Raw genomic sequence first — 144,179 nt, 5'->3', positions numbered from 1 at the left:
GGTGAAGACACAAAAACAGAAAACCACCCACAAAACCCATGTGGGAAAAAGCTTCCTAAGTATGGTTCTCAATCAGAGATAATGATAGACAGCTGCCTCTGATTGAGAACCACACCCGGCCAAACAACAAAGAAATTGTTAACATATGGAACTGTTTGAGTTTTTATTTTATGAGTTTTAATTACAAAAGTGAATTTTGATTTTAAGGATAAAGGGTTCTTTAATAGGTCTAATGTGGTATGGAACATGACTATTAAAGGGTGGTATAACCATTGACCAAGCTTCCATGGCTCTCCCAGTTGTTCTGATCAGCCACAGGGGGAGCCATTTGAATAATGAATTTGTGGTCATGGGACATACTGGTTTTTAAAGTAAATGTATTATAATGGAGTTTATAGTACTGCAACAGGAACAGAAATCATATTAATCATCGATAATAAATGGGGGTGGATGGTCCTTTGAGGTTTGGACAGGACACAGTCTCCGTTTTTAGGGGTGATAAATTACTGTAGATAAGGTATTCCACACACTATACAACATATATTAAATTATTGATGAAACTGATTTTAAGTTTAATTCATGTTATTGTCAGATAAAATACTGTGGATCCCTGAAGGAAAAAGCTTATTAGTGTAGGAAGGATTTGATATGTTTAGCATTTATTTTGGCTTTGTTTGACTATTAGGAGGTTTTTATTTAAATAGTATTACATTTGACAGGAATATATGACATCTGTGATGATTTAGGATTTTTGTTAGGATTAAGATTAAGGAAATGTAAGGACTTTAGAGATTGCCACTCATAGACATGTTTTTTTCTAAAATCAACGATTTTAGATAAAGTCAAACCGTGAGATGCTTAGTGGTATTTGAGAGATAGGAGAGAAAGGGGTTACTGTTTAAATCAATAAATATATATATATATATATATTTAAGAACATATATAAATAGCACAAATACTTCTTAAACTGTCACACCCTGACCATAGGTTACTTTGTATGTTTCTATGTTTTGGTTGGTCAGGGTGTGATCTGAGTGGGCATTCTATGTTGGATGTCTTGTTTGTCTATTTCTATGTCTGGCCTGATATGGTTCTCAATCAGAGGCAGGTGTTTGTCATTGTCTCTGATTGGGAACCATATTTAGGTAGCCTGGGTTTCACTGTGTGTTTGTGGGTGATTGTTCCTGTCTCTGTGTTTTGCACCAGATAGGACTGTTTTAGGTTTTCGCACGTTTGTTAGTTTATTCGTGTACAGTTTCTTTATTAAAATAAAATGAATAACAACCATGCTGCATTTTGGTCCGCTCCTCCTTCGACAGACGAAAGCCGTGACAGAATCACCCACCACAACAGGACCAAGCGGCGTGGTAACAGGCAAAAGCAACAGCAGGAGCAACAAAAAGAGGAATGGACATGGGAGGACGAATTGTTTGGAGAAGGACCCTGGGATCAGCCTGGAGAATATCGCTGCCCCAAAGAAGAACTGGAGGCGGAGAGAGCTGAGAGGTGCTGGTATGAGGAGAAGCAACAGCGGCAGCAGGAGCAACAATATCTGGACTACACTACTTGGGAGGAAATAGACAGGTGGGCGGTCGACCCAGGGAGAGTGCTGGAGCCCGCCTGGGATTCACTGGAGCAGTGCGAAGAGGGTTATAGAAGAATGGAGATGGCGAAGCAAGCACGGCGGCGCGGAAGGAAGCCCGAGAGTCAGCCCCAAAAATGTATTGGGGGGGGCTCACAGGGAATAGGGCTACGCCAGGTAGGAGACCTGTGCAAACTTCCTGCGCTTACCGGGGGGCTAAAGAGACCGGGCAGGCACAGTGTTATGCTGTGGAGCGCACGGTGTCTCCAGTGCGGGTGCATAGCCTGGTGCGGTACATACCAGCTCCTCGTATTGGCCGGGCTAGAGTGGGCATCGAGCCAGGTAAGGTTGGGCAGGCTTGGTGCTCAAGAGCTCCAGTGCGCCTGCACGGTCCGGTCTATCCAGTGCCACCACCACACATCAGTCCTCCGGTGGCAGCTCTCCGCACCAGGCTTCCTGTGCGTGTCCTCGGCCCAGTACCACCAGTGCCAGCACCACGCATCAGGCCTACAGTGCGCCTCGCCTCCAGCGCTACCGGAGCCTTTCTCCTCTCCTGCGCTGCCGGAGCCTCTCGCCTCATGGAGCAGCCAGAGCCGTCAGTCTGCCAGGATCCGCCAGACTCTTCCAGATCCGCCAGTCAGCCAGACTCTTCCAGATCCGCCAGTCAGCCAGACTCTTCCAGATCCGCCAGTCAGCCAGACTCTTCCAGATCCGCCAGTCAGCCAGACTCTTCCAGATCCGCCAGACTCTTCCAGATCCGCCAGACTCTTCCAGATCCGCCAGACTCTTCCAGATCCGCCAGTCACCCAGACTCTTCCAGATCCGCCAGTCACCCAGACTCTTCCAGATCCGCCAGTCACCCAGACTCTTCCAGATCCGCCAGTCACCCAGACTCTTCCAGATCCGCCAGTCACCCAGACTCTTCCAGATCCGCCAGTCACCCAGACTCTTCCAGATCCGCCAGTCACCCAGACTCTTCCAGATCCGCCAGTCACCCAGATCCGCCAGTCACCCAGACTCTTCCAGATCCGCCAGTCACCCAGACTCTTCCAGATCCGCCAGTCACCCAGACTCTTCCAGATCCGCCAGTCACCCAGACTCTTCCAGATCCGCCAGTCAGCCAGACTCTTCCAGATCCGCCAGTCAGCCAGACCCTTCCAGGTCTGCCAGACTATTCCAGATCCACCAGCAGGCCAGACTCTTCCAGATCCGCCAGCCAGCCAGGATCTGCCAGAGCCTTCCTCCTCTCCTGTGCTGCCGGAGTCTCCCGCCTGTCCGGCGCTGCTGCCGGAGTCTCCCGCCTGTCCGGCGCTGCTGCCGGAGTCTCCCGCCTGTCCGGCGCTGCTGCCGGAGTCTCCCGCCTGTCCGGCGCTGCTGCCGGAGTCTCCCGCCTGTCCGGCGCTGCTGCCGGAGTCTCCCGCCTGTCCGGCGCTGCTGCCGGAGTCTCCCGCCTGTCCGGCGCTGCTGCCGGAGTCTCCCGCCTGTCCGGCGCTGCTGCCGGAGTCTGAAGAGCCCCTCTGTCCCGAGCTGCGGATGATTTGTGGATGATTGTTCCTGTCTCTGTGTTTTGCACCAGATAGGACTGTTTTAGGTTTTCGCATGTTTGTTGTTTTGTTAGTTTATTCGTGTACAGTTTTTATATTAAAATAAAATGAATAACAACCACGCTGCATTTTGGTCCGCTCCTCCTTCTACAGACGAAAGCCCTGACATTGACAGAGAATTGATACAGGATTGATATGAATGGATGCCCAAGGGAGAATTGGACATACATGATAATGTCAGAATATAAGGATAATTTACTAATCCTACCTGGGCAGAGCCAGGTATCAAAAGGGTTAGTTAGTGGCCTATTGGATAACAAACTGATAATACATTTAAAAAAATAGCTAACACATAGGCATAGAAGTTAAAGATATAATCAGATAAAACATATGAGAAACTGTTTGTTAACCAAGCCTGTATGTCCAGGATTTTATGCATTACAGGTGAATTACAGGTGAAGCCACTCAATCCAGTCTCTGAGGCCTGTTGGGGGAGCCATACCAAGTACTCCTGGTTACTGCCTTCGCGGTGAGGACAGCCGAAAGAGCTCCAGGGGTGCGTATCACACACTGACACTGTCAAACAATCACAGGAAGGAGTAGGAGAGGAACCGTGAACCCATAAGGTACGGGGGTCAAACTCCTTTAGATTTCCCTAATACCCGACTTTTCCCCAGCTGTGAGCGTTCATAGAAGTGAAGGTATGTCTTGGCCTCTTGCAGGTGATATGTTTTCTGGGAAAAGGGTGGGGCTTCATCGGGGGGCTGTTCATCTGAGCTGTCTTATCGTGGGTGCCATATTCCCGATACAGCACGTCCCACCTGAGTATGCGGAGAGTGGTAATATGACCCATGGTTTCGACGATGAGGATTTTGTTCCAAAACAAGCATAAGAGATCCCTAGATCTGGGTAGACAGGAAGTTAGAGTAGAGGTTGGGAAGGATCTCTCAATGCAGTTTTATGTAGACCAAATGGGGTCTTTAACTACATGGCAGTCTAGGACTCTGAGCCATTATGGTATATATCGGAGCAGGTCCCCATGTTGGTCGTGGGGACAGGTCATAGCTCACACGGAGAGAGAGGGCTATATGAATCTACTCACCCAGTATGGAAGGAGGTGGAGTATAGTGAAGGTGAGTTTTTGACTGTAATCCGGAGAGAGGGATCTATTGCATAAAGATACGCCTTACCCTTTAAAAAGTAATGACAGAGGATCTAGGGTTATTGTATGTTGGATATGACCAGTTTTCGGTCGACACCCTAGTACGGTTCCGGGTAGAGGAGGTTAGGCCAGTATGGTAAAGCTGTTGAAGAAAGCAGGAATGCCAGATAATGACAGTTACAGTTACTATTTATATCCACAGGTTCCCCTTTTAAATCAAGACTTCCTCCCTTTACAGTGACCGGAGGAGATTATTACTGTTTGGCCCAGTACAGTACTCTTGGGAAATATGTAGGGGAAGTTAGTACCTGCAATTGGACAGAGAATATTATCACTGACGAGACCATGTCTAATTTGATAGGTGGTTTGAACTCTGGGGATTTTAATAAGGTAAAGTGGGCCAGGGCTGACATCTGGAGGTTGTGTGGGGGAATGATGTCAGGGCGAGGTTTTACGGGCGGATTGGACAGGATTATGCTCCCTTGTACATTTGGGAATGCCTTTCATACTCATTCAACACCAAGACATGAAGTTGGCCGGGAGAAAAGAAGTACTCCATCTGGGTCTTTTGACGAGAGAGTATATATAGATAACATTGGGGTTCTACTGGGGATACCAGATGAGTTCAAAGCAAGAAATCAGATCGTAACAGGATTAGAGTTAAGCATTTCGTGTTGGTCTACTCTCAATAAGAACATGGACTGGATTAATTATATTTATTATAATCAACAGAGCTTTACCAATTATACCAGAGATGCTATTAAAGGTTTGGCAGAACAGACTGAAGCAACTAGCCTGATGGCTTGGCAGAATAGAATTGCATTAGATATGTTATTGGCTGAAAAGGGAGGAGTATGCGTGATCTCCGAGACCATGTGCTGTATTTTCATCCCAAATGACAAAGCTCCGGACTAATCAGTTACCGAAGCCTCAGCTGGTTTGACCACCCTGGCTCACTGTTTGGCAGAACTCTGGGGTGGATACTTATCTGACTAATTGGTTTGAAAAGTACGTTTGGAAAATGGAAAAATATTATGATCACTGTGTTATGGGCTACATTCACCTGTGTGACTGTTTTAGTTTTATGGGGCTGTTGTCTAATTCCCTGTGTACGAGGCCTTATTTCCAGGACTCTGGAGAAATCGATGACAACAGCTGGTGAGGTACGGGCCGATTCCAGGTTCTGACCCGTGGAGTGCTGAATGCATGTCTACAGAACAAGTAGACGAATCTAGATCCTTCATTTGCGGGGAACTTATGTTTGATGAGACCATTTTTGATATTTAGGGAGGTTAGGTTGTATCTTGTTTCAATATTATACTTTTTTTTATGAAGATTGTAACGAAAATCCTGATAAGAAGAGTTATGATTCTGATGTAGGCCTAAAAACAGGCAGTGCGAATGCAAGTAATGGTTTATGTTAAGTGATATTTTGATAACAAGAAATATTTCTAATAAAAATAGAAGTATGCTTTTTAATATTTCAATATAACTACATGTGTGATTGTATGTATAATATTTTAATCATAGGGTGGATATGTTAAGGGATTTGTTTCAATAATGACTAATTATGTATACATTTCAATCAGGACTGACTAATCAGAATACTGTTATATTACTGTATATGTATGAATTTTCTTTATAATCATAGCACTGAATATAATGTGTGTAAATATAATCAAGAATTACAACAATGACTGTCTGTTCATTGGTAGAAATGAATGAACTTATAGCCAGACTGGCTAGAATGCTTATCTACACAGGCAGACCTTGGCTCTGTTCATAAATTATCTTAATAGGGAGAGACGATGTGAGAAAGCTTGAGAATCATACAGCCATTGTACTGGAGCGGAGATGAGACGGGCTAGTACTAAAACTAATGATGTAATTTTCAGTTTATAACCTGTGGTAAAATGTATAATGGGCAATACTCTCGAGAATAAACACTGCTGGTTGACTTTTAAGACTGGTCTCTGTCCATTTTATACAAATAAGAGTCTTACAAATTGACAGAGTGTTTAGTTTTAATTGGGTATTAAAACATAGAGGAATATAATTCCTGTAACAGAAATACAAAACATAGAAACTGAACATAGAATGCCCACCCTAGTCACACCCTGGCCTAACCAAAATAGAGAATAAAAGCCTCTCTATGGCCAGGGCTTGACATACCTCCCCATTGTTCCTTAAATGCAATGTATGATATACCATTTTTGCAGCTCTGAGTCTTTACTTTTATCCAATGTAAACAAATAACACGTTCTAACACGCATTATTTATTGTCAGCCATTTTTTTACATTAATGCAAGTTGGTGCTAGTTTGATCACCAGAGGGCTTCATTGAGAAGCATTTGATTGTCTCCCATATTGGCATTAATAGAGAATTTTGACACTTTTTTTGTAATAACATGGGATTGATTTTAAGAAATTTGTCTCAATACATTTGATTAAAGCTATGGGGTTTCTATTCCGAGTAAAAAGAAAAACTAAACCCTCAGGGTTTCTGCTAGGATGGAATGGAGAATCGGGAGTAGGCTACAGCATAATAGTTTTGGAGGATTCTAAATTGTTTGCCTTCATGAGAAAATTTTATTCCAATATTTCTGTAAATCATTTTAGTCTACCTTTTGATTGACTCATTTAGCGAGAGGTCTAACACTGTAAAATGTCATTTTTGCCCTCTGAAATCATATCTAATTTGCATTTTTTGCACCATTATAAGTTACATTCTTTAGGTTAAAACGTGCAGACATGCACTAAGAACAGCAGGACTGTTTCCCTAGTCAGCACCATTATTAATGCAATGCCCCTTAAAGTGTCTCTCTGTGGCGGGGTTGGGGTTGGGGTCATCCCCTCCTCCTCCTCCTCCCTTCCCCATGGGCTAGGTCCGTCTTCTGTGCACTGCTCTGCGGTGCGTCCCACACCCCATGCCCTCGTGCCTTGAGCCTTGTGCGCCCACCGCTATCTCAGTGGATAAAACTGGAGAACTACAAGGCAATCCCATTGTGCACCACTCGGGAGCCATGACCAATAAGACCAATATAGCCTGCTAATAGCCCATCCTAGAAACGTTGTTTGCAGAATTCACTGCCTGCTACGCATGTGAAAAACAGGGTTAGTAATATATCTGTGAGTATATCTAAGGGGCTTTTATATAATTCTAAAATAATTAATAATAAATATAATCACTTTGTTTAAAAAATAACAATATTTTGGAGATTATTTTGTTTTCAAATAACGTAAAGTGAGCGAGAAAAGGGCCAATCTTGAACATGGGTTGAGACATTGTTACTAATTTTTTAAATAAAGCCAGTTTGTTATTTGGAATTATTTTTTTATTTTTTTTGAGGGAGATAAACCAAAAGCCTACAAAAGCCTCTCCCAGTCACAGCCATTGAACCAGCATCTGTAGCAATGTATTTTGTCTTGGACCGGTATGTCACTCAGCACTGTACAATGTGACTAGTCGGGAGTAGGCTACAGTACTACAGTAACATTTCCACACCCTGATTGTATTCTAAGTTTCTCTTAGAATAAAAACCTTAGTGTAACAAGAGTTTTAGTAAGTAATACTGAAGTCGTGCACAATTAGTTTCTATTTGGTGCATGTCGCCCATTCATTGTCAGTTAGAGACACAGTAGCGCTTTGGGACCCAAAGCATAATCAGTGCTCTAATTTCCCCTTGCGCTGGTCTGGAGCAATGAAGTAGTACCTACTAAACCACAAATTACCTCTAAGTACAGCAGCAAAATCGCAAAACTTTTAGTTGAGCAACCACAGTAAGCTTTGGCCAACGAGGCATGGTGGAGTTAGTGTTCACAAAAATAAGCCATTACTATTGCTCTCTATTCCCTAGAGCAGTGGTTTTCACACTGGGGTACTGCAGGGAGTCCACAAAAAAATATATTTGGGGGGATTTTTGCATGTGAAAAATAATTGTTTTATAAATATTGTTAGCGGCAACAGAATACCATTATGGATACCATTTTTATGTCTCTGTCGCCAGTATGAAGGAAGTTAGAGGTAGTTTCACGAGCAAATGCTCACTAGAATTAGCGCAATGACTAGAAGTCTACAAGAACCGTTAGCATGCTAACTCATTACCATCTGACCTGGTCATTTTTGGGATGGAAAACTGGTTCAGTGTCAACTTTAATGACCAAAACCAGATAGAAATCATGCAGAAAAATAACTATAAGTATGTTTCAATAATACCATCATGAAGAACTAACAATAAAATAAATAAAAAATCCCAGACCCAGGCAATCAGGGCACATGCCCATTGATTTTGTTGTAATGTTTGAGAAGAGAAACACAGTATTATCCATTGCAAAATGCATAGAATTCCTGGAAATTAGCTTAAAAAAATGCAACATTTTCCTCAGCTCAATTAAAATACATTGAGAATTGGAGAAAATGTACTTTACAACAGCAACATATTTTTACACTGCCAATATACTTTTCTATCTAATAGACATGAACAGTCAGAATAGTTAAACAGTCTACTAAATCAATTCATTTTAAAATGCTGATTACTTCTACTTGTCATTATCATACACCTGATGAATGATGGTCTGTGGTAAGATTGTAGGAAGAAAGCAAGAGAATCTAAGAGACATTTACAAAGAGCTCACATGTAAGAGGGGTAAATAAATAATTTTGGATCCACTGAACAGCCAATATGCAGTATATCAGTGTTCAGACTATGTCATGACGTGCCCTGGGGGGAGGATCATAGCCCCCCCCCCTCTCTCTTTCTTTCTCCACAGTTTATGGCAGTCGTAAATATTTGCTTCTCGGTCTGTATTATTGAGATTGGAAAGTGTAACTGTGGGACACAGTGAGAGACTTGGCCAAACTCCTAATCCAACAAAATGGGAGAATAAAACAATATTTCTACTTTTGAGAATGTGGGAATGGTCCGTGCACACTTAAGGGACAGTTATGACGAGTGTGTTTCATTTTGTAATCTCATGAAGGATAGAAAGCACACATAACTGTATCTCCAAAAGTGTACATTTCGCAGCTGTCAGGGTTACATCTAAATATTGTGAAACATATGTTAATAAACATGAAAGTATTTGTGAAAAGATGTAATATGATGTTAACCTTCCAAATAAGAGTATAGAATTTCATATAAAGATTAACTAGTCAGTGGCCACACCCCCCGTGAGCCCACATTAGGCATCATAGAACCACCCCTTTTTCCACAGAGTATAAACCCCACTTACTACAAAATATGCATTAAGTCAGAGAACGCCGGGAAGGAGTCCCTACGTTGGAATGGCTACAATTCTATAGGCCACAGATACCATACAGCTGTAGTTTCGGCTAAATGGCTGGAAATGGTTCAACTCTGAGACTATGGATCACTACAGAATAAGAGAAAATTCTAGACAACATGAATTACTAGCCTGCAGCTAGAAATTACTTAAACCTAGATCGAGAATACCGCCAACCGCCGAAGCAATCTATTCTATGAGAACATTTCTGTTCAGAATGAGCAGCCGTTCATGTGCAAAATATTTGCATGTCAATGAGTACAATTATCCACTGTGTGTAATAAATCCATTTAGTCTTTCCCGCTCTCTCAGTCCCCACCAATTTCCTTGGTCTACCAAGCCGTCATATCGGCGTTGTCCGCTAGGGACTTTTTCTTTGTATCATGTAGTAACCCAAATATCTATTGTTTGTTTGTTATATAATTCTGTGTGATTATTTAGTTAGTTAGTAAATAAATAATTAAGTACATTTGTATATTGCTGATTCATGATTTATGCTAGTGTTCGTGCAGATAATCAAGGGATTTGTGGTGTTCAGTAATGAGAACTGATGAGGTAATAATAATACATTAATGAGAATGACTAATTGATCAGATATTAAAATATCTGAAAAGTTATATTCAGAAAATTACAACTCTGTAAATCTCAACATTTTCCGTGGTGCCCCGACTTCCTAGCTAATTAATGTTGACATGATTAGTTTAATCACGTAATAATTAAACTTAGAGAACTGATTTTATATAAATAAGTCTTCACATTCAATGATAGTCCAGACATGACAGCTACTAACACTATTGTACCAGAATCAGTAGTGCTTTTCAATGAAAATGGATTTTTGTGATGCTTATCTTGTATATACCTTGAAGGCATTCATATATTTCATGCAGAATACCACCCTGCATTCCACTGCTGGCTTGCTTCTGAAGCTAACCAGGGTTGGTCCTGGTCAGTCCCTGGATGGTAGATCAAATTATGCTGGAAGTGGTGTTGGAGGGCCTGTAGGAGGCACCCATTCCTCCAGTCTAAAAAAATATCCCAATGCCCCAGGGCAGTGATTGGGGGGGACATAACCCTGTGTAGGTTGCCATCTTTCAGATGGGATGTTAAACAGATGTCCTGACTCTCTATGGTCATTAAAAATCTCATGGTACTTATTGTAAAAGTAGGGATGTTGACCCGGGTGTCCTGGCAAAATTCCCAAGCTGGCCTTCATACCATCATGGCCACCTTATCATCCCCAGGTTACAATTGGCTCATAAATTACTCCTCTGTAACTGTTCTCCAGGTTATTGCTGTACATGATAATGTGTTCTCAGTCACCTTACCTGGTAAAATTAGGGTTACATAAAAAATGGCTGTGTTGTTGCTGTGTATATGTTTACTATATATATAGTTTGGACACACCTACTCATTCCGGGGGTTTTCTTTATTTTTACTATTTTCTACATTGTAGAATAATAGTGAAGACATCATCACTATGAAATAACACATATGGAATCATGTAGTAACCAAAAAAAGTGTTAAACAAATAAAAATACACTGCTCAAAAAAATAAAGGGAACACTAAAATAACACATCCTAGATCTGAATGAATGAAATATTCTTATTAAATACTTTTTTCTTCACATAGTTTTTGTGTGATTTTGTAGTCAGCACATTCAACTATCAATGGAAATAAAATTTATCAACCCATGGAGGTCTGGATTTGGAGTTACACTCAAAATGAAAGTGGAAAACCACACTACAGGCTGATCCAACGTTTATGTAATGTTCTTAAAACAAGTCAAAATGAGGCTCAGTAGTGTGTGTGGCCTCCATGTGCCTGTATGACCTCCCGACAACGCCTGGGCATGCTGTTGATGAGGTGGCGGATGGTCTCCTGAGGGATCTCCTCCCAGACCTGGACTAAAGCATCCGCCAACTCCTGGACAGACTGTGGTGCAACGGTGGATGGAGCGAGACTTGATGTCCCAGATGTGCTCTATTGAATTCAGGTCTGGGGAACGGGCGGGCCAGTCCATAGCATCAATGCCTTCCTCTTGCAGGAACTACTGACACACTCCAGCCACATGAGGTCTCGCATTGTCTTGCATTAGGAGGAACCCAGGTCCAACCGCACCAGCATATGGTCTCACAAGGGGTCTGAGGATCTCATCTCGGTACCTAATGGCAGTCAGGCTACCTTCGGCGAGCACATGGAGGGCTGTGTGGCCCCCCAAAGAAATGCCACTCCACATCATGACTGACCCACCGCCAAACCGGTCATGCTGGAGGATGTTGCAGGCAGCAGAACGTTCTCCACGGCATCTCCAGACTGTCACATGTGCTCAGTGTGAACCTGCTTTCATCTGTGAAGAGCACAGGGCGCCAGTGGCGAATTTGCCAATACTACCCTCATGGAATCTGTTTCTGAACATTTGAGCAGACGCATGCACATTTGTGGCCTGCTGGAGGTCATTTTGCAGGGCTCTGGCAGTGCTCCTCCTGCTCCTCCTTGCACAAAGGCGGAGGTAGCGGTCCTGCTGATGGGTTGTTGCCCTCCTACGGCCTCCTCCACGTCTCCTGATGTACTGGCCTGTCTCCTGGTAGCGCCTCCATGCTCTGGACACTACGCTGACAGACACAGCAAACCTTCTTGCCACAGCTCGCATTGATGTGCCATCCTGGATGAGCTGCACTACCTGAGCCACTTGTGTGGTTTGTAGACTCTGTCTCATGCTACCACTAGAGTGAAAGCACCACCAGAATTCAAAAGTGATCAAAACATCAGCCAGGAAGCATAGGAACTGAGAAGTGGTCTGTGGTTACCACCTGCAGAACCACTCCTTTATTGGGGGTGTCTTGCGAATTGCCTATAATTTCCACCTGTTGTCTATTTTATTTGCACAACAGCATTTGAAATTTGTTGTCAATCAGTGTTGCTTCTTAAGTGGACAGTTTGATTTCACAGAAGTGTGATTGACTTGGAGTTACATTATGTTGTTCTGTCCATCAGAAAGAATTTTGGGGTGGAAATCCATCTATCCATTTCTCTATCACATGTTTTTTTTAGCTTGTCATGGTGGTCTCCCTTTTAACAATTTTGAATGGTCTTTACTTTATACACGTTGAAGGTCATGGTCCTGACTTTTTATGCACCATTCAACTGAATGAATACACTTTCTTCACATACTGTAGATACAGCCAAAGTACAGTTACAAATCTGTTCAGTAACAATTTTATACATGATAGGATAGCTAGCTCAATTCATCATGTAGAAATATTGGAGTAAATCTTGCTCGTAATTCCAAAACTCGAGTTTTAGACTCCCAACAACTGAGAGAACACACACACACACACACACAAAACACACTTTCCCTGATACGGACACTAGCTGAAATCTGACTCAATTCCTAATCCAAACATCCCCATTAGTACCAAGTGGTCAGGGGACTTTCATTCACAGTGTACAGGTGTCATACCCTACTATACAATGCAAACATTGGACAGACCCAGATCTTATTATGATCATTCTCTCAAGTGCTCTTAAAAGAGGTGGGGGGAGGAGGGATGGGGTGAGAGACTCAGCCAAAGTCACTTTCAGCTATAAGACCGACTTTGGTCACAGAGAAACAAAGAACATGCGCTGACCAGGTGTCTTCACCAACATTTTCAATATCTCTCTGACCCGATCTGTAATACCTAAATGCTTCAAGCAGACCACCATTGTCCATGTGCCCAAGAATGCCAAGGTCATCTGTATAAATGACTATCGCCCCGTAGCACTCAAATCTGTAGCCATGACATATTTTTAAAGGCTTGTCATAGCTCACGTTCAATACCATCATCCAGACACCCTTGACCCACCCCAAAATTCACGCCCTCAATGCACGCCCTCATTCACATTGACAGGGCTGTAGTGAAATGGGGTTGAGAGCTTCAAGTTCCTTGGTGTCCACATAACTAAGGATCTATCATGGTACTCACACACCAACATAGTTGTGAAGAGGGCACTGCAATGCATTTTCCCCCTCAGGAGGCTGAAAAGTTTTGGCATGAGCCCTCAGATCCTCAAAAAGTTGCACAATTGAGAGCATCTTCACTGGCAGCATCACCATTTGCTACGTTGACTGCTTGGCATCTGACCACAAGGCGCAACAGATTCAGGACCTTAACACCAGGCGGTGTAAAAAATAATACTCCAGCCATCCAAGTCATAGACTGTTCTCTCTGCTACGGCACGGCAAGCCATACCTATGCATTAAGTCTGGAACCAACAGGAACCTGAACAGCTTCTACCCCCAAACCATAAGACTGCTAAAAAGTTTGTTAAATAGTTAACCAAATTGCTACCCGGACTATCTGCATTGACCCTTATTGCACTAACTTTTTTGGCTCATCACATACGCTGCTGCTACTGTTTATTAACCCTGCACATCGACTGGTACCCCGTGTATATAGTCAAGTTGTCATTACTCATTTTGTATTTATCATTACTTTTATTATTACTTTTCAATTATTTCTCTATTTTCTTTCTCTCTGCATTGTTGGGAAGGGCCCATAATTAAGCATTTCATTGTTACAATACACCTGTTGTTTACGAAGCATGTGACCATAAACATTGATTTGATTTGAGAGGAGATGGTATAAGCAAAACCAGGGATTTCATTCTGTACATCTTTGCTGCCTCAGTCTGTATATGTTTGTGTGTGTACTAGGAGAGAGCTGGGACAAAAGTAACACGGGGCGATAGTAACAGGCCCATTTTCTCAGATAACACAGAAGCTAGAATGATTAGGTGAATTCAGCATGTTCCTACTGTAGAGGACAAAAAAACTGTTTTGAGCAATGCAAGTAAAAAAACAGAACTGAAAGTGATTAATTGTTTATGGTTCCAAACATATGTCATTTTCTTAACCCATCTTGTGACTAAACTACAACATAGGTGTTACGTCTACTCCCGCACCGACGCTCGACGTCAATGGTCTACTAGCCACCAGTCCTGGCAACCCATCTTTACGCACACCTGGCAACCATCATTACACACACCTGGGCCCTATCAGTCACAACTGGACTTCATTAATACCTTCATTACTTACCCTTTATCTAGCACTAGTTTTGTCAGTCATCGGGTAGTATTGTTTGTGTTCCCATGTCAGACCCTTCTCTTGTTTTGTATCATTCCATGTTCGTTATCATTAAACTCACTAACTGACTCCCTGCGTCTACGTTACAATAGGTTTCAAGTATCATGCTCGCTAGTCTTGGGTGTTAGCCTGGGAGAAGTTACATGAGAGACAGGTGACATGAAAGTAAACACAATGTAAACTGATGACTTTCATATTGCTTTTATAATGTTAGCAAAGTATAAACAAGTGACAGAATGTTTTAAACCGAAATATAACATTATTAGAATTATGCCTTAATCAATTGACTTGATGGATCAGCTTTCCACATAAGCTTTTATCAACAGGTTAGCGCTTAAAAATGTATATCTTTATTATTTTTGGGGTCAATGGAAATTGGATAATCATGATGAGTGCTGTTTGTGAAGGGAATAAAGACATGTATTCTATTAAGACACGAGGAAAGCACATGATTTGTAGGGATAAGCATGAATAGCCTTTGCAAATGGTTTGAAAGATATCCTACTAGTATTCCCATTAAAACCTTTTTGGGATAGGGGGCAGCATTTTGTCTGGACTTGCGTGCTTGTGCCTCATGAAGATGGTTACTGGGCTGAACACTAACAACAAGTGGCTATTTGGACATAAATGATGGACTTTATGGAACAAATCAGCCATTTATTGTCAAACTGGGATTCCTGGGAGTGCCTTCTTATGAAGATCATCAAAGGTAAGTGAATATTTATAGTGTTATTTCTAACTTCTGTTGACTCCAACATGGCGGATATTCCTCTGGCTGGATTGGGCTCTGAGCGCCGTTCTCAGATTATGCTTTTTCCGTGATTTAAAAAAAAAAAATCTGACACAGCGGTTGCATTAAGGAGAAGTCTATCTTTAGTTCTGTGTATAACACTTGTATCCTTTATCAATGTTTATTATGAGTATTTCTGCAAAATCACTGGATGTTTTGGAATCAAAACATTACTGCACGTAACGCGCCAATGTAACTGCGATTTTTGGATAAAGATATGCACATTATCGAACAAAACAAATGTATTGTGTAACATGATGTCCTATGAGTGTCATCTCATGAAGATCATCAAAGATTAGTGATTCATTTTATCTATATTTCAGTTTTTTGTGACTCCTGGAAAAATGCCTGTTTTTTTTGACTTGGCGGTGATCTAACATAATCATATGTTGTGCTTTCGCTGTAAAGCATTTGTGAAATTGGACACGATGGGTAGATTAACAAGAAGTTTCTTTCATTTGCTGTATTGGACTTGTTAATGTGTGAAAGTTACATATTTCTAAAAAATATTTTTAAATTTCGCTCTGCCTTTTCAGAGGATTGTTGTCGAGGGGTTCTGTTAGCGGAACACCTGCCCTAGAAAGGTTAAAGTGAGATGAGAAAATTATGGTTAAAATAGCTATTAGTTGATCTATTTTAATTCGATTAATATTGTAAGGCAAAATATTATGGTTACACAACCTTGTGATGTTGACACGTGGTTCATTTTCATAAATGTCGAACCGAAAGCAATACTTATTTAAAACGACTGATAGTACATTTGTGACCCATTTCAAGAAGCTAGGTGTACATCACTACTTCACAGGAGATGCATTTGAATGTTTAAAAATATATGTATTATCAAAGTGTGTTTTTTGTAGACATGTCTTCTGGAACATGTACATTTTCATGTGCCTTAATGACAAACTTGTATGCCATCTGTAAATACAAATAAAAAATGTATATTACGAGCCTACTTGGTTTAACCACGGGAAAAAACAGGAACCTTACTGCTAGCCATGATTGGCTGAGATAATCGATGGGCTGGACATGCCGAGAGTAGCACGCTTCTGTCTATAACATGAGCTGCTCAGTATTTGTAGATAAACCTTGCTTCCGCTGCTTTTTTGAAAGATAGAACGTTAGCCAAGGAAAACTGCAAAAGTGTTGTTTCTGCTGTCAACAACATCGCTGAGCAAAGTTTAGCAGGCACTATCGACAAAGCTCAGTGGGAAAAAGTTGAGGGACTACTTTCTGCACACAGTTAGTGTGATCTGGAGTGACTTAACACAGCAACAGCCCAAACAAGCTGTAGCTAGTTGCAAACCAAACGGACAAAATACGCCGCCACCAAGTGTTCTTCCATGTATACGGGTTAAAGTCTAGCTAGCTACATTTTTAGATTTTTATTGGTTTTAGATTTTTTCCAGGAAGTTGTTTTCATTGCAAGTTAAAGCGTACTATTAGCTAGCTAGCGAACATTAGCTTGCTGGCTCGCTAGCTAACTTTACGTGTATGATCTATGTAGAAATGTTATTTGTTTCCCAGAAAGCCATTTGCATTGATATGTATAGCCTGTTAGCTAGCTATCTAACATTGAACCTAGATGGTTAGTTTTAGCTACTTGCAGATTCATACTACAGCATTTCATGTGGCAAGCTATGACAATCACTTTGAATTGCTAATATTATGGGTTGGGGTTTTAGATCATTGTCCAGCTAACGAGCTAGCTAGCATCATGTCTAAACAAAAGACACCACTTCACACACCTGTCTAAATTGATGGGTCATGTGACATCCAGCCACATCTAGTTAAGTGGATGGGTCACTATTGTCTATATGTCTACACATGTGCACATGGCAGACAGTGTGTATGGTGTCATGTGGGTGACTGGCTTTGCTGATGTCAACGTTGTGAACAAAGTATGCCATGGTGGCGGTGGGATTATGATATGGGCAGGGATAAGCTATGGACAATGAACACGATTGCATTTTATCGATGCCAATTTCAATACACAGAGATGCCATGACGAGATCCCGAGGCCCATTATCGTGCATTCATCCGCCTCATGTTTCAGCATGGGAATGCACAGCCCCATGTTCCAATAATCTGTACAAAATTCCTGGAAGCTGATGTCCCAGTCCTTCCATCGCCTGCATACTCACCAGACATGTCACTCATTGAGCATGTTTGGGATGCTCTTGATTGACGTGTATGACAACGTGTTCCAGTTCCCACTGATATCCAGCAACTTCGCACAGCCATTGAAGAGGAATTGGGACAACATTCCACAGGCCACAATCATCAGCCTAATCAACTCTATGCAAATGAGATGTGTCGTGCTGCATGGGGCAAATGGTGGTTCCACCAGATACTGACTGGTTTTGTGATCCACACCCTTAACTTTAAAAAAGTATGTGACCAACAGATGCATATCTGTATTCACAGTCCTGAAATTCATAGATTAGAGCCTAATTTATTTATTTCAATTGACTGATTTTCTTATTTGAACTCTCCAGCGAGTGGTTCTTCCTTTTAAAGTTGCATCGTACTGCAGCACAGCTTGCAGGCTGCCGCAGAATTCTATGGCACATTATGTAAGTGTCAGCCATTGTTGCCATGAATGCAAGTTAGTGCTCGTTTGACCACCAGAGGGCATCTTTGAGAAGCATTTGACTGTTTTAAATATTGGCTGTTCTAGAGAATTTATGAACACAGTATATTGGACTGATTTAAATAATTTTAGTTTAATTATTTTTGATTGATATCATGGTGTTTCTATTCCAAGAAAAACAATAAACTAAACCCTCAGGCTTTACGGACAATATGGCGCTGTACAATGTGACCGGTGACTGTGAGTGAAAAGCAAAATAATTGTGTGTGTGTGTGTATATATATATATATACACACAGTTGAAGTCGGAAGTTTACATACACCTTAGCCAAATACATTTAAACTCAGTTTTTCACAATTCCTAACATTTAATCCAAGTAAAAATTCCCTGTATTAGTTCAGTTAGGATCAAAACATTATTTTAAGAATGTGAAATGGCCGAATAATATTAGAGAGATTGATTTATTTCAGCTTTTATTTCTTTCATCACATTCCCAGTAGGTCAGAAGTGTACATACACTCAATCAGTATTTGGTAGCATTGCCTTTAAATTGATTTAATTTGGGTCAAACATTTCGGGTAGCCTTCCACAAGCTTCCCACAATAAGTTTGGTGAATTTTTGCCCATTCCTCCTGACAGAGCTGGTGTAACTGATGGATGTTTGTAGGCCTCCTTGCTCATGCACGCTTTTTCAGTTCGGACCACACATTTTCTATTGGATTGAGGTAAGGGCTTTGTGATGGCCACACCAATACCTTGACTTTGTTGTCCTTAAGCTATTTTGCCACAACTTTGGAAGTATGCTTGGGGTCATTGTCCACTTGGAAGACACATTTGCGACCAACTTTAACTTCCTGACTGATGTCTTAAGATGTTGCTTCAATATATCCACATAATTTTCTTGCCCCATGATGCCATCTATTTTGTGTGGTGCAACAGTCCATCCTGCAGCAAAGCACCCCACAACATGCTGCTGCCACCCCCGTGCTTCAAGGTTGGGATGGTGTTCTTCGGCTTGCAAGCCTCCCCCTTTTCCTCAAACATAACGATGGTCCTTATGGCCAAACAGTTTTTTTTGTTTAATCAGACCTGAGGACATTACTACCAAAGTACGATCTTTGTCCCCATGTGCAGTTGCAAACCATAGTCTGGCTTTATTATGGCGGTTTTGGAGTAGTGGCGTCTTCCTTGCTGAGCGGCCTTTCAGGTAATGTCAATATAGGACTAATTTTACTGTGGATATAGATACTTCTGTAACTGTTTCCTCCAGCATCTTCAAAATGTCCTTTGCTGTTGTTCTGGGATTGATTTGCACTTTTCTCACCAAAGTACATTCATCTCTAGGAGAAAGAACGTGTCTCCTTCCTGAGCGGTATGACGGCTGCATGATCCCATGGTGTTTATACTGTACTTTATACTGCAGAATCAAAGCAGAATCACTTTCCCATTGTTCCTCAACTGCAGTGTATGATATACCATTTTGTAGCTCTGAGTCTGTACAATTTCAAATCTTGCTACATAAGACTTAATTGAGCTGGTCGGTCACATTTGTTTAAAGTAACATACTACAAACCAGAAACATGGAGATAAGACATATATTGTGCACTTACTTCCGTCCCGAGACAGTTAACCTTCAGTCCCCACCGGCAGGTACAAAAGTAACATTAGGCTAGTTCTCTTCTCAGTCTATTTAATTTAAACTCATTTACCCTAGAAATTAAATTACTAATGGTGGAGGACATCTGTCTGTTTGTAATAAAATATGGTGTTTCGAGTTCTATCAATCTCTGAGCAATTAGAAAGAAACAAAAAGTGTGACTTTCATCCCAGTTCTCCTCTACTGCATTGGTGTGTATTTCTCTGTATATGTGTGTGTGTGAAGTTATTGTCCTGTGATGTTAAAATTAACTAAAATCTCACAAATAAACTAAAATCTCATTGATTTATCAAGACCAGTCGCCATGCTTGTCTCAGAGCAGCACGAATCTGTGCTGAAATAGTTGACCACACACAGGTAGGCTATTGCTTCAAATCCTATTGTAACAATTGGATGACTTTGGGTGTTCCAGTAAGAAAGAATTTGTTGCCTTCATTAGCCTATTTCATTCCAATATTTATGTCATTCAGTATTTTTTATTCCCATAGTAATTAGTTTTGGATCCATCCAGATGTGGTTACAAAACAATGCATTTGGAGAACTCGGTAGGAGTCTATTGTCCTGCTGATAAACAATCAAGTGTGGAAGAGCAAGGAACCTTGACTAATTAAACATGTCGGTAAAATACGGTTAGACTTGGGGACTATGGTCACAGACAGTGCTATTCGCCTGTGTTACGCCAATCGCGAAGCCCAGGAAAATTAACAGGTATAGTAGGCTACAATACTGTAATGTAGGCATGGTAATGATCAAAAATAATGCTTAAATCGACTGCTGGACTTTACTGTATGTTGAACATTTTTACATTGTATTCCATTACCAGCAAGACCATTCAAGCCTTCGACTCACTGATGGTTGAAGATGATGAACGATCGGCAAAGGAAGTCTGGAATCTGCTGGCATCACGGTACAACATCAGTCTAATCACAGTCAGAAGAAACTTGAGTGGACTTATGAAAAGGCTCTGTAAGACTATATATACAGTGCCTTGCGAAAGTATTCGGCCCCCTTGAACTTTGCGACCTTTTGCCACATTTCAGGCTTCAAACATAAAGATATAAAACTGTATTTTTTTGTGAAGAATCAGCAACAAGTGGGACACAATCATGAAGTGGAACGACATTTATTGGATATTTCAAACTTTTTCAACAAATCCAAAACTGAAAAATTGGGCGTGCAAAATTATTCAACCCCCTTAAGTTAATACTTTGTAGCGCCACCTTTTGCTGCGATTACAGCTGTAAGTTGCTTGGGGTATGTCTCTATCAGTTTTGCACATCGAGAGACTGAAATTTTTTCCCATTCCTCTTTGCAAAACAGCTCGAGCTCAGTGAGGTTGGATGGAGAGCATTTGTGAACAGCAGTTTTCAGTTCTTTCCACAGATTCTCGATTGGATTCAGGTCTGGACTTTGACTTGGCCATTCTAACACCTGGATATGTTTATTTTGGAACCATTCCATTGTAGATTTTGCTTTATGTTTTGGATCATTGTCTTGTTGGAAGACAAATCTCCGTCCCAGTCTCAGGTCTTTTGCAGACTCCATCAGGTTTTCTTCCAGTATGGTCCTGTATTTGGCTCCATCCATCTTCCCATCAATTTTAACCATCTTCCCTGTCCCTGCTGAAGAAAAGCAGGCCCAAACCATGATGCTGCCACCACCATGTTTGACAGTGGGGATGGTGTGTTCAGGGTGATGAGCTGTGTTGCTTTTACGCCAAACATAACGTTTTGCATTGTTGGCAAAATGTTCAATTTTGGTTTCATCTGACCAGAGCACCTTCTTCCACATGTTTGGTGTGTCTCCCAGGTGGCTTGTGGCAAACTTGTAACGACACCCTTTATGGATATCTTTAAGAAATGGCTTTCTTCTTTCCACTCTTCCATAAAGGCCAGATTTGTGCAATATACGACTGATTGTTGTCCTATGGACAGAGTCTCCCACCTCAGCTGTAGATCTCTGCAGTTCATCCAGAGTGATCATGGGCCTCTTGGCTGCATCTCTGATCAGTCTTCTCCTTGTATGAGCTGAAAGTTTAGAGGGACGGCCAGGTCTTGGTAGATTTGCAGTGGTCTGATACTCCTTCCATTTCAATATTATCGCTTGCACAGTGCTCCTTGGGATGTTTAAAGAGTGGGAAATCTTTTTGTATCCAAATCCGGCTTTAAACTTCTTCACAACAGTATCTCGGACCTGCCTGGTGTGTTCCTTGTTCTTCATGATGCTCTCTGCGCTTTTAACGGACCTCTGAGACTATCACAGTGCAGGTGCATTTATACAGACTTGATTACACACAGGTGGATTGTATTTATCATCATTAGTCATTTAGGTCAACATTGGATCATTCAGAGATCCTCACTGAACTTCTGGAGAGAGTTTGCTGCACTGAAAGTAAAAAGGGGCTGAATAATTTTGCACGCCAAATTTTTCAGTTTTTGATTTGTTAAATTTTTTTGAAATATCCAATAAATGTCGTTCCACTTCATGATTGTGTCCCACTTGTTGTTGATTCTTCACAAAAAAATACCGTTTTATATCTTTATGTTTGAAGCCTGAAATGTGGCAAAAGGTCGCAAAGTTCAAGGGGGCCGAATACTTTCGCAAGGCACTGTGTATATATATATATATATATATATATATATATATATATATATATACACATATATATATATTTATTAGGTAGGCTAAACAGTTTAAATGTATTTGGCTAAGGTGTATGTAAACTTCCGACTTCAACTGTGTGTATATATATATATATATATATATATATACACACAGTTGAAGTCGGAAGTTTACATACACCTCAGCCAAATACATTTAAACTCAGTTTTTCACAATTCCTAACATTTAATCCAAGTAAAAATTCCCTGTATTAGTTCAGTTAGGATCAAAACATTATTTTAAGAATGTGAAATGGCCGAATAATATTAGAGAGATTGATTTATTTCAGCTTTTATTTCTTTCATCACATTCCCAGTAGGTCAGAAGTGTACATACACTCAATCAGTATTTGGTAGCATTGCCTTTAAATTGATTTAACTTGGGTCAAACATTTCGGGTAGCCTTCCACAAGCTTCCCACAATAAGTTTGGTGAATTTTTGCCCATTCCTCCTGACAGAGCTGGTGTAACTGATGGATGTTTGTAGGCCTCCTTGCCCATGCCCGCTTTTTCAGTTCGGCCCACACATTTTCTATTGGATTGAGGTAAGGGCTTTGTGATGGCCACACCAATACCTTGACTTTGTTGTCCTTAAGCTATTTTGCCACAACTTTGGAAGTATGCTTGGGGTCATTGTCCACTTGGAAGACACATTTGCGACCAACTTTAACTTCCTGACTGATGTCTTAAGATGTTGCTTCAATATATCCACATAATTTTCTTGCCCCAGGATGCCATCTATTTTGTGTGGTGCAACAGTCCATCCTGCAGCAAAGCACCCCACAACATGCTGCTGCCACCCCCGTGCTTCAAGGTTGGGATGATGTTCTTCGGCTTGCAAGCCTCCCCCTTTTCCTCCAAACATAACGATGGTCCTTATGGCCAAACAGTTCTATTTTTGTTTAATCAGACCTGAGGACATTACTACCAAAAGTACGATCTTTGTCCCCATGTGCAGTTGCAAACCATAGTCTGGCTTTATTATGGCGGTTTTGGAGTAGTGGCGTCTTCCTTGCTGAGCGGCCTTTCAGGTAATGTCAATATAGGACTAATTTTACTGTGGATATAGATACTTCTGTAACTGTTTCCTCCAGCATCTTCAAAATGTCCTTTGCTGTTGTTCTGGGATTGATTTGCACTTTTCTCACCAAAGTACATTCATCTCTAGGAGAAAGAACGTGTCTCCTTCCTGAGCGGTATGACGGCTGCATGATCCCATGGTGTTTATACTGTACTTTATACTGCAGAATCAAAGCAGAATCACTTTCCCATTGTTCCTCAACTGCAGTGTATGATATACCATTTTGTAGCTCTGAGTCTGTACAATTTCAAATCTTGCTACATAAGACTTAATTGAGCTGGTCGGTCACATTTGTTTAAAGTAACACACTACAAACCAGAAACATGGAGATAAGACATATATTGTGCACTTACTTCCGTCCCGAGACAGTGTACCTTCAGTCCCCACCGGCAGGTACAAAAGTAACGTTAGGCTAGTTCTCTACTCAGTCTATTTAATTTAAACTCATTTACCCTAGAAATTAAATTACTAATGGTGGAGGACATCTGTCTGTTTGTAATAAAATATGGTGTTTCTAGTTCTATCAATCTCTGAGCAATTAGAAATAAATAAAAAGTGTGACTTTCATCCCAGTTCTCCTCTACTGCATTGGTGTGTATTTCTCTATATATGTGTGTGTGTGTGAAGTTATTATCCTGTGATGTTAAAATAAACACAGTCCCACAGTCTGTCATTCCCACAGTCTGTCATTGATTTCACACAGGTTTTTATACATATGATGTGTCTTAGTTTGTATTTGTGTGCATGCGCATGAGCTCTTTGTCTTACCTCTTTATGGCTTCTTCCTGTCTTCTCTTCTTATCGTGTTTCTCCTGAAGGTAGGCCCAGTTGGTCTCTTTGCGGACGCGGTCGCTCTCACGGGCGATGTCAGAGGCATTCTGGATGACCAGTCCGTCATAGGCCCTGAGTCCACTGTCCTCCACATACTGGAAGAACCTGCTGAATGATGCTTCCTCCTCTTGAGAAGTCATTGTTTTTCACTGGCAGTGGAGCAGAAAGCACTGCAAGTAAAGGGATAGGGTAGACACACAGACAGGGCTGAGTTACACGATAAGGAGGTCAAGTCAATAGTAATGACGTCTGGTGTATAACGACGTTGAGCAGGGAAATGACATGCAATGTCCCACTGGGCACAAATATTTGTCAACGTACTGTGACGTGGCGTCTATGTGGAAAATACATTGGATTTGAATAAAGCCGTCAATGTAAACTGTTGTTTTGAGGGTGACATTACAACCATAGGATTATGTCATCACTGTAACCAATTTTCAACAGTCAAATCTTGTATGTAATATGTTGAATTTGAACCATTGAAACAACATCAGATCATTAGCATTATATCCACTTTCAGGGCAACGCCCCCATTAACACTGATGAGGCTGTAGTGGTGCGGGTTGAGAGGTTCAAGTACCTTGGTGTCCACATCACCAACAAACTATCATGGTCCAAACACACCAAGACAGTCGTGAAGTGGGCACGACAACACCTTTTCCACCTCAGGAGACTGAAAAGATTTGGCATGGGTCCCCAGATCTTCAAAAAGTTCTACAGCTGCATGTAGTGCGTAAGGCGCAAAACATCACTGGGTAGCTTAGAAGCTTCTACCCCCAAGCCATAAGACTGCTGAACAATTATTCAAATGGCACCAGGACAATTTACATTGACCCCTCCACACACACACACTTTTGTTTTACATTGCTGCTACTTACTGTTTATTATGTATGCATAGTCACTTTACCCCTACCTACATGTGCAAATTACCTTGACTAACCTGTACATCAGCACATCTTATTGTGTTACTTTATATTTTGTTTTTTACTTTAGTTTATTTTGTAATTATTTAGCAATTATTTAGCAATTAACTCTTTGTTGTACTGCATTGTTGGTTACTGACTTGTTAGTAAGCATTTCACGGTAAGGTCTACACCTGTTATAGTCAGCGCAAGGGACAAATACATTTTTATTTTATTTAAGGCTAGGGGGGGCAGTATACTGAATTTCCACCTGACTGACGTGCCCAAAGTAAACTGTCTGCTACTCAGGCCCAGAAGCTAGGATATGCATATAATTGGTAGAATTTGATAGAAAACACTTTGAAGTGTCTAAAACTGTTAAAATAATGTCTGTGAGTATAACAGAATTGATATGGCAGGAGGTCACAGGCCTTTCCAATGCAAGTCTATGGGTCTATATATAAAAATAGCTCCCAGGTTGCAGAACATAATCCTTCCACTAGATGTCAAGTCTTTATACAGGGTTTCAGGTTTGTTTCTTGAAAAACAAGTAGTTTTTCCAAAGTGAATGAGTGCGCGCTCTTCGTTATTTTCCTTTCCTATTGTACACCATTCTTTCAGTCTGAAATATTATCATTTATTTACATATTAGGGTACCTGAGGTTTGATTACAAACATTGTTTGACTTGTTTGGACAAAGTTTACCGGAACTTTCTGGATTCCTTTGTATGCATGTTGAAGGAGTCAATTACTGAAATCAATGGCGCAAACTAAGCAGACTTTTTGGGGCATAAAGTAGGACTTTATCGCAAAAACAAACATTCATTTGTAGCTGGGACCCTTGGCATTGAAAACAGAGGAAGATCTTCAAAGGTAAGTGATTTTTTTTCATCGCTATTTGTGGTTTTGTGAAGCCTGTGCTGGTTGAAAAAGTATTTTGACGTGGGGCACTGTCCTGAGATAATCGCATGGTATGCTTTCACCATAAAGCCTTTCTGAGATCTGACAATGCAGTTGCATTAAACAAGAAGTTAAGCTTTTAAATGATATAAGACACTTGTATGCTCATGAATGTTTACTATTAAGATTTTGTCATTTGAATTTGGCGCGCACCAATTTCACCGGAGGTTGTGACAGGTGTCACGCTATAGCGGTTCGCGAGCCCTAAGAGGTTTAATAACAGATTGGGAATTCAGCACACTTTTGGCTGTCTTTTCAAGTGGGTGAATAAAGGTTGAAATCTTATTGATCAACTTCTTAATCAAACGTTACCCACATTTCCACGTTGAAATGACATGGTGTGCCCAGTGGGGTAGTGGTATTTTTTTTGTATGGATCTAGAGTAGATTTGCATTAATATAAAATGTCAACAAAACTGTGTGTTTTTGAGCACTAACAGCGTTGGGTATGATTTTGTGAGCATATTTGAAATTATCCTGTCTATCATTGTTGGATTGTGTGTGTAGTTGTTTGAGAGCAAATCTAAAATTTGTGCTAAATGCAAACAAAACCAATGCTTTTTTCTAGGTCCCATAACCCATATTTAAATAAATTTGTAATGACTAGTTTGAACGGTACACAAATTTAACGAGTGCCATCCTTCAAATATATGCCACTGAGCTGGTGAAGAAGTTGAAGATCAAGGTTGGTTTCTTTTACAGAAATTAATCATGTCTGACTTTTGTAATTAGGAAGGAAATCGCAGAGGCCACTTTTATGTTTATTTTAGATTATGCGGATATTGTCTACATGCATGCAGCAGCATCTACACTTAAACCACTAGATGCTGTTTTTCAGTGTACCCTCAGGTTTATTACTGGTGATGGTTGTAGAACTCACCATTGCGTTTTGTATCAAAATGTGGGTTGGGCCTCTTCGCATGTAAGGAGTGAGCAGAATTATATTGTGTTTATCTACAAAGCACTCATGCAGAAATTTCCTTTGCGTCTATCATCATTAATACAATTTAGACTTACAAATGACCAAAGCCGGTCTTAGGCTTGGATAACACTGGGCCACTTCAGTCTCCACAGAGTTGGGTAAAGCTGCTTCTAGTTTTTCTGCACCCTTTATGTGGAACGCCTTACTGAGCTCTTTGAAATGAGATGTTCTGGTCCCCTTTGGTCAGTTCAGAGTAATGATCAGAGACCTCTATGTTGATAAATATGTCTGTTTTTCTTAATATTTTTTGTAATTTTGTATATTGTGTGTGTTTGATGTATTTATGCAGCGCTCATCTGCGAAAGAGACCCTAGTCTCAGTATGACTTCCCTGTCAAAATAAGGTTTACATATATATAAATCACAAAGAGATTTTTTGTGAGCCTATGTTGCAGTGCATTTTGGGTGAATTTGGGCATGTTGTTGAGATTCTATTAGCCACACCAGAGACCACAGAGAGGTCTGATTGGATGAGAAACCTCTCGCTCAGAGTAACAGTTGCATCATGCCAGGGATACTGGGCACCTTTAACATTGCAGCCGACATTGAAGTTGAGTCGAGACTGACTGATCTACAAATCGCCTCATAAATAACTACTCATTTTTTATTTGATTTATTTGTCAGTCAGTGACAATTTATCAATGATACATCATGGTTTTGATGCTCTCGAACACAGACAATGGGGGAGTGGTATGGACCTCAGCCAGCTGGTGATATGCAAGCTGTGTGTAGCCCATTGCAAGACTCTACATGGCTAGCAGGCTAACAGGCTGATCTGCTGCTAGCCCAGACTTGCCCCCCCCACACACACACACAAATGCACACACCGATACATAGCTGATGGGGTGGGAGTGTGTATTTTTGTTTGTATTTATAGGGATTGGAGGATGAGTTTTCTTGTATGTGGTGAGGGGGAAGGTATGTGTGTGTGTGTCCGTGCACATGGGTGTGAATAAATCAAGGTGCAGAATGTAAAAGGAGTTAATCGATCTCTTTTCTCCTTTGTCATTGCCTGCACTCTCACTTACCCACTCTCTCTTTCTCTCCACTTGTCCCTCTTTTTCCTATTCTAAATTTCTCCTCTAATCCTTGGCCCAATTCTCCTAATCCACCCCCCACTCCTTGCTCTCCTGATGGAGTCACAGCTGCATTCTAAAAATGGAATGGAGAGCGAGCCTGGCTGTTGCCAGGCAACAGCATCTCACGGTGGAGGGTGACATAATGCAGAAAAGGGAGTTCCTAATTCATCGTTTGAGACACATTTGTTCCGCCTCAGAGACGGGAAGCGTGAAATTTTATATCTGCAGTGGTTTGTGGTGAGCAGTGCACCACCAATATAGCTACAATGGACATAGATTCTGTATACAACTGACAATAACAAATAGTCTGAATACAAATAACAATATGGATAGACAGTATGTACAATATAATGGGCTTACTGTAAACTCCATGTGGTTTTTTGAGGACTGTCTTTCCCTATTAACATATACTGTATACAACCAACAACACATAGCTCAAAGTAGGTAGACTACACTCTACAAACAATCAATGTTGACAGTAGAGCATTGAAACAGATCCATAGGCAGACGCTGAAGCGGAACTGGAAAACAGAATAAAAGCAGGATAGTGTAGCAGGCAAAAAGGAATGATACTTACAGTGGCTGGGTAGTGCTGGGGTCAGACCAAGGTAACCTAGAGGTTGACCACACTAGTGGGTGTTCAGTCCTGTCCACCACACAGGCTAGGAGGGAGGAGAGGGGGCTGAGCTGCAGGTAAACAGGATCACCCGGAGCTTAGCACCATAGAGCCCCCAGTGGTACAGAGCATGACAGAGGAGAGAGCCTGGTCGTGCTGCTGCTTCTGTTGGAGATCACAGGGACGCATGAGGAGGAAGAGGAGGAGGAGGTTGACCATCTTCCAGTGACTGAGTACCGCGTTGTAAAAAAGCAAGGGCCACCTCCAACCTCAGTGACGGACAGATAGACAGGCACAGAAGGGACACCCAGGACACTGCAAGCTGGGCTGGACACAGACAACCACTGGTTCCCCCTCCCTAGAACGGTTCAGACACACATTCTTGCATCAGTCGTCACTAGAAACAGCAGGCTGTGGTGCTGTCACGGCAACTCGCGAGCATCCAGCTCCCTCCCTAGTTGCTTGGCTCCTCCTTCCTCCGCTGCGGCTATGTTTCTCTCTGTGTCACACACACATATCCACACAGACACTCACTGTTCTCTCACATAAACACAACACAGCATAACAAACTGAGAAGGCTAGGTGCTGGAGGCAGAGATCAGAAGCAGAAATGGTCCAGGGCAACTCTCACTCCCTGGTGATGGTGTCACCTCCTTGGCAGTCTGGCTCTCTATCACATTCCAGCTGCCTCACATGATGATACAGTAGTAGCCTCACAGGCAGCCTGACAAGCACAGAGTGGCAGAGTGGCTGTGAATTAATCCCTGATTCCGAGTGGTAAACCACAACACAGATGAAGAACAAGTGTGCTAATCTACACTTCCCATCCCTTCTACTTCAATCTCCTCCCCTGCTCCTCACTGGCTCACAACTGCCTGTTCTCCTTCGCTCTACCCCCACAATGCGGTATCTCTTCCACACATCCTTATGCTTGGTCTCTCTCTCTCCAGATAATTAGTTTTCAAACAAAGGTTAGTATTTATCTTTTTAACTTGACCGGAAAGTGTGCGTATCTCCATGCACATCTCAGACCGTGTTTGATCAATTATAATAACGGTAGGCTAATGAAAACATTAAAACGTAGGCCAAATGTAAAAACAGATGCATTTGTCGTTGGTAAGGAGATTGCATAGCAGCATGTAGCCTAATATGTTTCTTATATGACTTTTATTATATAGGCCGAAATCATTATCATATTGCAGGTCTCTCCTTTTATGACATGACTGGTTTATTCCCACTACGCAACAAACATTAGGCAACTTTTTCGCCATCACTCATTTAATAGCCAAACATGCTAGAAAGTAAATAGATCAGTAGCCTATTTAAATTATTTGACAGTATGGGTAGAGCAGGCTACAGTGTCATATTTTCCATAGAAGTGTGCTGTAGCATTTACTTTCAAATAGTTTGAATAGACAATCAAACTTGCAGAATGCATGGCCAGTGTTTGGCACTCGCAAAGTGACACATTGTCTAGCTAGCTAGCTAATTGTCAAAACAAAAAAGACTCCACTATGCAAGTAACCATTTCACTACACCTTCTGGATCCTGTGCATGTGACAAATTAACTTAGCTTTTATTTGATATAGAATGTGTTTACCAGCGACGGTAATGTGACGAGCATGACCTTTACCAAAGTGAAATTAGGATATAACATTAGGCCAATGAGACATTGTCCAAGTTCTAAAATTCTCTGGTAGAATGCCCCGTTTTTATTTAATCACGCTCATAACTGTCAGCTATTTTCTGTAATTGGATCGGCATTCACTTGTAAATAATGATCTTGAGTTTATTTTCTTATAATATTTGTATTCATTTTTTTTGCCTTCATTTAACTAGTCATGTCAGATAACAACAAATTCTTATTTTCAATCTTGCAACCTTTCGGTTACTAGTCCAGCACTCTAACCACTAGGCTACCTGCCTCCACAATAATGAAGACAAATGAGCTAAAGTAAAGACACTGTCAGCTACATGATATGGTCATTATTTGGACTGGCTGGCCAGCTAACTTAGAGGCGAAAGAAATGCAAACCTATTTAGGCGAGGTGCTGGCTAGCGGAGTGGAACACTAGAAAAAATAAAAGGCGAGCCGCACACTCTAGGAGCTCAGATGCAAAAAAAATGTATGTTCAACATTTTGACCGACAAGCTGTCTTTATCAGGGTATAATGACAAACACTGTGAGACTCGTCAAAAGACACACACAGGTGTCTGTAATCATGGCCGCGTGTGGCCTGATATCATTGGTTAATTCTCATGTATCAAATAGCATACAAAAAAACAAATGATAGCGTAGCGGATTATAGATACAATTTGGCTACATAAGCGTACAAACATTTACAATAGAAAAATCACAATAATCACAAGAATGGCTTCAGATCAAAGTCTACGTTGAGACCAAAGGGAGCAAGGGACTTTAAATTAAAGATCCAGGCAGACTCTCGTTTTAACAATAAATTGTCGAGGTCACCACTAAGGAGAGGGACATGTTCGATGCCATTATAACGCAGAGATGAAATCGAGTGGTTTTCCTCCAAAAAGTGGGCCGCAAAGGTAAATTTTGTACTCCGAGATACGTACTTTTAATTTGCACTTTGTTTTACCCACATAATTTTTACCACAAGGACACATTATAAGATAAACTACTGCCTTAGTGGAGCACGTGATAACACCTTTTGATTGGGATCTGTTTCCTTGTTTGGGGGTGTTCGAAGGATCTACATTCATAAGTAGCATTGCATTGAGCATTGCCATTACATTTGTAGTTTCAATTCAGTAGGGGTGCAAATACATGTTGTGCAGGAATATCCTTGGGTGGAAAATCAGAGTTTACCAATTGATCTCTGAGGTTTCTGCCCCGTGAGATTACGACCAAGGGATGGTCCGAAAACACATTACCGACCGATACTCATCATCAAATCTTAGAATGTGCCAATGTTTGTGAACGATTCCCTTCATTTGTTCAGAGCACTTTGAATAGCGGGTAGTTAGAATGCAAGAATGCTTATTTTTGTGAGACTGACCTTGAAAAAGGTCATGCTTTTTTCCCATGTTTGTACCCCCTCTCCTTGAATTATCTTTGCGGCTCAGCCATATTTCTGTTGAAATCTGAACGTTTTTTACAAATTCTTTTGATTCAACAGAATTGGCTGTAGGGCAAACTGTTTTTCAAGGGAAGTGGGTGACATCTATCAGCCCTCAACAAACTGTTATGGTCAGTAGGTTTCCTGTAAAGATCAGTCTTTACACAAGATCAGAAGATCAAGAAAACTGATTTGACGTGTATCAGATTGCATAATAAATCTCAGATGCTCAGAAGAGGAGTTAAGAAAAGCATGGAACGCCTGAAGCTGTTCTGTATCACCCCTCCATAGAACAAAAATATCATAAATAAACTGTTTCCAAACATTTTTGAGAGGATTGAAAATAGACTGTTTCTCCACGTAACCCACATACAAATTAGAATAGTTATGAGCCATGGGTGATCCCATAGCAGTACCCATCTTCTGAATAAAGAAATAATTTAGAAACATGAAGTAGTTGTGTGTGAGTACTATTTCAGCCAATGTTATAATACATGCACTGGAAGGTAGTTCACTAGGGTCACATTGCAGAAGCAAATGTTCCTTTTCTTCAATGCCCCCCGTGTGGAATATTTGTGTATAATGACTCAACATCAAAATTAACTAACAAAGTATCCTCAGGGAGGGGATCAAGAGATTCAATGATAGAGATCATACTGCTGGTGTCCTTTACAAAGGAGGGGAGCTGTTCTGCAAGTGGTCCAATAAAAAATGTAAATAAAAGTCGATAGAGGGGCCGTGACTGCTTCAATGCCCACTACAATAGGGCGTCCTGGAGGTTTGTAAACATTCTTGTGTAATTTCGGCAAAGTTTAAAAAGTGGCAAATTTAGGGTTTTGAATAGCCAAAAAATAACACAACCTTTTGGCTATTTAAAACCCTAAATTTGCCACTTTTTAAACTTTTCCGAAACGGGAACTTATATACCCATCTAGGACAGTACAGATCGTGTTCTGAAATTGGGGATTGGGGTCATTTCTGAGTTTCTTGTAAAAGGTGTTGTCAAACAGTTGTCTATGACACCCATTTACATAAACTGTCCTTTCCATGAGTACAGCTAGTTAAACAACAATAAAGACAGTGCCAACAATGCCACAGTGCTGGAAGCTAACCAACCAGGTGCAATGTTAACTAGCTAACATTAGGATCTAACTAGAAAAGAAAATGGCTCTGGGATATAACTAGCAACGTCAGCAGGGAGCCAGCCAGCTAACGTTAGCTAGCTAGCTGACAGTACACTTTAACTAAAGACATGTAGCTAGCTAGCTAGGTAAACAATGAACCTCGCTAGGTAAACAATGTTTAAGATCACAAACGTCACGTAACATTAGCTAACGAGGCAGACAGCTAACGTTAGCTAGATAGAACTCCTTAGGGATCGGTGTCCCGCTTGCGGACCAACTTCCGGTTTAACTGGAGGGTGCTTAAATCAAATAAATTCTAATAATTATTATAGTGGTTAAACATTTTAGGTACATATAAGTGTCTTATATCAGCTGAAGCTTAGATTCATGTTAATCTAACCGCACTGTCCAATTTACAGTAGCTATTACAGAGAAAACATGCCATGCGATTGTTTGAGGACGGCGACCCACATCAAAATATTTTTCCCACCGGCCAGGTTTCATACATTCACATATAAAGATTAAATATTCACTTACTTTTTGAAAATCTTCCCCTGATTTGTCATCCAAAGGGTCCCAGAGACAACATGTAATGTCGTTTTGTTAGATAATATCCTTTTTTATATCCCAAAAAGTCTGTATAGTTGGCCCCATCGATTTGAGTTATCCACTCGCTCAACAGAGAAAGGATTCCGAAAATGCAGAGAAAGGAACCCGAAAATCTACCCCTAAACTTTCTTTCAACAAGTCAAAATACTCATCAGACACCCTAAAATGTAATCAAACTATAATACATCTTTCGGATGTTTGTTTTTTTAGCAGGTGCGCAACTTCATCATGGCGCGCGATGACACGGATTTTGAAGACTGTGTCCTCATACAAAAACGTATTTCTTATTTGTTTTTGAAGTTACAAGCCTGAAACTGTGAACATAGCCTGCTGACACCCTGTGGAAGCCATAGGAATTTGAGCTATTTTAGAGAGCTGTTTTGAGCTTTTTCTTGCATTTCTAAGAGGATGGTCTCTCCAAAAAAAAAATCCAGTTGGTGTTTCTTTGGATTTTCTCCTACCATATTTATTGTGTTATATTCTGCTACATTATTTTAACATTTCTACAAATGTCAAAGTGTTTTCTTTCCAATGAACAGCATCCTGACTGTCTTACCTGTATACATCAGATGCATTTTGATGGACATGTAACTTTCTAGGTAGAGGGCAGCAGGAATTTTGGATGAAAAGCGTGCTCAGGAATGCCATTTTGGATGACGGTGCCCTTAGATTTAAATGTAACTCAGGCCCAGAACATAAAATATGTATATCGATTTGCATATTTTAATGTAGATTTGGAGAGAAGACGTTCTAAAGTTTTCAAAACTATTAGAATAATGTCTGTGAGTATAACAGAACTGATTTGGGAGTCAAAAACCTGAGAAAAAATCCATTCAGTAAGTAGGATTTTTTGTTGTTGTAGTTTTCAATTCCATGCCTTTGCAGTATCCATTGACTTATTAGGACTCAAATTGCTCAAATGCCTTCCACTAGATGTCAACAGTCTTAAGAAATTGTTTCAGGCTTTTATTCTGAAAAATGATCTCAACCAGTCTGAATGAGTGGACCCTGCAGTGTCTGTGGCTTTTTCAACCAAAAGTGTTTCATAATTTAACAATTTTATATTATTTACAGATGTCCATTTAAATATTTTTATTTAGGCACATAAAAACAACCTGAGAATTTAAAAAAAACGTTTTATGTTTCAAAACGGATCTTTGTGAAGTTGTGATTTTTGACATACACCTAGTTTCCCGAATCGGGTAACAAATGATTGTGGTTTCTATGAACTGTTTTGAGGCTGTCTTGTTAGACTGCAGTGCAGCTTTTTCGACAAAATCGAACATTTATTGAATAAATGAATGTTTTCTGGCGCAATCATATGAAGATCATCAAAAGTATGTGATTAATTGTATCTCTATTTCTGACTTGTGTAACTCTTCTATTTGGCTGGTTACTGTTTGTAATGATTTGTCTGCTGGGCTATGTTCTCAAATAATTGTAAAGCAATTTGCGGTAAAGCATTTCTGAAATCTGAATTTACAGTGGTTGGAAAACACAAAGAAGTCAATCTTTAAACCTATGTAATGTAGTTGTATCTTTTCTGAATTTTTATAATGAGCATTTCTGTATTTGAAAAATGGCGCAATCTGGAATCTCACTGGATTTTGGCCCCTGGGACTCTAGTGTCCCTATAACCCATTGAAAGATAAATGAAGCTCCCAGTTGAGGACTTCCCTAAGGTGTTTCTCAAACAGACACTTGAATGACGTAGTTTCAGGCCTTTATTTTGAAGAATGAGCGTAAACGACTACATTGCGTAAGTGGCCAGCTGAGGGCTCTCAGAGTGATTCTTTCTGCGTAGAAGACAGAGGTAGTCATTTTTCCTTTCTTGCAATTCTACTGAAAAGGCCATTGTCCTCAGTTGATATATTATCAAATAGATTTGAATCAAACCCATAAATGAGTAGATTGTATTAAAAAGGCTATGTTTCTGTCTTATTAATGGACAACAGTTATCAGTTTTTTGCCATCACAGGAGTGTCATGGTTGCTGATAATGGGGATTTCTCAACATAACGTGATTAATTAAACCATTGTTAATTCGACATAGTCTGAATCTTTATCTTAACAAAAGGCCATGACTGACCCAGCAGACCTGGGCCAGATGTGCAATGAAATCATCCAAAGAGCCTCCATTAGTAGGCATGAGTTAATTTGATTGGTCTTTGGTGGGCATCCAAACGTTGGCTGAGTGCCAAGACCGGACCTGCATGCTGCTGGACATAATGCTTTTCATGAAAGCCTGCCACGGTAAACCCCACAACCCCTCAGTAACTAGCAGGTTGGCTTCCACCTTCCCGGGAGCCCCATTTGGCTGTAAAGATAATTTTAAAATCTGAGATTACAGGCTGATTAACAAAAGGCTAAACTGTGTTTTTACTATATTTCAATTGAGATTTCATGATATGAATATTTTCTAGTAATCACGCTGATGTTTGGAGGGCATTGCGGGGCTAATTAGTGTAGGATTACAACAGCCAGCCATGCGTGTGAGTCTGGAGGGGTTCATGGGAGAGGTTTTAATGGAAGCCCCTTTCTCCCAGGCAGAATGCCTAGAAGCTAATCCAGCTCAGGGATGCTGTTTAGGCCGACTATGCAGTGGATTTCCAATCTTTGGCAGCAGAGAGTGAGTGGATCAGGAAGCACTGTTTGACATGTTCAACTACTACGGTGTCTCGGTAATGGTTAAACAAGCTTTCTGCAAAGAGTTACAGTCTTGTCTCCCTCATCGATTTGACCATCCGCGTTGATGGGCAACAACTGGAATGAGGGATGGAAAATATTTCCAAAACGCAAAATGTTGTAATTTTGTGACAAATTATTCACTAAACCCTAAACCAGGATCATCTTGTAATGAACAATGTCTGGAAATATGGAGAAATTGAGGTGACTAAACTGCTTGGAGTCATTCCTGGAATAGAAATCTCTCTGGGTAAAACATTGACTCTGGGGCAACAGTATGGATGGACACTAACACTGGCCCATGGATGCTAGAGCACTGGACGGGTGCTCTATAGTCCTGTCACTCATAACACCACTCCCATCAACCTACGTGTGTCAGAAAATCACATTGAGAACACTCAATTCCTGCTCATCAAGTCCCCTCAGATTCCCGTGGTTTGGGATACTCCTGGCTCCAGTGACAAAATCCCCCCATTTCAATTGGTCTACGGGTGCTATCATGGGCTGGAGTCCGTTCTGCCATGTCCATTGTCTGAAGTCGGCGCAACCTGCCACCGGGACTTCTTCCTGGGGACTCGGAAGTTGCTCCAGATCTCTCCGCCATTCCAGCAGAGTACCAGGACCTCCGGGAGGTGTTCAGCGAGTCCTAGGCAAATTCCCTTCTACAGCACCACCCCTATGACTGCGGGATTGACCTTCTGCTTCCTGGGGTTCGAGCACCCTGTCCGACTCCTGTCTGCACTCACCTCTACCAGGGTTCCATTCATGTGGTCATCTGCCACCGACCAAGCATTCTAGGACCTTAAACACCGCTTCACCACTGCTCTTATGCTGGTTCATCCTGACCCTTCCTGTCAGTTTGTGGTGGAGGCCGATGCTTCGGAGTGGGGGCTGTCCTATTCCAACGTTCTGCCCTGGATGTAAAGCTGCATTCCTGCACCTTCTCCCACCACCTCAACGCTATGGAGAGGAACTACAATGTGGGGAACATCCCTTCATTGTGTGGACCAACCACAATAACCTGGGGTTTCTCTGCACCGCCAAGCGCCTCAGCTCCAGATAAGCGAGATGCGCCCTGCTGTTTATCCGGTAAAATGTTCCCTCTCCTACCGGCCGGAGTCCAAAAATGTAAAGCCGGGTGCTCTGTTTCACCGCTATAACCCCACGGTTACCACCCCAGAGCCTGAGACCATCCTTCCTACCTTGTGCCTGGTGATGGCACTCAGCTGGGGTATAGGGAAACAGGTCCTGGAGGCACAGCGGTCCCAGCCGAACCCTGGGGGGGAACAGATAACCGGATGTTTATGCCTGAAGCTGTCCGCTGCGCGGTCCTGGAGTGGGCTTATTCCTCCAGGCTTGCCTGTCACTCGGGCTCTTTTTGGACCCTGGCCTTCGTGCGACAAGGCTTTTGGTGGCCTACTATAGTTCCCGATGTTGCCGCGTATGTCGCCGTCTGCTCACAGAACAAGACTCCGCGGCAAGCTCCGGCTGGTCTTCTCCAACCACTGCCTGTTCCTCACCATCCCTGGTCCCATATATCCCTGGATTTAATCACGGGTCTCCCCCGTCTGAGGGCAACACTGCCAACATGACTGTGGTTGGCCTGTTTTCCAAGGCCGCTCACTTCATTCCTCTCCCCAAACTACCCTCGGCCAAGGAGATGGCCCAGCTTATGGTGCAGCACGTCTTCTGGATCCACGGACTCCTGGTGGACATGGTCTCTGACCGGGGCCAGGTGTTCTTGTCCCGGTTCTGGAAGGCGTTCTGCACGGTCTTTGGATCATCAGCCAGCCTGTCCTCTGGATTCCACTACCAGTTCAATGGCCTGTAGGAGTGAGCCAAACAGGACTTCGAGACGACTCTTCAGTGCCTGTTCTCCGCCAACCCTACCACCTGGAGTCAGCAACTGGTATGGGTTGAGTACACTCGCAACACCCTTCCCTGCTCTGCCGCAGGTCTCTCGCTCTTCGAGTGTTTCTTGGGATATAAGCCTCCGCTCTTCCCCGAACAAGAGGAGGAAGTCAGAGATCCCTCTGCCCAGATGTTCATCCGACACTGTCACCATACCTGGAAGAGAGCCAGGGCCACTCTGTTGAAGACCACTTCCAGGTATAGGTGACAAGCGGATTGCCATGCTATTGGCTTGAGTAGAGGGTATGGCTCTCCACTTACCCCGTTCCCCATACCTAGAGTATTTAGCCCCACTGCTATTTGTCTTGTTTTACCCCCTACCATCCGTATTCACCCTACTTTCCATGTGTCTAGGATGTCTCACAGCACTTTGTCTTCTGCATCCAAGCCCACACCTCCTCCCCATGTCATTGATGGCCATCCGGAGTACACGGTGAGACACCTCCTGAGTGTTCGACCATGGGGCAGGGGCTTCCAGTACCTGTTTGACTGGGAGGGTTATGGCCCAGAGGAGAGGTGCCGGGTCTCCGCTGGAGACATCCTGGACCCAGCCCTCATCGCCCGACTTCGCTGGCAGCCTGGTCAACCAGGTATGCGCCAAGGTAGGACACCAGGTGGTGCACCTAGATGGGGGGTACTGTCACACCCTGATCTGTTTCACCTGTCTTTGTGATTGTCTCCACCCTCCTCCAGATGTCACCCATCTTCCCCATTATCCCTGTGTATTTATACCTGTGTTCTCTGTTTGTTCATCCTGGATTATTGAGCTCTGCCTACCCTGAGCCTGCCTGCCTTCCGGTACCGTTGCCCCACCTATGGTTTACTGACCCCTGTCTGCCTTGACCTGTCTATTGCCTGCCCCTTTTGGATTATTAAATCATTGTTAATTCGACGTTGTTTACGTCTGGGTCTTACCTTCATACCTGATAGTAAATATTGTTAATGTAAACACTGTACAGCCTCAAAATATGGTTAAAATAATACATTTGTTATTATGGAAAGTCAGTCCTTGCATCCATAGCTCTGTCTATTAATCTGAGAGTGGTTACATTTCTCCAGGCCCATCCCTTTTACCAAAACAGAGGCGGGGTAGCCATTTTGTTATTGTTTTGTGTTGAGTCACTGATGTGGTCATCCTGTCTGGGTTGGCTCTTTGCTGTCCCCAGTCCACCTGGCCGTGCTGCTGCTCCAGTTTCAACTGTTCTGCCTTATCATTATTGGACCATGCTGGTCATTTATGAACATTTGAACATCTTGGCCATGTTCTGTTATAATCTCCACCCGGCACAGCCAGCAAATTGAGACTATGTAGTGTATTCTGGATAGGTCCCACTCTAAGATATTTTCCTTTTCTACTCCTCTGCCTAGTCATTGTGCCACTGCCTCGCCACCATTTTGCCACTCTCTGACTGGCTGGCCAGGGCTGCCCTACAGAGACCCCTCCCCAAAGACTTCCTGTCTTTGTAATCAGAGTCACTGATTCATGTCCTCAACCCATAACGGGAGACTAGCATGGGCGGGTGTTAACATCATATTTTTTTCTACACAAAACACACACACAGTTCATAACTATGAGTGTTTAAATATTATCAAACAATATATTTATCATTACCCCAGTATCCATGCTTTCGTATTTGTGGTCTGCAGTGTTAGTCATGGTAAAGAGAGTGGTGATGTCCTCTCGCTCCTCTCCCATCCTCATAATGGTCCCTCAGTAGGCTGTCTGGCTGCAGGCCTGCTCCCCACTGCAACCCAAGAGCACATAAAGTACCCTCATGTCACCCTGGTGTGAACAACCTCCCAGAAAAAGCAAGATAACAGGGGATTCACACCACACTCCGTACAATATGCCCTCTCATCAAAACACACAACATGAAAATCATACAGCAAAACAGGCACGTCCTAATTGTACCCATCACTGTATGTCCAATTTAAATAACCTTACGTCCCAAGCTATTGCATGTCTGTAAGTAACATGATTATGTCTGATTATGCCATCATTAGCTGCATTAATGTACAGTAGCAGAGGAATTAGCCTCAGTAGTTAGACAGTGACCCTTTGAAGGTATACAACTCAAACATCTCATTCATGGGTTGTGTCCCTAATGGCACCATATCCCCTATATAGTGCATTACTTTTGACCAGAGCCCCCTCAATGGAGTTCATTAAGAGTAGAAAATTAAGTTGGGGTCCAGAGAACATGACCTCTTAACAGCAAACTTTCACCACAAATGTCCTTCCTTCCTCCAGTCAGAGAGGACCAACGAATATTGAGTAAGAGAAAACCCTGAGGACTCTAACTTGTCTATTCACAATCTAGTCAAATAATCTGGTCAGGAGGTCTGCAATGTGGCACTGGAGTGTGGTAGCATGTTTTGCATCACACTGTGGGATATCAGTCATATACCAAGCACTCCATTCAGGCTCAGGCACAGCAGTGGCTCTATAGAGGGCCAGCTATAGGGCAGAATGGTATCATGCACTTGTAATAGGGCTCAATTCAATCTAATCACCATTTCGGTGTTTATGCAGTTGCTTTCCCCCTATGGTTAAATAAAATCACAAATTGGTTTTGGGTGCTATGAAAACCTACTACTACTACTGCTGCTGCTGGTGTGCGTTCAGATAGTAGTTTGTACATGTAGACACTGCCTAAACATATGCAGGTTTGACCAAATTCCGGCCTTAGGCCCTGAACAACTCTATCCTGTGACTGTAATCCATTTACTTTTCTTTCTTTGGAAACATTTATACTAGCCTGCTATACATGCTAAACTATACATGCTTAAGACCTGTCTTAAGCATGTATGACCCTAATGTATTATAATCATCTCATAATGAACCTGACTAAATCATTTCTCTCCCTATCCAGGTTTTAATCTCAACATGTAGTCCATAAATTCTCAGATTAACACAATTAACTCATTCATTTACACTGTTTTCCCTTCTCTTCTTTCTCTTAATTTGAGCTCACCTGTGTTCATTCAGTTTCACTCTTATGATGCACACCCTATCAGGAATCAAGGTAAGACCCATATGCAGACTGTCGAAGTAACAATGTTTATTATAGTAACAGGTGTAGGTAACAACATGTCAAGGCAGGCAGGGGTCGATAATCCAGAGTATAGGGACAAAGGTACAGGATGGCAGGCAGGCTCAGGTCAGGCAAAGGTCGGTAATCCAAAGGTTTAATATGCAAAGATGTGAGGACGGCAGGAGGGCTCAGGGTCAGGGCAGGCAGAGTAGGCAGGCTCAGAAACAGGACAAGCAAGGGTCAAAACCAGGGGGGCGTGAAAAGGGGAGACAGCAGGAGCTGAGAAAAACGCTGGTTGACTCGACAACTTGATAGTCAATGGACAAACAGAGAACACAAGTATAAATACAAAGGGGATAATGGGGCAGATGGGCAACACCTGGAGGGGGGTGGAGACAATCACAAAGACAGGTGAAACAGATCAGGGTGTGACAGTACCCCACTCGAGTAGTCTCAAGATCCTGGTTGGCTCGCTCCGACAGGCCATTGGACTGGAGGTGGAACCCAGAGGACAGGCTGGCCAATGGCACAATGAGGGCACAGAATGCCTACCAGAACCGGGACGAGAACTGAGGGCCCCGGTCGGAGACCATGTCCATGGGCAGTCCATGGATCTGGAAGATGTGCTGCACCATGATCGGGGCCGTCTCCTTGGCCGAGGGTAGTTTGGGGAGAGGAATGAAGTGAATGCCCTTAGGAAACAGGTCGACCACAGTCAGGATGGCAGAGTTGCCCTCAGATGGGGGGGCATGACGAAGTCCAGGAATATGTGGGACCAGGGACGGTGAGGGACGGGTAGTGGTTGCAGAAGACCGCCTGGAGCATGCCGAGGGGTCTTATTCTGAGCACAGACCGTGTAGGCGGAGACAAACGCGGCGACATCCAGAACCATCAAAGGACACCAAGAGCGTTGTCGCACAAAAGCCAGGGTCCAATGGGAGCCCAGGTAGCAGGCAAGCCTGGAGGAATGGACCCACTCCAGGGCTGCAGAGTGGACAGCGTCAGGCACAAACATCCGATTATCAGGGCCTCCCAGGTTTCGCCTGGGACCGCTGCGTTTCCTGGACCTGTTTCCCTATACCCCAGTTGAGTGCCGTCACCAGGCATGAGGTGGGAAGGATCGTCTCGGGCTCTGGGGTGGTACCCGTGGAGCTATTGCGGCGGTACAGTGATTCTGTCTTTACATTCTTGGATCCTGGTCGGGACGAGAGAGAGAAGTTGAACCGTGTGAACAGCAGGGCCCATCTGGCTTGCCTGGAGTTGAGTCTCATGGCGGTGCGGAGATACTCCAGGTTCTTGTGGTCTGTCCACACAATGAATGAATGTTCCACCTCCAGCCAGTGCCTCCATTCCTCCAACGCCATCTTCACCACGAGAAGCTCACGATTCCCCACATCGTAGTTCTTTTCCATTGTGTAGAGCTGGTGGGAGAAGAAGCACAGGGATGTAGCTTGAGTTGGCATGACCATGGCATGACCAGATACTCGTAGTGACCGTGTTGAAGGTGGTCTTCCACTCGTCCCCTTCCCGTATCTGCACCAGGTGGTAGGCGTTCCGTAGATCCAGCTTGGAAAACAAGGTGGCCCCTTGAGTGGCTCAAAGGCAGAGGAGATGAGTGGTAGCGGGTAGCAGTTCTTCACCGTTATGTTGTTGAGTTCCCGGTAGTCAATTCACGGGCGCAGGGTCTTGTCCTTCTTCACAAAGAAGGACCCTGCGCCCGAGGGAGAAAAAGAAGGACGGATGAATTCTGCAGCAAGGGAGTCCCCAATGTATACTACCGTTCAAAAGTTTGGAGTCACTTAGAAATGTCCTTGTTTTTGAAAGAAAAACATATGCTGGCCTTCTAGGGAGAGTTGCAAATAAAAAGCCACATGTCAGCCTTGCCAATAAATGTTTTTTATTAAGATGGGCAAAAAAACACAGACACTGGACAGAGGAACTCTGCATAGAAGGACAGCATCCCAGAGTCGCCTCTTCACTGTTGACTTCGAGACTGGTGTTTTGTGGGTACACCCAGGTTAGAACCTTTACTCAATCACTATCACAACGTTACAGGTGGAGTCCCTCCTCAGTCCAGATATTATAGGTGGGAAGAAAAGTATCTCCTCAGCAGTCCTACTCTGTTCGTGGTCTCCCAGACTAAAATATTTGGTCCTTGTGGTGTCACTCCAGCACTACTGTTCTGTACTCTCTACTGTAGTAGTTGTTACTAACTGCCACTAACTGTCACTACTGCCAGAGGCACTAAGGATATAGCAATCAGACTAACACATCCTGACAGGACAGATAAGAGACGATGGAAGGAAGGAGGGAAGAAAAGTTAGCAAGGAAAAAAGGAGAGAGGCAGGAAGAGAGGGAAGGAGGAGAGGCTCTGTTTGCTTTGAAGGTGGAGCTACTTTCACCTAATTTTACCCTTATAACCTCTGAGACATACATGCAGTCACGCACATATGCACACACAAAGACAAACACACCAAATGCATGCACTCATGCAATAGTTTATCTTTTAAAAATGATGTTTTTGATGAGGAAATACAGAAATGTGTATTGGTCAATTTGATTGATTTTGTCTTTACATGTGTAATATGACTTTTACAGGCTTAATATAACTTTTGATTTATATACTTTCAAACATTATTTTGACTGTTATTCTACATGGTCAAATGCAAACTTTCAGAGTTACTGTTGGTGTGTGGCAATGGAAAAAAATTATAACTGGAATTTGAATTTCAGTTTACTTCCTGAATTTAATTCAATAAAATGCAATTGACCCCAATGCTGATGACTAGGCAATATTCCTAAATGTCACATCAATATACTAACTACATCACTATTGCACCCTAGTGGTGAAGGCTCCTCATTTGTACGTTCCCAATCTAGACATGAGGGATGCCACTGATGGAGACAGTGTGAAATATATTGGTTCTGCTGACCGACCAGGTCAGGGGCAAGTCCATATCCATTCAGTTAATCCATGACAGAACTGAAATTCCAATAGAAAAGGTGTTCTCTGCAGGTTTACTGCCTTACTACTTGTTATAAGCATGTATGAGCCTTTTTGAAGTGTTACTAACATATGTTAACATCACCTCATTCCCATTCCATAACAGTATAATGAATATGATGTCTATATGTTGTACTGAATGTCAAGTCTATATGTTGTACTGAATAAGTTAGGGTAAGATACTTTTATACTTATGTTAAACAATCACAGAGACACAAGAAAATGACCACTTTTAAATTATAATATATATAATATAGTCTTGAGGCGAAAGAAAAGCACACCTATTCAGGCGAGGTGCTGGCTAGCGGAGTAGAACACTTAAAAAAATTCTAGGAGCTCTGATGAAAAAATTGAATAACCTAATATCCAATGTTTCAACAGACAATGTAAGGATTTGGCCAGGGTTGTTCCGGGTTTTGGTCACTAGATGCCCCCATTGTGCTTTTTGACCTTATGTTTTTTCCCTTGTTCCCCATTATTATTTGCACCTGTGCCTCATTTCCCCTGATTGTATTTAAACCCTTAGTTTCCCTCAGTTCTGTGCTCTGTGTTTGTATGTTAGCACCCAGCCCTAGTATTCTGTGTATTCTTGTCAATTCCGGTGGATGCTCTTGTGGAATTCTGTTTTTGTTTTTAAGTATCTCTTGAGGCTTTTTTGTGCTATTCCTACCACCTTTTGGATTTGCCATTTTTGTATTGAAGGACTTCTCCTTTTTACTTTATTAAATACACCGTCTTAAGTACTGCTGTGTCTGCCTCATCTTCTGGGTTCTGCTGACTATTCGTGGCTCAGTTGGTTAAGTGACTGTTTCTCACTCCGGAGACCCAGGTTCGTAACCGGGTCCTGACAGAAACACAGAGCCAAAAATGAACCCAGAGGCAGCCAGTTCCCAGGACCTTTTTGCCATGCTGTCCCACCACCAGGAGACTGTCCAACGCCACGAAGCCGCCCTGGTTCAGCAAGAGGCCTTAATGGCTAGACATTCTCATCTTCTGTCGGAGATGCTGACTTCCATTAAGCAAATATCTGATCGTCTTACCCCGGCAACAGTTCCCGTCCCAGTACCTCAGATTCACGTACCCATGGCAGTTAACCCCCTGGCTGAACCTCGTCTTCCACCTCCCCAACGGTTCTCAGGTGATCCAAGTGCTTGTAAAGGGTTTCTCACCCAATGTTCTCTCTCCTTTGAGCTACAACCCTCGTCGTTTCCCACCGACCGGTCTAAGATCGCTTATATCATCACCCTGCTGTCGGAAAAAGCCCTGGCCTGGGCTACTGCTGTGTGGGATGCCCATAGTTCCTGCTGTGCCAGCTAATCTGCCTTTGCTGAGGAATTCAAACGAGTGTTTCAAGGCCCAAGCAGTGGTTCTGACTCAGCCAAACAGCTCCTGACTCTCCACCAAGGTTGGCGCAGCGTGACGGACTATGCCATCCAGTTCCGCACGGTGGCAGCAGCAAGTGGCTGGAACAACGAGGCGCTCACGGTGTGCTTTCTGAAAGGCCTTTCCGACACTATCCAAGATGAACTGGCCACTCGGGAACCACCGGACAATCTCGAGTCCCTGATCAAGTTGGCCTCACGCATTGACCAGCGTCTGAGAGAGAGAGAACTCAACCGTAGACCTCTAGCCCCTATCAGTCCCAGCTCCGAGTCCCCACCTTTATCCTCGCTGGCTCCATCGGAACCCATGCAGATTGGACGCATCTCCCAGGCTGAGAGAGACCGCCGGATGAGGGAGCGACGCTGTCTATATTGCGGCAAACCGGGCCATTTCCGTTCCACGTGTCCCGGGCTCCAGGGAAACGCTCTGTCCCGTACAGACCGGGGGGAACTGTAACGGGAAACATAACCTCCTCCCATCCGTCCAACTCCCGTCTGCTCATTCCAGTCACCCTCTCCTGGGACAACCACAAGCTTCACCTTCAAGCCTTGGTAGACTCTGGAGCCGCAGGTAACTTCATGGATGGTGTCTGGGCAAAGGAGAATGGCGTTCCCTCTGAACCTCTAAGTGAACCCATGAGGGTCACTACATTGGATGGAAGCCCTTTGGGATCTGGACTTGTCACTCATGTCACTACCTCCTTGCGACTTTCAGTTTCACAACACCAGGAATTGATGAACTTTCATTTGATCTCCTGTTCCGAGTTCCCTCTCGTCCTTGGATACCCCTGGCTTCACAGCCATAACCCTCACATCGACTGGTCTGTGGGCACTATCAAGCAGTGGGGTCCTACGTGCCAAGCTGCTTGTATTTTCCAGAATTCCCTGAGTTCTACTCCCGAGTCTTTAGAATCCATCGACCTGACCCGAGTTCCCGAGTGTTACCATGACCTCAAACTGGTGTTTAGCAAACAGAGGGCCACCATGCTACCACCCCATTGACCTTACGATTGCCCCATCGACCTGTTTCCGGGCACTTGCCCCTCCAGGGGTCGGATCTTTTCCCTATCTCCACCCGAACGAGCTGCTATGGATACCTACATCAAGGACGCTCTGGAAGCAGGCCTCATGCGTCCATCCACCTCCCGGCGGGAGCAGGGTTTTTCTTTGTGGCCAAGAAAGACGGTGGATTACGTCCTTGCATCGACTACCGGGGACTCAATGCCATAACCGTCCGTAACCGTTACCCGCTACCCCTTATGGCCACAGCCTTCGAGTTGCTCCAGGAAGCAGTTGTTTTCACTAAGCTTGACCTGCGGAACGCATACCATCTTGTGCGGATCAGACCTGGTGACGAGTGGAAGACCGCTTTCAACACGCCTACTGGTCACTATGAATACTTGGTGATGCCCATCGGCCTGACCAACACCCCAGCGGTGTTCCAAGCGCTCATAAACGATGTGCTTAGGGATATGCTTAACATATGTGTTCGTTTACTTGGATGACATCCTCATCTTTTCGAGCTCCCTTCAAGAACACACTAAGCATGTCAGACAAGTACTCAAACGCCTCCTGGACAGCCATCTGTACGTTAAGCCGGAAAAATGTGAATTCCATTCATCCCGAGTACAATTCCTGGGATTTGTAGTGGAACCCGGTCGAGTCCAAATGGACCCCAGGAAGGTAGGGGCAGTAGCGGATTGGCCCACCCCCAAATCCGTTAAGGAAGTTCAGCGTTTCCTGGGCTTCACAAACTTTTACCGCAAGTTCATCAAGAACTTCAGCTTGGTGGCAGCCCCTCTCTCAGCTTTAACCAAGGGTGGCAATGCAAGGTTTTTGTGGGGAAGAGAAGCTGAGACGGCCTTCCAAGGACTCAAGCAGCGCGTTCTCTCTGCTCCCATCCTGATACTACCGACTACGGATGAACCATTTGTGGTGGAGGTAGACGCATCAGAGGTTGGTGTTGGAGCTGTCCTGTCTCAGAGGGGTGAAGACAAGAAGCTTCATCCGTGCGCTTTCTTCTCACACCGGCTTTCCCCGACTGAGAGGAACTACGATGTGGGGATCGTGAACTCCTAGCGGTTAAGATGGCATTGAAGGAATGGAGACACTGGCTCGAGGGGGCTTCTCACCCGTTTCAAGTGCTTACGGACCACAAAAATCTGGAGTATATCCAGCAGGCGAAGCGGTTGAACTCTAGACAAGCTAGATGGTCTCTTTTCTTCAATCGATTCCAGTTTATCCTCACCTATCGGCCCGGGTCGAAGAATCTCAAACCGGATGCCCTGTCCCGAGTCTACGCTCCTGCCATTCGAGATGACACGGACATGCCTGTCCTTCCAGCTGCTAAGATTGTGGCTCCGATCTCGTGGCAAGTTGAGGATACCGTGAGACGTGCTCAAGCTAGCGAACCGGACCCGAAAGGAGGTCCTGCCAATCGGTTGTTTGTCCCCAAGGCAGTGAGGACTCAGGTCCTTCTGTGGGGGCACTCCTCTCGCCTCACCTGTCATCCGGGCGTAGGTCGCACCTTGGAGTTCATCCAGCGTAAGTTCTGGTGGCCTACCATAAGAGAAGACGTTGCCACTTTCGTCAATGCCTGTCCCGTGTGCTGCCAGGGCAAATCTTCTCACCTCCGCCCTCAAGGACTCCTTCACCCTTTACCTGTTCCCCACAGACCCTGGTCCCATATCTCATTGGACTTTATTACTGGACTTCCTCCATCCCATGGCAATACTACTATCCTAGTCATAATCGACAGGTTTTCAAAGGCGGCCAGGTTCGTCCCTCTGACTAAGTTACCTTCTGCCAAGGAAACGGCTGAGTTGGTAATTAATCATGTGTTCCGAGTCTTCGGCATTCCTCAAGATATGGTTTCTGACAGAGGTCCCCAGTTCGCCTCAAGGTTTTGGAAGGCCTTCTGCCAACTCATGGGGGCTTCTGCCAGTCTATCTTCAGGGTTCCATCCGGAGTCCAACGGCCAAACAGAGAGGATGAATAAAGAGCTGGAAACCACCCTCCGATGTATGACTCGTGACAACCCGTCCACATGGTCATCCTTTATTGTTTGGGCCGAATACGCGCACAACACCTTGCGCTCCTCCTCCACTGGTATGTCCCCGCACGAGTGTCAGTTTGGCTATGCTCCTCCATTGTTCCCGGTCCAGGAGGCAGAAGTCAGAGTGCCTTCAGCCTTGAAGTTCGTCAGACGCTGTCGGCTTATGTGGAGGAAGACCCGTCTAAATCTTATGCGTTCCTCACAGAGGTACCAACAACAAGCCAACAGACGTCGCCGTCCCGGGCCTACCCTGCGCCCCGGCCAGAGAGTCTGGCTCTCCACAAGAGACTTACCTCTACGGGTGGAGTCTCGCAAGCTGTCCCAAAAATACATCGGTCCCTTCAAGGTTGCCAGGAGAGTTAACCCAGTTTCTTATCGCCTACACTTACCCAGATCCCTTAAGATTAATCCCACATTTCACATTTCATTGTTAAAACCTGTTGTTTTTTCTCCCCTTGTCCCGGCAGACAGACCTCCCCCTCCGCCTCGTGTCATTGGAGGCCAGCTGGCTTATACCGTCCATCGGATACTGGATTCCCGCCGGGTGCAGCGGTCCTGGCAGTATCTGGTGGACTGGGAAGGCTACGGTCCCGAGGAGCGCTCCTGGGTTCCTGCCAAAGACATCCTGGACCCTGACCTCATTCGTCAGTTCAGGGCCCTCCACCCCGAGAGAGCTGGTAGGAACGTCAGGAGCCGTTCCTAGGGGGATTCTGTCAGGATTTGGCCAGGGTTGTTCCGGGTTTTGGTCACTAGATGCCCCCATTGTGCTTTTTGACCTTATGTTTTTTCCCTTGTTCCCCATTGTTATTTGCACCTGTGCCTCGTTTCCCCTGATTGTATTTAAACCCTTAGTTTCCCTCAGTTCTGTGCTCTGTGTTTGTATGTTAGCACCCAGCCCTAGTGTTCTGTGTATTCTTGTCGATTCCGGTTTATGCTCTTGTGGAATTCTGTTTTTGTTTTTGAGTATCTCTTGAGGCTTTTTTGTGCTATTCCTACCACCTTTTGGATTTGCCATTTTTGTATTGAAGGACTTCTCCTTTTTACTTTATTAAATACACCGTCTTAAGTACTGCTGTGTCTGCCTCATCTTCTGGGTTCTGCTGACTATTCGTGGCTCAGTTGGTTAAGTGACTGTTTCTCACTCCGGAGACCCAGGTTCGTAACCGGGTCCTGACAGACAAGTTGTCTTCATCAGGGTATAATGACAAACACTGTGGGGTGACTAGTTTATATAGTGTCAAAGGACACACACACAGGTGTCTGTAATTATGGCCGGGTGTGGCCTGATATCATTGGTTAATTCTCAGATTTAAAAAAAGAACATACCAAAAACATGAATTGATAGCATACGATCATAGAAACAATTTGGCTACATAGGCCTAAAGACATTTACAATAGCAAAATCACAATAATGGCTTCAGATCAAAGTTTACGTTGAGACCTGTCACGTTCTGACCTTAGTTATTTTATTTTGTCTTTGTGTTAGTTTGGTCAGGGCGTGAGTTGGGTTGGGTAGTCTATGTTCTCTTTTCTTTGTTGTATTTCTGTGTTTGGCCTGGTATGGTTCTCAATCAGAGGCAGCTGACACTTACCACGCTGCGCATTGGTCCTCCACTTCTTCCACCACGCTGAGCATTGGTCCTCCTCTTCTTCCACCACGCTGAGCATTGGTCCTCCTCTTCTTCCACCAATGACAGCCGTTACAAGACCGAGATGAGCAAGGATCTTTAAATTAAAGATCCAGGCAGCCTCTCGTTTTAACAATAAATTGTCAAGGTTAGCCTCCCGGGTGACGCAGTGCCACCAGAGACCCTGGGATCTCGCCCAGGCTCTGTCGCAAACGGGAGGTCCTTGGTACGACGCACAATTGGCCTAGCATCGTCCGGGTTAGGGAAAATGGCTGGTAGGGATATCCTTGTCTCATCGCGCACCAGCGACTCCTGTGGCGGGCTGGGCGCAGTGCATGCTAACCAAGGTTGCCAGGTGCACGGTGTTTCCTCCGACACATTGGTGCAGCTGGCTTCCGGGTTGGATGCGCGCTGTGTTAAGATGCAGTGCGGCTTGGTTGGGTTGTGTATCGGGGACGCATGAATTTCAACCTTCGTCTCTCCCGAGCCCGCACGGGAGTTGTAGCGATGAGACAAGATAGTAGCTACTAAAACAATTGGATACCACGAAATTGGGGAGAAAAGGGGGTAAAATAAAAAATATATATTTTTTTTGTCGAGGTTAGAGATCGACCGATTAATCGGAATGGCTGATTAATTAGGGCCGATTTCAAGTTTTCATAGCAATTGGAAATCTGCATTTTTGGACACCGATTTTGCCGTTTTTTTTTAAGCCATTATTTAACTAGTCAAGTCAGTTAAGAACACATTCTTACTCTCAATGATGGCCTAGGAACGATGGGATAACTGACTTGTTCAGGGGCAGAACGACAGAATTTTACATTATCAGCTCAGGGATTCAATCTTGCAACCTTACGGTTAACTCGTCCAACGCTCTAACCACCTGCCTCACGAGGAGCCTGCCTGTTACGCGAATGCAGTAAAAAGTCAAGGTAAATTGCTAACAAGCATTAAACTTCTTATAAAAACAATCAATCAATCAATAATAATCACTAGTTATAACTACACATGGTTGATGATATTACTAGTTCATCTAGCATGTCCTGCATTGCATATAATCAATGCGTTGCGCATTCGCGAAAAAGGACTGTCGTTGCGCCAACGTGTACCTAACCATGAACATCAATGCCTTTCTTAAAATCAATACACAGAAGTATATATTTTTAAACCTGCATATTTAGCTAAAAGAAATCCAGGTTAGCAGGCAATATTAACCAGGTGAAATTGTGTCACTTCTCTTGTGTTCATTGCACGCAGAGTCAGGGTATATGCAACAGTTTGGGCCGCCTGGCTCATTGCGAACTAATTTGCCAGAATTTTACGTAATTATGACATAACATTGAAGGTTGTGCAATGTAACAGGAATACTTAGACTTAGGAATGCCATCCGTTAGATAAAATACGGAACGGTTCCGTATTTCATTGAAAGAATAAACGTGTGTTATGTTATAATTAAATCTGATTTGATAGAGCAGTCTGACTGAGCGATGGTAGGCACTTTTGTTCGTTTTGCCAGCAGCTCTTCGCAATGCTTCAAGCATTAGCTGTTTATGACTTCAAGCCTATCAACTCCCGAGATTAGACTGGTGTAACCAATGTGAAATGGCTAGCTAGTTAGCGGGGTGAGCGTTAATAGCTTTTCAAACGTCACTCGCTCTGAGACTTGGAGTAGTTGTTCCCCTTACTCTGCATGGGTAACGCTGCTTCGAGGGTGGCTGTTGTCGATGTGTTCCTGGCTCGAGCCCAGGTAGCGGCGAGGAGAGGGATGGAAGCTATACTGTTACACTGGCAATACTAAAGTGACTAAAAGAACATCCAATAGTTAAAGGTATATGAAATACAAATCATATAGAGAGAAATAGTCCAATAATTCCTATAATAACTACAACCTAAAACTTCTTACCTGGGAATATTGAAGACTCATGTTAAAAGGAACCACCAGCTTTCATATGTTCTCATGTTCTGAGCAAGGAACTTAAACGTTAGCTTTTTTACATGGCACATATTGCACTTTTTACTTTCTTCTCCAACACTTTGTTTTTGAATTATTTAAACCAAATTGAACATGTTTAATAATTTATTTGAGGCTAAATTGATTTTATTGATGTTTTATATTAAGTTAAAATAGGTGTTCATTCAGTATGGTTGTAATTGTCATTATTACAAATAAATAAATAAATAAATAAATAAAAACAATTGGGCGATTAAATCGGTATTGGCTTTTTTGGGCCTCCAATAATCGGTATCGGCATTGTAAAATCATAATCGGTCGACCTCCAGTCAAGGTCACCCCCTCTCCTAGGGAGGGTGACACGTTCCATGCTGATATAACTTAGGGATGAAATCAAGCGGTTGGCTTCCAAAAAGTGGGCTGCAACTGGATAAGTCGAGTTTTGCACCTAAATGGTGCTACGATGCTCCAAGAATCGTACTTTTAATTTGCGCTTTGTTTTACCCACAGAATTTTTACCATAAGGACAAGTTCCAAGATAAATAACTGCCTTAATGGAGCAAAGTTGTGATAACTTCTTTTGATTGGGATCTGTACATTTATAAGTGCCATTGCATTGAGCACAGCCATTACAATTGTAGTTTCCATCCAGTAGGGGCGCAAATAGACATTGTGCAGGGATATCTTGGGGTGGTAAATCAGTTTACCAATTGATCTGAGGTTTGTGCCCCGCGAGAATATGACCAAGGGATGGTCCGAAAACACATTACCAATACTGTCATCAGATCTTAGAATGTGCCAATGTTTGAACGATTCCCTTCATTTGTTCAGAGCACTTTGAATAGTGGGTAGTTCTTTGCATCTCAGCCATATTCTTTTGATTCAACATAATTGGCTGTAGGGCAAACTGTTTTCAAGGGAAGCGGGTGACAACTATCAGCCCTCAAACTGTTATGATCAGTAGGTTTCCTGTAAAGATCAGTGTATAGAACATTATCCTCACACAAGATCAGAAGATCAAGGAAACTGATTTGAATGTGTGTCAGATTGCATAGTAAATCTCAGACGCTAAGAACAAGAGTTAAGAAAAGCATGGAATGCCTGGAGCTGTTTTGCATCACTCCTCCATAGAACAAAAATATCATAAATATACTGTTTCCAAATAATGATGTTAGGCAAGAAAATATTTTAGAGGATTGAAAATGGACTGTTTCTCCATGTAACCCACATACAAATTAGCATAGTTAGGAGCCATGGGGGATCCCATAGCAGTACCCTTCATCTGAATAAAGAAATCATTTAGAAACATGAAATAGTTATGCGTGAGTACTATTTCAGCCAATGTTATAATGCATGCACTGGAAGGTAGTTCATTTGGGTCACGTTGCAGAAGAAAATGTTCCATAGCTTCAATACCGCCCTCGTGTGGAATATTTGGGTATAACGACTCAACATCAAAATTAACTATCAAAGTAGGATCAAGAGATTCAATAATATAGATCATACTGCTGGTGTCCTTCACAAAGGAGGCGAGATGTTCTGCAAGTGGTTTAATAAAAAAATCAACAAAAGTCGATAGAGGGGCCATTACTGCATCAATGCCCGCTACAATAGGGCGCCCTGGAGGTTTTGTAACATACTTGTGTAATTTTGTAAAATTGTAGAAAGTGAACATTTGTGTTAAATAACCAAAAAGTAACAAAACTTCTTGGCTATCTGACCAGAAATGAAATACCCATCTAGGACAGTAAAGATAGTGTTCTGAAATTGGACAGTGGGTCACTTGAGTTTCTTGTAAAATGTGTTGTCAAGCAGTTGTCTTTGACACTCATTAACATAAACGTTCCTATCCATGAGTATAACCGACCCACCCTTATCAGCAGGGCGGGTAAGGACTGATGTTTCAGATTGTAAATCAAGCAAAGCTTTTTTCCATCCTTAGGTAAATTATGGAAAGATTAAACTAGAAACGTCCCCTTTTCAGTATCTTGTCTTTCAAAGATAATTCATAAAAATCCAAATAACTTCACAGATCTTCATTGTAAATTGTTTAAACACTGTTTCCCATGCTTGTTCAATGAACCATAAACAATTAATGAACATGCACCTGTGGAACGGTCGTTAAGACACTAACAGCTTACAGACGGTAGGCAATTAAGGTCACAGTAATGAAAACTTAGGACACTAAAGAGGCCTTTCTACTGACTCTGAAAAACACAAAAAAAGATGCCCAGGGTCCATGCTCATCTGCATGAACTGCATGAATGCCTTAGGCATGCTGCATGAGGACTGCAGATGTGGCCAGGGTAATACATTGCAATGTCTGTACTGTGAGATGCCTAAGACAGCACTACAGGGAGACAGGACAGCTGATCATCCTCGCAGTGGCAGACCATGTGTAACAACACCTGCACAGGATCGGTACATCCGAACATCACACCTGCGGGACAGGTACAGGATGGCAACAACTGCCCGAGTTACGCCAGGAACTCACAATCCCTCCATCAGTGCTCAGACTGTTCGCAATAGGCTGAGAGAGGCTGGACTGAGGGCTTGTAGGCCTGTTGTAAAGGCAGGTCCTCACCAGACATCACTAGTCGCTGGACCAGACAGGACTGGCAAAGTCTTACTTCAAAAAAGAAGTCAGAGTATGTGCAGGTGAGCAGCCTACATGTTCAGTAGAAATATCACAAATAGGGGAGCTAAATAACTCCCTTAAACGGATGTTTCTAAAAAAAACTTACAATTTTCTACCTTAACATCGAAACCGTTGCACGGAGTTGTAGGCACAAAAGATAACCCTTTATCAAGCAAGGAGACATGGGCAGGGCTCAATATCTTGCGTGACAAATTGAAGACACTCCTGGGACCGTGTGAACGGTCCCCTCTGCCTCTGGTAGTTGTTTCTTCTTACCCCGCCCAGTGTGGCATCTCGTTGCACGTGTCCGGGGCCACCTCCGGGCTTCTGTCGGCCCAGTCTGAGGCGCTGGTTTTAGAGTGTTGGTCAGACAGGGGTGGATAGAAGTAAGCGGACACCCTCCAACGTCTGTCATGGAGAGGAGGAGCAGGACCTCTCATCAGGGTTTCTCCAGAAGTAGCCTTTGTCTTGGGTTAAATTCTTGATTTTATGCTCCTTTATTTCTGTAGACTACTTGTCCTGGAGTGCTTGATTAGTTTATCAGTTCATTGAATATGCCATCATTAACATCTCCTTGCAGAGCTGTGCGATTCTCTTCAATTGTGTTATCCATTTCAATACAATCCTTTTTCAACTGGTCAACAATTAATGTCATTAAATCAATAGAACATTTGTTCAGGATGGCACACCAGTTCTTGCACAAGTCTTCCATGCCAGATACAGTTGGGACATACTTAAGACACAGAAGTGACTGCCTGCTGTATGTATGTATGTACCCTGTCCTGAGACAGGTTTTTTCAGACCGTGATCACTTGACAGCAGACTGGCTTAGTTGTTTCTCACTGAGAGATGAAGAGAGGCACTAGCAAGTCGCTAGGCAGGTGCTGACTGACAGGACAGTGTTCATTAGGCACCAAACAGAAGAAAATGGGCTGAAACAGTGAGGGTCTACCTGGACTTGTTCCAATAGCAACATTTTTTTTAATGTTTTACGTTGCATGCCCTAATGAACACAACCCTGGTGGTTTTTGTCTAGTCTCGCTGGCAGCCCTGTTTCTACTATCAAAGCTCAAAATGGACCTTAAAAGTTATTTTGACATCAGTTTTTAATTTCAACACTCATCTCCAAGAAATGCCGGCCGGTAGCTTTTAGGATAATGTTCCACATTGGAATAAAAAAGCCTAAGTAAGTAAATAAGTCAAATGATAGCTTTCTCTTCACCAGGCTTTAATACAATTCAGATAGTGTGAAAAGTATATGACTAGATGGCTGAAGAAATAAGAGAATTGTGGAGTGACAGAGACAGACAGCACATCAGACCAAATAGAGAACACTTAATGACATTAGCTGGCTAATTAAAGGCTTTTACACACTTTCAAGTTATAATTTTTGCTTGCACTTTAAATATAGACCTGTGTATTTCATGAAGTAAATATTTAAGGCTAACCCTGACCAACCCTCTATGTGAAAGCACTTCCCCCTGACATCTAACCCCTGGCCTTGTGTACCTCGTCATGGAGTTTGGAGGGCACAAGGCTCAATTCTAAATGTGTAGTGCATAATAGACATAGCTAACTCTCTCTGTGTTAGATATTTGATTCCACAAAATGTATGATACTGACCGTTATAATGAACTGGGAGGATGAATCATCAGCGTCCTTTATTTTTGTGAAATTGAATGGCAGATCTTTCCAGGGCAGTTCACCTAACAAGAGGGCTTCTGATTGAAGCCAATATCAACTGACTGTAATTGGTTAAACCTCATGGTCTTACATTAGACAGCACAACTCCATCTCCCTGTCGTGATACAATGGGATTGTCCTGTATGGGTTAGGATTTGGTGTATGGTGTGGTGGGGTGCAGTGCTAGTATGCTCATGAGTAATGACACATCTCCATGTCTTCTAGTGAAACAACTTTGCAAAGTGTAGACAGGAGCAAGTAGAGATAAAACATTAACATAGCTTGATTGAACAAGAGGCCAACAATATCCAGATTAACAAAGGTATCCTGTACCCACCCTCCCTCACGAAAAGACAGTCTTGCAGCACTTTGGAGTAGAGCATGTACAAACAAGGAGTTTAGGAACATATTTCTTCTTCAACATATCCAGTCATTTCAAATACATTTTTTGGAATGTGAGGTGAAATCACTGCAGCTGACTTGACATTGTTGATAGTCCAACGTAAGTGGGGATGAAGTATCAAAGCAATCTGCAAACATATGCACACGTGTACATATGCACACTATACACGGATGCACCCACGAACAGGCACACACACATACAAGCTCACACACACACACACACGCACACAACCGCAAGCATACACACATGCAGAAACTGTCCTTTTGCAATGAAGCTGACAGCTTAAACACAGTAAACATCAAACAAGCTCCGAAGGCTGTTCATACACAACTTCGGCCCCTTAGCGTACAGAGAAACAAAGAATCAACTGGAGACAAGGAACAAAAAATGATAATAATAATATCTTTGGCAAAAAGCAGTTTTAAAAATGAGAATGTCATTTTAACTTTGTCAACTTCAGAATATGCCAATAAAAAACAACAACAACTAAAACACACAGGTAAGCAAGTGGTGCGTGTCCCTACAACCGGAGTCACAGCCAGTCCAGCACTGTCTGTAGGTCCCAGATGGACCTCTGCTCATCTTGTGGTTGGATGCTTCAGTGTGAAGTTTCCCTTAAATACAGATCTATGATCAGCTTTCCCTCCCCTATTCCTATTCTTAACCATTGTTGGGGAAAATGCTAAATTGAACCAAGATCAGCATCTAGGGGCAACGCACCCTACTCCTGGTTGGAACAACATTGTTAAGTGGCTTTCCTATGTATCCTTTCTATGTACTCAAACTGCTCTCCACCAATCTTTAAGAAATGGGATAGCTTTAAGCAATATGGTGGCAAGGTCTATCAGTAGGCTTCAATATTGCTTTCACCTGTCCATTGATTTTGTGTATGATGATTTCGATTTTGTATATTTTGAATATTAAGATCCTCGCCCCTGCTATGAGGTCACAATGAAGCACATTCAAAAAGATGAATTGTGATGTCACAGAGGGAGCTGAGTGGTGTCTGTGAGGACTCACTGAAGCCAGTGCACTTCATGTGAAGCAACAGAGAAAGAGGGAGAGCTGAATCTATATGGCTCCATCAGCCACATTGTACTATGTGTATACTATATAAGGAATGCAGGCTGGAAGCAGTGGTGCTCTCTTGTGGAAGCCTTATGTGCCTCAAGGCAAGTAATATAGGGAATAGGGAGGACATTTGAGATAAAGCCATATACAATGTTCAATCACAGTGAAGTTTCTGCACTTCCTGTGAGGTCATAGAGGCAGCTGAACCCATCCTGTGATGTCACAGCCAAGTTTCTGTGCTTCCTGCGAGGTCACAAAGGCAGCTGAACCCATCCTGTGATGTTACAGTGGTTTCAGTCAGAGCCCTCAGTCAATAGAGGGCTCCGGTTTAAATTGTAAACAGGACACACAGCGAGTACAGAGACAACACAGTAGCACAGAGAAAGGGGAGGGGATAGACAGTCTATAGTGGCTCCTCCTTCCCGCCCCCTACCAAGTCCAGCAAATAATAAATAAAACGTGCCTTTGTGCCCCACCGGTGGAGGGGTTGACTGGGGCATGGAGAAAGAGGAAAAATACCATAACACTGGAATTACACACACATCAGCAGATTACAACATTTCTCTCCACGTGACGTGCCTCCCTCTCGCTCACCTGAGTCTGTCCTGCTCTACCTACAAACCACTAGTAATCCAGCATCATGTACAAAGAAAAGAAAACTAGAAGAAAAAACATCAGATGATTAGTTAGAGGTTCTCTTCCTCCTCCTCTTGATTCTCCAAGCAGCTTCTACAGACAGCACCCCCCACTGGTTCTCTAAGGCCCTACCACACCACGCAGCGGTGACCCGAGTTCATAGGGGAGCCAGTGGGGCATTGGAAGTGCTCAGCAAAGTCTGGCGAGTTGGAGAGGGTGCCGATGACGCGGTATTTTGGGGGGCTGTGGGGGTCCGTCATGAGTCCTTCGTGGGCGCTCTCCGGGGTTCGCACGGAACACCACACCTGAGAGAAGAGAGGATCTTCCGATAAATTAAACAGGCAGTAGCTAGATTATTCTCCTCTCTAGCTTCCCAACTGTTGCATATTATACTCATTCTGTTTCCAAAATAGTGTTTTATTCATTTGTACCCACATTTTCTCATCCACTTCTCCAACAGTAGTTTTAATATTCCACTCTTACTCATGATGTAGGAGTTCATCCTGAGAGCGTGACCTGACTTGAAAAACTTGGGCCCCTAGTTTTATAGCTTATGATATTGTCATGCAAACCCTGAGCCCTAATCATGAGTATTTGATACGTGAACTTTATCAGGATGTGTGTAACGCATATAGTTGACACTCCCATCACCTACCTGGGCAAATCCCACAAAGAATAGTTGGTCATTGGTCAGGTTGACCGCTGGCAGCCTCTTCTCCTCACCATTCTCCTGCACCCACGCCTGGTACGCCTGAACACAACAGGACATTTGTTTTTACAAACATTATCCACCACTCTGATGGCCCTGAGGTGAAGTATAGTAAGACTATTGTATAGTATAATAAGAGTCATGCTGTCCAGGATCCCACTACTGGGAAATAAAACCGTAATAACATGTTGTTACATAGTAGTAACTATGCAATTGCTTTATAAATACATAGCAATGGATTTGGCAGTAATGGATTGAGCTATAACTGCTCAACCCCATTACTGTTACAAAATAACTGAACTTTACTACAGTTAATAATTATTACAATAATAAATAAGTTAGTATGTGAGCAACTAAATGTAATGCATTATCAAGTAGGGAGACCTACTCACCTTATAGGCTGCCTTTAGGCCTCCGTTGTCAGCAATGTTCTCTCCCAGCGTCTGCTTGCCATTTATATGCTCCCCATTGATTGTAAACCCGTTGTACTGCTCCACCATGCATTCCGTGTGGTTCTTAAATGCTTCCACAGAGGAATTTTGCCACCATGGTCGAAGGTTCCCGTCTTTGTCGTATTCCCTGCCTGATTAAGGAAAAATCATCTTAAAAAATGCTTAATCTTTACAAACATGCACACCTAGTAATCATGTCTGTGCATGCATGCTAGTGTGTGTTGGTCAGTTGGTGTTTTGTGAGGATGCGTCCATGAGTTCTGTGGAATCTGTTAAATGTGGACACCAACCTTGGTCATCAAAGGCATGAGTGAGCTCGTGTCCCATCACCACTCCTATCCCCCCGAAGTTCAGTGCTCTGCAGAGAATTCACATGGGGTCAGAAAAGCAAGCGAGCACACATACGCGCACATACACACACACACACTCACTTGGGGTGATCTTGGGCATAAAAGGGTGCCTGAAGGATTCCAGCTGGGAAGACAATGCCATTCTTGGTGGGCATGTAGTAGGCGTTGACTGTGGGAGGGGTCATACTCCATCTAGAAGGATGGTTGCAGAGATGTGTATAAAAAAGCAAACCTGTGAAAGCTGGTGAGAGTAGGACGACTAATTGTCATTCTGAAATGGGCTTAATGGAATAGTATGTGTTTGATACCGTTCCATTCATTGTGCTCAAGCCAATACAATGAGCCTGTCCTCCGTGACACCAGACAACACTGGAGCAAAAAGCATCCAACTTAATGTAGTGTTTGACCAGCGAATAGAGCGCAATTTCAGATCAAATGACGATGGTGATGTTGATAATGATGATTAGTGTAGCTGATGAAGACTCACTGGTCTCTGTTGGGCGGCTTGCGGAGCTGATCGGCCATCACTCTGGCGGAGAAATTGTAGAAATTGAGTGCGTTCTGGAAGAAGTTTTCTTCCGAGACTTCATACTGTGGAGAGAGACAGACATACAGACAGAAAGACGGGCAATAAATAATTACTCACTGATTAGAAACATTAAAAGGTGTCCTTGTCATTTCACCTTCAACATGTTTGAAGAACTCACAGGGTTCAATGTATGGGGCTCAATGTATGGTGTTCAATCATGACACATCTCAACAAAAGGTACTAACTCACCCCGTCATAAACATCATCCAGTTCTTTGGATTCCAGGATGAAGTCAGGGAATCCAATCATGTCGTAGATGGCGTCTGCCTGAAGACCAAGAGAGCAAAAGGGATAAGAGAGGGCAAGATGGAGGAAGGGGACAAGAAACCTCCTGCTTTCAACATTTGGAGGTCTGGAAAAAGAGGGCTAACTACTGTATTGTAACCTGTAAACCCATATTACTCCCTCCCTGTCCTCTCTCTCTTACATGTGCGCAGGTGTGCACAGGTATGCATGTGCACGCGCGCGCACACACACATTCTTTCACAGACATAGATAGCCTCTGGCACCCAAACATAGCCTATCCAGTAGGTGACATCATCTCTGACCTTGTCTTTGGCTGCCTGACGCGTTTGTTTGTCCATCCACTTGAGGTGATCAAGAGCATCTTTGAAGGCAGTACGGATTTCATTGATCATCCCCTCTGCCTTATTGTGGGGTGAGAGACAGACATTAAATGTAAGAAGCAAGAAAGAGGGAAAGATGATATAGATCCTTCTTTGACAATTACACTTAGATATGGACTAAATACCCGGGGCAATCTGAACCCTCGCAAAATATAATAAAAACCAAGAACACTTGCACGTGAGAGTCTATTTCCAACCGGTATAAAGCTACCAGCCCTTCTTCTGTGCCTCCTCTCTCTCCCTTTCCACGTCTCTCTCTTCTACTTGCCCCTCTTTTCTCTACCCAATAACAATCTCTCCATTTAATTAGCATGTTTTTTCTCTCCTATATTGGTCTCTCCCGTCTGGAGGACAGAGAACTATTACTAAATTAGTATTTAATTAAATGTAAACATTTATAATAATTTACAGGAAATATATAAACATTATAATCTGTACAATTCATAAGCATTTATAACATTATACAAAGCATTCATAAACATTTAAGCATTTAAAATAGATTATTCATGAAAATTATAATAATGTCCTAGCAAATAAGATGATTTTTATGATTACCTTTTATTAGGCCTATACATGGTAACCACTAGGGGACAGTCATGGATTCTTCACCATGGTAAAACACTTGAATAGACTAATGCAGTTGTGCGCCTATTATACTCACAATCTCTTTGCTGTGTTTATCAAACGTAGCTTTGACAAAGAGTGCTCCCAGGGCAAAGCCGAGCGTGTCATCTGTGTTCCCAATGCAGGTCTGCCATCGTGGTGTGCAGGACTGAGCGAACACACACACACACACACACACACACACACACACACACACACACACACACACACACACACACACACACACACACACAATAAGTTTCTCACCAGCTGTTTACTGTGCTGAGGCAGCACACATTCCTTGCTGTGAGCCCAAACAGAGTCTCACATAAAAATCAACATGTCTAGTTACCCTGACACAGTTTAAGCATAGTCCTGGACTAAAAAGCATGCTCAACAGAAAATCTCCATTGAAATTCCTTTTTAGTCGAGGACTAGGCTTTATCTGTGTCTGGGAAACTGGCCCTAACAAGGTATTTCCTGACGCAGGGTTATCCCTAGGGCACTACTTTTAACCGAAGCCAAAAGTAGGACTCAGCCTAAAACACACCTTCTTGGTTCCATACAGGCTCTCTAGCAGCTTGTCCTGGGCGTTCTCAAAGCGCTGGTCCAGACTGGAAGCTCCTTTCTGCACCAGGTTCCAGATCATGTAGTTGTTGAGCAGGCTGAGGGCGGGGAGAGACAGAAGAGACAGGGAGAAACAGGGAGAGATGAGGAGAGACGGGAGGAAGAGGCAACATGAGGACAAGTTGGTGACAAGGATAAGAAAAGAAAAAACAACGACAGTCAATAGTTGGGGCAATCCAATGACTGTGTTTCCTCATGGGCAAAGCTGGTTGCATGGACGTTATTATGACGTATTTCATCATGTTATGGTTCAGGTCAGGTTATATAAAGAATTTTGGTAACACTTTCTACGAAGACCATATGCATAATGTAGGCCGTCATTGTAAATAATCATTTGTTCTTAACTTAGTTGCCTAGTTAAATATATATATATTTTAAATACACAGCAATATACAGTACCAGTCAAAAGTTGACAGACCTACTATTTTAATGGTGTAACTTTGCTATATTTTTATTTTTTACTATTTTCTACATTGTAGAATAATAGTGAAGACATCAACATTATGAAATAACACATTTGGAATCATGTAGTAACCAACAAAGTGAGAAACAAAGCAAAATGTATTTTAGTAGCCACTCTTTGCCTTGACAGCTTTGCACACTATTGGCATTCTCTCAACCAGCTTCATGAGTTAGTCACCTGGAATGCATTTCAATTAACAGCTGTGTTTGTTAAATGTGTGGAATATCTTTCGTCCTTAATGCATTTGAGCCAATCAGTTGTGTTGTGACAAGGTAGAGGTCGTATACAGAAGATATCCCTATTTGGTAAAAAGACCAAGTCCATATTATGGCAAGAACAGCTCAAGTAAGAAAAGAGAAATGACGGTCCATCATTACTTTAAGACATGAAGGTCAGTCAATATGGGAAAAATTTGAAGAACTTTGAAAGTTTCTTGTCCGTTGCGGTTGCTCTGGGATTGATTTGCACTTCTCAAACCAAAATACGTTAAACTCTAGGAAACAGAAGGAGTCTCCTTCCTGAGTGATATGACGGCTGCATGGTCCCGTGGTGTTTATACTTGCGTACTATCGTTTGTACAAATTAACGTGGTACCTTCAGGCGTTTGGAAATTGCTCCCCAGGATGAACCAGACTTGTGGAGGTCTACAACTTTTTTTTCTGAGGTCTTGGCTGATTTCTTTTGATTTTCCCATGATGTCAAGCAGAGGCACTGAGTTTGAAGGTAGGACTTGAAATACATCCACAGGTACTCTTCCAGTTGACTCAAATGATGTCAATTAGCCCATCAGAAGCATCTAAAGCCATGAAATCATTTTCTGGAATTTTCCAAGCTGTTTAACTTTTTATGGCTGCAGGGGCAGTATTGAGTAGCTTGGATGAAAAGGTGCCCATTGTAAACGGCCAGCTCCTCAGTCTCAGTTGCTAATATATGCATATTAGTATTAGTATTGGATAGAAAACACTCTAAAGTTTCCAAAACGGTCAAAATATTGTCTGTGAGTATAACAGAACTGATATTGCAGGCGAAACCCTGAGGAAAAACAAAATCTATTTTGAAAACTCCATGTTCCATAGCCTCCCTTTGCTGCATTTAAAGGGATATGAACCAGATTCCTTTTCCTATTGCTTCCTCAGTGTGTCAGTCTTCAGACAGTTGCAGGCTTTTATTTTGAAAAATGAGCCAGAGCGATAACATCGCGTCAAGTGGTCACATGGGTTTTGCTCGCACAACAGAATTTAGACAGCTATATTATCGATTATATATTTTTAAAAACAACCTGAGGATTGATTATAAAAAACGTTTGACATGTTTCTGTGGACATTATGGAAACTATTTGGTATTTTCGTCTGCGTTGTCGTGACCGCTCTTTCCTGTGGATTTCTGAACATAACGCGACAAACAAACGGAACATTTGTTGTGTAACTGGGAGTCTCGTCAGTGAAAACATCCGAAGATCAAAGGTAAACGATTAATTTGATTGCTTTTCTGATTTTCGTGACCTAGCTACTTAATGCTTAGTGTACATAATGTTTTGCTTTGCGATCGATAAACTTACAAACGCTTGGATTGCTTTCGCTGTAAAGCATAATTTCAAAATCTGACAAGACAGGGAGATTAACAAAAAGTGTGTTTTCCTATATTGCACTTGTGATTTCATGAACATAAATATTTGTAGTAATCTTTATTGAATGTAGCGCTATGCTATTCAGTGGTTGTTGATGACACTTATCCCGATAGGGGGATTGCAGCCATAACAAGATAATCAACCTACCAGGATGTTTACAAGATCATCCACATGTATCGATCACTTTTTTACTAATGCTGTAGAACTTCGTTCTGAAGCTATATCCGTACACATTGGATGCAGTGATCACAATATAGTGGCTATATCCAGGAAATACAAAGTTCCAACAGCTGGACCTAAAATAGTGCATAAGACATCATACAAAACATTTTGCTGTGACTCTTATGTGGATGATGTTAAAAATATTTGTTGGTCTGATGTGATTAATGAGGAGCATCCAGCCGCTGCACTTGATGAATTTATGAAATTGATTCTTCCAATTATTGATAAGCATGCACCTGTTAAGAAACTGACTGTTAGAACTGTTATGGCTCCATGGATTTATGATGAATTGAAAAACTGTATGGTTGAAAGAGATGGGGCAAAAGGAGTGGCAAATAAGTCTGACTGGCTTACTTACTACAAATTGAGAAATTATGTGACTAAACTCAACTAAAATAAACTTTATTATGAAGCCAAGATCAATGATATGAAGAATGATGGAAAAATGTTTTTGGGGGACTTTAAATGAATTTATGGGCAGAAAGACAAATTCAACTCAATCTTTCATCAAATCAGATGGCTTATTCATCACAAAACCATTTGATGTTGCCAATTATTTTTATAATTATTTAATTGGCAAAGTGGTCAAACTTAGGCAGGAAATATCCACAATGAACAGTGAGCAATTGTATTCATGCATAAAAATAAAAAATAAAAAAAGCTGAGGAAGTTTGAATTTTGTAAAGTTAGTGTGGGAGAGGTGGAAAAATGTTTGTTATCGATCAATAATGACAAACCTCCTGGCATTGACAACTTAGATGGAAAGCTACTGAGGATGGTAGCGGACTCTCCACTCCTATCGGCCATATTTTTTCTCTAAGCCCAGAGGACAGTCTTTGTCCTCAATACTGGAGGGAAGCCAAAATGGCCTTTACTGGTTCGAACAGCAGACTTATAAGCTTGCTGCCAGCTCCTAGCAAACTTTTGGAAGAAATTCTGTTTGACCAAATACAATGCTATTTCTCTGTAAACAAATTAACAACAGACTTTCAGCATGCTTATAGAGAAGGGCACTCAACAGACACAAATGACTGATGATTGGTTGAAAGACATTGATAATAAGAAGATTGGGGAGCTGAACTGTTAAGATTTCAGTGCATTCTTTGATATTATTGACAATTAACCTGTTGTTGAAAAAATTTGTGCTATGGCTTTTCAACCTCTGCCATATTGTGGAATCAGAGCTATCTATCGAATAGAACTCAAAGGGTTTTCTTTAATGGACGTTTCTATCAAACATGTAAAGCGTGGTGTACCACAGGGCAGCTCTCTAGGCCCTCTACTCTTTTCTATTTTTACCAATGACCTGCCACTGGCATTAAAGCATGTGCGTCCATGTATGCTGATGAGTCAACCATATACAACATCAGCAACCACAGCTAAGTCAGTCACTGGAACCCTTAACCTTTTGTTAGTTAGGGGGCAGTATTTTCATTTTTGGATAAAAAACGTTCCCGTTTTAAACAAGATATTTTGTCACGAATATATGCTCAACTATGCATATAATTGACAGCTTTGGATAGAAAACACTCTGACGTTTCCAAAACTGCAAAGATATTGTCTGTGAGTGCAACAGAACTGATGTTACAGGCGAAACCCAGATAAAAATCCAATCAGGAAGTGCCGCATTTTTTAAACCGGCTCATGCCAATGACTCCTTATATGGCTGTGAATGAGCTACGAATGAGCTTACGTTTTCTACGTATTCCCCAAGGTGTCTACAGCTTTGTGACGTCTTTTTACGCATTTATGTTGAAGAATAGCCGTAAGGGACCACATTTAGCAAGTGGTCACATGATGGCTCCCACAGAAAGTCTTGCGTAAAGTACACAAGTAGCCATTTTTCCAATCGCTTGTTATGAGAAACCAATTGTCCCGATGGATATATTATCGAATTGTTATGTGAAAAATACCTTGAGGATTGATTCTAAACAACGTTTGCCATGTTTCTGTCGATATTATGAAGCTAATTTGGAAAAAAGTTTGGCGTTGTAGTGACCGCATTTTCCGGTCGATTTCTCAGCCAAACGTGACGAACAAACGGGAGCTATTTCACCTACAAAAATAATATTTTTGGAAAAAAGGAACATTTGCTATCTAACTGGGAGTCTCCTGAGTGAAAACATCTGAAGTTCTTCAAAGGTAAATTATTTAATTTGATTGCTTTTCTTATTGTCGTGAAAATGTTGCCTGCTGCCAACAGAGCCTAGCATAGCATTATGCCATGATAAACTTACACAAATGCTTGTCTAGCGTTGGCTGTAAAGCATATTTTGAAAATCTGAGATGACAGTGTGATTAACAAAAGGCTAAGCTGTGTCTCAATATATTTCATTTGTGATTTTCATGAATATGAAGAATTTGTAGGAAGATTTATGTCCGCTGCGTTATGCTAATAAGTTTGAGGCTATGATTACGCTCCCGGATCCGGGTTTGATAGACGCAAGAAGTTAATAAAGAGTTGCAGTCCGTTTTGGAATGGCTGGCCAGTATTAAACATCTCTACATCTACAGTAAGAGCATTGTATTTGGTACAAATCATTCCTTAAGAGCTAGACCTCAGCTGAATCTGGTAATGAATGGTGTGGCTGTTGAACAAGTTGAGGAGACTAAACTCCTTGGCATTACCTTAGATTATAAACTGTCATGGTCAAAAACATACAGATTCAATTTGGTTGTAAAGATGGGGAGAGGTCTAGCCGTAATAAAGATTTGTTCTACTTTTTTGACACCACATTCCAAAAAGCAAGTTCTGCAGGCTCTAGTTTTGTCTAATCTTGATTATTGTCCAGTTGTGTGGTCCAGTGCTGCAAGGACAGACCTAGTTAAGCTGCAGCTGGCCCATAACCGAGCAGCACATTTTGCTCTTCATTGTAATCAGAGGGCTGATATAAATACTATGCATGCCAGTCTCTCTTGTCTAAGAGTTGAGGAGAAACTGACTAAATCCTAAATGATCAGATGGTCATGTACAGGTAGAGATACTGGTGTGCAAAAGAGCAGAAAAGTAAATAAATATAAACAGTATGGGGATGCGGTAAGTCAAATTGGGTGGGCTATTTAGACTATGTACAACTGCAGCGATCGTTTAGCTGCTCAGATAGCAGATGTTTGAAGTTGGTGAGGGAGATAAAAGTCTCCAACTTCAGCGATTTTTGCAATTTGTTCCAGTCACAGGCAGCAGAGAACTGGAACGAAAGGCGGCCAAATGAGGTGTTGGCTTTAGGGATGATCAGTGAGATACACCTGCTGGAGCGTGTGCTATGGGTGGGTGTTGCCATCGTGACCAGTGAACTGAGATAAGGCGGAGCTTTACCTAGCATGGACTTGTAGATGACCTGGAGCCAGTGGGTCTGGCGACAAATATGTAGCGGGGGCCAGCCGACTAGAGCATACAGGTCGCAGTGGTGTGTGGTATAAGGTGCTTTAGTAACAAAACGGATTGCACTGTGAAACTGCATCCAGTTTGCTGAGTAGAGTATTGGAAGCTATTTTGTAGATGACATTGCCGAAGTCGAGGATCGATAGGATAGTCAGTTTTACTAGGGTAAGTTTGGTGGCGTGAGTGAAGGAGGCTTTGCTGCGGAATAGAAAGCCGATTCTAGATTTGATTTTAGATTGGAGATGTTTGATATGAGTCTGGAAGGAGAGTTTACAGTCTAGCCAGACACCTAGGTACTTATAGATGTCAACATATTCTAGGTCGGAAACCATCCAGGGTGGTGAAGTTAGTCGGGCGTGCAGGTGCAGGCAGCGAATGGTTGAAAAGCATGCATTTGGTTTTACTAGCGTTTAAGAGCAGTTGGAGGCCACGGAAGGAGTGTTGTATGGCATTGAAGCTCGTCCAAGGACGGGCCGGAAGTATACAGAATGGTGTTGTCTGCGTAGTGGTGTATCAGGGAATCACCAGCAGCAAGAGCAACATCATTGATATATACAGAGAAAAGAGACGGCCCGAGAATTGAACCCTGTGGCAACCCTACTGAGTCTGCCGATAAGATATATGGTGATTGGCAGATTGACAGAGACAATGGCGGCGGATAGTTTCAGAAATAGAGGGTCCAGATTGTCAAGCCCAGCTGATTTGTACGGGTCCAGGTTTTGCAGCTCTTTCAGAACATCTGCTATCTGGATTTGGATAGCCAGGAGGAAGGCATGGCCAGCCGTTGAGAAATGCTTGTTGAAGTTTTCGATAATCATGGATTTATCGGTGGTGACCGTGTTACCGAGCCTCAGTGCAGTGGGCAGCTGGGAGGAGGTGCCCTTGTTCTCCATGGACTTCACAGTGTCCCAGAACTTTTTGGAGTTAGAGCTACAGGATGCAAATTTCTGCCTGAAGAAGCTGGCCTTTGCTTTCCTGACTGACTGCGTGTATTGGTTCCTGACTTCCCTGAACAGTTGCATATCGCGGGGACTATTCGGTGCTATTGCAGTCTGCCATAGGATGTTTTTGTGCTGGTCGAGGGCAGTCAGGTCTGGAGTGAACCAAGGGCTACATCTGTTCTTTGTTCTGCATTTTTTGAACAGAGCATGCTTATCTAAAATGGTGAGGAAGTTACTTTTAAAGAATGAACGGGCATCCTCAACTGATGGGATGAGGTCAATATCCTTCCAGGATACCCGGGCCAGGTCAATTAGAAAGGCCTGCTCGCAGAAGTGTTTTAGGGAACGTTTGACAGTGATGAGGGGTGGTCGTTTGACTGCGGATCCGTAGCGGATACAGGCAATGAGGCAGTGATCGCTGAGATGCTGGTTGAAGACAGCGGAGGTGTATTGGAGGGCCAGTTGGTCAGGATGACGTCTATGAGGGTGCCCTTGTTTACAGATTTAGGGTTGTACCAGGTGGGTTCCTTGATGATTTGTGTGAGATTGAGGCCATGTAGCTTAGATTGTAGGACTGCCGGGGTGTTAAGCATATCCCAGTTTAGGTCACCTAACAGAACAAACTCTGAAGCTAGATGGGGGGTGATCAATTCACAAATGGTGACCAGGGCACAGCTGGGAGCTGAGGGGGGTCGGTAGCAGGCGGCAACAGTGAGCGACTTATTTCTGGAGAGAGTAATTTTCAGAATTAGTAGTTCGAACTGTTTGGGTATGGAACTGGAAAGTATGACATTACTTTGCAGGCTCTCTCTGCAGTAGACTGCAACTCCTCCCCCTTTGACAGTTCTATCTTGACGGAAAATGTTATAGTTGGGTATGGAAATCTCCACATTTTTAGTGGCCTTCCTGAGCCAGGATTCAGACACGGCAAGGACATCAGGGTTAGCAGAGTGTGCTAAAGCAGTGAATAAAACAAACTTAGGGAGGAGGCTTCTGATGTTGACATGCATGAAACCATATAATTAGTAGATTTGGATAGAAAACACTCTGAAAACACACAGTTTCCAAAACTGTTACAATAATGTCTGTGAGTATAACAGAACTGATATGGCAGGCGAAAACCCGAGGAGAATACAACCAGGAAGTACTATTATTTTTCCATTGAAAGCCTATCCACCATACAAAGAATAAGGCCCCAGTTCACGAGCTCCGTGTCTTCCTCCACATGTAGCCAGTCGTTAGGCATTGTTTCAGGCTTTTACTCTGAAAAATGAGGGAGATACAGCACTGTCAATCAGTGGCCAGTGGAAAATTCCATTCATCAGCCATGCACCCTGATCGTGAACGCGCCTTTCTTATTTCCTATTCCTATTCCTTGTTTCCTATTCCTATTGACAAAGCTTTTGTCCAGTTGAAATATGATTCATTATTTTTGACAGAAACAACCAGAGGATTGATTTGAAAACATTGTTTGGCATGTTTCTACTAACTTTTATTGTACTTTTTATTAACTTTTTGTCCTGGAATTCGTTCCCGCGCCTTCTGCATTCGGATTACTGGACAAAGCACGTGAACAAAAAGGAGGGACATTATCGACCAAAACGAACATTTATTGTCTAACATGGAGACCTGGGAGCGCCACCAGATGAAGATCATCAAAGGTAAGTGATTAATTTTAATGCCATTTCTGACTTCTGTGACACCTCTCCTTGTTTGGAAAATGGCTGTATGGGTTTCTGTGGCTTGGAGCTGACCAAACATAATCGCAGTGTGCTTTCGCCATAAGGCATTTTTGAAATCTGACTCAGCGGTTGCATTAAGGAGAAGTTTATCTATAATTCCATGTTTAACACTTGTATCGTTTATCAATGTTTATGTTGAGTATTTCTGAGACAATGCATTTCTGACCATAACGCTCCAATGTAAACTGAGATTTTTGGATATAAATATGAACTTTATTGAACAAAACATACATGTCCTGTGTAACATGAAGTCCTATGAGTGCCATCTGATGAAGATCATTAAAGGTTAGTGATTAATTTTATCTCTATTTCTGCTTTTTGTGACTCCTCTCTTTGGCTGGAAAAATGGCTGTGTTTTTCTGTGACTAGGTACTGAGCTAACATAATTGTTTGGTGTGCTTTCGCAGTAAAGCCATTTTGAAATCGGACACTGTGGTTGGATTTACTAGAAGTATATATTTAAACTGGTGGATAATACTTGTATGTTTGAGGAATTTTAATTATGTGATTTCTGTTGTTTTTAATTTGGCGCCCTGCAATTTCACTGGCTGTTGTCGAGGTGGGACGCTAGCGTGTCGAATGTGTCGAAAATCACAAATTGGTTGCATAGTCAACTTCCACACAGCTCTGACACACACACTTATCCCACAAGACATGCCACCAAGGGTCTTTTCACAGTACCCCCCCCCCCCCTCACCCCCAAAAATGTGTGTGGTTCTGTCCTTGAGCTGTTCTTGTCTATTGATGTTCTGTATAATATTTCATGTTTTGTGTGGACCCCAGAAAGAGTAATGGGGATCCTAATAAAATACCAAATACAGCAAATACCATATGGCTACATATGGACATTACCAAAATAAATGATCTATTGACTGCCTCCTCGCAGCAAAATCTGCGGAGTTGGGAAGTTTATTTCCCTCATATAACATCCTATTTATTGCAAAAATGTTGTATAATCATTTAAATTGAAAAATTCTACGTTTCGAATCCGGCGTCGTTTGCATGTCAATTCATAAACCATGTACAATGGAATTGGTACATCGAAAATCTCTTCCCAACTATTTTTTCAATCTATATGGCACATCTGTAAATGTTTTGGCCCTTAACATCTTCGATATAGGGGGCGCTCTTTTAATTTTTGGATAAAAAAACGTTCCCGTTTTAAACAAGATATTTTGTCACGAAAAGATGCTTGACTATGCATATAATTGACAGCTTTGGAAAGAAAACACTTGTGTATGTTTCCAAAACTGCAAAGATATTGTCTGAGTGCCACAGAACTAATGCTACAGGCGAAACCAAGATGAAATTTCATACAGAAAATGCGCCAGATTTTGAATGCGCTGTGTTCCAATGTCTCCTTATATGGCTGTGAATGCGCCAGGAATGAGCCTACACTTTCTGTCGTTTCTGTCGATATTATGGAGTTAATTTGGAAAAAACTTTTTGGGGGGTTTTTTCTTAGCCAAACGTGATGAACAAAACGGAGCGATTTCTCCTACACAAATAATCTTTTTGGAAAAACTGAACATTTGCTATCTAACGGAGAGTCTCCTCATTGAAAACATCCGAAGTTCTTCAAAGGTAAATGATTTTATTTGAATGCTTTTCTTGTTGTTGCCTGCTGAATGCTAGGCTTAATGCTATGCTAGCTATCAATACTCTTACACAAATGCTTGTGTAGCTATGGTTGAAAAACATATTTTGAAAATCTGAGATGACAGTGTTGTTAACAAAAGGCGAAGCTTGTGAGCCAATATATTTATTTCATTTCATTTGTGATTTTCATGAATAGTTAACGTTGCGTTATGCTAATGAGCTTGAGGCTATGATTACACTCCCGGATACGGGATTGCTCGACGCTAGAGGTTAAATGAAACTGGTATATATTTTTTATTTTTCACACTTTTCTTTAAACATTTTGGGTCTTTAATGAAGGGCCAACAGACATGTTCCTTACTTTTTCCCCCTTCCACTTACCTCTTCCATTTTTGTAGTAAGGCTGCAATTAGTTGGTTGTAATTTTGGGTAGAGCAAGGATTTCCATATATTTGTGTTAGCTGCATGTGTAACATTCACTACCATTCAAAGGTTTAGGGTCACTTAGAAATATCCTTTTTTTTAAGAAAAGCTCATTTTTGGTCCATTAAAATAACATCAAATTGATCCAAAATACAGTATAGACATTGTTAATGTTGTAAATTACTATTGTTGCTGGAAATGGCTGATTTTTAATGGAATATCTACATAGGCATACAGAGGCCCATTATGGCACATTGTGTTAGCTAATCCAAGTTTATCATTTTAAAAGGCTAACTGATCATTAGAAAACCCTTTTGCAATTATGTTAGCACAGTTGAAAACTGTAGTCCTGATTAAAGAAGCAATAAAACTGGCCTTTAGACTAGTTGAGTATCTGGAGCATCAGCATTTGTGGGTTCGATTACAGGCTCAATATGGACAGAAACAAATAACTTTCTCCTCAGCCTATTCTTGTTCTAAGAAATAAAGGCTATTCCATGCGAGAAACTGCCAAGAAACTGAAGAACTTGTACAACGCTGTGTACTACACCCTTCACAGAACAGCACAAACTGGCTTTAACCAAAATAGAAAGAGGAGTAGGCGGCCCCAGTTCACAACTGAGCAAGAGGGCATGTACATTAGAGTGTCAAGTTTGAGAAACAGATGATTTCGTTTTCAAATATCGGAAAGTGAGGGGTTGTAATCTGAATAAAGGCCATTCTTGAACATGGGGTGAGACATTCTTACTAATTTAATAGAGAACCAGTATGGATTATAGTATAACTTTTGTATGACTGACGCCTTTAGTGAGACGTCTAATGCGTTAATATTTAATCATTTCTGCCCCCCAAATTCATATTCATTATATAAAATAGGCCATTTTAATTTGGTCTAGCTTGCCATTCCAAATCAAATCAAATATTTTTTGCTCATACAATTTAAAAAGCAGGTCGCTAGGTGTAGGCAAATAAGGAAATTGCACGCCCAATTTTTCAGTTTTTGATTTGTTAAAAAAGTTTGAAATATCCAATAAATGTCGTTCCACTTCATGTTTGTGTCCCACTTGTTGTTGATTCTTCACAAAAAAATACAATTTTATATCTTTATGTTTGAAGCCTGAAATTTGGCAAAAGGTCGCAAAGTTCAAGGGGGCCGAATACTTTCGCAAGGCACTGTATCTCACTAGGTCTGGAAATGTAAGCCTCCATTTACAATTGACGTCGGAAGTTTACATACACTTAGGTTGGAGTTATTAAAACTCGTCAGTCTCTCTCTCTCATACACACTCACACACACACACACACACACACATACAAACATATACACACACACACACACACACACACATACATACATATATAAAAAAAAATATTTTAGCAAACAATTATTGTGATTCATCCTATATTGTCCCTAACATCTTTACTCCCTCGTAACAGTTGTGGGATACACACAACCCTTTCCCCCACAAGCAACCAGACACTCAGATGCTCAACAGTTGTTTCATCCCAGAACTCAAGAAAGGATTTGATTTACAAATATATATAAAGTTGCATGCATAATTGAGTAAAAATGGGCAAAAATGGATTAACCATTGGCAAGTCCTAGCTGATGGAGATCAGTTGCAACCCCTTTCCCAGAAACACACACACGCTGATCCCCAGTTGTGACCATATTCCCAAGGATCTATGTGCAGTCAGACCTCTGATGATGTTGTGCCACCAGGTCCACAATAATATGCACCATCTCTGAATGTCCAAGTGTGGCCCCCTCCCCATGGGTTACTGCAGCTAGTGTTGCCAGCAGAATCACTGCCTGAGTGGGGCACCCCACAGGGATTCCCACCGGCTAAGGTCTTCAAGGTACTCATTAGCAGCTTTGAGAATTTCCTTGTAGTTTATGCTCTCCCATCGAGGGGCTTTGGCTTTGTACATTACAGCCTTATTCTAAAAATCAATCTACACACAAAACCCCATAATGACAAGGAAAAACAGCAAATGTATAAAAAATATTACACATTTACATAAGTATTCAGACCCTTTACTCAGTACTTTGTTGAAGCACCTTTGGCAGTTATTACACCCTCGAGTCTACTTGGGTATGACGCTACAAGCTTGGCACACCTGTATTTGGGGAGTTTCTTCCATTCTTCTCACAGATCCTCTCAAGTCTGGCTAGACCATTCAAGTCTGGCTAGGCCATTCAAGAAAATTCAGATACTTGTCCCGAAGCCCCTCCTGCGTTGTTTGGCTGTGTGCTCCTGGTCGTTGGCCTGTTGGAAGGTGAACCTTTGCCCCGGTCTGAGAGCAGGTTTTTAATCAAGGATCTCTCTATACTGTACTCCCTTCATCTTCCCCTTGATCCGGACAAGTCTCCCAGTACCTACAGCTGAAAAGCATCGCCACAGCATGATGCTGCCACCACCATGTTTCACAGTAGGGATGGTGTCAGGTTTCCTCCAGAGTAAAACACTTGGCATTCAGGCCAGAAAATCTTGTTTCTTTTGGCCAACTCCATGCAGGCTGTCATGTGCCTTTTACTGAGGAGTGGCTTCCATCTGGCCACTCTACTATAAAGGTCTGATTGGTGGAGTGCTGCAGAGATGGCTGTCCTTCTGGAAGGTTTTCCCTTCTCCACAGCGGATCTCTAGAGCTCTGTCAGAGTGGCCAACGGGTTCTTGGTTACCTCTCTGACCAAGTCCCTTCTCCACCGATTGCTCAGTCAGTGCTCAATAATCTCCACCAAGTCTGTCCCCAAACAATGTGATTTGCTGGTTTTAAGCATTAAACTTTCAAATAGCTGTTTGTTGACTGTTGCTGGGTGTTATAGTCCTCCATCAGCGCCAGCCTGTACCCTACCTGCCCTAAGCTCTCACCTGGCCCCGTACTCTAAGTCTGAATTTGTCCTGCTAGGTGATCTAAACTGGGACATGCTTAAACCACCTGACCAAGTCCTAAAGCAATTGGACTCCCTAAATCTTTCTCAGATTATTACCAATCCCACAAGGTATGACTCCAAACACCCAGAAAAGGTTACTTTAATGAGCAAGCCTTCCTTCATGACCTGGCCTCTGAAAATGTATATAGAATCTGCTTGATCCCCTCTGTTCAAAGAAGCTTATCTTCAGTGATATTGTTAACAAACACACCCCCATGAAGAAAATGAGAAATAAATACAGGTTCAGCCCCTGGTTCGACGATGATCTTGCAGTTACTCCACCTCAAGAATAGCATTTAGCGAAAGAATTGGCACACGCATACTCAGGCTGACTGGCTCTCATTCAGGCAAATGAGAAATAAGTGCACTCAGGCTATCCGGAAAGCCAAAGTAAGTACCTTTATAAGGAGCAGTTCTCACTCCGTGGGTCTAACAGCAAGAAGTTCTGGAAAATGGTTAAACCCTCCTCCTAACAGCTGCCCACATCGCTTAATGTTGATGTGGTTGTTACTGACAAGAAGCACATAGCTGAGCTCTTTAATCACCACTTCATTAAGCCAGAATTCATATTTGACTCAGCCATGCCTCCTTGCCCATCAAACATTTCCTCATCTCCCACCCATTCTAATGCAACTAGCCCAGATGCTCCTCCCTCCTTTTCCCCTGCCCCACTACAACATTTCTTCCTGCAGGCGGTCACTGAGTCCGAGGTGCTAAAGGAGCTCCTTAAACTTGACGCCAAAAAAACATCTTGGTCAGATGCATTCTTTAAGATTGCTGCCCCTATAATCGTCAGGCCGATCTCTGACCTTTTTAACGTGTCTCTCCTCTCTGAGGAGGTTCCCATTGCTTTTAAGGCAGCCACAGTTAGTCCTTTATTTAAAGAGGGAGATCAAGCTGATTGTAACTGTTGTAGGCCAATTTCTATGTTGCCCTGTTTATCAAAAAGATGGAAAAACGTGTCAATATCCAACTGACTGGCATTCTTGATGTCTATAGTATTCTATCTGGAATGCAATCTGGTTTTCACTCATGTTAAGGATGTGTCACTGCAACCTTAAAAGGTCCTCAACTATGTCACCACTGCCCTTGATTCTAAGCAATATTGTGCTGCTATTTTTGTTTGACTTGGCCAAAGCTTTTTATACGGTAGACCCTTCCATTCTTGTGGGCCGGGCTAAGGAGTATTGGTATCTCTGAAGGATCTTTGGCCTGGTTTGCTAACTACCTCTCTCAAAGGGTGCAGTGTATAAAGTCAGAACATCTGCTGTCTCAGAGCCACTGCTTGTCACCAAGGGAATACCCAAAGGCTCAATCCTAGGCCCCACGGTCTTCTCAATTTACATCAACAACATAGCTCAGGCAGTAGGAAGCTCTCTCATCCATTTATATGCATATGATACAGTCTTATGCTCAACTGGCCCCTCTGAATTTGTGTTAAACTCTCTACAACAAAGTGTTCTTAGTGTCCAACAAGCTTTCTCTGCCCTTAACCTTGTTCTAAACACCTCAAAAACAAAATTAATGTGGTTTGGTAAGAAGAATGCCCCCCTCCCCACAGGTGTGATTACTACCTATGAGGATTTAGAGCTTGAGGTAGTCACCTCATACAAGTACTTGGGAGTATGACTAGATGGTACACTGTCCTTCTCTCATCCTACACATGCTAGATTATAGAGACATAATTTATAGAACAGCAGGTAAGGGTGCTCTCGAGCGACTAGGTGTGCTTTACCATTCAGCCATCAGATTTGCCACCAATGCTCCTTATAGGACACATCACTGCACTCTATAGGCATCTGTAAACTGGTCATCTCTGTATACCTGTCGCAAGACCCACTGGTTGATCCTTATTTATAAAACCGTCTTAGGCCTCACTCCCCCCTATCTGAGATATCTACTGCAGCCCTCATCCTCCCCATACAACCCCCGTTCTGCCAGTCACATTCTGTTAAAGGTCCCCAAAGCACATTCCTGGGTCGCTCATCTTCTAAGATAACCTGCCTAAATGACTACCGACCCGTAGCACTCACGTCTGTAGCCATGAAGTGCTTTGAAAGGCTGGTCATGGCTCACATCAACACCATTATCCCAGAAACCCTAGAACCACTTCAATTTGCATACTAGCCTAACAGATCCACAGATGATGCAATCTCTATTGCACTCCACACTGCCCTTTCCCACCTGGACAAAAGGAACACCTATTTGAGAATGCTATTCATTGACTACAGCTCAGCGTTCAACACCATAGTGCCCTCAAAGCTCATCAATAAGCTACGGACCCTGGGACTAAACACCTCCCTCTGCAACTGGATCCTGGACTTCCTGATGGGCCACCCCTGGGGGTAAGGGTAGGTAACAACACATCGGTCACGCTGATCCTCAACATGGGGTCCATCAGGTGTACATGCTCAGTCCCCACCTGTACTCCAGACCCCAACACCTCTCTGATTCAGAGGGTTAAATGCGGAAGACACATTTCAGTTGAAGGCATTCAGTTGTACCCTCAACGGGTTCTACAGCTGCACCATCGAGAGCATCCTGACTGGTTGCATCACCGCCTGGTATGGCAACTGCACGGCCTCCGACCGCAAGGCACTACAGAGGGTAGTGTGAACGGCCCAGTATATCACTGGGGCCAAGCTTCCTGCCATCCAGGACCTCTATACCAGGTGGTGTCAGAGGAAGGCCCTAAAAATTGTCAAATACTTCAGCCACCCTAATCATGGACTGTTCTCTCTGCTACCGCACGGCAAGCGGTACCGGAGCGCCAAGTCTTGGTCCAAGTTGCTTCTAAACAGCTTCAACCCCCAAGCAATAAGACTCCTGAACATCTAATCAAATGGCTACCAAGACTATTTGTACTGCTGCTACTCTCTGTTATTATCTATGCATAGTCACTTTAAAAACTCTACCAATAGTGGTTCCTCTTTTAAAAGTTGCGTCATACTGCAGCACACCTTGCGGGTTGCTGCAGAATTCTATGGCACGTTATTTAATTTTTACCATTAATGCTAGTTAGTGCTAGTTTGACCACCAGAGGGCATCTTTGAGAAGTATTTGATAGTCTTCAATATTGGCATTACTGGAGAATTTAAAAACTTTTTGTAAGAACGTAGTATATGGGATTGATTAAGAAATTAGCTTCATTAGGGTCATAAAGACGTGCCAAATGTTCTCATATGGGGTGTATTATAGCAGGTTTTTGTTTTATGTCATGAATCTTCTTCTGGAGGCAGCTTTGCGGAATTGTCAGTTGATGGCACAGCCACAAAGTCATTACATTTTAAACCTGACCTTGTGTAGCAAAAATCGCAGTTCTGCCTCCAGGACAAGACATGAAAAAAAACTGGTAGCGCAGAAGCATGACTGCCGATTCAGCTATGTCACAATGTGTTACGGATGGACCTTGGAGTATTTCCTGACCACGTGACCTGACCTTTGGCTGACGGGGGATAAGTACGACCAGGTTGAGTTCCGTCCAGGTCCTTACCTGCGCTCGGTCTTGTTGATCAGGTCAGACACCAGCTGCAAGTACTCCTTGGCATATAGCACCACAGGCTCTGTGTCGTTCAGGTCCAGAGGGGACAGGGCAGAGGACAGGTAGTCCAGCCAGTCCACTGCCGGAGCCAACAGCTGAGGGCGAGAGAGGTTAGAGGTCAGGGGCCACTCTTATGAAAAAGACAGTTCAACACAAAAACAATGTTTTTAGACATTTTCAGAACTCAAAAGTGTCCCACATAACTGCATCTTTTAATTTAGACACAATTTTGTATCTATTCAATTCATGAGGCATATTGTTGGATCCACACAACAGATCTCAACATTGTATTGTTTTTTTAAGCAGTTGGAATTCCCTCCATATAGATGGTGGACTAAACACAATACCATATGGCAAGAACATTAGACTGCATTTCAGGTTGAAACAATCTGACAAACTTCAATTTTTTTGAGTGTGATTTAGGCTACATTCCAATTCTCTACACTTCTCCCAAAGTTTGCACTAATACACTCCCCCCATGGACTTAAAAGGAATGGACTCGCGTAAGGAATATGGTGGAAATTCCCTCCAGCCATGCTTGATCCAAACCAAGGATTTTAAATGCATTAGTGGGAGTGAACAAGTGCACACTTTTGGAGAAGGGTAGAAAATCTGAACGCAAGCTTTGATTTGTAAACTATTCCTTCAAACTAAACCAAATTATCCATAATATTTAGACAGAGAGAGAGAGAAAGAGAGAGCGCGAGAGAGAGAGAGACAAAACAGTGAGAGGACCCTGCAACCCTCATAAATTTGCATTCCAGATCCCAGACGCAATCACAGCCACCCCTATCCTGGAGGGTATGAAGGGGTATTACAGTAAAATCCTCGGCCCTCAGCCCCAGACCCATATCCAAACTGCTTTAATCCAGGACGTGGGAGCCGAGGACAGAGCAGGGAGGGAGAAAGATGATGGGATGGAGGCTGTTGTTTAGTTGTTTGGTCTTTAATGCACAAAAAAAGTACAGTAAATACAAACTTGCCAAGTAAAATAAAGGTTAAATAAAATTAAATAAATACAAATATAGTATGGCTACCTGTTTTTTCTGACAATCCTTATGATGCATTGTAACATTCTTAAGAATTAGTGTGGTCACAATACCAGAATTTTGACACAATATATATTACCGCCACAACAACAGTCACGAGTCATGACTGCCGTCAAATTCCATGTGACCGTAACTAAGCATCTCCAAAACTGCATTCTGATGCCGGTACCTAATGGCCTGCAACTCAACACTCTATTGTCTAATCACTCTGACATCAATGCAAATGCAATTGAAAATTAAATCAAACACTTCATGAGAGCCCTGGCATTCACATGTTGCGCAACGAGAGCCAGCATCTCAAAGCTGCTTGATGCATAGAATTAAATAAGTGTTCCTATTAACCCATGTTGCCAACATTTCTATAGGTTATGCTATGCAATTATGTGAGAAAACAGAGTTTGATGGTCTCTATTAAAAAGAGGAGGATCCCACTAGTTTCTATAGCCTTGGCATAATATATTTATTTCTCAACTTTCCTAAAATAAAGCACGTTACCTACCTGGCTGGCATGAAAATGAACAGTGGGAAAAGCGTTGTCGGATGACATGCCATTTTCACCTGCCCCTGTTCTGATAGGTGTATGATTATGGCCCATTCTAAATACAAAATGATTCTACACATACAGTACCAGTCAAAAGTTTGGACACACCTCGTCATTCAAGAGTTTTTCTTAATGTTTTAATATTTTCTACATTGTAGAATAATAGTGAGACATCAAAACTATGAAATAACACACATGGAATATTGTAGTAACCAAAAAGTGTTAAACAAATCTAAATATATGTTATATTTGAGATTCTTCAAAGTAGCCACCCTTTGCCTTGATGACAGCTTTGCACACTCCTGTAATTCTCTCAACTAGGTAGTCACCTGTAATACTTTTCCAACAGTCTTGAAGGAGTTCCCACTGCCATGGTTCCACCTGTCACTATAGGGCAGCAGAGACTGTCCTAGTGGCATTAATAAAACTCAGGTGTATTCTATTTACTCATTATGATTTCTCTGAAAGAGGTGTGTTTTCTGTTGTCCTTTGCAGAAGCTTGAATTTATATCCTGTTTGTGTTTGTTTCCCCGAGTGAGTTTGAGACCTAGTGTTTGTTGTTTTTCTAGTGTACTGTGATCCTTTGGCTACCGTTTCTCAGTAAAGTATTTATGTTTATCCTTAAACAATGATTCCTCGTCTGGTCTCTTCTCTGCACATGGGTACAACCTCACCACATCACAGCAAGCTTCTGCCAAACATGGACCCAGCAGAGATCAACCAGATCAAGAATGTTGTAATCCACCAAGGAGCACTGCTGGTGCGGCAGCAAGAACAACTCTCCCAAATGTCAGAGACTCTCCGGGCACTTACCGACTCCCTCCAACGACAGTCCAACCTCAACCCAGGAGGAGTCAATGCCTACGTCTCATCGCCCAGTGCTACAGGCATCGCCATAGTTCCTCCAGGGAACCTGCACAGGTAACCCAAGATCCCAGTCCCGGAGCGGTAGGACGGCCAGGGGTTCAAGGGTTTCCTCCTGCCTATTCGAGCTACAGTCCTCCTCGTTCCACACCAATGCCCATGATCATCTCTCTACTCTCGGGCAAGGCTCTGGCGTGGGCAATGGCGGTGTGGGAACAGAAGCCACCATCCTGAAACTCCATATTAGCTGTGACTGCAGAGCTGCGATGAGTCTTTGACCACCCAGTTGGCAGACGAGAAGTGGTCTGCTGACTGTTCAACTTCCGCCAAGGGAACAGACCAGTGGTTGACTTCGCCATCAACTTCCACACCCTCGACGCCAAGAGTGGGTGGAATACGGAGGCCCTAGTCACTGTTTTCCACCTGGCTTTGTTTAACTCCAAGGAGTAGCTGGCTTCTCGGGAACTGGGAGAGGATCTTGAGGCCCTGATAACGCCGGCAATCAAGATCGACAACCACCTCCCAGAACGCGTGAGACAGCGCATTTTTGACACCATCCCCGTATCCCGGTTTCCTGAGCACCCTAAGCCCACCATTGTGGAGTCCATGCAGCTGGGACACACATGGCTGAGCCCACACATGGCTGAGCCCACAGGAGCGTGACAAGCACATGCGAAGGCTACTGCCTCTACTGCGGAGGTCTCAGCCATCTCCGTGCTACATGCCCAGTGCGGAGGGGATTCACCAGATTCAAGCCTTCGTGGACTCCGGGGCTGCAGATAATCAAGACATCAACAATAGAATTACAAATCCTGTGTGTGAAATGTCCCATCCCTCTGCAGATTCATGCCCTCAATGGACGCCCCATTGGCTGCGGCCAGGTGGAATATCAGACCAAACCCATTCTACTGCAGGTTGGGGTGAATCACTCATACAGTTTTCGCAGGTTGGGGTGAATTCCGGGGTACAGTTTTCGTTTGATCACGGCTTCCCGAGAACTTCCTTATCCTAGGGTACCCCTGGCTAGCGCTACATAACCTACTACTCTCCTGGTCCACAGGACACCTACTAGACTGGGGTAAGAACGGCCAGACTAAATGTCTAAGACACCCACCTAGAGCCTTGCCGCATTCCCCTGCTTCCATTGAAGACCAAGACTTTTCCGCTCACCCTCCTGAATACTTGGAATGCCTTCAGTAAGAGGCAACCCACCACCCTCCCTCCTCATCGTCCATACGACGCCTTTCATTCACTCCTCAGCATCCCCGGCTGGTGTAGGTTTCTTCTTCCTGGGAAAGAAGGATGGAGGTCTGCATCCCTGCGTTGACTACAGAGGGCTGAAGAAGATCACGATTAAGAATCGTTACCCCCTATCCCTGATGTCCGCTGACTTGACCTGGCCCATCGGGCCAATTCTTCACCAAGAAGAATTCTCACTAGATTGCAACGCTTACAATCAAGTGAGAATCAGGGAGGGAGACGAATGGAAAACTGCCTTTAACTTCACTAGGGTAGGGGGCACTATTTTCCGTTCCGGATGAAAAGCTTGCCCAGAGTAAACTGCCTACTACTCAGGCCCAGAAGCTAGGATATGCATATAATTGATCGATTTCGATAGAAAATACTCTAAAGTTTCCAAAACGGTTACAATAATGTCTGTGAGTATAACAGAGCTGACTTGACAGGCGAAAACCAGAGAAAAATCCATCCAGGAAGTGGGATTGTTTTATGTTTGTAGTTTTCTATTGAATGCCATTACAGTATCCATTAACTTAGGACTCAAATTGCACTTCTAATGGCTTCCACTAGATGTCAACCGTCTTTAGAAATAGTTTCAGGCTTGTATTCTGAAAAATGAGAGTAAGACCACTCTGAATGAGTGTCCCAGGGATTTTTCCTGCGCACAACCAAGAGCGCGCCTTTCTTGTTTACCTTTTATATTGACAACGTTATTGTCCGGTTGAAATATTATAGATTATTTAGGCTAAAAACAACCTGAGGATTGATTTCTACGACCTTTACGGATACTTTACTTCTGCCTGTTGTGGCTGCGTTTGAGCCTGTGGATTACTGAACAAAGCGTGCGAACAAAAGAGGTTTTTGGATATAAACACTTTATCGAACAAAACAAACATTTATTGAGTAAATGGGAGTCTTTTGAGTGCAACCATATGAAGATCAAAGGTAAGTGATTAATTGTATCGCTGACTTGTGTAACTCCTCTACTTGGATGGTAACTGTTTGTAATGATTTGTCAGCTGGGCATTATGAGGTTGGAATAAAAATGTGAAAATGATGATATCCTTTTAGTGTAAGAGCTGTATGAAAATATTTCAGCCTGTTTTGGCCTGCCTGGTGAGATCACCATGCGGTAAATTAGTTAACAAACCAATACTAAAGAGTTCCAAACCTCTCTGCCAATAACACCTCGTTTTCAGACCACTCCCAGACAGTCCTAGCTAAATCCTTGCTTGAGAAATTGCTCTTGCTAATTTTTGTTTCTTTTAGAATATTTTTTAAAATAGAAAACAATGTCAGTAAGGTACTGAAAGTGGAACTGACAGATTTTTAGCAATATAAATCGGATTAAAATCTGTCCATATACATGCCCAGGGAGAATATGACACTTAGTTTTTTTAAATAATAATAATTCTGACATTTTCATTAATTCATAGTAAGGCATGTGAAAATTCTATAGCAATATAGAGAAAGCAATATAGAGAAAAAGGCTGTGTGTTTAGACAATTAATAGACACGGCAGTAAATAAAACCTAATAAAAACATGTGTCTTGTCCAGGACCGGAGTCTTTGCAGACCGGTGTGCCATAGTCAGCTACTGTAGGCCTATATGCAAATAATCCATTTGTCACACAGGCCTGCCATCATTCACATTGAACGGGACTGTGTGTTTTCAGGCAGTAGCGACTTTAGACCATTTAGAACTCATTTGCCAAAAGCTACAAAATACACAAGTACGTAAATACCATCAACAACAACAATATCAATGTTAGTCAAAGCTAGATAAGCTACAATCGAACAAGGGAACATTAGATAAACCCTCTCAAACCATTTAACCTAAAAAAATTGCACTGAAACGGTTGGGAAAAGTAGCCTGCTCGACCTTCTGCAGCTTGCCTGCCAATGTATGCTTGTCCCAACCCATGTTTGACAACTGAATGCGAACTTGCCTGCCCGCCCATTTGATCGATGCCAAATACATTTTATTGACAAAGAGATATTCCAACTGTGGATAACAGTTGTTCATGTTCAACATAGCGAGCTAGCTAGCAAAGGGATTCACATGTCTTGCTAGGTAACCAAATGACACCTGCCTCTCTAGCTGTAGCCACCAAAAAACGATATGAGGGGAAAAAAGTTGGTCACTCACCCACTCCTCCAATGACATGCCATCCTCCCAGCAGCTAGCTAGCTAATGTTAAGTTGGGTATTTTTAGCTTGCTAAATAAATACGCTAGCCCAAGGGTGTCAAACTCAACCCATGGTCCATATTGAAAAAACACAAACTCAAGGGACAGAATTTCTTTTTTAAACATGCAACTGCGACCCAAATTGGACAGTAGCCTAGCTAGGACCTTGGCATATGCCTGCACACTTTACAAACCACTGCGGGCTGTAAATGGGACACACCGATGCGAGCGCATAGTAGATGACTCAACTGTTGACTCATTTATACTCGCTTGTGTGTCCTATTCGGCCCTCGGGCCTTGTGTTTGAAACGTCTGCTAGCCTATTAGTCAGGTTATGACTGACTTGTGTTCGTTGCCCTTGCTAGCTTGATTGTTTTGACATTCCCAGCCTTAGCTAAAGTCGTCCGTTTTTGTTCAAAATATTGAGTCAATGAAACTGAAACACTGAAACACTCCACTCCTGAATGGGTGGAGGCAGCAAACAATGTACCAGGCCAGCTGTGATTTACAACCTGATATAAATATTTTTGGACTACCAAGAAATGTATTGGTGAATTATATTAAATCATACATTGAACTACATCCATCTATTCTGCCAATAATAGTTTACTTCACGTCATGGAATTTTGAGTCAAATCAAAGCTATTTTTAAAACCTGTTTTTAAGCATGAACTGGGAATTTGATGTTATTTACTGATGTTATGATTGTCTGCAAAGTAGTTAAAATGCTGTCAGTTCGACTTGAATTGTTACGCAGAAATTATTTGATATTTGGGGCCACTTTTGAGGTCTGAAATATACCCTTTAATTCAAGTGTCCATACCCTTAACACCGTTTTTTGATTATCGGTATTTAGCGCACATGTGATGGAGTTTCCAGATCATATGGCTACTGTATCGATACAAATAATCCTTATTCTGCCAGGTAGGCATATGCTACTTTGTACTTAACTTTTATTTGAGGTTTTGGCAAAGCCTTTCCATCTACCCGAAGATGGTTGTCATTATCATCGCTAACGGTTACCCAAAGTGGTAAACATATGTGCACCGCACACTCACAGGCAGGGGCATTCCAGTATTGCAGGGAATACAATGCATTCTGTTAATGTCTTATGATAAACTTTGACAAATACATTTTTCTAATAAGTTCAATACATTTAGTTGATTTGCAAACGTGAGACACATTTGATAGATGAACCGTTTCGGTGTAATGTGTAACACTAGTAAGGATAGGATCATAGTAGCTCCCATTCATTTACAGTATGTCTATGTATACCGGAGTTGTAGTAGAAAACATTAGGGGCCTGTCATGTCATCATTAAAAGCTTTGCTCATCGATAATTTACTCCCCATTTAAGATGTTTTTTGCTACAGACAATGAAAATGTGTGTTTCTTATTGGACAAGTCCAGCTAGTCCTTCCCTGTTTTAATCCATTTTCTTCTGCTTGGTGCCTAATGAGCATGACCCTGGAGATTTAATGTAATGATCCAGTGTTTAGAACCATCAGAAACAGAACAAAGGATCTACGACATTGCCATTCAAATTCATGCCTTATCAACTCGACTGTGTTTGCAGGCTTAAGATGAACAGACTGATTTTCTAGAGTGATTATATTCAAATTTCAGAAGTATATACAATCTACCCATTACCACCCATTTCACTGATTCAACCCATCCTACAAATGATGACTTTCAATTCCTATGAAACAGAGATCCATCTCATCTGACTCTCCATTCATTCATTCTATCTGTTTGTTGATGAAAGGCTCCTCCATGTCCACCAACCACTAGCATTCCCTTCACCATCTCTCTGCAGTTCTGCTGCTGCCTTGGAGATAGAAGAGCTTAGCAACAGCTCTTGGCAACAGTCACCTTGGCAACCAGGGAAACATTCCAAAACAAAAAAGAGGACTGCAGGAGAGGCAGAGTACATAAACAAATGTGTGAAGAGGCTTTCAGAAGGTGGTGGTGAGTTGGTGTGGGAGAGACTGCGAGAAAAAGCCATGCATGTTTTGACACTGTAATGGAGACAGAAGAAAATGTGGGAACAGACTATTTGATTAAGAACAAACTTTACAGCCTGATCTGATGGCATGGGGTTCTGATCCACTCAAAATCCACCCCACAAAAAATCCACCTCACATATGTACCTCTCTCTCGCCCCCTCTCTCTCTCATACATACTCACATCCAAGCAACTGCTTGCACATGGAAGTGCACATGTTCTCTCTGTAATCTCCCACCCAACAGACGCATACACACCTGCAGTTCGGCGATGGTGATCTTGTGGTAGATCTTCTCCTCATCGCGAAGTTCGTCCGGCGGTACGGTGATGTTGGCGAGCGCCGTTTCAAAGTCTAGGATCTGCTGCATCTGGCTTTGTGTGGAGTTCTTATCCCCCCCCAATAGCAGGCTCAGCTCCACCATGTAGTCCAGATATGCCTTCAACACCTGGGAGGGGACACAGGATAAGCACAGGGTCGTGTTCACTTGCCACCAAATGGAAGACAACGGTGCGAAGCAGAGTGAAACGGGGAGGTACAATCTGAATTTGTTCAATGAGAAACGCCTGTTTTAGTTTTTCATTGCAAACCCTCCACATGGATTTTGTTTTAGGCCTGCTATAGTTAATGTTAACCAGTGGAGGCTCCAGTGGATGACCATCACCATTGAATTTAAGAAAAAAACAAATATTGAAACAGTAAAAAAAAGTTGTTTTTAGATAAAACTATTCTAAATATATTTTAAATCACCAAATAATTGATTAAAACAAACTGATTCGCAATGAAGGTCTAAAGGAGCCTCAGCAGAACTCTGTGGGGTAGTACCATGGTTTAGCCAGACAGCTAGCTTATGTCAAACCGAGGAGGCTCATGGTTATCACCCCCTTCCATAAACTTACACAGTAATTATGACATCGTCCAGAGGACTTCCTCCAACCTCTCAGAGCTTTTGCAGCATGAACTGATATGTTGTCCACCCAATAAAAGGACCAGAGAATGGATCTAGTGCTGAAAGCATAAACTACAAATAGCTAGCATTGGAGTGCATAAAATGTGGTGAGTAGTTAGCTCAAAAAGAGATAAAGACAATAGTTGAACAGTTTTGAACAAAGAGAGAGAGAGTTATCTATATTTCATAGTTTTTTGTTTTTCATTTACTTAGCTAGTGTCAAATGTAGCTAGCTAGTTTAGCCTACTTAAACATCTGGCTCAAATAGAGAGTGATGTTATGTTAGCTAGCTGGCTATGGCTATCCAACACTGTCAAGGTAAGCTTTTGGTTGTATTAATGTATTGCAACTGGGGCTCACTGATGTAACTGCTAAACTGATTGCTGTGGACTACACTGTACTGCATGATTGTAGCGGGTTTACTAACGCGTTAGTTCTAGTAGCTATGTTGACTATGAATTGACAATGATGTAGGCTGTGTGTAGCGGTTAGCAGTCATGATATGAAGGTTTGGCTTGGAAAGTTTGTTTTACCTGGTCACAGACAGCTGATGTGTTGTGCACTGAAGTCCACAAACGAAGAGAAAAGGTGAAAGGAGGAGAGCCCGTAGATAGATGCAAAAATGTATTATATATACAATGAGCTGTTTGTATGTGTCTGGTATGAAAGTGAACTGTGTTTGCGTGTGATCTGGGGTGTATTCATTCCACAGATTATGTTTAAAAACATTTCTTAAACAGAAGCAAACGAAACAGGGATAAACATACCTGAATTTGTCAAATAGAAACTCTTGTTTTCAAATGTTGGACTAATGATGACACCCTAGATCAGCTAGATGCAGTCAAGAGTGTGCAAGGTGGTATTGAATGTGCCACTGTCAGTCACCTTGATTACTCAAAATGCTCTCGACCTCTGCACCTACATTGTAAACTTTCATTAATAGGCTAGGTTGTAGCAACCTCATGATGGGTATAGGGAAAATTTGAGTATCATGTAGTAGCCTAAACCTATCGATGTTACATTGAGCTGGGGGAATGGAATATGAATGACAGTCATCCAAAATGCTGTAATAGAAACAAGGCCATGTTCATATAAAAAAAAAAATGGCACCGACCACTACTAGTGTTAACACACTTGATTTTAATCAGCTGCTCCTTAGGACCTTAATTAGCTGAATCAGGTGTGTCATAGTAAGGCATCTAGTTGGTGTCCAGTTGGGCCAAGAGTTGTTGTTGACCACATGACCGGATCAGAAAAAAAAACTCTGGCTACAGTGACTATAACTAAGGCTCAGAGTTCTTCCAGGTGAAACCATTTATTAGTCAAAATTCCCGACTCTACTCTGGTGTGGTATAGTCACAAGAGAATGAGAGCAATCAAAATTAAACACTTTCTGCTGGCATCGTTTTCAGTGGAAGGTTTCAGTCTTTCTAGTTTGTTGTAAAGTGACCACCACCCTGCTAAAATATGCTGGGTTGTGTCAGAGAGATTTGTGACAGGCTATAGGGAGGGTAAATTAGAATGGAACAACAAGATACACATCAACCTTTAGATAAACAGATAATGGATAACCCCTCCACAGAATCCTGTGCAGATACATTTATTTATTTCACCTTTATTTATATGGAGGGGAAGCCGCCATCTTCTGCAGACAGTACATGTGATATTTTGTGTTTTAATGATGTTGTGAATCTTGAAATTTTGAACGAAATTCCTAAGCTTTGGATAATAAATTAACTGGGGAAGACAGGCTCATAGTAATAGCTGGAACAGAATCAATGGAATGGTATCCAACAAATCAAACACATGGTTTACATTTGTTTGATGCAATTCCATTTACTCAATTCCAGCCATTATTATGAGCCTTCCTCCACTCAGCAGCCTCCTGTGACAGTAATTTACTGTATTTTAATTTATTATGGTACCTCATGTTGACAGCCATAGGTAGGAAAAGACCACACATGTACTGGCTGGCCACCACCCACCTGAACTTTACTCACCTTCTCATTGGCTGTCTTGTTGAGGTAATAGTCCCGCGAGGGGAGGAACAGCCCCGATTGATCCACCTGTCAGAAATGCATCAAAAGGTGAGCAAACACATTAATCATAAGGGAGAATGAATTGCAGTGTGCGGAGTCCATTCACTATCATATTCGGCACCTGTTATTATATAAAAGCTTAAAATATGTGTGTGTGTGCGTGCATGTGCACGTGTACGTCTGTCTACGTGTGCCCACGTGTGTCTGTCTGTGTCTATGCATGCATGCCTATATGTTTGTTTGTGTATGCTAGTACATATATTTTCATTTAAAAAGACCCAGAGCCAGAGCAGCAGACCTGGATGACATTGCTGTTGGAATTCTTGGGGTCCACGCTGACTCCGATGGTGAAGAAGGGCTGGGCACGGTAGGGGCCCGACACTGTCTTCAGAACCTCCATGAAGTTGTCCTTCTCCCAGGGCCCTGTGATGTTCCAGCCCCCTGTCTGCAAACACACACACACACACTAGAGAGACTCAACGCATACAGAAAAGAGCTGCTCTTTTTTATGGCAACACTTTGTTCAACACCTTTATAAGCCAAAAAAATGTATGTTCTTCTTACTTCCACTCACACTACAACCAGCACTGCAGCTGGAATGAATGAGTATTGCAAAGTGTTTCCGATAAGCTTGCGTTGTTACTATTGGTCACCTTATTTTCCACCATAATTTGCAAATTAATTCATTAAAAATCCTATAATGTGATTTTCTGGATTTTTTTTTTCTCATTTTGTCTGTCATAGTTGAAGTGTACCTATGATGAAAATTACAGGCCTCATCTTTTTAAATGGGAGAACTTGCACAATTGGTGGCTGACTAAATACTTTTTTGCCCCACTGTATATATATATTGTGCTCACTTAGCTGTGCCTCACAAGTAGTACAATCTGTTATCTGTTACCAGTGTGATCATATACAGTGGTCTGAGAAGATCAATATTGGCAGGGCAATTCAAGCATAGCCAATACGGAGTGAAAATGTACTGTGTCTATAGCCTACTGCACAAACCTCATTACTACAGAACTGTTTTTCATTTATTAATGTTGCATAGGCTTGTATTTTGACTTAGAAAGGGATCTTGACTCTGGCCATTGGCCTAGAGGGAGTTTCCATGTACAAACCATTCCCTTTCAAATCCTTGAAGTATACACACTTTTGGAGAATTGAGAGTTTATTGGGATGCAGTGTGTGTGTGAAGGGGGCGGTGTCTGAAGCAAACTGACCTTTGCGATGAGGTCAATGAGGGGCGTGGCTCCCAGCTCCTCGATGTGCTGCTCGTTGAGACAGGACAGGTAGTAGAACTGGGTCTTCCTCTCGGCGTCACTGCTGGAGTTGAACGTGCCGTTCTCTAAAGTAGTAGAGAAAAAGATGGAGGAGAACAGAGGTTAATGTGATTATGTGACATGCTGATCAAACCGGACACATGCATGTTGATTTTGTACCCCCACATCAGACACGATCAGGACACTCAGGTTGAACCAATTATATTAATTTGGGGACAAGTGGAAAAGCATTAAACATTTATTGCAATTTAGCTAGCTAGCTTGCTGTTGCTAGCTAATATGTCCTGGAATATAAACATTAGGTTGGTATTTTCCCTGAAATGCACAATGTCCTCTACTCCAACAATTAATCCAGAGATAAACGGTAAACCGGGGGCCGCTGGTGAGCAGCAACATGTAAAGACTAATTTTCTCCGTGCTCTGATACAGGGCGAACAATTTACTATTAATACCTCCCCACCATGTTCATTTTGTAACAATTTGGAATCAAACCCAATTTACTAATTTGTCTTTTTTTCCCAAAATATTTGGCTTTCTAATCGTAAAATGTCGAGACAACAACGGCCGTGGGTCAAAAAGGAGCAGGCCTCTGCTGAAGCCTCGGGCTCAGCTGACACAGACTCTGATCCCCCCCCCGAACTGTCTAAGGTGGAGTCATTATCCACTGACCTATCCGCACAAATAGTTATTCTTGCCACCGAGGTCTACATAAAGTTCGACTCCGTTAACGAATACTTGGCGCGACATGACACCCATCTGAATAGCATGGTAGATGGGGCAAATATTTACTCAGACAAAGTGGTGACACTGGAAGAGCAAGTCACCCAGCTATCATCAGATGTCGTCAAACTCACTTCCAAGGTTGAGGACCTTGAGAACAGACAGCGCTGGTGGAAAGGTCGCATTTTCGGCGTGAGAGATGGACTCGAGACCGTAGGCGGAATGCGGCTTACCCTGTTCATGGCTAAACTGCTACAGGAAATTCTAGGCCTCGATTACGCCCCCACCCTTGACCGTGCGCACAGAAGCATACAGTCTGCACCGAAGTATGGGTATCCGCCCAGACCCATAGTAGTTCAATTCCATTACCTTCAGGAGAAGGAGGATGTATTCCGTAAGACAGTGCGAGCGGCTCCCATCACCCACAACGGCCAAAATATTCACATATTCACACAGCGGCAGTCATGAAGAAGAGGTCAGTCAACGAGGTGAGGGGGCTCCTATACTGCTGTCTGGACACCAAGTTCGGCATTCTTTACCCAGCTGTACTGAAGATCATTACTCCCTTCTTAGACCCAACCAAGGCCAAAGAATACATTGTCGCGCACCTACATCCACAGGAGGACAGGCAACATAATACTAACTAGCCATTGTGGGCACATACTGTGACCCTGCTCGAGACATGCTAACGCGACCAAGGACCAACTAGTGAATTCATATCTTGATTAGAAACGTGCCTCCACCCTGCTGCCCTCCCAAAAAATGTATCCAGTAACTTAACGTTATGAACAAGGATGGTATGTATAGGGTGACATTCTCACAAGGACAATATAGTTTGAATAGCCTTTTATTTACAATACATGGTACAATTATCTTTTACCAACTAGCTGGCACTGAACAGCAACGGTGCTAGGTGGCAGGGTAATAATTAGCCAAGTTGCTACCTAAGGGAGGGACATACACTGCTCAAAAAAATAAAAGGAACACTAAAATAACACATCCTAGATCTGAATTAATGAAATATTCTTATTAAATATTTTTTTCTTTACGTAGTGGAATGTGCTGACAACAAAATCACACAAAAATTATCATTGGAAAGCAAATTTATCAAACCATGGAGGTCTGGATTTGGAGTCACACTCAAAATTAAAGTGGAAAACCACACTACAGGCTAATCCAACTTTGATGTAATGTCCTTAAAACAAGTCAAAATGAGGCTCAGTAGTGTGTGTGGCCTCCCCGTGCCTGTATGACCTCCCTACAACGCCTGGGCATGCTCCTGATGAGGTGGCGGATGATCTCCTGAGGGATCTCCTCCCAGACCTGGACAAAAGCATCCGCCAACTCCTGGACAGTCTGTGGTGCAACGTGGCGTTGGTGAATGGAGCGAGACATGATGTCCCAGATGTGCTCAATTGGATTCAGGTCTGGGGAACGGGCAGGCCAGTCCATAGCCTCAAGGCCTTCCTCTTGCAGGAACTGCTGACACACTCCAGCCACATGAGGTCTAGCATTGTCTTGCATTAGGAGGAACCCAGGGCCAACCGCACCAGCATATGGTCTCACAAGGGGTCTGAGGAGCTCATCTCGGTACCTAATGGCAGTCAGGCTACCTCTGGCGAGCACATGGAGGGCTGTGCGGCCTCCCAAAGAAATGCCACCCCACACCATGACTGACCCACCGCTAAACCGGTCATGCTGGAGGATGTTGCAGGCAGCAGAACGTTCTCCACTGTATCTCCAGACTCTGTCACGTCTGTCACATGTGTTCAGTGTGAACCGGCTTTCATCTGTGAAGAGCACAGGGCGCCAGTGGCGAATTTGCCAATCTTAGCTCTGGCAGTGCTCCTCCTGCTCCTCCTTGCACAAAGGCAGAGTTAGCGGTCCTGCTGCTGGGTTGTTGCCCTCCTACGGCATCCTCCACGTCTCCTGATGTACTGGCCTGTCTCCTGGTAGCGCCTCCATGCTCTGGATACTACGCTGACAGACACAGCAAACCTTCTTGCCACAGCTCACATTGATGTGCCATCCTGGATGAGCTGCACTACCTGAGCCACTTGTGTGGGTTGTAGACTCTGTCTCATGCTACCACTAGAGTGGAAGCACTGCCAGAATTCAAAAGTGACCAAAACATCAGCCAGGAAGCATAGGAACTGAGAAGTGGTCTGTGGTCACCACCTGCAGAACCACTATTTTATTGGGGGTGTCTTGCTAATTGCCTATAATTTCCACCTGTTATCTATTCCATTTGCACAACAGCATGTGACATTTATTGTCAATCAGTGTTGCTTCCTAAGTGGACAGTTTGATTTCACAGAAGTGTGATTGACTTGGTTACATTGTGTTGTTTAAGTGTTTCCTTTCTTTTTTTGAGCATTGTATATCACTAGGGGGGACAACATATACCACATTTTTTATATATTGTTTTACTATACTTTAAATATGCATAAGTTATCTTAGATAACTGAGGTGGTTCCCTCCAGAATGAATCCCTTCCGTCAGTTTAAACTTTATTATGTTCACCCTGGATAGAGCTCTACAGAGGTTCAGTTTAACATGGTAGCATTTTGCTCTAGTCTAGGATAGGTAAATATAGCAGCCTTCCAACAGGGGGAAGGCCAGCATAGGGGTCCAAGCTTTTCTGAGTATTTTATTGCTCTTAGCTGTTTTTTATTTTCTTTATATTTTATTACTTTGACCTTTCAGCACACTGGCCTTGTGATTGCACTAACATTAATTTCTGATTACTATATACTCTAGGCTCCACATGCTTTATCAGCTGGTACGTGAAATTAATTAACCAGGTGGTCAAGTGTAGCCGAGTGTTACGCTCATCTTAAGTCCTTAAGTTCAGACATTGTTTTTCTCCAAGAGACCCATTTCTGGTCTAGCGACCATGATAAACTAAAGAGAGGATGGGTAGACCAAATATTTCACTCCAACTTTGGTGCTAAGGCAAGAGGGGCAGCCATCCTTATCAGAAAATCCACTCAGTTTGTCTCCTCCAAAGTAATTTCAGATACTAATGGCAGATATATTATAGTGATGAGGAAATTGTTTAGCACACAGGTTATTCTGGCTAACCTCTATGGTCCTAATTGGGATGAAACACAATTTTTCTCTGACCTCATCGCAACACTTCCTGACCATAACTCATCATTTTATAGTGGGCGGAGATTTCAAATGTGTATTGCATCCAAGTCGAGACAGATCCAGACCGAAGCCCAACAATATGATTTCAAAATCAGGCGCAATAATCAACTAATTTCTAGAATCATGTAATTTTTTGGATCAATGCAGGAGGAGCAATCCCACTGCTAAACAGTACTCCTTTTTCTCTCCAGTACACCGCTCATACTCTAGGCTTGACTTTTCCCTGCTGGACAATAGAATTCTTCCTTTTGTAACTAATAGCCAATATCACAGCATCATTATCTCAGACCATAGCCCTGTTCAGCTAGATATTCACTTTCCGGACAGAACTGTGTCCCAAAGCGCGTGGCGACTTGACAAATTACTATCCTGTAGTGCCTTTAAAAAAAACATATCAGATCAACTGCACCCCTGACGTGTCTCACTCTACTGTGTGGGAGTCGTTAAAAGCATTTCTAAGGGGCTGAATTATTTAATACACAGCGTATGACAACAAACAGCACACCAAACACTTATCGGAGCCACACTACCATTCAAAAGTTTGGCGTCACTTCGAAATGTTCTTGTTTTTGAAAGAAAAGCACATCCTTAGTCCATCCAGTTTGCGCTGTTCTTTGAAGGGAGTAGTACAGAGCGTTGTCCGAGATCTTCAGTTTCTTGGCAATTTCTCGCATGGAATAGCTTTCATTTCTCAGTACAAGAATAGACTGACAAGTTTCGAAAGAAAGGGCTGTTTCTGTCCATTTTGATCCTGTAATCAAACCCACAAATGCTGATGCTCCAGATACTCAACTAATCTAAAGAAGGCAAGTGTCACACACTGACCTTAGTTTTCTATGTTTTATTTTGGTCAGGTCAGGGTGTGACGAGGGTGGGTATGCTTGTTTGTCCTGTCTAGGGTTTTTTGTATATCTAGGGGTTTTGTTTGTCTAGGTTTATTATAGGTCTATGGTGGCCTGAATTGGATCCCAATCAGAGACAGCTGTTTATCGTTGTCTCTGATTGGGGATCCTATTTAGGTTGCCATTTCCATTTTGGTTTTGTGGGTTATTGTCTGTGTAGTTGCATGTCAGCACTCGTTGTATTAGCGTCACGTTTGTTTTGTTAGTTTGTTTAGTGTTCTTCCTTAATTAAAAAATATGTATTCATATTGGTCTCCTCACTATGACGAACGTGACAGCAAGTTTTATTGCTTCTTTAATCAAAACAAAGGTTTTCAGCTGTGCTAACATAATTGCAAAATGGTTTTCTAATGATCAATTAGCCTTTTAAAATGATAAACTTGGATTAGCTAACACAGCGTGCCATTAGAACACAGGAGTGATGCTTGCTTATAATGGGCCTCTGTACGCCTATGTAGATATTCCATTAAAAATCAGTCGTTTCCAGGTACAATAGTCATTTACAACATTAACAATGTCGACGCTGTATTTCTGATCAATTTGATATTATGTTAATGGACCAACATTTATTTTCTTTAAAAAACAAGGACATTTCTAAGTGGCTCCAAATTTTGGAACGGCAGTGTATCTCAACTCATTCTAGATATGCCTCTTCAACTACTGATACACCAATCGGAATTTGACAATCTTTCAAACAAACAGAGCAGCTTCTGTTTAAGTCGAGGAGAAAATTCTATGAACACGGAGAGAAAGCTGGCAAGTTGTTATCTCACCAGGTTCAACAATCTGCTGCGAGCAGCACCATACCTGAAATCTGTGTTGCAGTTGATTTAACTTCTACTAATCCCAAAGAAATCAACAATCAACTTAAGCAATTCTATTCTGCTCTTTACTCGTCAGAGGCTCTTCCTGACACATCTCTTATGCATGCATTTCTAGACAATGTGGACATCCCACATCTCAACTCAGCTGAACAAACCAACATGGATGCCTCAATAAGTGATGAAGCTAATCTGGCAATCCAGTCCATGCAGAGCGGTAAAGCTATTTTGGTTTTGCTTAAAAAAAAAGTCAAGAATCCCTAGACTGTGGCTCACAACGCCGTATAAGCCTTTTGTGCTGCGATTATAAAATGCTCACTCATGTCCTCTTGCACCCTTTAGAGACAGTGATGCCTAATAATTAGCTCAATAATGTCCTCTTCCTCCCTTTAGAGATAGTGATGCCCCATAATTAGCTCTGACCAAACCGGATTTATCTCAGGTAGGCAATCTTTATACAATATGCGCCGGCTATTTAACATTCTTTATTCTGCACACTCAACTCTACAGCCAGAGGTTGTCATCTCTCTTGATGCTGAAAAGGCTTTCGACTGGGTTGAGTGGGAATATCTATTTACAGTACTAGAAAGATTTCGGTTTGGCCTCTCATTCCTTTCCTCAATTAAGATTTTGTACTCATCCCCAGTGGCTTCTGTTCGCATCAACAATGTTACATCTACTTCCCTCTCCACAGGGGGGCAAAGCAGGGTTGCTGTTTATCCCCTTTCCTATTTGATATGGATATTGAGCCTCTTGCTATCGCCCTGTGGGTGGAGGAGAGGATTAAGGGAATATTAAGGGGCAACATAACTCACAACTTATACGTAGACAATATTTTATACATCTCTAGCCCTGTGGAGTCTATACCCACTCTATTGGACATGGTACAAGGTTTTGGGACATTCTCTGGTCCCGATGCTACCTTCCCTCCTTGGTAGAGCAACATGCTCAATGCCTGTGTTTTTAAGGGAGGATACAACAATGCAACAAATACATTGATCATCTTAGCAAGGTTTTACCCGTGATTGTGGAGCTGGGGGGAAGTGGAACTAAAATGTAGCTGAGATGTACAGTAGTTGAAATAAACATCTGCATTTTGAAAGAGTATTTTTATCATTATTTTATTAACAAAACCATAAAGATGTTGATGAACAAATACTGTACAGTATATGCTTATCCAACATTGTGAGGTTGCATGAGGTTTGGAATTAGAAATGTTACTTTAGAGCACTTGATACATTGCAAGTTGGGGGGATTTTTTTGTTTTACACCTAGCTGAGCTATTAGACCATCCTTTTTAAATAAATGGAGGTATGAAGAGTCTATTGTCCTGTTAATAGCCCATCATGGAAACCTTGTTTGCAGAATTCACAGCCTGCTACGCTTGTGAAAAACAAAATGCCTCCAGCTGTCCATCCCTACTGTAAATAATAAATCAGCGTCTATAGGTGGTACAAATATGATTGAATTCGATTGTTTTTTTTAAACACATAACTTTCAATTTTATACTAACAGTTGGTTGTCATGGTGAATAATCCAATAATAATTGGTATGACATGGCTCTCTGAACTAAAAATTTAGAGGATTGGAGGATTCTAAATTAATATCTAAAGGGACTTATATACAATTATAATGCAGGGTTAATAATGAATGAACATATTTGTAGGGGTTGATAAAATCTGCTCTGTGGTATTGAGTTAGAAATGTAAAACCTTACATGCAAAATGTAAGCCCCTAGGGGGCCTTTATATAAGTATAATGCAGGGTTAATAATAATAATAATTGTTGGATAACAGCTCGGCTTGAAGTCGTGCATAATTCATTCATTTAGGTAGAGATACATTAGCGCCTTGGGACCCAAAATCATCCCTCTAACTCCCCCCTGCGGTGGTCTGGAGCAGTGGTTCCCAAATGTTTTATAGTCCCGTACCCTTTCAAACATTCAAGCCTGCCACACCCACACTATACATTTAATAAACATAAGAATGAGTGTGAGTTTGTCACTACCTGGCTTGTGGGACGTGACAAAAAGCTTTTATAGGACCAGGGCACAAATAATAATCAATAATTTTGCTATTTATTTAAAATTGTGAATAAATCACCACGGGTTAATGAGAAGGGTGTATTTGAAAGGATGCAGATAACTCTGCAATGTTGGGTTGTATTGGAGAGATTCTCAGTCTTAAATCATCTCGCATGGAATAGCCTTCATTTCTCAGAACAAGAATAGACTGACGAGTTTCAGAAGAAAGTTGCTTCTTTAATCAGAAAAACAGTTTTCAGCTGTGATAATATAATTGCAAAAGGGTTTTCTGACGATCAATTAGCCTTTTAAAATGATAAACTTGGATAAGCTAACACAACATGCCATTGGAACACAGGAGTGATGGTTACTGTACACCTATGTAGATATTCCAGAAGAAAAAAAGAATCTGCCATTTCCAGCTACAATAGTCATTTACAGCATTAACAATGTCTACACTTTATTTCTGATCAATTTGATGTTATTTTTATGAACAAAAATGTATATTTTCTTTCAAAAACAAGGACATTTCTAAGTGACCCCAAACTTTTGAACGGTAGTGTAGGTACGTGGTTGCAAAGGGCATCCGTGTCTTAACAGTGCGATTTGCCAAGGCAGGATACTCTGAGTGCAGTCTGATCCAGAAATCTGGCAGTGGCTTCTGATTAAATTAGGTTTTCACAGAACCGCTTGTTGCAATTTCAATGAGACTCTCCTGTTCAGATATCGGTAAGTGGACTGGAGGAGGGGCATGAAAGGGATAACGAATCCAGTTGTTTGTGTCATCCGTTTCGGGAAAGTACCTGCGTAACAGCACACCCAACTCACTCAGGTGCTTTGCTATATCACATTTGACATTGTATGTAATCTTGAGTTCATTTGCACACAAAAAAATCATACAATGATGGAAAGACCTCTGTGTTGTTCTTCGTAATGCAGACAGCGGGGAGCTCCAACTTCTTAATCATAGCCTCAATTTTGTCCCCCACAATGAATATAGTTCCTAGATTCAGATCATTCAGGCGAGAAAAAACATCACCCAGATAGGCCACTTGTGTGCGAAACTCGTCAGCATGCAAGCGGTCAGACAAGTGAAAATGTACATTTACAATACCTGGCACCGGAGGTAGACAGGTATACATCAGAACCGCACTGTGAGTGGCCTGCATTCCCAGGTCTGGGTTATGCACTCTATTCCATTTATAGTACACAGGGGCCCTAGTAAAAAGCACTATAAAGGGAATAGGGCATTCATCCCTGTTCTGCCCACTTAGCAAGACCTAAAAAAACATAACGTACTGTAAATGCTGACTAGCCTGCTCCAGTGGCGTAGGCAAAAATTGCTGTGTGGCTGGGCATGAGTAAAAATGGCTGGACCAACATTTTCCAGTAAAAATACCCCAACATATTTAAGTGAAAATTAGTGCAATCACATTGCATCATTTAACACAACGCAGAATAAATGCGACCAAGAAACACCACAAGCCCGTTATTAGGCCATTTGCCAAGTAGGCAGCACAACTACACAAGTTACAACCGCTTACAACCCCGCTGACAAAACTGGATGGCTTCCGTTTTGTAAGCTCAGACCCAACTTTGCTATTTTGTGATTATTTTGTTGTTTATTTTTACTCTTTTTTCACAAAATGTATCTGCTATTATCTCTTACAACCAACAACAAATCTTGACCATCAGATCGGCAGTTACTTACACCAAATCCGGCTTCTACTTAGACTCATCTGCCCTGGGCTTTTTCTGTAATTCCAACCCAATTCTCATGCTACCCAAGAGGAAATGCCGGCATTACAGAGGCAAGAGAGGGGGCATCCTGGTGAGAGTAAGGCAAAGGGAAAACCGGCCACCTCTTCCTCCATTCTACTGGCTAAGTCACTTGACAATAAGATGGATGACCTCCGATCGTTGATTTGCTTGCAAGAGGACTCTTGGAACTGCAATATTCTTTGCTTTTCGGAAACATGTCTCTCAGAAAAGATACGGCTATGGATTCTCCATTCACCGGGTGGACAGGACAGTGGAGTTGTGGAAATTGAAGGCGGGAGGGGTTTGCCTCTTCATCAACTCCAACTGGTGTACTAATTCCAGCACGGTGGAAGTGTCGACTCACTGTTCAACCTTCTTGGAATACCTGGTGGTCAAATGCCAACCCTTCTTCCTCCCGAGGGAGTTTTCAGCTGTTATCGTGACTGCTGTATACATTCTACCTCAGGACAATAAAAATAACAAGCTGGCGCTTAATGAACTGTACATGGCTATAAACAAGCAGGAAACCCTACATCCAGAGGCTGCCAGTGATTTTAATTTGGCGTCCCTAAGACACGTGATACCCAACTTACATCAACACGTCTCCAATGCCACTAGGGGGCGATAAAGTCCTAGACAACTGCTACTCTACCCACAAGCAAGCATACAAGGCCCCCCCTCATCCGCCATTCGGCAAATCAGATCATGACTCCGTACTCTTGCTTCCTGTTTACAAGCAGAAGCTGGAACAGGAAGTACCCGCAATTCGCTCCGTTGAGAAATGGTCACCAGAATCCGAGGGTATGCTACAGGACTGCTTTGCTAGCGTTGATTGGAAAATGTTCCAAGACTCTGCCGATAACATCGACGAGCTAACCACCTCAGTCACCAGCTTCATTAGCAAATGCAGGGGGGGTTCGCTGCTTCCCCAATCAAAAGCCCTGGATTAACAGAGTTTGGAGCTAAACTAAAGAGCAGGACTACGGCACACAGAGCTATGATAGACAACCCTGATGCTACGACCGAAGACAGGAAAAACTACAAGGCCCGCTATGACCTCCGCAGAGTCACCAAACAAGCAAAAGGACAATATAGGAATAAAGTGGAATTATATTACACAGGCTCCGACGCCCAACGCATGTGGCAGGGGCTAGAGTCCATTACTGATTACAAAGGAAGACCCAACCATGATCTGCCCAACGATGTCTCTCTACCAGACAAACGCAATGCACGCTTTGACAACATTGAGCCGGATGTGAGGGCTGTCACCGACCCAGAGGACTGGGTGATCTCGCTCTCCGAGGCCGATGTGAGAAGGGTCTTTAAATCAGGTCAACACCCACAAGGCCGTGGGACCCGACAGTAGTCCAGGATGCACTCTCAGAGCATGAGCAGATCAGCTGGCAGGCATATTCACGGTTTTCAACCTCTCCTTGTCCCAGTCTGTAATACCACATGTTTTAAAATGATCACAATCATCCCTGTTCCTAAGAACTCTAAGGGTTCATGCCACAATAATTACCACCCTGTAGCACTCACTTCTGTCATCTGAAGTGCTTTGAGTGGCTGGTAATTGTAAACATTAACTCCACCATCCCAACCACCCTAGACCAACTCCAATTTGCATACCGCCTCAATAGATCCATAGATGACGCAATCTCAATTGTTCTCCACACTGCCCTCACCCACCTAGATAGGCATTCCTCTTATGCGAGAATGTTGTTCATTGACTACAGCTTAGTGTTCAACACCATTATCCCCTCCAAGTTTAGGACTCTGAACACTTCCCCTGCAACTGGATCCTGGACTACCTGACGGGTCAACCCCAGGTGGTGAGGGTAGGCAACATCCCCTCCACCATGCTGACCCTTAACACAAGGGCCCCACAGGGGTGAGTTCTTAGTCCCCTCCTGTACTCCCTGTTTACGACTGTGTGGACATGCACGATTCCAACATCATCATCAAGTTTGCTGACGACATGACGGTGGTAGGCCTGATCACCGGCAATGGTGAGTCAGCCTACAGGGAGGTCTGTGACCTAGCAGTGTGGTGCCAGAGCAACAACTTCTCCCTCAACATCAGCAAGACCAAGGAGTTGATCGTGGACTACAGGAAACAGGGGGTGAGCACGTCCCCATCCACATCAAAGGGGTGGCAGTGGAGCAGGTAGACAGCTTCAAGTTCCTCTATGTCCAAATTACTAAAGACTTAAAATGATCCAAACACACACGCACAGTCATGAAGAACGCTCGACAGGGCTGCTCCCCCTCAGGAGGTTGAAAAAGTTTGTCATGGTCCCTCAAATCTTGAAAAGGTTCTACAGCTGTAACACAGAGCATATTGACTGGCTGCATCACTGCTTGGTATGGCAATAGCACCGCCCTCGATCGCATGGCGCTATGCTCCAAAGAGTTGTGCGGACAGCCTAGTACATCACTGGGGCCGAGTTCCCTGCCATCCAGGACCTCTATATCAGGCGGTGTGAAAAGAAGGCCCAGAAAATTGTCAAAGACCCCAACCACCCAAGCCATACACTATTTTCTGTGCTGCCACACGGCAAGAAGTACCGGTCAGTGGTGACCTGTCATTCAGGGCCTGTTTTGGGCCCCATCTGTTTAGCTAAGTATAAATAAATAAATAAATATAATTGGTTGTGTTTGTTTCTTTGTTGTGTGTCTTGTATGTTATTTTGGTATTGTGTCTCACATTAGTTTGCAAACAATGTAAACAAAAAAAATATATTGAGTTATTAAAGTTAATACAATACAAACATGGTCTCTTTTTTGCTTTCTTGAGTAAGGAAGCTCCAAAATGCAGGTGTTTCAGCCTAGCTCAGTGCTTTCTGTGGTGGTGGGGCAGGCAGCGGAAAATACTGAGCATAGGGGTTGGTAATGTTCTCTAGATGCACCGTGATTGGATCAGTGTTCTGTCATTACGTAACGGCAACATCTATGGGGAGAGCTTGAAAATTCAAGCCCCTTGGGTGCTGCCATGGTTACATTAGAAGTGCCCATCCAGGAAAGCTCAAGGTCATTGGCAACGTGAAATCACGTTATACCTACCATAGCTTTGATTGGACTGATCATATCAACATCATACTCTCTAAACCTTAGCTAGCAAGCTAGACAAGCAGTCGTCATCATGAATCATGTCGACAATTTACTGGCAAATCCTGTTCAATCCTTGTCATATGAAGAGAAATTCTAGATAAAATGTATCAGTGCTCATTGGCCATTAACATTACACAAGGAAATCACAAATTCAACAATGAGTGGTTTGGAAGGAATTGGTGGCTAACTAAGCTTGCAAAGCAATCACAAGCCTGCTTCAGTGGAGTGGGTGTGTGGTCCACGTCTGGGTTTAAGGGTCTCTTTCTTTTCAAGCTTAAAAGGCTAAACATTAACATACAACACCATGGGCCAGAAAAGGTTGAATATATTGGACAATGAAGTCAATTCAGCATGACTTCTGCCACGTTCAGGAATTGGGAAATCTCAGACTTCAGTGAGTTCAAGACAACTGGGAAGTCTGAATAATTTGCTCTGACTGGGAAAATACATTTTGAACGGTCATCCAACTCGGAATTCCAAGTCGGGAACTCGGACCTCTTTCTAGAGCTGCAACCTGAAGATCACTAACATCATGATTCTATATAGTTTTTTTCCCCAGAGTTCCCAGTTGTCTTGAAAGCACCATAAATCCAGAGAATGCTAGACTTTGATGACAAAGTTTGATGACAACATTTGCCCACAAGAAGGACCGCCGCGTCCAAAAATGCTGCTGCATAATCACGTAATATGCCAGGGAGATATTTATGCTGTAGTTAAGAAAGTAATAATAAGTGTATGTTGTGTAGTAAGCTGTTAGTAGCCCATGTGCCTCACCTTAATAATTTGGCCCCTTTCTCCCCTCTTAACTTAGCCTACTTTCCTGACATGGTGGTGCACATGTAGCCTATAGTCTGTTTTAGAGAAAGGTAATCATTGCATTTTGTAAGAGCTTTCATTGTCTGTTTATATGCCCCCTTTAATTAACCTACAGTTCTGACTTGGTGTACATGGAGAATACTGTAAGAATGGCCCATGTTCTGAATGTTCTGTCGCTGTAGATTTAAATAAATGCTGAACAAATAGTTATATTGACTACGTCCGTCCTCTCTCACTCATTAATGTCTTAAATCGAAATTAAGGAGTGCCTCTTATCCGTTCCCTTATCCGTTCCCTTATGCCATAGTTAGTACATCTCAATTGTCAGTCGAAATCACATTTGTTTAAGCAAGTCAACCATATCAGCTGGTTTTTTTAAAGGAAGTACATGAGGCTGAATGAACTGTTTCACTGCAAGACAAGGCTCTGCTGATAGCCAGGAGTAGGATTCACTCCATGGTGCTGAAAAGAAAGCTCTGCTGTTGGGACAGCTTTACGTAGGCCCTAACAGTTTGTGGGCACCGTTTGTCACCGTTATAGTGGAATGAATGTATTGTTTAGTGTTGTTTTGTCTCGTGAATTTGCTGGCATCAATCCCCCCAATAATTGGGGGAGTTTTCCTCATCAACATTTACATACTAAAATCGCTACGAGTACCGATGCATCAAGTCTGACACCAACAGGCTCTTGAACAGCTTCTATCCCCAAGCAATACAACTGATAAATAGCTAATTGCTACATGGACCAAGGTTACCTTGTATCTTTATTGACCATTAATTACAACATTTGCACTGTCTCTATGCACTCTCACATGGCCCTACACACTCACACACACTGTCACTCCAACATACACAAACACTCAGTCCATAATTTCCTCACTCACACATAATGTGCACATACATTTATACTGACTCTACACACCTGTACACCCACTCCCATGCAAGCTCTTGCTACTCTGTTTCTTATATTCTGTTGCCTAGTCCCCTTACCCTACCTCCATCACTCCAATTGCCCTGCACATTTAAGTATGGTATTGGAACTATTTCCTGTATATGGTATGCTTACTTACTTACTTTATTGTGCATTTCAGATTTCTTATTTCTCATGTTTTTTTTCAAGTAATACATTGTTATTGATTATTGCATTGTTGCCTTCTGAGTTTGCATGAAAGACATTTCACTGTACTTGTGCATGTGACATTAAAACTTTACTGTCCGAGTCAAACACTAAAAACACAAACATAATGAAATAGGCTACACAACATCAGAGGTGCTGTGTGAGATCCATGTTAGGGGAAGCAGCTTAGCCCCTGCTAGAGGAAAACATTTTAAGTGGATCCTGGAAAAAATATGCCTTTTATAAAACACATTTCATGCAATTCTATGACGTATTACATGTATGGAATCATCATCAGAATCCATAATAATAGGCATACTACAAAAATTACAGGGTAGGCCTAATCTGCTGATACTGACAAATTAATTGAGGTGATATGTACATGAATGTAGAGTTTTTTAAGTGACTATGCATAGATAACAACAGAGAGTAGCAGAAGAGTAAAAGGAGGGAGGGGCAATACAAATAGTCTGGGTAGCCATTTGATTAGATGTTCAGGAATCCTATGGGTTGGGGATAGAAGCTGTTTAGAAGCCTCTTGGAACTAGACTTATGGTACCAAGCTCTGGTACCGCTTGCCGTGCGGTAGCAGAGAGAGCAGTCTATGAAAAGGGTGGCTGGATTCTTTGACATTTTTTAGGGCCTTCCTGACACCGCCTTGTATAGAGGTCCTGGATGGCAGGAAGCTTCGGCCACACTACCCTCTGTAGTGCCTTGTGGTCGGAGGCTGAGCAGTTGCCATTCCAGGCAGTGATGCAACCAGCCAGGATGCTCTTGATGGTGCAGCTGTAGAACCTTTTGAGGATCTGAGGACCCATGCCAAATATTTTCAGTTTCCTGAGGGGGAATAGGTTTGGTCGTGCCCTCTTCACGACTGTCTTGGTGTGCTTGGACCATGTTAGTTTGTTGGTGATGTGGACACCAAGGAACTTGAAGCTCTCAACCTGCTCCACTGCAGCCCGTCGATTAGAATGGGAGCATGCTCGGTTCTCATTTTCCTGTAGTCCACAATCATCTCCTTTTTCTTGATGTAGTTGAGGGAGAGGTTGTTGTTCTGGCACCACACGACCAGGTCTCTGACCCCCTCCCTATAGGCTGTCTCATCGTTGTCAGTGATCAGGCCTACCACTGTTGTGTCATCGGCAAACTTAATGATTGGAGTTGTAGGAGTAGAGGAAAGAACTGAGCATGCAATGTGGAGGGGCTCCTGTGTTGAGGATCAGCATGGCGGATGTGCCATCAGCATGGCAGCCTTGTCAGGAAGTCCAGGATCCAGTTGCAGAGGGAGGTGTTTTGTTCCCGGGTCCGTAGCTTATTGATGAGCTTTGAGGGCACTATGGTGTTGAACGCTGAGCTGTAGTCAATGAATAGCATTCTCACATAGGTGTTCCTTTTGTCCAGGTGCGAAAGGGCAGTGTGGAGTGCAATAGAGATTGCATCATTGGTGGATCTGTTAGGGCGGTATGCAAATTGGTGTGTGTCTAGGGTTTCTGGGATAATGGTGATGATGTGTGCCATGACTAGCTTTTCAAAGCTCTTCATGGCTACAGACGTAAGAGCTACGGGTCGGTAGTCATTTCGACAGGTTACCACAGTGTTCTTGGGCACAGGGACTATGGTGATCTACTTAAAACATGTTGGTATTACAGACTCAGACAGGGAGAGTTTGAAAACGTCAGTGAAGACACTTGCCTGTTGGTCAGTGCATGCTCGCAGTACACGTCCTGGTAATCCGTCTGGGCCTGCGGCCTTTTAAAATGTTGACCTGTTTAAAGGTCTTACTCATATCGGCTGCAGAGTGTGTACAGAGTGTGAAATCACACAGTCGTCCAAAACAGCTGGTGCTCTCATGCATGTTTCAGTGTTATTTGCCTCGAAGCGAGAATAGAAGTGGTTTAGCTCGTCTGGTAGGTCTGTGTCACTGGGCTGCTCTCGGCTGTGCTTCCCTTTGTAGTCTGTAATGGTTTGCAAGCCCTGCCACATCCGATGAGCGTCGGAGCCAGATCTTAGTCCTGTGTTGACACTTTGCCTGTTTGATGGTTCGCTAAGCTAAATTCTAGCTATGTTTGTTGACACCATACAATGCATTCTGGTTGTCATGTGAACATTTATCAGACCAAATATGTTATAACAAAACGAGGTGAAGGGATAGTTCACTCAACTGACTTAAATTGTAACTTTCGTTACTCAGGGTTGACAGCTCAGACTCCCTTTCCAGGGGTTTTATTTATCTTATAAACTTTTCCTGTGTTTGGCCCCCATTTATTGATAAATCCTCTATTATAGTAATATTTTCTGCCTTATATCCCCCCACGATACCTTCGCCCATTTCTACCCCCCATGGACTTGAAATCCCCCACAAACTCCCCTAAAATAGTGTCACCAAATCTGGCAACCCTGTTTAGCTTTCGCACTATGGTTAGGCTATGCAGTAGGCTTGTATGTGGGGTGATGATCTTTGAGGTGATAACGTTTTATTTGCTTTGTGATTTATCAAAAACTGTAAATGACTTATTAAGTCATGTGCTCCAGTTCTTGTCTACAATGTAACAAGTAAATTGAATATTTGTAATATGCTGAAAAGTGGCCAAACTAAGTTCATATTTTTCGGGCAATGGGCGCAGCCTTCTTCAACTTTGACTTTGTTTATTTGCATCTTATAGTGAATGGCATTCTGGGATTAGGGAGTTTTCACTTGTCAAACATAAACAAACATGGCTGCCATAATAAAGAACATATCTGCTGTTAGCTTACCTCTTTTCGAAACAATATTATATTTCCTTGTGCTCACCAGAGATGTGGTACATTATAAACAAGTCTAGCTGTTAGGTCGCTAACTTACATTTTGTTTTTTGTCAGCACAACCTGCTATTTTGACTGGTTTATGAAATGAGTTTGGCTGTGGATGTTTTCTGTGTGATGCTTAGATGATGAAGTTTGCATTTATCTTTTACATTACAACACCTTCATTTCCCCATCAATACAAAACATTGTTTCGATGCTTTTCAGACAACAATCCTGTTCAGACACGTTTAGACACTCAACTGTCACCAAATTGTACCACTAATCAGTAGATGACTTCCATATTTTGATATGGTAATACGGTATGTTTGTGCATGTGTGTGCATGTGTTTGGTTCCAACTCACCCAGCAGGTGTTTAAGGACAGCCTGGTTCTGGTCCCAGATGCTGTTAAAGGTGCTCCAGCGAGAGCGTCCATCAGGGAGGGGGTTCTTGCGGACCCAGCCCCCGCAGGCATACTGGTAGAAGTCTTGGCAGGGGTCGGCGCTGCGGTCCAGGGCCTCTACGATCTTACTGGCCACCGTAATACAGGCCTCGGTCAGACACAGGCTCCGCGCTGGGTCTGGTGTCAAGGTAGAAAAACAGAATCCTGTAATGCTTTATAAAGCCTGCTGCTATAATGCTTCATGATGTTGTTATAATGCATTGTCACAAGACTTTTGTCACAAGCATGTATGGCCCCATAATGTCTTAATAATCATTCATCACGATACTGCTAAACACCAGCCAGTTGAAATGTTGATACACAGAGAGACCATAACATATTATAAGCCATATTATAAAGACGTAACACGTGTGTGTGTGCTCATGTGTGAATGTGTATTTGCATGCATGCGTGAGTGCTTGTAACCAAAAGCCTCTCACCTTTGTTGTAGCGTATGCCCAGTGTGACAGCACATCCGAACAGGGCGAGGAGAGAGGCAAGCAACACGCCAGCCAGCACCACCTCCATCTGCGTCCTCCTGCCCAGGGGACTGAGGAGCTGGATTCCGCCCTTCCGGAAGCCAACCTGTGGAAATACATGAGTCAGAGACAGAAGAGAGGATGGGATGGGATGACATCACATCACAAGTACCACAGACATAGCCAAGAGGGCCTCCATTCATGCAGAACTGTGGTGGAGTTCTAACACTCCCTGCACATGTCACATATACAAAAATCCCCATTGGAGATCGGGGTTTGATTCCTGTGTTCACCCTTCCTACAGTTTTTTCCCACCTGCCTGAATATATAAAAAAATATATATACACATTTTAAGCCTCCATTCCTTTTTCCGAGTGACTTTCGAATGAATTAAATACCGCTATGAGGTTAATCTCGGAACCGAGAACCCAATTTCGCATGATCACTGGCCAGCTCTCGATTTGGCATTCACTCTGTCACGAGGCACTACTATGAAATATCAATTTAGTGTAGTTAAAAAAAAATGTAAACAATAACATTGTTTTGCACTTAGTAAGGGAGGATGTGGGGGTTGAACCCCGGTCTCGGGTGGGGATTAAAAATAAATATGAAATTACTAACACTAACTTTGCTGATAGCTACTTTATTGAGGAACAATTAACTTACTATAACTGAGCTATGTAGTTGTCCCACCTATGTCACACCCTGATCGGTTTCACCTGTCTTTGTGCTTGTCTCCAACCCCCCAGGTGTCGCCCATCTTCCCCATTATCCCCTTTGCATTTGTTCTCTGTTGCTAGTCCGTCTTGTCAGGTCTTACCAGCGTGTTTCCCATTTTCTCAAGTTTCTGTTTCCTAGTTTCCCCGGTTCTGACTATTCTGCCTGCCCTGACCCCGAGCATGTCTGCCGTTCTGTACCTTACTGACTCTGCCCTGGATTACGGACCTCTGCCTGCCCTTGACCTGTCTTTTGCCTTCCCCCTGTTTGGGTCAATAACCATCTGTGATTCTAGCTGTCTGCATCTGGGTCTTATCGTGAGTTCTGATAACCTAGCCGTCTTAAGAAGAATGCACTAACTGTAAGCTGCTCTGGATAAGAGTGTCTGCTAAATTACTAAAATGTCAATTTAAAATGGGGTAGCATACAGAATGTGACTCAGAGACTGACATTAGAGTCTGAAAGACACCTCCTAATCGCATAAGCCAGGAGTATTTTTTTGGTTGCACGAACATTATGATCACTTGCCTGAAAATGTAAATGAGCTATTTATACCCAGAAGTGTCATATACGTAAGTATATGTATAAGTATACCAAACATTAAGACCACATTCCTAATATTGGGTTCCACAATCCATGTCTCAATTGTCTGAAGGCTAAAAAAATAATTCTTTAACCTGTCTCCTCCCCTTTATCTACACTGATTGAAGAGGATTTGACAAGTGACATAAATAAGGGATTATAGCTTTCACCTTGATTCACCTGGTCAGTCTATGTCATGGAAAGAGCACGTGTTCTTAATGTTTTGGAATTATTTGTATTTTGGTTGTTATCAGTAAAACAATACTCAGAGCAGACTCAACTTTCCCAACTGCCATAAATGCTATGAATTGTTTTACTTAAACAATGAGGACGAACCAGAAATTTCAGTTTAAGTCTATTGGAATTCTTTGCCGTTTGGTTTTAACTTGTTTTATTACCTGCCCAATGGGTCAACCACAGAGCAGGCTCAACTTGCTCAACTGCTCAAGTTCAATTGCTACGGGCAATAAGGCAACCCTCAATGGCAATCCCTGTTACTAGCCAGGAGCAATACCGCTGGACCACAGGCTCTGCACACATTACATGTCTAAAGGTAATGTGCTACTACTGTTCATCTGCAGTAATAATCAACTGAACCTTCTACACACTTTTCCTCAGACAATAATGTCCTCTTTAAAATCAGTACTGTACATCTATGTGTCACTGGGCTCTGTCATCTATGATGACACTTAGTTCTGACTGTTTACAATGATATTTCAGGGACCAAATTCAAGAGAAAGCAAGAGACAGACATGACAAATCCATTGTTCTTCCTTTTTTATGGTTTCCCACATAACATCATACTTTGATTAAGTATTTTCTGTTTCTCATTGTTGGGCTAATAGAACAGGAGTTTAAGCCCAGATTCTGTGTAATAATGCTCCAGGGTGAAATGTCCCCTAGGTACCTTAGCCATTAGTGGGGAAAATGAAAAACTGACCCATGATCGGCGTACAAGTCGAATTAACACACTCCATTTTCATTGACCTCTGACCCCCACACATCAACCAATGAGCTCAGACTGACCTCCACACTGTCCGGAGACATGCCTCCATCAGCTGGGTTTTCTGCCGCCTCCTCCTCCTCAAATGTTGCGCGTTTGTAGCTGGACATCTGCATGGGGAAGAAAGGAAGAAAAGAATTTGCATCAATAATAATAGAAGATAAATAAAAAAATAAGAGAAAGAGAGTAAGCAGTACAGAGAAGTTACAGGACATCACAGCAGTACCGACTTGGAATGAAGGAATGTATTAGAGAAAACAACCAGGCCACACATGAGAGAGAGAGAGAGGGAGAAGAATGGAAAAAGGAGAGAGATCCCCCTGGGGTTTCTCATCCCTGCCATTCCGTCACACTGCATTACCCCCTCTTCACACACTAAGGTGTGTGTGTGTTTCGTGATGGAAAACAGAACACAGGAGAATGTGTTTGTGTGTCCTGATCTTGATGCGTTTTGTGAAACTTTGAGGATCGTCATTTCTGTCCTTTGTAGAATGATCATCATGTGACTACTACGTCTTTGTAACATGGCCCCCTTATGAGTGGCCCCTGAGCTGAGCCAGACACCCCCACTCAGAACAGAGCTGCAGACTAAATACAGAAGCGTCAGGGGATGGATCCAAATCCTTGTGTTTAATTAACCTTCTCAGGTTATAACATACGCACAAGCACGACATACACACAGTGTTTATTTAACAATGGATAACTACAGTAATGTTTGAGTTACACAGGCAAATCTAAATAACTTCCTCATGCATGGTTAGGTTTATTTCTTGGTGACAGGGGGCAGTATTTTTACAGATCATCCCGTCTTCAATTTTTTTGATTATTTACGTTAAAAAAAATACCTAAAGTTGTATTACAAAAGTAGTTTGTTTTGACAAAGTTTACAGGTAACTTTTGAGATATTTTGTAGTCACGTTGCGCAAGTTGGAACCGGTGTTTTGCTGGATCAAACGTGCCAAATAAATGGACATTTTAGATATATATCGAAGGAATTAATTGAACAAAAGGACCATTTGTGATGTTTATGGGACATATTGGAGTGCCAACAAAAGAAGCTCGTCAAAGGTAATTTATTTTTTATTTTTATTTCTGTGTTTTGCGTCGCGCCAGCAGGGTTGAAATATGCTTTCTCTCTTTGTTTACGGAGGTGCTACCCTCAGATAATAGCATCGTTTGCTTTCGCCTGAAAAGCCTTTCTGAAATCTGACATGTTGGCTGGATTCACAACAAGTGTAGCTTTAATTTGGATTTTTGATTTTTATAGTAATTTATTTGAATTTGGCGCTCTGCATTTTCACCGGCTTTTGGCCCAGAGGTTAAAAACAACTAAAGTTAAGACAACATAATAATTCAAAGCAGAAGTGTTAGAAATGAAACAAATTCATTGGACCAGCGCCGGAGCGAAAATGACGGAGTGAATGGTAGCCATACAGAAAGTTCGCCATCAAAGTAGAAAAGAAAACACAACCATAGTGTATTTCAGCTAACTACTCAAACACATAGCATAACTGTTTTACTGCCATTCTATTTATTTAAATGTGTTGAATGGTCTAATGCACTGGTCTAATGAATGTGTTTGTTTTCGAATGCTCAGCATGGAATTATTGCGTTAACCTTCATTATTTTAAACCTAGATCCATGGGAAAGAATCAGTTCTTCAACCTTCCCTCAACTACATTAACGGTCTTCTGTGAATACAAACATCGTTGCATAGAAACACAAGCGCGCTCCTCACCAAAGCCCTTAACATACCACATACCTCTGCCAGTTAAAAGCACTCTCCTCATCACAGATAACTCCATAAGAGTCTCTGTATGACACTAATTCTAAGAATGCCCTCATGCTAGACTGGCTTGTATGGAAGACGAGCTCGGGGATGACATTCCAAACAATGAACTTCCCGACTCATCTAAACAACATTCTCTTAGGTTCCATCTGTGACCTGTTCCAACTTCCAACCCTTTTAGATCCTACAGTGGGGAGGGTCGTAATGGGCTGTTGTCTCCATGAGAACATTACTCATCAACAAGCCTCAGAAAGAGCACACTGACATAAGCACAACGTGTCCCTTCAGAAGGCAGTTTGGAAACACTTCCCTGTAAGAACCATTCCAGCTGCCAGAATTTGTAACGTGATGTCTTCATGACAAAATTTTCTGGTTGAAAAGAAACCATAGAAACAACGTGGGAAAATCCCTTGAGACACACGCTTGCACACTAACAGACCCACACACACACTTGCACGCAAAGTACTCTCTGTATGACCTTTCTAATAGGCTACTCTCAAAATCTTCCTTTCATCCGCCCACATCACACCCATTCACCCATGTTCCTCTCTTTTTTACCCCCCCCCTCCCCACTACTCGTTTCCTCCTATCCAATCCAAAGCCATCACCACAAAATAGACTAGCTTTCTAGGAATCATGTGAGCTCTATTCATGGCATTTCTATCTACAATATTCAGTACACTGCGTTCTCCTGATCACGACCCAGCTAGGAAAAGGATGTATGCCTGGTAAACCTTGGTCTCTTCCAACAGCCACTTCCTCTATGAGTCCAAAAAAAAAAACCCATACTATAGATACTGGGCACACTTCATGTCCCTAGCTAGTGGGTTATCACATCTTAAACTGTGACTTGGTATAAGACCCAGGCTACGTACCAAATTACACCCTTTTATCTATTTAGTGCACTACTTTGACCAGAGCCCATAAGGGTCTGGTTTAGAGATTGACTGATTATGATTTTTCAACGCCGATACCGATATCGATTATTGGAGGATCAAAAAAAGCAGATACCGATTAAAATCGGCTGATTTTTATTTATATATTTGTAATAATGACAATTACAACAATACTGAATGAACACTTAATTAATTTAATATAATACATAAATAAAATCTATTTAGTCTCAAATAAATATTGAAACATGTTCAATTTGGTTTAAATAATGCAAAAACACAGTGTTGGAGCTGAAAGTAAAAGTGCAAAGCGCTGTGCTCCGACCATTGCGAAGAGCTGCTGGCAAACACAGGAAAGTGTGGTTTGAATGTGTAACGGCGTTCTTCGTTTGTCGAAAGAGAGGCGGACCGAAATGCAGCGTGTTGGTTACTCATGTTTTTAATAGAACAAATGACGATACATGAAATAACAAAAACAACAAACGGAACGTGAAAAACCTATACAGCCTGTCTGGTGAACACTAACACAGAGACCGGAACAATCACCCACGAAATACAAAGTGAAAACCAGGCTACCTAAATACGGTTCCCAATCAGAGACAACGAGAATCACCTGACTCTGATTGAGAACTGCCTCAGGCAGCCAAACCTATGCAACACACACCCCTAATCAGCCACAATCCCAATAACTAAAAAACCCCACTAAGAAATACAACAAACAATAAACCCATGTCACACCCTGGCCTGACCAACTAATTAACTAAAACACAAAATACTAAGACCAAGGCGTGACAGAACCCCCCCCTAAGGAGCGGACTCCCGAACGCACCTCAAAACCATAGGGAGGGTCCGGGTGGGCGTCTGTCCATGGTGGCGGTTCCGGCTCGGGACGTGGACCCCACTCCATAAATGTCATAGTTCCTCCCCTTCGCGTCCTGGGATGATCCACCCTCGCCGCCGACCATGGCCGAATAGTCCTCACCCAGAACCCCACTGAAATGAGGAGCAGCTCGTGGCTGAGGGGCAGCTCGGGACTGAGGCAGCTCGGGACTGAGGGGCAGCTCGGGACTGAGGGGCAACTCGGGACTGAGGGGCAGCCCGGGACTGAGGGGCAGCTCGGGACTGAGGGGCAGCTCGGGACTGAGAAGAAGCCCAGTACTGAGAGGAAGCCCAGTACTGAGAAGAAGCCCAGTACTGAGAAGAAGCCCAGTACTGAGATGAAGCCCAGCCAGGCAGTTGAATCCGGCAGATCCTGGCTGACTGGCGGATCTGGAAGAGTCTGGCTGACTAGCAGATCTGGAAGAGTCTGGCTGACTAGCAGATCTGGAAGAGTCTGGCTGGCTGGCAGATCTGGAAGAGTCTGGCTGACTGGCAGATCTGGAAGAGTCTGGCTGACTGGCAGATCTGGAAGAGTCTGGCTGACTGGCAGATCTGGAAGAGTCTGGCTGACTGGCAGATCTGGAAGAGTCTGGCTGACTGGCAGATCCTGGCTGGCAGACTGGAAGAGTCTGGCTATGGCTGCTTCATGCTGACTGACGGCTCTGGCTGCTCCATGCTGACTGGCGGCTCTGGCTGCTCCATGCAGATTGACAGCTCTGGCGGCTTCTTGCAGACTGACAGCCCTGACTGTTCCATGCAGACTGGCAACTCCATGCAGACTGGCAGCTCCTTGCAGACTGGCAGCTCCTTGCAGACTGGCAGCTCTAGCTGCTCCATGCAGACTGGCAGCTCTAGCTGCTCCATGCAGACTGGCAGCTCCTTGCAGACTGACAGCTCTAGCTGCTCCATGCAGACTGGCAGCTCCTTGCAGACTGGCAGCTCTAGCTGCTCCATGCAGACTGGCAGCTCTGGCTGCTCCATGCAGACTGGCAGCTCCTTGCAGACTGGCAGCTCTAGCTGCTCCATGCAGACTAGCAGCTCAGGCTGCTCCGAACAGGCAGGAGGCTCCGGTAGCGCTGGAGAGGAGAAAGGCTCCGACAGGGCAGGAGAGGCGAGGCGCACTGTAGGCCTGATGCGTGGTGCTGGCACTGGTGGTATTGGGCAGAGGACACACACAGGAAGCCTAGTGCGGGGAGCTGCTACCGGAGGGCTGGGGTGTGGAGGTGGTACTGGATAGACCGGACCGTGCAGGCGCACTGGAGCTCTTGAGCACCGAGCCTGCCCAACCTTACCTGGTTGAATACTCTCGGTTGCCCTGCCAGTGCTGCGAGGTGGAATAGCCCGCACTGGGCTATGTAGGCGAACCGGAGACACCGAGCGCAAGGCTGGTGCCATGTAAGACAGCCCAAGGAGACGCACTGGGGACCAGATGCGTAGAGCCGGCTTCCGATACGCGGAGCTGAAATATACCGCACCGGACTATGCACCCTCTAGCCCCCCGGTAAACACAGGGAGTTTGCGCAGGTCTCCTACCTGGCGTAGCCATACTCCCTGATAGCCCCCCCCAATAAATTTTTGGGGCTGATTCCCGGGCTTCCATCCACGTCGCCGTGCTGCCTCCTCATACCAGCGCCTCTCCGCTTTAGCCGCTTCTAGTTCCTCCTTGGGGCGGCGATATTCACCAGGCTGAGCCCAGGGTCCTTTTCCGTCCAGTTCCTCCTCCCATGTCCAATTCTCCAAATGGTGTAGCCTCTCCCACTGAAGGTGCTTCTGTTGCCTCTCGTGTAGCTCCTGCCTGTTAACACGCTGCTCGGTCCGTGTGTGGTGGGAGATTCTGTAACGGCGTTCTTCGTTTGTCGAAAGAGAGTCGGACCGAAATGCAGCGTGTTGGTTACTCATGTTTTTAATTGAACAAATGACGATACATGAAATAACAAAAACAACAAACGGAACGTGAAAAACCTATACAGCCTGTCTGGTGAACACTAACACAGAGACAGGAACAATCACCCACGAAATACAAAGTGAAAACCAGGCTACCTAAATACGGTTCCCAATCAGAGACAACGAGAATCACCTGACTCTGATTGAGAACCGCCTCAGGCAGCCAAACCTATGCAACACACACCCCTAATCAGCCACAATCCCAATAACTAAAAAACCCCACTAAGAAATACACCAAACAATAAACCCATGTCACACCCTGGCCTGACCAACTAATTAACTAAAACACAAAATACTAAGACCAAGGCGTGACAGAATGAATGCTTACGAGCCTGCTGCTGCCAACCACCACACAGTCAGACTGCTCTATCAAATCATAGACTTAATTATAATATAATAAAACACACAGAAATACGAGCCTTAGGTCATTAACATGGTCATATCCGGAAACTACAATTTCGAAAACAAATTGTTTATTCTTTCAGTGAAATACGGATCCGTTCCGTATTTTATCGAACGGGTGACATCCATAAGTCTAAATATTGCTGTTACATTGCACAACCTTCAATGTTATGTCATCATTATGTAAAATTCTGGCAAATTAATTACGATCTTTGTTAGGAAGAAATGGTCTTCACACAGTTCACACTTGTAACGAGCCAAGCAGCCCAAACTGCTGCATATACCCTTACTCTGCTTGCTCAGAATTCAAGAGAAGTGGCACAATTTCCCTCGTTAATATTGCCTGCTAACATTCATTTATTTTAGCTAAATATGCAGTTTTTTTTTAAATACTATACTTGTGTATATTTTAAGAAAGGCATTGATTTTAAGAAAGGCATTGAAGTTTATGGTTAAGTACATTGGTGCGACCACAGTGCCTTTTTCGCGAATGCGTGTGTTAAATCAGCACCCGTTTGGCGAAGTAGGCTGTGATTCGATGATAAATTAACAGGCACCGCATTGATTATTTGCAACGCAGGACAAGCTCGTTAAACTAGTAATATCACACAACCATGTGTAGTTAACTAGTGATGTTAAGATTGATTGTTTTTTATAAAGATACATTTAATGCTAGCTAGCAACTTAACTTGGCTCCTTGCTGCACTCACATAACAGGTGGTCAGCCTGCCACATAGTTTCCTCGTGGAGTGCAATGTAATTGGCCATAATCGGCGTGCAAAAATGCTGATTACCGATTGTTATGAAAACTTGAAAATCGGCCCTAATTAAATCGGCCATGGCGATTAATCGGTCAACCTCTAGTCTGGTCAAAACACTATGTAAGATATACAGTAGGGTACCATTTTGGTAGTAACCACAAACAAAGAAATGCAGTAAATACCCACAGCCATTTGTAGTGAAAAGTGATCCTGTTTTGTGATTATTATTACCACCATTATCATTTATTACTGGATCCCCAGAACTCTGTATGAGAAGTAAAGAGTTTCTAAACATTTCCCGAACTCTGTATGGCCAGGGAGGACAAGCAGTCTTTTCACCGAGGCTATAATATGAATCATGAATGTGGAGCAGCCAATTGCATAGGCTGTTGCGGGAACAGCTGGAGGGTTCAGGTGGGGTCATAGGAACGGGGATGACGCTGAACATGTGTGGTTGCTTTACTGGAAATTAGAACGCAACGGTGCCAGTAGGACAGCACCAGAGAAACAATCCCCAGAACTCTGTATGAGAAGTAAACAGTTTCTAAACATTTCCCGAACTCTGTATGCAGAGTAACTACATAATAGACCAGCATCCTGTCCAGGGGGGGATAATTGTATATCAAGCTACCTCACGCTGCAGAAACAGGAGATAGCCAGGCAGGATCCTTACTAGTCGAATGTACAGTATATACAGAAGAAATGTTGGAAAAGAAAAGTTGGAAAAGCCTATTATTGTTATTATATTTCGTTATTCCAGTAAAATTTTGATGACAATTTCCCTGAGATAAATGTTGTATATAATGCGCTATGGGCAATTCTGGCTCGGACAAGGCTTACTTACTAACGTTTTAATCTAGTGTATGAGGAGTAACCAGTACATAGAACTGAACCTCAGTGAAGTGAAGTTAGGCTGAACAACACAGAGAGGCCTGCGCTGAAATTGGAGTCAGTGGAAGCTTCTGAGGGGAGAACTGCTCATAATAATGTCTGGAATGGAGTGAATGTCCGTCCTCCCCTCAGCAGCCTCCATTGCTTAGAGTATGTGCAACAAATTACTATAGCAGAGGTTAGAGTTACACACACACAGATTCAGTACCAGTCAAATTTGACACCTACTCATTCAAGAGTTTATCTTAATTTCTACTATTTTCTACATTGTAGAATAGTATTGAAGACATAACTATGAAATAACACATAGAGAATCATGTAGTAACCAAAAAAAGTTAAACAAATCAAAATATATTTTAGATTCTTCAATGTGGCCACCCTTAGACTTGATGACAGCTTTGCCCACTCTTGGCATTCTCTCAACCAACTACACCTGGAATGCTTTTCCACCAGTCTTGAAAAGAGTTCCCACATATGCTGAGCACTGCTTTTCCTTTACTCTGTGGTCCAACTCAAACCATCTCAATTGGGATGAGGTCGGTTGATTGTGGAGGCCAGGTCATCTGATGCAGCACTCCATCACACTCCTTCTTGGTCAAATAGCTCTTACACGGCCTGGAAGTGTGTTTTGGGTCATTGTCTTGTTGAAAAACATTTGATAATCCCACTAAGCGCAAACCAGATGGATGGCATATCGCTACAGAATGCTGTGGTAGCCTTGCTGTTTAAGTGTACTTTGAATTTTAAATAAATCATTGACAGTGGTGTCACCAGCAAAGCACCCCCACACCATCACACTTCCTCCTCTATGCTTCACGGTGGGAACCACACATGCAGAGAGAATGCGTTGGAACCAAAAATCTCAAATTGGGACTCATCAGACCAAAAGGACATATTTCTACTGGTCTAATGTCCATTGCTCGTGTTTCTTGACCCAAGCAAGTCTCTTCTTATTATTGGTGTTCTTTAGTAGTGGTTTATTTGCAGCAATTCGACCATGAAGGCCTGATTCACTCAGTCTCCTCTGAACAGTTGATGTTGAGATTTGTCTGTTACTTGAACTCTGTGAAGCATTTATTTGGGCTGCAATTTCTGAGGGCTGGTAACTTATCCTCTGGGTCTTCCTTTCCTGTGGCGGTTGTCATGAGAGCCAGTTTCATCACAGCGTTTCATGGTTTTTGCGACTGCACTTGAAGAAACTTTCAAAGTTCTCGAAATGTTCAGGATCGACTGAACTTCATGTCTTAAAGTAATGGACTGTCGTTTCTCTTTGGTCTTTTACCAAATAGGGCTATCGTCTGTATACCACCCCTACCTTGTCACAACACAACAGATTGTCTCAAACATATTAAGAAGGAAAGAAAACCCCTCAGGGGTGCGTGCTCTGTCCCTCCTGTATTCCCTGCTCACTCATGTCTGCACGGCCAAGCACGACTCCAACACCATCATTAAGTTTGCCAATGACACAACAGTGGTAGAACCTGATCACTGACAACGATGAGACAGCCTATAGGGAGGAGTTCAATGACCTGACCATGTGGTGCCAGGACAACAACCTATCCCTCAACGTGATCAAGACAAAGGAGATGATTGTGGACTACAGGAAAAGGAGGTCTGAGCATGCCCCCATTCTCATCGACGGGCTGTAGTGGCACAGGTTGAGAGCTTCAAGTTCCTTGGCGTCCACATCATCAACAAACTAAAATGGTCCAAGCACACCAAGACAGTTGTGAAGAGGGCACGGCAAAACCTATTCACCCTCAGGAGACTCAAAAGATTTGGCATGGGTCCTCAGAAGGTTCTACAGCTGCACCAACGAGAGCATCCTGACGGGTTGCATCCCTGCCTGGTAAGGCAACTGCTCGGCCTTCAATGGCAAGGTAGGTGTCATGTCCTGACCATAGAAAGCCTGTATTTTTTCTAAGTTTCACTTTCTAATAAATAATGTGGAACTCTACGTACGCTGCGCCTTGGTCCGTTTATGCAAACGATCGTGACAGTAGGGCGAACAGCCCAATACATCACTGGGGCCAAGCTTGCTGCCATCCAGGACCTCTATACCAGGTGGTGTCAGAGGAAGGCCCTAAAAATTGTCTCCAGCCATCCTAGTCATAGACTGTTCTCTCTGCTACCGCACAGCAAGCGGTACCGGAGCGTCAAGTCTAGGTCCAAGAGGCTTCTAAACAGCTTCTACCCCCAATCCATAAGACTCCAGAACATCTAATCAAATGGCTACCCAGACTATCTGCATTTGCCCCCCCCCCCTTTACGCTGCTGCTACTCTGTTATTATCTATGCATAGTCACTTTAATAACTCTACCTACATGTACATATTACCTCAATTACCTCGACTAACCAGTGCCCCCACACATTGACTCTGTACTTGTACCCCCTGTATATAGCCATGCCCCCCCCCTTTACGCTGCTGCTACTCTGTTATTATCTATGCATAGTCACTTTAATAACTCTACCTACATGTACATATTACCTCAATTACCTCGACTAACCAGTGCCCCCACACATTGACTCTGTACTTGTACCCCCTGTATATAGCCATGCTATTATTATTTTACTGCTGCTCTTTAATTATTTGTTACTTTTTTTGTATTTTTCTTAAAACTGCATTGTTGGTTAAGGGCTTGTAAGTAAGCACTTCACTGTAAGGTTCTATGTGGGGTTCTAGGTTTAATGTTGTATTCAGCGCATGTGACAAATAAAATGTGATTTGATTTGAGATTGCAATTTTTTTTACTTTTAACAAGTCACACCTGTTAATTGAAATGCATTCCAGGTGACTACCTCATGAATCTGTTAGAGAAAAGATCAGGAGTGTGCAAAAGCTGTCATCAAGGAAAAGGGTGGCTACTTTGAAGAATCTAAAAATATTTTGATTTGTTTAACACTTTTTTTGTTTCTTCATGATTCCGTATGTGTTATTTAATAGTTGACATCTTCACTATTATTCTACAATGTAGAAAATAGTAAAAAATTAATAAAAACCGTGCAATGAGTAGGTGTGTCCAAACTTGTACTGTACACACACACAGACACAAGCAGGTCTACTTCTTGGGGCTAAATCCACGGGGTGTTCTTCCACCTATACCTAAACGGGATCCAGAGAGTATAAGTTTCCGTATTTGTGTGTATATCTGCACGTGTGTGTGTGTGTCTATGTACATAAATAGGTAAGAGTGAATCTGCATGCGTGCTTGCCTGTGTGTGTGTGCGTGTGTGCGTGTGCGTGTGTGTGTGTGTGTGTGTGAGAGAGAGAGGAGAGAGAGAAGAGAAGAGAGAGAGAGAGGGAGGGAGTACCCGTGCTGAGGGAGGCGAAGGGAAGGGAGAGGTTTTCCCGAGCTGCAGGAGTGGTGCGGGACTTTCACTGTGCGGAATGTGATTGTTTGAAGTGGTTTCCTGAGGAGTGTTTATGAAGGAAAGCGACATTGGTGGAGTTCACCCTGGCACAGTTCAGCCTTCTGCCCCCAAGAGCTGGAAATACAGTCAACCCCCCATCTCACCACTGTATCGCCACAGGTCACCACAGTCCCCCACACACATATGCAGGCACGCATACATGCACATACACACGCACACATATAGAGATGATACACATTCTGTTGTATAAACACATATACAGTTATCATGTTATACATACTCTCATGGAAACAAAACCTTCTTTGACTGGGTGAGATGAGGACTCGCTGACTAGAATACTAAGCAAGAGAAAATTACTGAGGGACTGCGTAAGAGAGAGATAAGGAGGACTATGGGAGAGAGGAGAGGGGTGACACAGAGAGAAGTATAGAAAGAGAGAGGGACAGACCGAAAGAGAGAAAGGGGGACAGAGAGAAAAGGAGAGAGGGAGAAGTAAAGAAAGAGAAAAGGGAGAGGGATAGACAGAAAGGGGGGAAAGAGAGAAAGAGAGAGAGAAGGGGAGGGGGCAGTTTACTACAGGACCCTGATCCCCCGAGTGTAGGTGCTCAGACACACAGACGCCATGAGACATGGGCGAGGTCCAACTCACTGAACACAAATAATCACCAGCATCACTCTCAAGCACACACACAGTAAAGGCACACACAAACAAATACTAAAGCTGTGTTTCGCTGTGACTTGCCAAGTTGCCTGGGGAAATGTAACCAATAGATGTCACAAAAGTCTTAAATTTAACTAAATGTAATCTACGTATTCCCCAAAGTAATGATTTATCATGAGAGGGCCATAAACAACAACTAGTAATGTTGCATACTCTAAGGTTGAAATCTAACTTTTCTGGTAAAAATTGTTAAACTGCTGAGGTGTAGTCACTTTTGAGGAAGGACACAAGCTCAAGAACATAGTACACATATGAAATACTATTTGACTCCGGCTTGAAATGACTTATATTTTTTCTAAATGATTAACGATAAGATTTTACCTTCCTTATTACTGTAAAATACATATTTATATATTTTGCTTTAGAGAAAATGAAATGTGCATATTTTCTAAAGGTCCCTCTTGATCAAAACATCTGTTCTCATCGCTGTGAATGTCTCACAGAGCTCTAGCTTGGATCACTGAACTCGTTAGGAACTCACCTTTCATCTCATATTCATATTGTCCATCTATGGCACATAGCACTTTCTATTTGTTAAAAATCTATTAATTATTTTTGATTACTGGCTACAAATCAATCTCTGAATGTGCTACAGTGTTGAAACCACTCTATCCTGCTGCGTTACAATGTAAGGATTCCAGACATTTGCATTGTTAGTTGGTGTGATGTATGGATCAGCCAGGAGTTGATGGACAGTCAGAATAGCGAATTAAATGCTAGGAGGGACATCCCAGCTTAAAATGGTGTCAGATTTCACATCCTGCTTCACACAGGCAGTGTCCGTGAGAATCAGGGCTATCGCTCAATGCAAGCCATTTCAATCTATGGTATCCAAATACCAGTTTATAAGCGAAAATGTAAGTCAGAACCGGTACCAGAACCTTGATGGTCCCGGAAACAGGGGACTTTAAATCTAAGAGGATATATAGTCCCACACATGCACACAATGATAAAATAGTCACACACACAGATCCACATTGACACAGTTTGCTGATTAAAGGAAGTAGTGAGTGACATTTTCCAGATGCTCATCCCTGTCAGCTGTGAATGGAGAGGGTCAGTGCTGCATCTGGGGATTACTCAGCGCCCACACACACAATTCAATCCCATTCAAAATCCTATTTTTCCTAACCCCTAACCCTAGCCTTAACCCAAAAACCTAACCCAGGTCCTAAACCTTAATGTAATTCAAACCCTAACACTAATTCTAACTTTAACCCTAAACCCTCTAGAAATAGAATTTGACCTCGAGATGGTCAAATTTTTGTTTGTTTACTTCTGGTCCCCACAGGAATAGTTAAAAAAGTCCACAGATAAATTCCTGTCACCAGGGTGTGTTTCACTGTCCCTCGAGGTGTTTTGAAAGCTGAGATCAGAGGTCAGGTGATCTTTCTTAATCAGCAGAGACCGGAAATGCGTCCCAAATGGCACCCTATTCCCTACATAGTACACTACTTTTGACCAGAGCACGCACTACTAGGGAGTCATTTAAGATGCAACTCTAAGTCTCTGGGGTCACCGCACATGCACACACACAAAGTCTTGACCAACTAACCTTGTGGGGACACAATTCAGCCCCATTCTAAATCCTATTTTTCCATAACCCTAACCCTACCCGTACCCTAAAAAATTAACCCTAGCTCCTAACCCTACAGTACCAGTCAAAAGTTAGGACACACTTACTAATTCAAGGGTTTTTCTACTATGTCAAATAATAGTGAAGACATCATAATAGTTGTGAAGACAACTATGAAATAACACATATGGAATCATGTAGTGACCAAAAAAGTGTTAAACAAATCAAAATATATTTTAGATTCTTCAGAGTAGCAAGATTTGCCTTGACAGCTTTGCACACTCTTGGCATTCTCTCAACCAGCTTCACCTGGAATGCTTTTCCAATAATCTTGAAGGAGTTCCCACATATGCTGAGCACTGCTTTTCCTTCAGTCTGCGGTCCAACTCATCCCAAACCATACCAAATGCTGTGGTAGCCATGCTGGTTAAGTGTGCCTTGAATTCTAAATAAATCACTGACAGTGTCACATGCAAAGCACACCATCACACCTCCTCCTCCATGCTTCATGGTGGGAACCACACAAGCGGAGATCATCCGTTCACCTACTTGTCTCACAAAGACATGCAGTTGGAACCAAAAATCTCAAGTTTGGACTCATCAGACCAAAAGGACAGATTTCCACAGGTCTAATGTCCGTGTTCCCCCTGTCCCTATGCTAAGCGAGTCTCTTCTTATAATTGGTGCCCTTTAATAGTGGTTTATTTGCAGCAATTCGACCATGAAGGCCTGATTCACTCAGTCTTCTCTGAACAGTTGATGTTAAGATGTGTCTGTTACTTGAACCCTGTGAAGCGTTTATTTGGGCTGCAATTACTGAGGCTGGTAACTAACTTATCCTATGCAGCAGAAGTAACTCTGGGTCTTCCTTTCCTGTGGTGGTCGTCATGAGAGCCAGTTCCAACATTGCACTTGATGGTTTTACGACTGCACTTGCTTATTTGAGCTGTTCTTGCTATAATATGGACTTAGTCCTATTTGGTAAAATACCATCTTCTGTATAACACTTCTGTATGTCACATTGACATTGTCACAACACAATTGATGTGCAAAGCTGTCATCAAGGAAAAGGTTGGCTACATTGAAGAATTTCAAATATATTTTTATGTTTAACACATTTTTGTTACTACATTATTCTATGTGTTATTTCATAGTTTTGATGTCTTCACAATTTCTTTTAAATTGTAACCTTTATTTAACGAGACAAGTCAGTTAAGAAGAAATTCTTACTTACAATGACAGGCTACACCAGCCAAACCCAGATGATGCTGGGCCAATCGTGTGCCGCCCTATGGGACTCCCAATCACGGCCAGTTGTGATACAGCCTAGAATCGAACCAGGGTGTATGTAGTGACGTCTCAAGCACTGAGATGCAGTGCCTTAGACCGCTGCGCCACTCGGGAGCCCAATGAGTAGGTGTGTACAAACTTTTGACTGGTACTGTAATTCTAACCTTAACCCTAAGAAATAGCATTTGACCTTGTGGGGACTAACAAAATGTCCCCAGCTGGTCCAATTTGTATTTTTTTACTATTCTTGTGGTGACTGCTGGTCTCCACAAGTAAAGGAAAACACACACACACTAGCCTCTGCTACAATGAGATAACAAACCAAACAGACACTGCACCCTGGGAACATCTGAATGGTTGCTGATCTGTACCTAGGGGAAACAGGCAGGGCCATTGAATTAGAAACACTGTCAGGAAACTGACCTTTTACCTCTGATATTGGATCTGTAACAACCCACATTATATGACAACATGCCAAAAATGTCTCTTTCACCTTATCTAAATAAGACGTTTAGTCAATAGTGAGAACGGCAAATACATCAGACATAAACAAAGCAGCACATAACAGGAACTCTAACATAAATAAACTAAAATGCTTTAGAATCTGTCTTAAACTTTAGGATCGATTATTTCTTGCCCCGACTTCAAGTTGATGGTTTTGTCAATATTTTAGTGTAAACAGTTATATTGCAACAAATATCAGCACGAAACAATCTGTCCCTTGCATCACCAACGTAAATACACACACATGTGCAGCCAGCTGTGGGCCAATTTTGTCCTTAGAAGCAGTAAGTAAATAATGTCCCTCTCTTTGCTTACATCTCTGAGCAAACACACTCCCTGTCCCTCTCTCACCACTTTAGTGTTTGACCTTCACAGACACTCACACTGGACCCTCAAAAGGTAGTGTGCGTTTCTGTGTGGATGTGCATATATGTATATGTGTGTGTGTGCATGTGCGTGTGTGAGGATCCATATCCTGTACCTTTTCAAACCCCTTTATCTATGAGGGCTGGAGGGCAGAGCGCTGCTCACAAACACACACACACACACACGCACACGCACGCTGCTCACTAGCGACTTAGAAACGGAAGTCAGGGTTCAGCAATCTCCCTTTCCTCTTTTCTTCAATTCGTGACCTCTCTCTTCTCTCTGAAAATGAGTCCAAGCCAAAAAGTCACAACAACTCCCTCCCACACAAACACACACTTTTTATTGCCCCTAGCAACAGCCTAACACACACCCCGGCACAGCGCAGCACAGCTGGTTTAAGGGCAATAAGCTTATTCTCTCAGGTTAGAACAATCATACGAAAGAAGTAGGGAGATAGAAGGAGAGAAAAAAGAAAGAAAGGAGAGAAAAATAAAAAAAGAGATAGAAGGACAAATGAGAACATTTCCACTTTACTTACCTTTAATAAAGTATTCAAGAGTTAGTCCTTACACTTGTTCTCTCTGTCTCTCTCTCCCACTCTCTCCTTCTCTATGCAGTTAGTGAATGACTATAAACACTGAGCACAAAGCAATTGAAGAGTGAGGGAGGGTAGGAGGAAGACAGTGGGAGTGAAAGAGGGCGAGTTACAGAGTAAGAGAAAGCAGACAGACAGCAAGAGCGAGACAGAGCGAATGAAAAACAGAGGGAGAACGTGAAGGAGGAAAGGCGGGATTCTGCTAAGGAGGTGGGGGTGGGGAGGACAAACAAAGAAAGAAAGGATAGGGATTGACAGTGTGAGATAAAAACTGATTTTGATATACTTCTTAGAAAAGGAGAGGAACAAGTGTAAGAAAAGGGGAATTACACAGAAACAAGCATTGACGATGAGATAGAGATGTGAAGTCGAGAAAGCAGAGAAAGATGGATGGATCATTTTAGCCCATAGAGGGGAAAGGGAGGGGGTCCATTTTCTTTGGCAAGCTTGCTTCTGTGTGCATTATTATAAAAAAATTAAAATAAATAAAAGTTCCAAGAGTGAGACAGACAGACAGGTAGAGAGAGAGCAAAAGACAGACATGCATAGAAGCCTGGCAAGAGAAAGTCTAATTCATATTTGTCAGTGTTTTCCTGTTCTTGCAAACATTTTACAAATTGTGGAGTATATTAAACCTCGATTTGGTATCTGTACTAACAATAATAACATCCCCATTCATCCATGGAGCGCAACACTCTTAGGAAAAAAAACAGTGCCATCTAGAAGCTGAAAGGGTTCTTCGGCTGTCCACATAGGAAAACTCTTTTTGGTTCCAGGTAGAACCCTTTTCTTCGGTTCTACATGGAACCCAAAAGAGTTCTGCCTGGAACCAAAAAGGGTTTTCCTATGTGAACAGCCGAAGAACCCTTTAGGAAACCTTTTTTCTAAGAGTGTACCAAGCCATTCATCTGTTCAGTGACCAGTCATCTTGCATTTCCATACCTCTACCCATAGAGGGCGGCCTCCGCCCCTTCCCCTCCCTGATTACAGTCAGCCACCACAGAGAGGTTGCATTCCAAATGGAACGCTATTCCATATATAATGCACTATGTTTAGCCAGAGCCTGCATGACTGTTGTTGTTCGCGCACAGAAAGGATATTCTCTTCTCTGCTGACAACAAAATGCTGCCCTAATTAAGCTAGCCACTTGAGCACACTATGAGCGCTGTAAATGAACAAGCACAACAAACAAAACCAGGGAGGCTGCCACAACTCTTATGAAAATCTTACATAAGCAACAGTAGTCCAGTATTATTTGAACACTAAGCTTATCATGCTTTAATTGATGTGCATCTGTAAAAGGCTGACGAATTTGGTGCGAATGCACACGTATGCACACACACAGAGACACAAGCTCAAACTAACAAACGTACACATTTCCCTCTTTCCTCTCTCTCAGTCCAACAAACACACATTACAGATGTCCTTCTTCTGTTTGTTAGTGTGTGTACACTGAAAAAAATATACGCTCTCTGTTAATCTCTCTCTCCTGTTTCTCTCCTCCCCTGACCCCTACGCATCCCCTTCAGTGCGTCATCAATTAAAGAGAACAGCAGAGTGAGAGTTTAAGAGAGGGAGGGGCAGACAGGGAGAGGGAGTGAGACAGTAGGGTCCTCCCAATGGGGAGAGAATAACGTCACTGATCTAGGCATCAAGGTTACTCCTCTTTCTCTTCTCTCTCTATCCTCTACAGTGAGGAAGGAGGGAGGACAACAGGGAGGAAGGAGAGAAGGCTGGAGGAAAGACCGAAAGAAAGACAAAGGGGAGGATATCAGAAGAATATTCTGGATAAGAAAAAGGACCATGTCCGTCTCTACAGAAAATTTCAAGGCCCTCTTCATAAAAATACTCCTTGAGTAATTTTGGTGGGTGGGGTACTGTGTTTGCAAATTATGTCTGAGTGCTGGAGGGTGCCAGTCTGTCCGTAAAACATGAAATAACAAAATTGCGCTGTCTGGTTTGCTTAATATAAGGAATTTGATGTATAGCATTTACTTTTACTCAAGTATGACAATTGAGTACTTTTTCCACCACTGTATTTAAGTACATTTAAAACCAGATACTTTAAGATTTTTACTCAAATAGTATTTTACTGGGTGACTTTTACACAAGTCATTTTCTGTTAAGGTATCTTTACTTTTACTCAATATGACAATTTAGTACTTTTTCCACCACCGTGTGAGTGCAATAACCGTGTTCAATTCTCCAGGTGTCTTGTACAAACACACTGTACACAGTCCGCAAGTCTACAAGATTAAGGGAACTACATGTAGTGATACGCTTCATGACCAAAAGTACGTGGACACCTGCTCGTTGAACATCTCATTCCAAAATCATGGGCATCAATATGGAGTTGTTCCGCCCTTTGCTGCAATAACAGCTTCCACTCTTCCAGGAAGGTTTTCCACTAGATGTTGGAACATTGCTGCGAGGACGTGCTTCCATTCAGCCACAAGAGCATCAATGAGGTCGGGCACTGATAATGGGCGATTAGGCCTGGCTCGCAGTCGGCATTCCAATACATCCAAAAGGTGTTTGATGGGGTTGAGGTCAGGTCTCTGTGCAGGCCAGTCAATTTTCCACACCGATATCGGCAAACCATTTCTGTATGGACCTCGCTTTGTGAACGGGGGCATTGTCATGCTTTGTCAACAGGAAAGGGCATTCCCCAAACTGTTGCCACAAAATTGGAAGAACAGAATAATCTAGAACATCATTGTATGTTGTAGCATTAAGATTTCCCTTCACTGGAACTAAGGGGCCTAGCCAGAACTATGAAAAACAGCCCCAGATCATTATTCCATTCCACCAGACTTTACAGTTGATATTATGCATTGGGCAGGTAGGGTTCTCTTGGCATCCGCCAAACCCAGATTGGTCCGTCGGACTGCCAGATGGTGAAGCATGAGTCATCACTCCAGAGAAAGTGTTTCCACTCCTCCAGAGTCGAATGGCGGTGAGCTTTACACCACTCCAGCCAATGCTTGACATTGCGCATGTGATCTTAGGCTTGTGTGCGGCTGCTCATCCATGGAAACCCATTTCATGATGCTCCCGACGAACAGTACTTATGTTGACATTGATTCCAGAGACAGTTTGGAACTCAGTCGTGGGTGTTGCAATTGAGGACAGACAATATGTTTGCGCTTCAGCACTCGGCGGTCCCATTCTGTGAGCTTGTGTGGCCTACCACTTTGCGGCTGAGCCATTGTTGCTCTTAGACATTTCCACTTCACAATAACAGCACTTAGAGTTGACCGGGACAGCTCTAGCAAGGCAGAAATGTGATTACCTGACTTGTTGGAAAGGTGGCATTGTATGATGGTGCCACATTGAAAGTCACTGAGCTCTTCAGTAAGGCCATTCCACTGCCAATGTTTGTCTATGGAGATTGCATGGCTGTGTGCTTGATGTTATACACCTGTCAGCAACTGGTATAGCTGAAATAGCCCGAATCCAATAATGTGAAGGTTTGGGGTCACTTAGAAATGTCCTTGTTTTTGAAAGAAAAGCCCTTTTTTTGTCCATTAAAATAACATCAAAATGATCAGAAATACAGTGCAAACTGGCCCTAACCAGAATAGAAAGAGGAGTGGGAGGCCCCGATCCACAACTGAGCAAGACAACAAGTACATTAGAGTGTCTGGTTTGAGAAACAGACGTCTTACAAGTCCTCAACTGGCAGCTTCATTAAATAGTACCCACAAAACACCAGACTCAACGTCAGCAGTGAAGAGGCGACTCCGGGATGCTGGCCTTCTTGGCAGAGTTCCTCTGTCCAGTGTCTGTGTTCTTTTGCCCATCTTGTAATCTTTTATTTTTATTGGCCAGTCTGAGATATGGCTTTTTCTTTACAACTCCTAGAAGGCCAGCAATGCTGAAGCTCCAGATACTCAACTAGTCTAAAGGCCAGTTTTATTGCTTCTTTAATCAAAACAAAAGTTTTCAGCTGTGCTAACATAATTGCAAAAGGATTTTCTAACGCTCAATTAGCCTTTTAAAATTATAAACTTGGATTAGCTAACACAACGTGCCATTGGAACACAGGAGTGATGATTGCTGATAATGGGCCTATGTCTGCCTATGTAGATATTCCATTAAAAATCATCCGTTTCCAGCTATAATAGTCATTTTCAAGATGAACAATGTCTACAATGTATTTCTGATCAATTTGATGATGTCATTTTAATGGACAAAAAATAATGTGCTTTTCTTTAAAAACCAAGGACATTTCTTGGTGACCCCAAACTTTTGAACAGTAGTGTATGAACATATACTTACATTAAATACTTAGTAGCATGTACAATACATATTGGACGACAACACACATAGGCGAAAAGTGTAATTCCCCCTAGGTATGTTTTAGGTATTATATTGCACAGGCAGGATAGTGTAGATAGACAAAGAAGTGAGGAGACATTTGTGAGACAAAGCTGGATGAGGATTCCATCCCATGCAGACCAGCAGATAAGTGCTAAAAGGTGATGGTGTTTTCCACTAGCCTAGACAAACCAGCCACAACAAAAAATTGACTTCTTAACCTCATTTCTATGGGGCCCTGAGTATGTGACCTTACAGGGGCCTAAGCTTATAGTGTATAACTGAGGCCCAGAGTTGTTTCTGGTCAGGTCATGTGGTCAATATCAAACTTTGGGCCCTGCTCATACCTACAACTACCCCCTCATGCCTATTCACCCCTCCTCTCATGTCCATCACAGGCGCTACAGTGCAGAGTTGGCAGAATGTTAAACAACAAACAAACGAACGAACGAACGAGAGAGAGGGAGAGAGATGTTGTCAGATGACAAGGAAGGAGTAAGATTTGCCAGGAGAGATGTTATGGAGGAAGAGAGTGAAGAGGACTTAAAATATGTCAGAGAGAATGTAAATAAAAAGCAGTAAACAGAGGAAAAGAAAACAGACCCCATCCCACTTTAGGATACATGATAAAGTGGATGACAGTCAGCGACAAAAGTGGAGTGTTTTGAAAGTCTTGATGATGAGCCTGCATAGGGTTATTACATTTTTTTTTTGTAAAATCTCAAATTATGGCACCCTTTTCTCTAGATAGTGCACTACGTTTGGCCAGCCCTTTGTAGGAAATAGGGTGCTATTTAGAACAAGGCCAATGACCTCCCCAGCCCTACCGATGGATCCAGGACAGATGGAGAGTCTTGCCTCAGACAGGAAGGAGCTCACCCCACCGCCCTAAGGCAGGACACACACGCACACACAGGATACCCAGCCCTGATAAACCCCGGGTTCAGGTCACTCAAGGGCCTCCTTCTCCAGCCATCACTCAGTCTTGGCCTTTCCAATCACACCCTCAACTGGCCACAGCAAAGCAAATGCTAACACTTTATTTGAGGCTGAGGCCACACAGAGACGTATGACAATGTATACGCGTTTTGCTTCAAAAACATGGTTTAAAAATATAGCATTTTGATCGCATGACAGGGATGGTCAGTCCTTGCATCTATTTTTTATTTTTTTATTTTTTCACCTTTATTTAACCAGGTAGGCTAGTTGAGAACAAGTTCTCATTTGCAACTGCGACCTGGCCAAGATAAAGCATAGCAGTGTGAACAGACAACAGAGTTACACATGGAGTAAACAATTAACAAGTCAAAAACACAGTAGAAAAAAAGAGAGTCTATATACATTGTGTGCAAAAGGCATGAGGAGGTAGGCGAAATAATTACAATTTTGCAGATTAACACTGGAGTGATAAATGATCAGATGGTCATGTACAGGTAGAGATATTGGTGTGCAAAAGAGCAGAAAAGTAAATAAGTAAAACAGTATGGGGATGAGGTAGGTAAAATTGGGTGGGCTATTTACCGATAGACTATGTACAGCTGCAGCAATCGGTTAGTTGCTCAGATAGCAGATGTTTGAAGTTGGTGAGGGAGATAAAAGTCTCCAACTTCAGCGATTTTTGCAATTTGTTCCAGTCACAGGCAGCAGAGAACTGGAACGAAAGGCGTCCAAATGAGGTGTTGGCTTGAGGGATGATCAGTGAGATACACCTGCTGGAGCGCGTGCTACGGGTGGGTGTTGCCATCGTGACCAGTGAACTGAGATAAGGCGGAGCTTTACCTAGCATGGACTTGTAGATGACCTGGAGCCAGTGGGTCTGGCGACGAATATGTAGCGAGGGCCAGCCGACTAGAGCATACAGGTCGCAGTGGTGGGTGGTATAAGGTGCTTTAGTAACAAAACGGATGGCACTGTGAAACTGCATCCAGTTTGCTGAGTAGAGTATTGGAAGCTATTTTGTAGATGACATTGCCGAAGTCGAGGATCGGTAGGATAGTCAGTTTTACTAGGGTAAGTTTGGCGGCGTGAGTGAAGGAGGCTTTGTTGCGGAATAGAAAGCCGATTCTAGATTTGATTTTAGATTGGATGTTTGATATGAGTTTGGAAGGAGAGTTTACAGTCTAGCCAGACACCTAGGTACTTATAGATGTCCACATATTCTAGGTCGGAACCATCCAGGGTGGTGATGCTCATTGGGCGTGCGGGTGCAGGCAGCGAATGGTTGAAAAGCATGCATTTGGTTTTACTAGCGTTTAAGAGCATTTAAGCTCGTTTGGAGGTTAGATAGCACAGTGTCCAAGGACGGGCCGGAAGTATACAGAATGGTGTCGTCTGCGTACAGGTGGATCAGGGAATCGCCCGCAGCAAGAGCAACATCATTGATATATACAGAGAAAAGAGTCGGCCCGAGAATTGAACCCTGTGGCACCCCCATAGAGACTGCCAGAGGACCGGACAGCATGCCCTCCGATTTGACACACTGAACTCTGTCTGCAAAGTAGTTGGTGAACCAGGCAAGGCAGTTATCAGAAAAACCGAGGCTACTGAGTCTGCCGATAAGAATATGCTGATTGACAGAGTCGAAAGCCTTGGCAAGGTCGATGAAGACAGCTGCACAGTACTGTCTTTTATCGATGGCGGTTCTGATATTTTTTAGTACCTTGAGCGTGGCTGAGGTGCACCCGTGACCGGCTTGGAAACCAGATTGCACAGCGGAGAAGGTACGGTGGGATTCGAGATGGTCAGTGACCTGTTTTTTGACTTGGCTTTCGAAGACCTTAGATAGGCAGGGCAGGATGTATATAGGTCAGTAACAGTTTGGATCCAGGGTGTCTCCCCCTTTGAAGAGGGGGATGACTGCGGCAGCTTTCCAATCCTTGGGGACCTCAGACGATATGAAAGAGAGATTGAACAGGCTGGTAACAGGGGTTGCGACAATGGCGGTGGATAGTTTCAGAAATAGAGGGTCCAGATTGTCAAGCCCAGCTGATTTCTACGGGTCCAGGTTTTGCAGCTCTTTCAGAACATCTGCTATCTGGATTTGGGTAAAGGAGAACCTGGAGAGGCTTGGGCGAGTAGCTGTGGGGGGGGGGGGGGGGCTGTTGGCCGAGGTTGGAGTTGCCAGGAGGAAGGTATGGCCAGCCATTGAGAAATGCTTGTTGAAGTTTTCGATAATCATGGATTTATCGGTGGTGACCGTGTTACCTAGCCTCAGTGCAGTGGACAGCTGGGAGGAGGTGCTCTTGTTCTCCATGGACTTCAGTGTCCCAGAACTTTTTGGAGTTAGAGCTACAGGATGCAAATTTCTGCCTGAAGAAGCTGGCCTTTGCTTTCCTGACTGACTGCGTGTATTGGTTACTGACTTCCCTGAAAAGTTGCATATCGCGGGGACTATTCGATGCTATTGCAGTCCACCACAGGATGTTTTTGTGCTGGTCGAGGGCAGTCAGGTCTGGAGTGAACCAAGGGCTATATCTGTTCTTAGTTCTGCATTTTTTGAACGGAGCATGCTTATCTAAAATGGTGAGGAAGTTACTTTTAAAGAATGACCAGGCATCCTCAACTGACGGGATGAGGTCAATATCCTTCCAGGATACCCGGGCCATGTCGATTAGAAAGGCCTGCTCACAGAAGTGTTTTAGGGAGCGTTTGACAGTGATGAGGGGTGGTCGTTTGACTGCGGATCCGTAGCGGATACAGGCAATATACAACTGTCTATGAATTTCAGAGTGCTAACATTTCTCCAGCCCCCTCAGCTGTTTAACAAAACAAGTGTTTGGGTGACGGCTTTGTTGCTTTTCAAATCTTGGATTGTTCCCTTTAATGCATTTCCTCCACATTGTAAGCATGTATAGTATAGCATCATCTCATAATGATCCTGAATTAAATCAGTTAAATTTGCTAGACAGAGATATTATTATCATAAGCCTTATAATAAGTTATATAAATGCAACATGCAACAATTTCAAAGAATTTACTGAGTTACAGTTCATAAGGAAATCAGTCAATTTAAATAAATAAATTAGGACCTAATCTAGGGATTTCACATGACTGGAAATACAGATATGCATCTGTTGGTCACAAATACGTTAACAAAAAAGGTAGGGGTGTGGATTAGAAAATCAGTCAGTATTTGGTGTGACCGCCTCATGCAGCAAGACACATCTCCTTAACATAGAATTGGTTAGGCTGTTGATTGTGGGCTGTGGAATGTTGTCCTCTCCTCTTCAACGGCTGTTCGAAACTGCTGGACATTGGCGGGAACTGGAACACACTATTGTACACGTCGATCCAGAGCATCCCAAACGTGCTCAATGTCTGGTGGGAATGCAGGCCATGGAAGAATTTGGACATTTTCAGCTTCCAGGAATTGGGTACAGATCTTTACAACACAGGGCCGTGCATTATTATACTGAAACATGAGGTGATGGCGGCGGATGAATGGCACTACAATGGGCTTCAGGATCTTGTCACAGTATCTCTGTGCATTCAAATTGCCATCAATAAAATGCAATTGCGGTCATTGTCCTTAGCTTATGCCTGCCCATACCATAACTGACTGAGACAGTCTCATCAGCTGTCTGGGTGGCTGGTCTCAGACAATCCCGCAGGTGAAGAAGCCGGATGTGGAGGTCCTGGGCTGGAGTTGTTACACGTGGTTTGTGGTTGTGAGGCCGGTTGGACGCACTGCCAAATTCTCTAAAACAACGTTGGAACCAATTTACGGTAGAGAAATAAACATTCAATTCTCTGGCAACAGCTCTGGAGGACATTCCTGCAGTCAGCATGCCAATTGCACACTCCCTCAAAACTTGAGGCATCTGTGGTATTGCGTTGTCTGACAAAACTACACATTATGGGCGGCCTTTTATTGTCCACAGCACAAGATGCACCTGTGTAATGATCATGCCGTTTAATCAGCTTATTGATATGCCAAACATGTCAGGTGGATGCATTATCTTGGCAAAGGGGAAATGCTCACTAACAAGGATGTAAACAAATTTGTGCACATTGTTTAAGAGAAATGAGCTTTATGTGCATATGGAAAACTTCTGGGATCCATTATTTCAGCTCATGAAACACTTTATACGTTGTATTTATATTTTGTTCAGTGTATGTAAACGTATGTTACTCACTCCTGTGCGAGTAAGCATATCATGACATACACACACGTGTGCATGTCTATGCATGTTACTATGCGGACAGACCTGAGGTGCTTTGATGTCCTACATTCTAAAGTGTGATAAGATCAGCCCTTTGAGGCAGTGTAAATACCATTGGTCTTCTTAACACAGGTACTGGGAACAGTAGAGGCCTCGTCACAGTATTTTCAGATAATTTTGAGTTAGTGCGCGGTGTGTCTAGCGGGTGACAGCCTGCTCGACCGTGACCCAGTGCACAGATTGCGTTATTAATGATGTTCATTAGAGAAATCATGAAGATATTCAGAAATCACCCCGGGGACTACAGGGCACTAATTGATTCACGGCATATTGGACAGTGGTCGGGGACCGCTCTTCCAGCTCCTTAGGCCTACATTACAGACAGGCCTATAAAGAGCCATATGCCTCCATACCGAACCCATACAGTAGGCCTACTTTACCTGTTCTCTTTGATGACAGACAGACAGACAGACAGACAGACAGACAGACAGACAGACAGACAGACAGACAGACAGACAGACAGACAGACAGACAGGACAGGACAGACTATCCAGCCCATATTTGACCTAGATAGCCTTATCTGTTGGATCACAACACACATTTAACATCTCACTTTGTTATCATAATACTGTTTCAATACTTAACAGATGCAAATGTTTTGCATTTTTACATCGATAATATTTAGGTGACGACACAATGCAACATCACCAACAACAGGTACAGCCTGTCAGACTGGAATCTCTACATAACCTATCCTGTGTTACCGGTCAACAGCTGTGTGTTGGTTATCATGGTAGAATACATTTTATTTATTTAACCTCTATTTAACTAGGCAAGTCAATTAAGAACAAATTCTTATTTAAAATGACGGCCTACGTGGCTTTACTCTAGTTCCATATCATGTCCATGCCTACATAATCAAAGTGTCTGGGCAAGGCACACCCAGTCAACAAAATACAAGATCCAGTAGCGAGACAAAAAAGATATACATTATGTTCAAAACCAAGCACAAAGGAAAAAGCAAAATGGAAAAGTTAAAAATAAACAAGTCAGGCCTAGGTTAGTTATAAGCTAGTGCAACCGACTGAGGTTCAGACCGAGGGTATCCTAAGCTCCACAACTGTGTGAGCCTGCAGAACTAAAGCCCATGCAAATGTGGTTCTGAAACACCTCTGTTTACAATTGCCCACAATACAATTAATCTAGGCTAAATAATGTAGCCAGAGGTAGCAAACACCATCCATGTTTGATCAAGCCTAGGGCCCCACACAAGATGACACTGAATAAAACCTCAACCTTTCTATGACTATTTACTGGTATGGTGTCAGCCCATGGGCCTTGGACTAAGCAATGTGCTCTAACAACTTCAAATATATACAATCAAATTATTAAACGTAAATAACATGTAGTCCTATGCTGGGGAAAAGCATGAGTGGCTGAGGCTGCACCTTCTCTTATGAAATCATTTTGATAAATTATGAAAAAATACCGACGTTTGTATGGAAAGAGCAAGCGCACTAATTCCATCATGTGCAGTGAGCACCGAACACAGTATTTTATGATGGATATGAGGAGGACCAAAGCCTACCTGGGAATCTGCTCGAGCATTATTGTCCGCATAGCCTATAACATGTGCAGAATATAAACAAGGCATATTCGAATCATGACTGGTAAATTGTTTTAGCTGTAAGAAACCCGATCAAATAAATATGGTGATTGATTGCAATGGGTTTCGATCACATACAGTACGCGAGTTCGCTGCGCTCTCTCTCATTATGAGAAGAGTAACATTATGTTTGAGAAGATGATCAAATATGATCATTACCAGACTTACGTTGTTCCGCAAATCTTGCAGAGCTACGCTCATCGTGCAACAGACAGCAACATCGACGGCGGGGCGAGCGCGACAGACTCTCTACCACTGCTGTTGACGATTCCAGTGGCTGGATCGCGAAGCCATCTCTCTCCCGCTCTCTCAAATCCTGCGGAACAACAAAGGGACATATACTAAACCTTTCTCACACATATCTATCCGTGTTGCTCTAGGACCGCAATGGACTGTGCCCGCCAGAGCATAACATTACCTAATGCCAAAGCTAGTGCCTCTCGAAAGCAAGCAGAATAGGCCTACTGCAAAATGTTCCATCGTTGGGAGAAAAAGCCCTTTCACGCGTGCAGTCGGCTAACCCAGGGATGAACGAGAAGGAAGATCGCAATCACCCTGCAGACTACACCCCGCCCTCCTTCTACCCCTTCCTCTCTCAATTAAATTTAAATTTAAGAGCTTAACTGACATGGGAAACATATGTTTACATTGTCAAAGCAAGTGAAATAGATAATAAACAAAAGTGAAAACCAATAAATCGCTCTCTCTCACACACACACATGCCTTCCGTTGCCAAGACAAAAACATTTATTGTAGGCTAGGCATCGGGTTGGGGTGCTGAAGGGTAATTATAGGAAAGAGAACTGTGGTGAGATAGGCTACACAGGGAAGGGCAACAGATGTGTGCCAAGATAAGAAATACTGACTTCACCCTAATATTTGTAATACTTACAGAAATGCACCTGATTACACATCCTGTAGAAAAAGTTCGATTTTACAGGGGCTCAAGTAGGCCTACTTGCACGTCTCCAATTAGTGTAGGCTACAAAATATCAGAGGTGTGTGTGTATGTTCGATTGTTAACTTGCTTATGTGTCTGTCTGTCTCACATTTTAGCATTTATACACTGCATCAGTCAAATATTGTAAGTGGCTGGCCAGTAATTGAAGAGTGCTGCAATAGCAACAAACCAAAACAAAGATGCATTGTCTGGCTTCAGACCAGCGCACAGGTGTAGTGAATTGAACCTCTGAAATTGCTGCAGTTTTGTAGTCCAGAAATAATGCATTGGGTGACAAGTCACAGGCAGGTTGCAGCTGGTGGGGATCTGCTCTGACTTCAGCACACATGTCTCCAATCACATGCACAGAGGGAGAGAGAGAGTGTACTGGGGGAATGGTTGCAGGTCAAGGATACACCAGATGTCCACTATGGGGTGTGGCAGGAGCAGATTTGACATAATGACAGTGTTATGACCAATGACAAAGTATGCCAGCTGTTATGACATATTATGACCGTGTCATAATGTGTTATGACACTAGGGGTCAAGTAAAGTGTTACCAGTGATGGTAAGGTTACTGGCTGATAAGACAATTATAAATGACAGTATCAAGAATCAATGAGTAAAATATATCATCAATCGAAACAACTATTGAGCAGCTGTAAATCGTACATACTGTGCCTTCAATATATCACTGATCTATGTCCTGTAAGTGACCCCTGCCCTCAACTTCCAGATTTGTCTCCATGCTGTTGTGATATTTGTTGCTACTTGGCTAACTTTTCAGTTTTTACTTTTAATACATTTACCAACGTCTTTGTTTTTTCCTCGCTCAACTTTTTCACCCCGGACGCTTTATCTGGACATGGTTCCACAGGACCTCCACCAGCCAAAAAAGCTAAGCAGTAACATTAACACTATGCCATCTAATTACAGTCGCTGTACTCATAATTTACAGGATAACTATTGCCTAATGGTGAGGATAGTCGTGTTGCAAGCACAGCTTCAGATGCAATTTTTAGGCAAGGGCAATTTTAAGTGTAGGAAAGGATGAAGCAGCGTCTGTGCCACCAGTTAGTACAGATAGTAGTATGAATTCCCCCTGCACAGTCCCCACAGACAGACAATTTTTCTCAAGGCTTCTGGAAAGAAATGCTGTCAGCATGCTCAACCGGTGTCGCTCATTCAGCCTACAGACACTTTCAACCAGTTCTCCCCATTAAGCAAGGAGTCGGAGTCAGAGGCCGAGCCTTCTCATGTCTCTCCTCTGCCCGTTACAGGGTATGAGCCGCCGAAGCCTCACAATATTAGCTCTGACAAATTGAATACCCTAGTCATTGGCGACTCCATTGCTCACAATATTAGAGTTAAAAAGAATCATCCAGCAATCATACTGTTTACCTGGGGGCAGGGCTACGTAAAGGCTGATCTGAAGATGGTGCTGGTTAAGGCTAAAACTGGCAAGTGTAGAGAGTATAGGGATGTTGTTATCCACGTCAGCACCAACGATGTTAGAATGAAACAGTCAGAGGTCACCAAGTGCAACATAGCTTCAGCGTAAATCAGCTACAAAGATGTGTCAGCATCAAGTAATAGTCTCTGGCCCCCTCCCAGTTAGGGGGAGTGATGAGCTCTACAGCAGTCTCACAACTCAATCGCTGGTTGAAAGCTGTTTTCTGCCCCTCCCAAAATAATTTGTAGATAATTGACCCTCTTTCTGGGACTCACTCACAAACAGGACCAAGCCTGGCCTGCTGAGGAGTGACGGACTCCATCCTAGCTGGAGGGGTGCTCTCATCTTATCTATGAACATAGACAGGGTTCTAACTCCTCTAGCTCCACAATGAGATAGGGTGCAGGCCAGGCAGCAGGCTGTTAGCCAGCCTGACAGCTCGGTGGAGTGTGCCACTAGTACAGTCAATGTAGTCAGCTCAGGTATCCCCATTGAGTCCATGTCTGTACCTCGATCTAGGTTGAGCAAAACAAATCATGGTGGTGTTCACTTTAGCAATCTCACTGGAATAAAGACATTCTCCATTCCTGTCATTATTGAAAAAGATTGTGATATCTCACATCTCAAAATAGGGTTAGTTGACGTTAGATCCCTCACTTCCAAGGCAGTCATTGTCAATGAACTAATCACTGATCATAATCTTGACGTGATTGACCTGACTGAAACATGGCTCAAGCCTGATACATTTATTGTGTTAATTCTTAGGGATAGGGGGCAGCATTTTCCAAAGTAAACTGCCCAGAAGCTAGGATATGCATATTATTAGTAGATCTGGATAGAAGTTTCACTCTGAAGTTTCTAAAAACCGTTTGAACTGTGAGCATAACTGATTTGGCAGGCGAAACCCAGAGCACAATCCATCCAGGAAAAAATTTTTTGAGGTCAATCTGTTTTCCATTAGTTTTCTATGGTAATCCCTTTTTAATAGGAATCTGGTTGCAGTTCCTATGGCTACCACTAGATGTTTTAGAAATTGGTTGATGTTTTTCTTTTGAGAAATGAAGAAGTAGCCTTGTTCTTTCCATGTGTCACTCCAGGTGGACCGCACTTCACTTTGTTTCCATCCAGTATTGAACACAGTTTATCCGGTCTTAAATTGTATCGATTATTTATGTTTTACAATACCTAAGTTTGGATTAGGAACGTTGTTTGAAATGTTTGGACCAAGTTTACAGAAAATTTATTAGATACTTTGTAGTCATGTTGGGCGATTTCGATCCGGTGTATTTTCTGAATCAAACGCACCAAATAAATTGACATTTTTGGGGATATAAAGAAGAAATTTATCGAACAAAAGGACCATTTGTGATGTTTCTGGGACATTTTTGGAGTGCCAACAGAAGGAGATCTTCAAAGGTAAGGCATGAATTATATTGTTATTTCTGAGTTCTGTGTCGCACCTGGCTGGTTGAAATCTGATTTTCATGTGTTTGTATGCGGGGTGCTGTTCTCAGATAATCGCATGGTCTGCTTTCGCCGTAAAGCCTTTTTGAAATCTGACACTGCGGCTTGGTTAACAAGAAGTTAAGCTTTATTTTGATGTATTATACATGTATGTTTTGTGAATTTTAATTATGAGTATTTTTGTTTTTGAATTTGGCGCGCTGCAATTTCACTGGATGTTGTCAAATCAATTACCGGGATCTGAGCGGGAAGGGATCACTAAGAAGTTAAATGAGGCATCTCCTCCAGGTTACAGTAGTGGCCACATTCCCTGCACATTCCGCGGAGGTGTTGCTTACATTTATGACAGCAAATTTCAATTCACAAAAATAAAACAAAAATTAAAATCTTTTGAGCGTCTAGTCATGAAAGCTATGCAGCCTACTAAATCACTTTTTATAGCTACTGTTTACAGGCCTCCTGGGCCTGTAAACACTGAGTTCACTGAATTCCTATCAGACCTTGTAGTCGTGGAAGATAATATTCTAATTTGGTGACTTTAATATTCATGGAAAAGTCTACAGAACCAGTCCAAAAGGCTTTCGTAGCCATCATCGCCTCAGTGGGTTTTGTCCAACATGTCTCCGGACCTACTCATTGCCACAGTCATACCATGGATCTAGTTTTGTCCTGTGGAATAAATATTCTGGATGGAAAGGTTTTTCCTCATAATCTTGGACTTGGATAATCACACCACCATTTTATTACGTTTGCAATCTCAACAAATAATCCACTCAGACCCCAACCAAGGATCATCAAAAGCCATGCAATACATTTTTCTACAACCCAAAGATTGCTAGATGCCCTTTCAGACCCAAGGATGTCGGAGTACAAAATCGGTTAACCACCTAACTGAGGATCTTAATTTAACATTGAGTAATATCCTAGATGCAGTCACACCCATAAAAACAAAACAGTAGTCACAAGAAATTTGCCCCCTGGTATACAGAAAATACCTGAGCTCTGAAGCAAGCTTCCAAAATATTTGA

General features: G+C 42.9%; 1 protein-coding gene across 5 annotated transcripts; it reads right to left on the bottom strand.

The window, feature by feature from the left end:
• Positions 1 to 56,160: 56,160 nt before the first annotated feature.
• On the bottom strand, positions 56,161 to 139,814 carry LOC135514639 (endothelin-converting enzyme 2-like). 5 transcript variants are annotated; one of them, XM_064938089.1, is made up of 20 exons: positions 139,713 to 139,814; positions 139,454 to 139,610; positions 112,184 to 112,270; positions 109,820 to 109,964; positions 109,302 to 109,517; positions 91,673 to 91,797; positions 90,748 to 90,894; positions 90,411 to 90,476; positions 87,721 to 87,909; positions 79,530 to 79,672; positions 62,626 to 62,740; positions 62,134 to 62,244; positions 61,395 to 61,493; positions 61,036 to 61,113; positions 60,745 to 60,848; positions 60,339 to 60,449; positions 60,198 to 60,265; positions 59,848 to 60,038; positions 59,402 to 59,497; positions 56,161 to 59,051 (listed from the first exon to the last, which is right to left on the bottom strand). In XM_064938089.1, the coding sequence occupies exons 2-20, from the start codon at positions 139,493 to 139,495 to the stop codon at positions 58,875 to 58,877; spliced, it is 2,310 nt and encodes a 769-aa protein (XP_064794161.1). In that variant the 5' UTR covers positions 139,496 to 139,610; positions 139,713 to 139,814; the 3' UTR covers positions 56,161 to 58,874. The 5 variants fall into 5 exon arrangements, with proteins under 5 accessions (XP_064794161.1, XP_064794162.1, XP_064794164.1 ...); XM_064938090.1 differs by having other exon boundaries at positions 139,463 to 139,610; XM_064938092.1 differs by lacking the exons at positions 139,454 to 139,610; positions 139,713 to 139,814 and adding exons at positions 127,753 to 127,830; positions 128,090 to 128,273.
• Positions 139,815 to 144,179: the final 4,365 nt, after the last annotated feature.

The sequence above is a fragment of the Oncorhynchus masou genome, chromosome 26 (genome assembly GCF_036934945.1).
Source record: "Oncorhynchus masou masou isolate Uvic2021 chromosome 26, UVic_Omas_1.1, whole genome shotgun sequence".
Lineage (NCBI taxonomy): Eukaryota > Metazoa > Chordata > Actinopteri > Salmoniformes > Salmonidae > Oncorhynchus > Oncorhynchus masou.
Note: the sequence above shows the minus strand (reverse complement) of the source record. Positions and strands in the feature narration are given on the sequence as shown.

Bases quoted from the DNA above. Each gene is read 5' to 3' on its own strand.
- LOC135514639 (XM_064938089.1), bottom strand. From the start codon at position 139,495: ATGAGCGTAGCTCTGCAAGATTTGCGGAACAACGTAAGTCTG. The intron at 109,518-109,819 runs GTGAGAGGCTTT...CCTTGACACCAG, and splicing joins GGGCATACGCTACAACAAAG to ACCCAGCGCGGAGCCTGTGT. The intron at 59,498-59,847 runs GTGAGTAGGTCT...TGTTGTGTTCAG, and splicing joins GCCTAAAGGCAGCCTATAAG to GCGTACCAGGCGTGGGTGCA.